General features: G+C 37.5%; 1 protein-coding gene across 7 annotated transcripts; it reads left to right on the top strand.

The window, feature by feature from the left end:
• Window positions 1-16,887: 16,887 nt before the first annotated feature.
• On the top strand, window positions 16,888-81,052 carry CPEB2 (cytoplasmic polyadenylation element binding protein 2). 7 transcript variants are annotated; one of them, XM_082838536.1, is made up of 12 exons: window positions 16,888-18,764; window positions 21,762-22,052; window positions 22,810-22,899; window positions 31,293-31,383; window positions 48,320-48,370; window positions 55,767-55,790; window positions 63,883-64,053; window positions 65,366-65,455; window positions 70,388-70,506; window positions 70,768-70,882; window positions 72,847-73,028; window positions 77,084-81,052. In XM_082838536.1, exons 1-12 carry the CDS (start codon window positions 17,073-17,075, stop codon window positions 77,309-77,311), a joined length of 3,144 nt encoding a protein of 1,047 aa, XP_082694662.1. In that variant the 5' UTR covers window positions 16,888-17,072; the 3' UTR covers window positions 77,312-81,052. The 7 variants fall into 7 exon arrangements, with proteins under 7 accessions (XP_082694662.1, XP_082694661.1, XP_082694664.1 ...); XM_082838535.1 differs by having other exon boundaries at window positions 21,762-22,043; XM_082838538.1 differs by lacking the exon at window positions 22,810-22,899.
• Window positions 81,053-144,179: the final 63,127 nt, after the last annotated feature.

The raw sequence follows: 144,179 nt of genomic DNA on the forward strand, positions 1-144,179 counted from the left end.
ATCTTGTATAATGGCAGAGAAATGACAGGCCAACCTTGCCTAGGACTCATAAAATTCAAACAAGGTAGTATCTGTCAGAGGCACCGACACTTTTCTTTTTCTAAACTGAAATGAGCTGAACACAAGTATGAAGCTTATTATCAATCTCGTTTTCAGTTCCTTTGAAATCTTTCATGAGTCTCTCCTATCTAAGGAGACCAGCCATCAAAGAAAAGTCTATGTGTGGTAGGGGGTTAGGTTAGACAAACGCCTATAGAAATTCAATATCCGTCGTTCTCTTTTCCATTCTCCTATTAAGAGGGCAAATCTTATCCTCCTTAGTAAATGAACCATAGAGGCCTCTAAAGAGGCTGGGGTGGTTAGACTGTAGAGGGATCCCTGACATTATGCCTAAGGACAGATTCCAGTTTATGTCCCCAGCAATGGTGAATAGATAAGTCAATAGATTACTTTTCATTTACATCTAAAAGCAACAAACCAATCATTTGTTTACATGTGAGTTGTGCCTAAATATTGAGCATTCATGATTACTAATAAAAGAGACTATTCGTATTCACATTCACATTAGCTTTCACAAGTAAGTCTGACCCACAAACACCTTATAGTCTTACCAGAATGAAGTTCCTAAATCCCTCAAGGAAACATGTCCAGCTAGTCAAGAGGTATTTCTGCTTCTTCCACAGCCCGCCTCTCCAGCCACTTGCTGATGCATTCTATCTTCTTGAGCAGTAAGACAGACAACTGGACTCACAGGAAACAAGACTGAAATGGAACACAGGGCTGTAACTCAGAAGATGGTGGCTTTGTGTGGTTTTGCCACTTACTAGCTGTGTTTCCTCATGAATTCACTTAACTTTCATTTATTCAATAATAAGATTTTCCCCTCCCTCCATCTCACCAAGTTACTTTGAGGATATTAGAACTGACTATGAGAGCAACCCTAAACTGTAAAGTGCCAAATGGATGTCACTCTGACTATTCATTCCAGAGCATGCATGGGAGCTTCGTGCCAGCAGCCTCTGGTGTTAGACTGCCTGAGTTCAAATCCAGGCTCCCTCTCACTAATTGTGACCTTGAACAAGTGCATGCTTCTGTTTCCCCATCTGTGAAATATGAAATGGAAGGGCACCTGTATGGCACTTAATGACAAGAACCTAGAAAACATTCCATAAAAAGTTAAGATTTGATTCAGCAAGGACATTTTTAAATTTAATTTTTATTTTATATTAAAGTATAGTTGATTTACAATGTTATGTTAGTTTCAGGTGTACAGCAAAATCGTTCAGTTATACATATGCACATAACCATTCTTTTTCAGATTCTTTTCCCGTATAGGTTATTATAGAATATTGAGTAGAGCTCCCTGTGCTAAACAGCAAGGACTTTTTTAAGTGTCTATTCCTTGACTATGTATGAGCTTTGAGAATGCTGAAGAATAGACAAGATCTAATTCCCACCTTTGGAGGTCTCACAGATTTGCGAAGGGTAGACACTGAGGTAAACAAGTGTTGTGATGAAGATAAAATGTGGTTAAGCACAGGGCACAGATCCATTCCTAATCCCCTGCTCTGTCCTTCTGCCTTCCTCTGTTTCCCTGCTCTTCCTAGGCAAATTCCCCTGATAACTGCATCTACTTTCAGAGCTAAGACCCATAGCGCAGAACTCTACCCTCACTGCAGGATATCCCCAAGTAGCTTACTCCCTTCCTCCACTCCTGAACCTATACCTCTTACAACTAATCTCTCAACCTAATCAATGACCAAACCATGATAAATTTGTCTGAGAAGCATGCCCCATTTCTCAACCCATATACACACCTACTGCGCTCATCTTGACGTTGCAGGAGCTTCCTATGCATCTCTGGGCCTCCAGTCTCAACCTGCCTACCCATCACTCATTCCCCATTCAGCCACCTGAGTTATTCTAAAGCTTATATCTGTTCACAGTTCTCCCTGTGGTAAGCCTTCAGTGGCTTCCCATTGCTGACTCAATAGCATCTTCTTAGGCCTACAGGACTCTTAACTCAAATCTCGGGCTCCTTTCTATTTTATTCACAGTTCTCAGGCCTCAACAAAAAGGAAACCCAATGTACCTTTCCAGAACACACATGTACCTTCTAATTCTCTCTACTCTTGCTCTTGTTTTGATCCTGTTATCTCAGATATCCTATCTGCCAGCTATCCATCCACCATCCTTCTTTTTCATCCTTCAATGTCCAGCTCAAATGCCAATGACTACATATTGCTTTCCCTGATTAACCAGAATCCCTCAGGATTTCTTGCTCTTTATCCTAGATTTACACATACCGTGTAGATTGAACCATATGATTTACCTTATTTTTGGTAGGTCAAAAATGGCGAAATAACAGTAATTTCAAATAATTCAACCTATAAATTAATGTTTCTCTTACACCACTTATCCTGCTTCAGTAGACTTCTTTATACTCTGTCTTCTTCCTTGCATGCCCAGTGCCTAGCAGTGATGGAAAAGTAGATTCTCAGAAAATGCTTATAGAATTCAAGATAATTGTTATGTATGGATCTCAATATAATACTTCATTGAGTTCCCTTAAGTCTAGGTATCAATCTTTATCTCATTTTGCTGGAGTCTGACAAGGGTAAAGTTACTCACCCAAGGCTGTCTTATCAAGTCAGGAGTGTAGGTATCCTTTCCTCATTTCCATCAGGACCCCGCTCTCTCTACCTACCAATTAATAATTATCTAGCCTAGAGAGGGAAAAATCCACCTCCAGGGTCATCCTTTCTCTAGGCAGCAAGTGTGTAATTTGTAATGTTATCCATTCAGGACATTCATTCATTCACTCAATCATGGAGATGTGATTGGCACTGGGAATATAGAAGTAAATAAGGCAACCAGAGGTGATGAATTTAGAGTGCCTTTGTTCTTTGACATGGTCTTCAAACATTTTTCCTCGAGAATCACCCAAAGACATTTTGAACATTTAAACAATATCATGTATTTTTGAACAGTTTTAAATGTCTTGTACATTTTAAGGTATCTAAATTTTTTATCATAAGTTTACATTGTCACAAAGGATGTAATTTTCAATATATATTTAATATTGTCACTTTAAATATAATTACTATATCATTTTAAATGTATCAAATGAAATTTGAATATTATAATAATTTAATACTCAAGACCAGCTATTTAAAAATATATGAAAAACTATTTTGTAATACTTGGAAATTTTAGGCCTTTTCTTTGTCTATTTCAACTCACATTTCCACTATACTTTCTTCCTGGATTTTATACATATATATTATATCAAAACTGTGGAGCTGTATATTTAGGTCAATTTACAAAAATATCCATGGCAAACAATAAGCCGAATTATACTTTCAGAAGAATTCTGCTTTTATTATTTCAATTCAAATACATATGTTAATAAGCATTGCAAGAAACATTATAAAAACAATGAGAAATAAGTTGCAAAATGAATCCTGTAAGACAGATTATAAAAAGTAGTCAAGGTTAAAATAATATAGATCTAATATGAATAATTAATCCATTTTCATAAACTATAAAAAAAGGTAAAGCAATATGTTAGCTCTCAGTATCAAATCTGTAATAAAGCAATGAGTGTACAGTTTATGAAATAATGATAATATAATTCCTCTAATAAGAATGTGTGTCTCTGTCCAGTCAAAAGGCAGAGAATGGTCAAATGAAGCAAACATGGTCCAACTACATGCCATCACAAGAGACATAATTGATTCAAAGACACAATAAGTTGAAAGTAAAAGGATAGAAAAATATATCCCATACAAAGAGTATCCAAAATAGAGCTTAAGTGGCTACAGTAGTATAAGGCAAAATAGACTTAGAGACAAATTTTGTTACTAGTGACAAAAAAGGACATAATAATAAAAGGGTCAGTCCATCATGAAGACAAAATAATTATAAGCATAATGCATCTAACAAGAGAGTGCCCCAAAACATGACGTAAAATACATACATTAAAAAGTGATATAGACAATTCAACAATAATATTTGAAAACTTCAATACCTCACTTTCAACAATGAGTAGAACAACCAGGCAGATCAACAAGGAAACAGAAAACGTAAACACTGTAAACCAACTAAATATAACAGACTTCTACAGAACACTCCAATCAACAACAAGCAGAATATACATTCTTCTCAAGTGCATGTGGAACATTTTCCAGGATATGTTAGGAGTATATGTTAGGAGGCCATAAAACAAACCTCAATAAATTTAACAGTATTTAAATTATACAGTGTTCTTTGACCACAATGGAATGAAATGAAAAGTCATAATAATAGAAGGAAATTTGAGAAATTCACAGATATGTGAAAATTAAATAAAACTCTCCTAAATAACAACTGAGTCAAAGAAGAAATCACAATGCAAATTACAAAATAATTTGAGATAAATGAAAATAAAACCACACATACCAAAACTCATGAGATGCAGCTCAAACAGCAGTCAGAGGGAAACTTATAGCTATAATACCTATAAGTATAAGAGGAATAAAGATCTCAAATCGATAACCTGAACTTCTACCTTAAGAAACTAGAAAAAGAAGAATAAGCTAAAACAAGCAAGCAGAAGGAAGAAAATAATAAAGATTAGATCACAAATAAATAAAATAAAGAATAAAAATAATAGTGAAAATCAATGAAATCAAAAGTTAGTGATTTGAAAAAGATCAACAAAATTAAACTTTAGCTAGCCTGGCCAAGAAAAAAAAGTAAGGACCCAGATTACTGAAATCAGGAATAAAAGAGGGGACCTCAGTACTAACCTCACAGAACTAAAAAGGATTGTAAGGGAATACTATGAATGATCATATGACATCAAATTAGATAACCTAGGTGAAATGGAAAATTCCTAGAAAAACACAAACAACTGAAACTGAAAAAATTAAAAATCCAAATAGACTTAAAACAAGTAAAGATATTTCATTAGCAATTTTAAATCTTCGCACAAAGAAAAGTCTAGGTCTAGATGGCTTCACTAGTGAATTCTACCACACGTTTAAAAAAGAATTAATGTCAATCCTTCAGACGCTCTTACAAAGATTTAGAAGGGGAAGGAACACTTCCCAACTCATTCTATGAGACCAGTATTACCTTAAGACCAAAACAGGACAAAGACATGATAAGAAAAGAAAGCTACAGATCAATAGTCCCTACAAATACAGATGTAAATATCCTCAACAAAATACTAGCAATCCAAATCCAGCAATATATATATATATATATATATATATATATATATATATTTCAGATGTTAAACCAATCTTGCTTGCATTTCTGGAAGAAATTCCTCTTGGTCATGTGTGTAATCATATATATATATATATATATATATATGTATATGAATGATTGGTTTAACATCTGAAACTCAATCAGTGCAATACATTATATTAACAGAATAAACCACAACGATCTCAATAGATGCTGCAAATTCAGTAATAACTTCTATATCGATTACATGATGAAATAATATTTCTCATATACTGAGTTAAAAAATATATTATTCAAGTTAACTTCACCCACTTCTTTTTCCTTTTTTCAGTGTGCCTTCTAAGAGATTTCACATTATATATGTAGCTTGCATTTGTAGCTCACAATATATTTCATTGGACTGAGATGATCTGGATGGATCCTAGTTTCAAGACCAGTGCTCTCATGGCGTTAGGTATTTTTCATGTTATTTATCAGAGGAGAAAACAGACTGACAATGGTTAACCTGCCCAGGTTAACACACTCCACCCTGTAGGTGTCAGAACTAGTATTGGAATTCAGTTCTGCCCGTAAAGCCTGAGTTTGCCCTGTTTACATCACTGGTTTTCCTTAGAGATTAAATAGTCATTGAAGATATTTAATATTTAACTTTTAGAATTTCTTTCTTCCTTTCAAATGTAGGAAGAATTTAGCCTCCTCACCTTTTCCATTTTTCATTTGGACTTATCCTTCCATTTCTGTTAATGGGATTTTACTACCATTACCACCATCCATTTGCATGCTTTTGGTAATTTTTTGTTTTTGTTATCAACCCCCCCTGCCCCCCACAGGACTACCAGTGTGTTCTTCTAGCTGGCCTTCTAGTCTACTCTTTACCTTACGCAGCATGGCAGATGATAGTCAAGATTTGTTTGTTTGTTTAAACATACATTCTGCGTCAAACGTCATAGAAGACTCTCCATTTAAAATATTGCTTAAATTTACCAAGGCTTGATTTGTGACCCAAGATATGATCTATCCTGGAGAATGTTCCATGAGCACTTGAGAAAAATGTGTATTCTGTTGTTTTTGGATGGAATGTCCTATAAATATCAATTAAGTCCATCTTGTTTAATGCATCATTTAAAGCTTGTGTTTCCTTATTTATTTCATTTTGGAAGATCTGTCCATTGGTGAAAGTGGGGTGTTAAAGTCCCCTACTATGATTGTGTTACTGTCGAGTTCCCCTTTTATGGCTGTTAGTATTTGCCTTATGTATTGAGGTGCTCCTATGTTGGGTACATAAATATTTACAATTGTTATATCTTCTTCTTGGATCGATACCTTGATCATTATGTACTGTCCTTCTTTGCCTCTTGTAATAGTCTTTATTTTAAAGTCTATTTTGTCTGATATGAGAATTGCTACTCCAGCGTACTTTTTTTTTTTTTTTTTTGCGGTACATGGGCCTCTCACTGTTGTGGCCTCTCCCATTGCGGAGCACAGGCTCCAGACATGCAGGCTCAGCAGCCATGGCTCACGGGCCCAGCCGCTCCGCGGCATGTGGAATCTTCCCAGACTGGGGCACGAACCCGTGTCCCCTGCATCGGCAGGCAGACTCTCAACCACCGCGCCACCAGGAAAGCCCTCCAGCTTTCTTTTGATGTCCATTTGCAGGGAATATCTTTTTCCATCCCCTCACTTTCAGTCTGTATGTGTCCCTAGATCTGAAGTGGGTCTCTTGTAGACAGCATATATACAGGTCTTGTTTTTGTATCTATTCAGCCAGTCTGTGCCTTTTGCTGGGAGCATTTAATCCATTTACATTTAAGGTAATTATTGATATCTATGCTCCAATTCCCATTTTCTTAATTGTTTTGGGTTTGTTATTGTAGGTCTTTTCCTTCTCTTGTGTTTCTTGCCTAGAAAAGTTCCTTTAGCATTTGTTGTAAAGCTGGTTGGGTGGTGCTGAACTCTCGCAGCTTTTGCTTGTCTGTAAAGTGGTGCTGGGAAAACTGGACAGGTACATGTAAAAGTATGAAATTAGAACATCCCTAACACCATACACAAAAATAAACTCAAAATGGATTAAAGACCTAAATGTGAGGCCAGACACTATCAAACTCTTAGAGGAAAACAAAGGCAGAACACTCCATGACATAAATCACAGCAAGATCCTTTTTGACTCACCTCCTAGAGAAATGGAAAGAAAAACAAAAATAAACAAATGGGACCTAATAAAACTTAAAAGCTTTTGCACAGCAAAGGAAACCATAAACAAGACCAAAGACAACCCTCAGAATGGGAGAAAATATTTACAAATGAAGCAACTGACAAAGGATTAATCTCCAAAATTTAAAGCAGCTCATGCAGCTCAATAACAAAAAAACAAACAACTCAATCCAAAAATGGGCAGAAGACCTAAATAGACACTTCTCCAAAGAAGTTATACAGATTGCCAACAAACAAATGAAAGAATGTTCAACATCATTAATCATTAGAGAAATGCAGATCAAAACTACAATGAGATATCATCTCACACCGGTCAGAATGGTCATCATCAAAAAATCTAGAAACAATAAATGCTGGAGAGGGTGTGGAGAAAAGGGAACACTCCTGCACTGCTGGTGGGAATGTGAATTGGTATAGCCACTATGGAGAACAGTATGGAGGTTCCTTAAAAAACTAAAAATAGAATTACCATACGACCCAGCAATCCCACTACTGGGCATATACCCTGAGAAAACCATAATTCAAAAAGAATCATGTACCAAAATGTTCATTGCAGCTCTATTTACAATAGCCAGGACATGGAAGCAACCTAAGTGTCTATCAACAGATGAATGGATAAAGAAAATGTGGCACATATATACAATGGAATATTACTCAGCCATAAAAAGGAACGAAATTGAGTTATTTGTGGTGAGGTGGATGGACCTAGAGCCTGTCATACGGAGTGAAGTAAGTCAGAAAGAGAAAAACAAATACCGTATGTTAACACATATATATAGAATCTAAGAAAAAAAAAAAGGTCATGAAGAACCTAGGGGTAAGACGGGAATAAAGACACAGACCTACTAGAGAATGGACTTGAGGATATGGGGAGGGGGAAGGGTAAGCTGTGACAAAGTGAGAGAGTGGCATGGACATATATACACTATCAAATGTAAAATAGATAGCTAGTGGGAAGCAGCTGCATAGCACAGGGAGATAGCTCGGTGGTTTGTGACCACCTAGAGGGGTGGGATAGGGAGGGTAGGAGGGAGGGAGACGTAAGCGGGAAGAGATATGGGGACATATGTATATATATAATTGATTCACTTTGTTATAAAGCAGATACTAACACACCATTGTAAAGCAATTGTACTCCAATAAAGAGGTTAAAAACAAACAAACAAACAATAAACTACTGAGAATTTCCAGTGTGGATGTGCATATGGGGAATCCTACAGAGTCTGATATTGCTGGTGGGGATTTCACTTAGTACAACTTTTTCACAAAAAAAATTCAAAAAAAAATAAAATATTGCTAATCATCTTCACAACAACTCCCACTTCACAGATGACGGTCATTGCTTCCTTCACTTCAAAGATGAGAAAACTGAGGTTCCCAAGGCTTAACTGCTGAAGATACACAGTAACAGAAAGACTTGGGACTAAACGTCAGGTCTCTGACTCCATAGGCCCCACTGTGTCCAACATACCCCTCCTCCATGTCCCTTAATGTGAGTTAAATATGGAGCAGCCTAAAACATAAGCATTTTCATATGAATGATTTATGCCTTTATGAAAATCTTCTAAAGTTTTTTTCATAAAAGTTTACCTATAATTTTTCTATTGAAAATTGACATCATTTTTCTTTGTATTGTTATGGAATATGGTCTGCAAACTTAATACAATGATGTACACTTTATAAATGAAGCTTGGATGCAAGGCGACATAAACTCCTAGACTACTATGTAGACAAAAAGTAGACAGTGGGTAAAAGTAAATTGATAGCAATCAGGTTGATGTACAAATCTGGTCTAAAATCAAACCACCCCCTTTCTTCAGAAAGCTTTCCATCCACCATCGTTACACTTAATCAGCCTTTGCCCAAAGGCTGGTATCAATGCTTCCTACCAAGTAAACCTCCTGTTTTTCTTTTTTATTGAACATTCTTAGTCTCCAAAATAAACATTTACAAATTTTAATCTTCTAAGATCAAATTTGATAGATGTAACACCCTTCATCTATATAAAGGCTAAGTATTTAGTCAAAATGCATCTTCACTTTTCTCTGCATAGAATAATTTATCAATAAAAAGAGTTAGCTTTCCAGAATGTGAAAGAAAAGAGTTAAATGCGATATATCAAATATATACTGTCAGACCTCATTCTTCTAATAGGAGAAGAATGAGTAAGCACATTTGAGGACTATTTCTGAATTTTCATGGGATATGAATTTTGAAAATAAGATGCTTTCACTCTGAGTCACTACTGCCAATTGTTATTCATTTAGCTAGGTGTTACTGAGAATGCTTCAAGGGTTATCCTTTCCATTCTTTATCCTTTGGTAGACTAGCCACCAGTGTTTTTAGGGCTTGTCACCGTAGCTCTGTTTTGCTCAAATATGTTGCGTATTTTAAGTGATAGCCTTATGTCCAAGTAATGAAGCAGGAGACTGAGAAATGGGGAGATGGAGGCATTAAGCCCAGGCTATGGAAACTACCTGTGGCAAATTATTTTGTTCCTGGGTTTTGGTTTTCCAACTGTAAAATAGAAATATTATTTACTTTTGCTTTATCTACTCACAAAATATATTGTGACAAGTATGGGAGAAAATAAATGAAAATCTCATTGCAAGCCAGCATTACAATGTGTTTCAGTGTGTGGTTTCTTCTGCCTTCTTGATGAATTTTCCTTACCTCTATATCCCACATGCATCCCAGGGCTCCACCCATGACCAGACTAGCAAGGCGATGTTGCAGCATGTAGGACTCCAATTTAGTAGGTCAGTTTCAGCCTCGAATCTCACTGTTCATGAATCTGTCAAGATAATTAGGGCTGGGAATTATCATAACTAGTATCAACAGCAAACATTTATTTACAGTATCTCTGACTATGCACAGAATAATATATGTGTCTTCTGTTTTGTTCATAGTTGTATCCCCAGTGCCTGGCAGTGTCTGGCACATAGTAAGCACTCGATAGTTAATGGATACATAAAAGAATCAAGAAGAACTAGGAAAATAAATATATAAGGCCACTGTCTCCAAAGATTTGTAATCTAATCAAGTTGACTAGGCCTAAAGATAAAAAGTGAGAATGGAACAATTAAGTCAGTCCACATAAGCAGCCCAATAGCATCATGGCAGGAATTACTGGAGAGACTGAAGGCTTCTTCCCTATACGGGAACACTGGAGTTGAATGACAAATCTCCCAGGTTTCAAAAAGGGTAACACCATCTGGAAATCCTTTTATTGTGTTTGGGGGCTACACTTTATCATCAGGGAAAGATTCTAGATACTTTCCTTTGTCAAAATGGAATGGCAGAGTAAGCAGAATGAAGATTGTAATAACAAGAATGGAGCTTTCAGTTTAGTATTATCAAAGAAAATGCTGGGAAGGGAAGTGAGATTTTTTTTGTTATTTGTTATGGTCTGTTTGTTTTATTTTTTGTTCCTCCAGCAACCATAACTCAATAATGCTACAGTTTTCTAGAAAATGGAACATCTCCTTTTAAGTGTGCTTTGGAAACACTTTCCTCCTTCCCTCCCTCCCTCCCTCTTCTTTGCCTTCCTTTCTTCTTTCTCTCATTCCTTTCATCCTTCCTACAGTATTAATTGGGCAATTAATAATCAATAAAAATTTATTGGGAACCATGTTCCAGGTACTGTGGCAGGCAAGAAAGATGCAGAGATACATAAAGAAAACCATAACCTATAGCAACTCTCAGTCTAAAAGGGAAGATAGCCAAGGAAACATAATTGTTTCCTTGTTATGTCCATATGACACGTTATAACAGTAAAAAAAATTATTACGACAATGTTAAGAGTGTAGAACAGGCCTCAACTCACTGTCCAGGGGGAGTCAGGAAAGGCTATGGCATTTGGACTGGGTCTTGAAAGGAAAGGAAGCATTAGCTGATGGAAGGAGGCATTCCAGGAACTAGAAACATCATGTGCAAAGGCCCAGAATTATGAAATGACATGGCTGATTCAGAGAATCTGGTAATATGGAGAGCGACAGGTGATAAAGGCAAAGTGGCAAGTTGCAAATAAGTTCTGAAGGGTCCTGTCTACTAGCAAGTTTGGACTTGATACTGTGGAAGCTACAGAGTGATTATTGACAGGACAGTGTAACAGGATCATAGTTGTTTTTTTGGGACTATTAAAGGGAAGAGATTCAGAAGAGGAACCTGGTAGGGAAGCCAGCTAAGAGGCTGTGCACTAGAGCAGGACAGAGAAAAAATTCAGAGCTAAGACTTGGGTAAGGGAAAGGGCTAAGGGATCTACCTTTGAGAAACATTTCTGCAGCAGAACTGACAGAGTATAGTAAGCAATTGTTTTTGGAGGGTGAGAGAGGGAAGAAGAGGATAACAAGTTTCCAGCTTGAGAAACTGGTTCTGTGATGATGACATCGGCCAGATAGGGAGCAAAGAGGAGGAGTGGGTTTGGGAGAAGATGGTAAGTTCAGGTATGGACATATTGAATTCATGGGTCTGAGACAGATGATATTTGAACACATGATAGTGGATAAAGTCACTTAGAAAGAGTATGTAGAAGCAGAGAAGAAGACCAAGAATATAAGCTAAGGAATTCCAACATAAAAGGGATATGTAAAGAGAGAGGAAGGTAGAGGAGAGAATGAAGGAAGGTTTAGAAAAGTGGAGGAAGAACCAGAAGTAATTGAAGATGGTGTTACACTGGGATACTGTGTCAATAAAGCACCCTGAAGTTGGACAGGGTCAATCTAGACCTTAAGTTCTATTTTTTCCTCCAACCCAAAGCCAAGACTAATGAGCTCCCACCTAATGACTAATCCTTTCCCATCCTGTGGGGTCAGACACATTCACAGGCTGGGCAGCAATAAGAAACCAGCATCATGGAGGCTCAGCATCAAATTGGCCTCATTGCCATGCTGCCTAAACTGGTTCACTGTTTCTATGAGCTGGAGTCTTGATTCCCTGTCTTTGCTCAAGTTCCTGTAATGAACCCCTGTGCTGGAGGCTACGTCCTCCATGTTCCTAAGACAGAAGTCTTGCCTCTTGGAGTCCAGGTTTATCTATTCCCTTGTGTTAAAATCCTGAGCTGCCCTGTCTGTCCTCACTCACATATCCTGTCAATGCCTGTAACTATCTTGCCTTGCTTATAATTCCTAAGAGCATCTGGGTGGTGTTTGGATAGCTCTTGCCAACAAACAAGCAACTGATAAATGGACTCTCGTATTACTACAGTATATTTATAGCTATTAGTTCTTAAAACTGCTATTTGTTAATTCCACGATGCCTTCATTCAGTGCATGCATTTGACAACTCTTGGGTGCCTACTGTGTGCCAGGATTGTTCTAGGTGCTGAGGATGCAACTGTGAACAAAACAATGTATCTTCCCTTATGCGGCTTGCGAACTAATAGGGAGGACAGATAAACAATTTAAGTACATAGTGGGCCAGATGGAGAAAAATCAAACCACCTACAGGGGGAGAAGGAGGCTGGAATGGAGGGAGGGTGCTGCTGTTTTACAATGGCAGGCAGGAAAGATATCACTGAGAAGAGTGAGCTTGAGCAGAGACCTAAAGGAAGTGAGAGAGAGAGATGAGAAAACTGATAGAGTGAGCCCTGTTGGTATTGAGGAGGACAAGTATTCCAGACAATGGGAATTGCAAGAGCAAAGTCCCTGGGGCTGACTTGGCCTTGCACATTAAAGAAATAAGCATTCTATTGCGGGGTAGAAGTTGTCAGAGGGATTAGTAGGGGCAGGAGGCAAACATGAAGAACCTTTCGGTTATTGAAAATGTTTTGACTTTTATTCTGATAAGCATAAGTATTTCATCAGAGGAGATGATGTGATCTGTCTGAAAGGAGCATTCCAGCTGCTTCATGGAGAATAGACTGTAGACAAGATCAGAAGCTGGGAAACTAGTTAAGAGTTGAGAGCAACAATCCAGGGCAGAAAAAATGGTGGCCTGGGCCAGGTTGCTTGAGGTGGGAGTGGTGAGAGGTAGTTGGATTCTGGTTATAAATTAAAGGTAGGACAAAGCAGTATGTAATGATGGCTTGGATATCCTGTAACAAAAATAGAAGTCAAGAATGACTCCAAGGTTTTTGGCCTAAGCAACTACAGCAATGGAGTGGTGCTTACCCAGATGGGAATTAACAAGGTGGGGAGTTCAATTTGGGGCCTGTTAAATTTGGGATGTCTATGAAGCTGTGTCCTGAGCAAGTGGGAGGAGGAGCTGGTGTACCGGCGGAGGGGCTGGCCTTAGACGGGAACGTGGGGCATGGACAGGCCTTCCACGTACCAGGAAGGAAGGTGAGGTGTACAGGGACAGAGGCAGTGACTAGAAAAGGGAGCCGTGAGGACCTGGGGAAGATTTGTAACTGCTTCTAGCTTCTCAGTGAAATAGAAAGCCAGCTCAGCAGCTGAGAGTGAGGACAGAAGAAGGTGTGAGGAGGCTTTAAGATAGAGAAAGTGTGAAATAGTCTTCTATGACAGTGTTCTTCAATTTCAGCTCATGACCTAAATGTGAGTCTTAAAATCAGCTTAGTGATTTGAGATCAATTCAGTGATCAATTCTTTTAAAAAACAATCCTTTTAAAAAGTAAAATTTTAAAAGAGTTTTTTGCATGTATCAAGAGTAAGAATTGCTTAATAAAAGCTTTGTTTCAGGTGTATGTGTGTGTCCTGGGTTGCAGCAAAATATTTTTAAACACACTGGCCTAGGGCAGTGGGAGGAAATGAACAAGGGACAGTCAAATTAAACTCAGGGAATGAGTTACTGGCCATACAATTAACATATTTTCATGTAAATATGATTAGAATATAGATTCATAAGAACTTGGCTTTAGACCTGCTAGAGGTCCACAACCCCTCTTCTCCCACCCACCCCTACCTCCACTATAGGAAACCTTTATGTTGGAATATTTTCAATGATGGGACACTCACCAGCTTAAAAGTTTTAGATTTCAGAATATAACTTTCTTTGCTATAAAAAGCAGGACCCTCACAACACTCTCTCAGATGTTAAAGCAGTGAGTAGAGGATCTGGCAGTGGAACTTCAGAATTTAGTGTACTTAATATGGAGTTTGACCTTATTACATAATACCAAACTTGATGGCTTTTTCCTTTTTGGAGAGCTCTAAATGCTCTAAAACAAAGCCAGTCTCAGCACACTAAGAAATCTTGTTTTTATTCAAACTTCAGCCCAGAATGGCACCATTTAGCTTTTAAACGTATGCTCTCTTTTCTTACATTGCACTAACTGCAATTTTAATGGATGATTGAGCTAACTTTCGTGCCTACATTTTCAAGATTTGTCATTGGATCTGCAGATGAGTCCAATCAAATATAACTTTACTTAGAAATAAAATTCATTTCAATACTTTATATGCCTCAGTTGCTGAATATTTTCCGTGCAAAATAGCTTAATGAATAATAGTAATATGTCAATAGGTGCTGTGAAAATGGCCATTTATATTTTTAATTCTAAAGAGCTCAGGTTATCTTCTAGACATTGTAATTTAGAATAAAAAAGGAATTCTCCAGTTTTATATTTTGCTTGTTAAAAATGGTTTTGAGATTATTAACTCAAACCAATTTTCTATGTACCCACTGATTTCTAAACGATTTATGACCTGTTTTTAAAAAGTACCTTTTCCTTATTTAAAGGCAATGTCAAACTTAGTTTATTAGACAGGATATTAAACATAAATACATGGAATATATTTTCCCCTTGCATTGTTTTTCTCTTTCTTCTGTATTTATTCTGATTTATATAAATTTGAAACACTGAAGTAACAAAAGCAAAGTAAAAAGGGGATGAAATTTAACTAATAGAGAATGAGGACTCATAAAAGTGTACACTCTTGCCTACATCAGTAAAAGTGTGCTCATTTATAACACTATTTAATATTAGTTCAGTTGTAAATCCAAATCAAGTAGAATCTGAACCCATTTTCAATTGCTTTTGAGATTATTAGCCTGTATTCCAGGATTCTTTCAATAGTTTCACTTCTCTAAACGCCAAGAAAAAGTTAAAATTGCAAAACAGGAACATGAAATCCATATCTTACTAGTATGGATCCCTCTGCTATTCCTTTACCTAGACCCTCATATATATATTTTTTCTCTATGTAAAATGTTTCTTTAGGAAATACACAGGTTTAGTTCCTCTTCTGTTGCTTCCAACAAGAGCTCTACCATGGAAAGCTCTCTCTCCCCTTCCATTTTGCAAGTCTCAACAAGTCTGTTGCTGAGTCAGAACCTCCTTTTCCCCCCTGATGTGAGAAATCTTTCTCCCTTGGAAATTCATAAAGCTTCGGAAATGTTTAAATTAGAGTCTCCCTAGGGGAAAGGGGCGGGGATGCCAGAATGAATGTGGTGGGGAGGAATCCCACCCACTGCAGTCCCGACGGCAACACACGAAACGCTTTCTGAAACAGGAGGACTTGGAGCGGGCCCAGGGTTACCAAGGGAGCTCGCCTCGGAACCCATTATGTGCATGTCTGTGTGTAAATAACCGCACGGAGCCGCGGTGGGTTCCAGGGACTTTGTTCCTCATTACTTAAGTGAAAATGTATGGTATATGGCCGGGCCTTCGTGTTTACCCTACAGAAAATACTTTCACGCGGCTGCGGGAGGGTGGATAACAGTACTCGGCACGAGAGGCTAAAAACAGAAACCGGAGCGAAAAGGAGGCGCTTTCTAGGGCGACGAGGAGGGCTGCGAGTCTGGGCCATGGTGGGGCCAGAGGCGTGGGCGACGCGCTCCGCAGTCAGCAAGGCTGGCGGAGCCCCGCACAGGCGGGTCGGCAAGAGGCCTCCCGCGCAGAGCCCAGAGGGCAGCAGGGGCCAGGTCTCCGCTCCCTCGCGCTGCGGGACACGAGCGGCCGCCGACACTGAAAGCCACTAACCGGCCTCAGTTTCCCCGGCTGGCCAGCGCCGCCTAGGGCAGCCCCTGTCCCTGCGACCAAGGCTCCTGTGACCGAAGACGAAGCGGAGGTGACAAGGAGGCAGGGCCCCGAGGGCGACTGGACGGAGGGAAAGTACCGCGTGCGACCTGCTGAAGGTTCAGCGAGGACCCAGAGCCGGGAGGGGCGGTTGCCCAGTAACCGTCCGCGCCCCCCGCGCGTGCTCGCCGTCGCGCGCGCGCGCCGGGCGCACAGGCCTCTGCGGCCGCCCGCCGCCTCAACCGGCCTCTCCTTTCCCCGGGCGCAGGGAAAGCCCGAGGAGACGCGCCGCTCGCGCCCGCGCTCTCCCGCCCTCCCAAGAGCGCTCGCGCGCCCCCGGCCGAGCCTGCATATTAATAAGGGGCGGGACGGGGGCGGGGCAGCGGGGGCGCCGCGGCCTCGAGCCCGCGCGTGCCGGGGCGCACCGCGGGGGGCGGTGCGATTGTGAGGTGACGCTGACGCACGTTCCGGGGTTCTTAAGCGGCCAGGGCGGCGGCGGCGGCGGCTGCGCCCGAGCAGGTCTCGGGAGGTGGCGGTCATTGCCGCGAGGGGTGGCGGGGCCGAAGTAGGTGCCCCTGGCTCAGTCATGGTGTCCCTCTCTCACTGACTCCCCCTCCTTCCACCAAGGCCGCACCGCCCCAGATCCGGCGGCTTCTTAGGCGGGGCAGCGGACGGGGTGCGTCTCCTCCCGCTGCCGCCGGCCTGATAAATGAGGGACTTCGGGTTTGGGGTGCTGCAAACCGCCCGGCTCCGAAGCAGCAGTCCCGGGTCCCTGTTCAGCGGCGGGGCGTACCGTCCCTACGCCGCTGGAGCCGCGGCGGCCGCCGCCCCGTCACCCTCCGCCACGCCTTTCGGCCCGCTCTCGCCGCTGCCGTTGCCTGTCACCGGCTTCTCGGAGGCCGCCTCCCCCTTCCCTATCCCCTTCGGCTGCGGCGGCGCGGACAACTCGGTCGCCACCGCTTCCTCTTCCTCCCCGTTCCCGGCGCATCAGCAGACCATGCAGGATGAACTGCTGCTGAGGCTGACACAGCAGCCGGCGAGGCCACTCTCGGGGGCGGAGGCCACGGAGAAACTCCCCAACCACCACCCCGGCGGCGGCACGAACGCGGGTGTGACCCACCTCCTCCCCTCCCAGGACTTCAAACCGAGTCTGCACCACCCCTCCTCCTCCGCCTCCTCCTGCTGCTGCTGCCGCACCTCCTCCCCGCAGGACTTCAGTAAGCGGCAGCAGCAGCAGCTGAGCAGCCAGAAGAGGAAAGAGTTCAGCCCTCCCCGCCTTCCCCACCCTCCGGACTCGAAGCCGCCGCCGCCGCTCCACTGCCCCGGCCGGTTCGGCTCGCCGCCGCCGCCCGGCCAGCTCCTCCAGCCGGCGCAGCTCGCCCAGCGCCAGCCGCAACAGCAGCAACAACAGCAGCAGTTCAGCCTCCCGCACCCGCAGCACCTCCCGCCGCAGGACTTCTCCCCGCAGCAGCGCCCGGCCGACCTGCACCCGCTCCCGCAGCTCCAGCCTTCGCCGCCTGCAGCCCCGCGGCGCCGCCACGGAGGCGCGGGCAGCCCTCGCAAGACCCCGGCCGTGGGCGAGGGCAGCGCCGCCGAGCCCCCCAATGCGGGCTTGGCCCCCTCGACGCCGCCGGTGAACCCCGCGCCGGGCTCCATGGAGTCCCCCAACCATCCTCTGCTCAACAGTCCCAGTAACCTCCTGCCTGGCGGGGCTCTCGGCGCGGGCGCCTTCAGCAGCCTGCAGAGCCCGGACCTTCCGCACCCGGGCGGCGGCGGCGGCGGCGGCGGCGGCAGCGGGGGCGGGGGGCCCCCCGGCGGCGGAGGGGGAGGCGGCTCCGCGTCGCCGCCGCCGCCGCTGCCCGGCTTCGGCACCCCCTGGTCGGTGCAGACCGCGTCGCCGCCGCCCCAGCCCCAGCCGCCGCCGCCCCAGCAGCAGCCGCCGCCTCCGCCCCAGCAGCCGCCGCAGCCGCAGCCGGGTTCGTCGGCCGCCACCCCGGGTGGCGGCGGCGGCGGCGGCGGCGGCGGCGGCTCGCTCAGCGCCATGCCGCCGCCCAGCCCCGATTCGGAGAACGGCTTCTACCCCGGGCTGCCGTCGTCCATGAACCCGGCCTTCTTCCCGAGCTTCTCGCCCGTGTCCCCGCACGGCTGTGCTGGGCTCAGCGTGCCGGCGGGCGGCGGCGGCGGGGGCGGCGGCGGCTTCGGGGGCCCCTTCTCGGCGGCCGCCGTGCCCCCGCCACCGCCGCCCGCCATGAATTTACCTCAGCAGCAGCAGCCCCCGCCGCCCGCGGCGCCGCAGCAGCCTCAGAGCCGGAGGTCACCCGTCAGCCCGCAGCTCCAGCAGCAGCACCAGGCGGCCGCTGCCGCCTTCTTGCAGCAGAGGAACTCCTACAACCACCACCAGGTACGGCGGGCGACGGCCCGGCTGCGCCGCGAGGCCGGGGAGACTGCGGGCGGGGGCGGCCGGAGACCGGGCTCGGCCCGGCGCGGCCCCGAGGGGCAGTTGCGAGGGCCCCTCGCCCGACCGAGTAGGACCCGGAGGGCGGAAAAGGGCGACGGGACTCGGGACACCAGACCCTGGCGGGGCGTGAGGGCTGTGGCCACCGTGGGCTGTGGGGCTCCAGAGTCGGGTCCGGCTGGAAGTGGCCCCGGCCGGGCGCCCCCTCGAAAGCCCCGGCGTGGCGGTGGGTCTAGGGCAGGGGCGGAATGGCGTCGGGGCGGGGGCGGGGGGCGGCCGGGCGCGCCGTCCCTCTCGTACCTCGTACGGGGCGACCCCGGGGCCCGGCCGGCGCCCCCTGGCCTGGTGAGCGGCCGTCCGGCTTTCTCGAGCCCTGGAGACACGGCGAGACGGCCGGGGTTCGGGGGTCGGAGGACCTGGGGTCGGGGACGCGGGACCAGCGGGCTCGGGCGGCGGCCTCGGGGAGGGGGGGGCAGCGGCCGTGGGAAGCGAACCCGGGAAGGAGGAGAATGATTACCGGAGACTGTGCGTGTGGTCAGCCCGTGATCTTTCGCCGTCGTCCAATGAGGGAACGGGCGGAAAAGCTTTTTTTCTTTTGAGTTTGTATCATTCTTAATTGGCCGGCGAGACCTGTCGCGGGCGAGGCAGTTGCCGCCCGCACAACCTACCGGGACCAGGGTCGGCGAGGAGCGTCCCGGCCGCGCTCCTCCTGCCCACCTGCCTCCCGACGTGGGTCGGTCCCCCCGAGCTGTCAGATGGTTAAGACTGAGATGCTCCAAGACGGTTTTATTTTCTGTGCTTTTTAATGTTTGAGTACTATTTTGTAGGTTTTAAAACGGAACGAGTCTGCTATTTGTGTGTTACTTTGAAGAGAAGACTTTCACTTTTTTCTTTTTTTTCTTTTCTCTCTCTCTCTCTCTTTTTTTTTTTGGTGGCCTTAACCTTCTCTTGAATGATAGGGTGTGTGTATTTTAAGTGGGTAGTATAATTATGAAATCACAGCAGGCAGGTTTTTTTATTCATCCGAGCCCTTTCAGATTCAAGGTCTGTTTTGTTATCCTCTCAAAACAACGTTTGAGTGGCCGCTGGTTTGGTTAATTGACATTGAAGGAGTATTTTGTTGTTCTTTTTTGATCTAGTCAGCATTTATTATAGTGATCATTCTGTCTAAGGTCAATTTCGTGATTAAAGGTTGAGAGGGAAGCAAGATTGGACCTTAACCACTACTTATGTACTCATATAACTTTTTCCATTGCCCAGTTAAAGTTTTTAAGGGTTACCCTTTTAAAAAGGTGAATACTATCTAATTTAACCAAAATAACAGTTAACAGTTTATTTAAATTAACCAGAATAACAGCAGTTTTTGTTGAATCACTGGTTTCTTCCTGAGGAAGGAGAATGTGGCCTATAAGGGTTGAAAATAGTTAATTTTGAAATAGTATTCCCCTTTTCCATGATTTACATAATCTTGAGCAACTGTCTTTTGGGTGTCAGGGTCTTCGTTTTTTAACTGGAAACTTGCCACAGAAAATTATCTGTAGGTATTTTTGTATTCTTAAGGCCTTGGTATATCACTAGAAGACCATATACCAAGATCCATATTTAACTATAATCTGCTTTTTGTCAAAAGATGGGTCTTGCAATGGAGTGTAAGAGGTCACAGCTGTTATATGGAATTTTAGGTCACTGGAAGAGAACTTTGAGCACTACATCAGTGATGAAAGTAAGGTCCTGAAGAATGGAATATGTCCGTGGTCCCTTAGCTATCCTTTTGAACTACATAGAGGGGGAAAGGGTAGTATATATTCATGATTATATTAGCATTAAAAAAATTTTAATAAGTAATAGGCACTACAGACGAGGTTTGCAGAAAAAAAATAAGCAGGTTTAATATTAAGAGTGCTTGACTTAAAATAACTTATTGACTTATAGTTAAGTGCACGACCCATACTCCCTTTGGCTAAATGTTGGCACAAAATTATTAAATTATAAGCTTATTGACTGTAAAATTGCTAGCAATTAATACTTTTCACAATCTACAGTTGTAGCCTCTTGGTGAATTTTTCATTCTTTGATGACTTAACTTTTCTTGCTATTGGTTAGAGTTTGGAATATTACTTTACTTTTGAAAATGAATAAAGTTCATGGAGACTTGTATTACTAAGATCTTTACTAGAATGATCAAAGTATATAGTTGTTTATCTTAGTGTATCCACCTATGGGTAATATCAGATAATAATTTAACAGTTCATGGATAATTAAGTGAAGTAAAAACTATGAAAATTTAAAAGAAACTACATTAAAACCGGAATAAAATATCTTAAAAGTTGAATAGGCAGTGCAAAAAAAAAAAGACATATTTGCTATATTTTCCCTATCTCAAAAGGCATTTTTAATCTGTGCAGTAGAATAACACCAAATGTTATTATCCACTTTTGCAGTGGTACAGTTTGTTTTAGAAACCTAAAGTCTAGATATTTCACTCATATGATTGGTATATTTTAATTGATAACGATCATATTTTTAGTTCTGTGCTTAGCGGAACATAGTTGCTTTAAGATCGCAGTGTAGGTTATATCTGTAAGGATCTTCAAAGTTAATTTCAATTTTAAAGTATTTTTTTCTTCATATCTGTCATTTATACAGTTCTCTCTAAAGGGGAAAAAAAAGTAACTGCATGGTTCTATTTTAATGAGTGTCATGAAATATCTACTTGATTCATTATAATTTATAGTAGACAAGAGTATGAAAACTCAGCATTAAATGAATATGTTTTCATATGTTTTCATAAATATGTTTTCATAAACTAGTTATGATATATTCTGTTGCCTTTATATATTTCATTTTTTTAAGATCATATAAATTCTTAGCTCAGGCCTAAATTTGAATTTGAATTATAAACTCTTTAAATGCTTATAATTTAAATAGATGTATTTTCCCCAGCCTCTTCTGAAACAATCTCCTTGGAGCAACCATCAAAGCAGTGGCTGGGGCACTGGAAGTATGTCGTGGGGAGCAATGCATGGCAGAGATCATCGTAGAACTGGAAACATGGGAATTCCAGGAACTATGAATCAGATATCTCCATTGAAGAAACCGTTTTCTGGTAATGTCATAGCACCGCCGAAATTTACTCGCTCTACTCCATCACTGACTCCAAAATCTTGGATTGAAGATAATGTGTTCAGAACAGACAACAATAGTAATACGCTCTTACCCTTACAGGTAAGAATGGTATGTAAATGGCCTTATTTCTAATGTTAATCTTTCAAAATAGGAAATTGGGGGTGGCAGTAGTAATAGTATGGTAAAATTAACGGATTAAAAAAGAGAAAGCTCTAATTTTTAAGCATATAATTTGATTATCAAAGGATAAAATACCTATACAAAAAAATTGAGACTAAAAAAATCTCTAAACACATAATAGAAAATAAGCTTCATAAAGTATAGAAAACCCTGCTGTATTTCTTAAATTCATATTGAAGCTCTTACTTGGCAGCTCCTTAAGAATGCCTTAATTCATTAATCTTTAACAGGCCACCAAAATGAGTTTCTCCTCCAGTATAGCTGAACTAAAATGTTTCGTAATTGTGCATAAATATAACTATGGTCAGCTGTATGTACATTCAAATGTAGTTAGTACAGCTACGATCATGAAAAAATAACATTAGGACTTTTTACATAGAATTAAAATTTGTTCACTGGTTCAGTGACTTTTTTTTTTCTAAATGTGGCCTAATACTTATAATGATTAGACATTTTTTTCAGGGCTTTTAATATTTTGCTGATATTATAGGTTAATAAAGTCCCCTTATGACTATTTAAAATGAGATATTTTTCCCTTAAAACTGTTAGAGGATGGAACAAGGATACAAGATAGAAAAAAGTTTGATTGTTTTTTTCTTTTCATTCTTCTTTTTTTTTTTTTTTTGTGGGTGGGTATGGGGAAGAGAACTGCTTATTTCTGATGAAAACTTCTATGCTATTGAAGGTGAGATCTAGTTTGCAGTTGCCAGCTTGGGGCTCAGATTCACTCCAAGATAGTTGGTGCACTGCAGCCGGAACATCCAGAATAGACCAGGTAGGCTGGACAGTGTATATTTTTCAGGATTTTGGCTAGGAGTTTAGTATTTGTATTATGAGTAGGATTTATTATTTATTTTCCAATTATACCTATTTAAGCATATGTCAGAGAGCATTAAAGCAATTTATTTTTAAAGGGTCACTTAAACTATTTAATGTAAAATGCTTCATTTTTAAATTTAAAAGTAATTCATAATCATTTTGTATGCCCTAAACATAGTAAATTTGTTTTTGGAGAAAGGAATCCTATACCCAAGAGCACCTGACTTTAAACATCAGTCAAACTGAACACATTTTATCTCTTTTCAGAATCATTTGCAATTAGGTATAAAATCATATGTTTACTTAATATCTAATCTTACATTTCATAAATGATATATAAAATTTTTTGGTAAACTTTTTTCATGAAATCTGCTGTATTTGTCTTGAGATGTATTTCTAAGAAAGCCCTTAGTTCAGGTTTTACCTTTATAAAAAACTTTATAGTATTTCTCTATTCTAAATTTTGTTACTGCTATTATATACTGTCTTCTTCCAAATAATCAGTTTCCTATGGAAAAGCTCTGAGTCGAAAAGCTGAGAGTCAGTCTTAATCAAATTACCTTCAAGTCCTTTGTGGTTACAAAATGCTATCTCTCTTCTGCAGATGAAATTTGAATGCATACTGGGTACCAGCTGATGAGAATTATTTCAGGACAAATAGAACACTCAGTCCTCACATAAGAGGATTCTTTCCTACAGAGCCCAAGTTTGAATGAGCATAGACTTGACATTGTGGGAGTCCACTGAAAGGAGCTCTGTTATCCTTAGTTACTTTATCAACATGAAATCATTTTACAAGTAAGGACTGTATAAATAGATTAATATTGCATTTGTAAATATCATTCTAACCTGGCAGGTTGGCAGTAACTTCAATAATCAACCATTAGCACTAGTTTTAAACAAGTCCTACCTACTTAACCAAAGTAGTCCTGCCAGGGTCTCCACTTAGAAATAAGTAATTGTCTCATGTAATTTGTAATTTATTGTCTTGTTAATGTTGTAATGTTATCCATATATTTCTCTTCTCTACTCTGGCTCAGTTAGGCCATATTAGTGATATTTTTATGGTAGCACTTTTATGGTGTTCAAATTAAATACATAAATGCCTAGGAGATGGTATGTTAGAAGAGGAAAATTATAATAATTTTGAAGGTGGCAAGGGACATGTTTTTAGACAGGAAAGGACATAATTATTTGAAAAGGTTGTGCAGGAAGAAGCAAGAGGATATGTGCGAGGGATATATATCTATGGAGAAAGAAGATTAGCTCCCATGAGGATCCATGGGGGTGGGGGACAGATGTTGAGAAATTAGGTTATTAAGATAGCTTCAGTTGGTAGAATAATGCTAGAGTAGATAGAGGTGAAAATGAAAGGGAAATTTTCAAACTGGGCTCTGCAGAGGTGCCCCTGGGGCTGCCACAGGATGAGGGCCACAGGATGAGGGTGAGCCCTCCCACTTAGACTTCAAAGACTCTCTGCTCTTACCTATTTTATAACCTATGATTTTAGGTAAATTCATTTTAGGAAAAAGGATTTTGATGCTAAAGGTTAATTTTTTTTGGTAAACTGCTAAGATATTGGCATTCCCTGTGGACTCTTGATCCAGAGATGTGATGATGAAGTTGAAGAGAATGGTGAAGAAAAAGATAGTGGAAAGTAAACTGAACTAGAAGGAAAGGAGGTCTGAAACCTGAATCTTCTTATTCTTCCTTTCACAGTCTGTGACACTGGATGACACAGTCTATGGGCTTTCATCTCTTGGGGTCATAGTTTCCTTATCTATAAAAGGAAGACCTTGAACTAGATCGTGTAAGGCCTTTTTAGCCAGCTCTTATGATTTCTTTCATCTATTGTGGCCATTTCTTTTGCTCCCTGCTTCCTGCTCCCCCCTCCTTTATTTTTAGAATACAAGGGTCTTGGTTTATTGGGGAGGAAGCAGTGGGCATTGGTCCCAAGCAGTGGAGGTATCCTGTATGACCTCCCACGTGGTCTTAAAAGCAATGTTGTTGTATCCTTTGAGTACCCTAAGGGTACTTATTATACAAAATTTGTTGTGTGTTTCTATCTTTCCATAAAAGGTTGAGGTATTTGAAGTTGAGGTTCTTAGAAATACAGCAAAAGCTACAAACTGCATTTGGTATCTTAAACAGTTGGGTAGTTCCTCACTATTTGACAAAGTTAAAATTATAGAAAATACTTAGATGCTTAAATATCTGGGTAGATTATTTTCAGTCCTGATATTTTCTCATCATATATAACATTTTAATACCAATAAAATTTAGTTAACAAATACGTTGTTTAAAAACATTTAACTTTTTTATTTCTTTTGGTCTCAAATTGATTTAAGCCTAAAATGTACTAAATTCTAGAATTAAAGTCTTAATTCTTGTACCTGGCCTTAATTAAATATACCAAGAGCTGGACATGTAATTGAATTTAGTAAATGGGAAAGATTTTGTAGTTTTGTAGCTTTTATTTCAGTTGTATGTAAAATTTTTCAGATTGGCATTTCCTTATTTAAAATGGCCTATTTTTTTATGGAAAAGCTTTAAATTTAAAACTTCTTAAAAACAAATGTAAATTGTTATACACACTTCTGACTTTAAAATGAATGTTAGATAGTCTTATTAATTTCTTTAAGGCTAAGAATTACTTTTCTTTAAAATGCTATTAGCTAGTTACCCTTGCAAGAAGTCATACTCAAAAGTATAAATTCTAATTACCTTAAAATTGAATCTTTCAGGTAGATAATAAGGCTACAGCATATTTATTCATTAATACTTGAATATTTTAAATCAAGAGTAAATATACTAGTAGTTGAGGTTATTACTTAGAAGTTTACATATGGAATATCAGTTTTCTGTAAACAAAGCAACATGATGCCTTCAAAATTGTAATATAGCCTGTGAAGGCTATGAGTGTTGGCCCGCTCTCTAGCTGGGGGATTATCTATATATTTAGCTCTGAACTTTTGGTCTTACAGAAGTTCTGCTTGCAGTTCCTGATCATGTCACATAAACTATCTTGAATTAATTGAAGATATTTTCTGCTAATCTTCAATATCCACGCTGTTATGGTAACATGATAAATGATAATATGGGGACCTCTCAGAAAAATACATTATTTGGAGACTTTATTCACCTTATACAAAAAAAAACAAGACCAAGTCCAATTTTTCATTTAATAAAACATTCCTTAAGTTGTGATTCTTAAACTAGATGAGTTATAGGGACATTAGTTGTTGTCAAACTGTCACACCTACTGAAAATGAGACAGAAAGGGACCTGTTATACCTGCTTAAGTAATGGATCCTTTTTTATGTTTCCTATCCTTGTTCAGTTCTTTAATTGTACTTGATACATTCTTACCCCAAATATTTTCTACTTACCTTTCCATTTTATTTAACCATTGTGGATACTAGATTAGCTTTGGCCATTTGCGGCTCCAAAAAATTTTTTTTAATTTTTTTTGAAAATCACTGTTATAGTACTTTGTTGAGGATCAGAATAACGAAGAAAGGTCGAGAAATGTATATTCATTGTATATGTGGTAGTACTTTAATTACCCTTAGGATATATGGGTGAAATAGTGTTCTTTGCCTTAGAGAAGATGAAAGTCCAGCTGGATGAGTAAGAAATATCTGTGTGGAACAACTAGAGAGTATGAGATTGAGAGCCACGTTGTATAGTGAGGCAGAGCAACACATCATCTGCTAATTCAATATAGTGCGATAGCAGAATGTAATGAGAAATGTATAATCAGTGTTAAAATTGAGAACAATATTAGTACAAATTTGCTTTTTTATTTTAAAGGAAAAATTGGATGACTAAATACAAAAATACAACAAAAGTTGATCTACCTAGGCAGAAGAATATATGACCAAGCATTGGTATAACTTTAAATATGATGATGCATGTTTTTTCTATAATCCACCTCCTTTTTCTTAGGAAGGATACATCACTGTCAAAAGGAAAAGCTTCTACTTAATCACTTCTTTTGAAATAAAACAGGGTTTTGGATATGTCAAAGCAAAAATACAGCATCCCATTAAAAAGTTCCCTTTTAATTAAGTTCAAATTCCTTTTGTTGTATTTTAATATCATTGTTGAACACATTAGTTATTTTCAGCATTTATAATCTTTCTCAGGTCATCCTTTTTAAAATTAGGATGACTTTGTTCTTTCTATGTTTTTTAGTCTTTCTAGGACTTCACTGTTGCTTCCGTAAGTCTTTGCAAATTTCTGGGTTGAAGAAAATAATAAAATATTAGAATATAAGAAATTACAGTTTTTCCACCATTGTGTTCTAATTTTTGCCTGTTCATTTTTGTTGTGGGATACTGTAATCTCAGTTTCTGAAAGCCCAGTTAGTTGATTCTTTGCCACATATCTTTCATACTTAAAGTAGATTTGGGTAAACTTTTCCTGATAGAGATTCTTACTTTTATGAAATATCTTGGCTGTTTTCAAATAGCCATGTAGTAATAAATGTAAGTTACATTGGCATGATTTTCCATATTTTTTTAATGGTAATCAGTGTTGGTGCATTTATGGTTACTTTAAAATGGTTTCAGGATTTCCATTTAGTTTCTGAACCAATGGCAGTTTATGTGAACACAATTTTTTCTAATATCCCTATTTCAGAAGAATGCCTGAGTGTTTGTCTTATCAGATTTGTTTTTGTTTTTTTCAGAAGTCGTATTTTAATTCCCACGCTTTACTTAATGGAATTATCTGTATGTTTTTAACATGAACCTCTAGGTTTCATTATCCAGAAAGTGACTTTTGAGATGTCATGAGCTCTTTGCCTGCTCAAGGCTATTTTGTGCTTAGTGATTTAAAAATCATGTGGGATGCAGCTGATGCTTAATAAAGTATAACTTAGTTAACAGTTTTAAAATAGCTTTGCTGTTTTCTTTGCTGAAGTAGGAGTTTGTTTTATGATGAAAGACTTGATATGCAAAGGAAAATAAGGGACCTTATAAGTGGGCATCTCACTATTTCAGTTGGATGTACGCATTAAAGCTAAAGATATAAATACATGCAGCTTGTTTTTGAATAAGAGTTATCAGAGTTGACATATAGTGGTCACTGATATTTATTGAATAGCTTGCTTAAATGTTTTCTCCTCATACCTTAAATATTGTTCATGGCATTGACAGTTGTGTAGGATTCTACATTAATTTTGCTGTGCTCTAAAGCAAGAGCATACTCTTTGGAATGGAAGTAGTGGCTGGCCAAAAAAAATAAATAAATAGAAGTTGTGTGGGAAATATCATTTGGGTGGTATTAATAGTCACCATTAATTGAGTTCATAGGTTGACTAAAGACAGGGCATGATCTGATTCTGTTCAGAAAACATCAGCCTGAGAAGATAGCTCTGAACCATAACACATTTTCTTTGCAAGAATTTAAGTTAAATAGAATATAAAGTATCTAGAATATACTCCATCTTAGAACCTATATGATACAGCATACCTTTTGAGATTTTTTTGCTCAATTACATGAACAATTTTTGTCTTGACAGTTTACTTTTTAAATTCTATTTTTTTTAATATTTTTTATTTTATTTTTTTGGCTGCGTTGGGTCTTCATTGCTGCATGCAGGCTTTCTCTAGTTGCAGCGAGCAGGGGCTACTCTTCATTGTGGTGCGCGGGCTTCTCATTGCCGTGGCTTCTCTTGTTGCGGAGCACCGACTCTAGGCGCATGGGCTTTAGTAATTGTGGTGCACAGGCTCATAGTTGTGGCTCGCGGGCTCTAGAGTGCAGGCTCAGTAGTTGTGGCGCACGGGCTCAGTTGCTCCACGGCATGTGGGATCTTCCCGGACCTGGGCTCAAACCCGTGTCCCCTGCATTGGCAAGCGGATTCTTAACCACGGCACTACCAGGGAAGCCCCTAAATTCTATTTTAAGTACATTTTGGAGCTTTGAATATAGTAGTACTTAATCTTTCATTGTGTGGTTGGAGATTGAAGTTGATAGCAAGGTCACATTAATATCTGATACTTGTCTCAGTTTAGTTACTTAACATTTGAGTACCTATTCCACGGAGGATTCTGAGAAGGCTTTATGGTCCTTTATAATTACCATTTAAAAATGCAGTCTTTGCCCTCACTGAGCTAAACTTAAACATTTTTGCAAAGTTTTTATGGTAAAGATAAAGTACTATTCATTCAACAAACATTTGAGAGCTAGCTATTTCCATAATTAGAAGGTCCCTACCCCTAATTAGCTTAGAAGTGTAGTGGCAGAGGCAGGAAAACCAAAAAATTAGCTATGAACAAGTACAGTAGAAACACAAAGGTGGACATATTTGCTCATTTTTGCTCTTCTCTATTCCGGTTTTATTTATTATATACTACTTCGAGTCTTTGCTTTTCTATTATTTCTATTATTCTTAAAGTGGACTTTAGGCATTGGCTAGTTCGACATGATTATTTTATTTTTTAGAAGATGGAACAGAGCCTAAAAAGGTTCAGTAGCTTTAGGTTAAGAAGCTCAGTGCTTCTTAAATTATGGTCTTTGGACCAGTAGTCTCGGTATCACCTGGTTACTTACTGGAAATACAAATGCTCAGGGGCTACTCCAAACTTACTGAATCAGACTGTCGATGAGTCCCAGCAACCTGTGTGTTTAACAAGCCTTCCAGATGTTTCTGAAGCATATTCAAGTTTGAGAACCACTGTTATAGCTTAGTGATTCTCTGTGCCTCCCTCACCAATCAAGATCATTGTTCTAGTGAACACCTGTTACTGATGGGTGTGTTATATCTCAGGAGTCTTTAAATAAAAATAAGTAAGGGGTACTAATGTAGGTAATTAGTGATAAAACTCCAGTAAGGTCCTCCAAGTCTAGCACTCTTTCCATTCACTGTTACTTTTCACACTTTCAAATACTTTGACAGCAACTTGTTTAGTCTACAGTAGTGATTCTGTCCCCCTAGCTTTAAAAAGCTCCCAACCCTGATTTAAACATCAAAGTAGAATAAAAAATCAACATATTCTCAGGAAATCTTCTTGTGTTTTTCCTCAGCTTTCTAAAAGATTGGTTCTGGATCTTCTCCGGATTGTGGACTCCTTTGGAAAACTAATGAAAGCCATAAACCTTTTCCGAAAAAAAATATGTGTACATGCATGTACAGAACATTATATATACTCTCACAGATTTCATGGTCCTTCTTGAAGCTCAGAGACCCAGGTTAAGAAGTGCCTCATTCTGATTTCTGTGGAAACGTTTTTTCCACTTTTCCAGTTCTTCCCTTTCCTTTTTCTATGTTAATCATTTTTTGAGAGTTAAAAATGGCCTGCCCTGCCTCTCCTTCATTTACATACACTGCACAAGCACACATACACGCACATACCTAAATGAGTGGGGGCTGGCACTGACATATTTTGGGAATAGACTGCTTGGTGATTTGAGGAGCACAGGCCAGGGCTTGCTGTAATGGTTCCCTATATATGTATTTGTTCAAGTATATTGAGTATATATTGAGCAGAATACAGTATATATTCATGGGCATTAAAGAATCAAATTCCTTCTAGTAGGCAAGTTGAGGGATATAACATACAGCAAAGAAAACTTCCAGCTACACACAGGACTTTGCTCTGAGACTTGATGATATAGGAAACTTGCTGCAATGAGAATTCTTTCACCCTTTTCTCCCCACCTTCCTTTTTTGCGGGGGTGGGTAGAGGGTAGGGAAGATTTAGAAATGCAGAGGCCAATATGTGAGGATTTCAGAGAGCAAGATTTAAATATAAGTATTCTAGATGTTAGTCTTGGTTCCAATATTGGTATTTCATGTTTTTTATTTTTATTGTTTAAGATGTTTATGCATTCATTATTATGAAATTCTGACTATTAAATCAAATAACATATGATGTTTGATAGATGTTTAAAGTATGGTGCACTATGGAATTAAGCCCTTTCACCTCAAATGTTTATTTTTCAAGTGCCAGCGTCTGAACTCCTAGATATATGTGAAAAGTTTAAAAGTTAAATAACAACTAAAAATGCTTTTTGTGCGTATAACATTTCAGAAGTGTTTATAAGTTGAGAATGATAACAAGAGAAATTATTTTACTATATTGCATTAATACTGCCAATGAAATAAGATTGCTTTTGATATGTGATTTTGGAGGTAAATGTATGAAATATATTGTCCTCCAGTACAAGAGATATTGTAGCTCATGGGATCCTTAGTTATTGGTATTGTCTTGGGATGCAAACTGACTAGGAATATTATATTAGTCAGATGTCCTCTTTTATGTAAGAAGATTTAGATAGTATTTAATCATCACTTTCTGAAAAAATTGCGTAGATTATATTCTTTTTTTTCTTCTCTTCTAGGATCGAAGTAGAATGTATGACAGTTTGAATATGCACTCTCTGGAAAATTCCCTTATTGATATTATGAGAGCAGAGCATGATCCTCTTAAGGGTAAGTGATTTTTATTTTCTTATATTATCTACCATTTTGTCTGCTTATCATTTTTCACATGAAAATGGGCACTAAGTAACACCTATCTCATCTATAAAATTCTGTTTGTTAATAAGAACCCTTGTTTTTATGAAAGGTCATACTTTTTCCTTATTTAGCTTTATGTCAATTTATACAGCGAGAAATGTAAACCTACTCTCTTGACTTGTTTAAGAAAAAGCCACTGTTTAAAGATGCTCGTCTGTTCACCAAAGGATGAAGAATGGATCTAAAGGTGTTATAGTCACTATTCTAGAATTCTTTCAAATACAGAAATATTAAAAAATAATAATAACTTTCTTGGAATACTTGAATTTGCAGTTTACAGTAATTCCATCCTAAAATTGTTCTAGGTTAGCTTCCCTTGTCATTTTTCTTCCACCTGTCATATCATAGGGATTTGAAAGTGTTTCAAGGTAGAGAAGCTATTCATAAAAGTTGGAGCAGATTAGGAAAAAGAATCAGCCCCACTAATCTTACACTATCAGTCTCATCACAGTTACAGTTAACTGTATCTGAAGAAATTCCGTTAACATACTTGTTTTCATTTGTCTGCACATTACATGTTAGTAATTATTTTATATTTCTTCATGAAAAATACCTCCTTGCCTTTTACATTAATGGTGAAAATCTAGCAAACGGTGTGAACTTGTGATGAGAGATATTAGTTGTCTGTTGCTGCCTAATAAACAATCCCCAAACTTAGCAGCTTAAAACAATAAACGTTTATTACCTCACACAGTTTCTGGGCGTCGGGAATTCAGGAGCAGCTTAACTGGTTGGTTCTGGCTCAACATCTCTCATTGAGTCAAAACCACGGGTTACTTTGTAATCTTTCCGTCTTTAATTCTGTAAAGCCAAGAATTACCTTACAAGAGTTAGCCTAAAAACTCTAGAACTTCAGAGTTGGCAGCAAGATGATGGCTGTGGCTCAGTTGGCAATATTGATCAGATATCTAAACATTTTTGTTCTGATTCTGGACTTTGCTTGTGAAGGAGTTTCTTGTCTATTTCCTTTATTGTTAGAGAAGCTCAGGGGATCATTGGTGATTGTCAGTGATGTGTGATAATGTTAATTCTGCTCACAAACTAATAATGATAGTTATATTTTGATTTTTGGTTTTCGTTTTTTTGAGAGCGGTTGCTTCTAACTAAAATTCAGCCTAATTTTTTGAGTATCTGTAGTTGAGGGCTTGTTTTTTTTCACTGTTATCCCGACAGTTCCAGTGGCATTTGTCTTGGATCCACTGTTTAAGAATAGAAACCGGCAAGCAGCTTGTGATTATGAAGAATTTCCCTCTGTTTATTTCCTTGCCTTCTGTAGATAGAAAACCCTTAGAAATTCTAATACAAGATAAAGTCAGTATTAACTGTTACCAGTGAATAATTAAAACTTTTTCATTGTTGTTTCTCCCAGTCTTCCTTAAAAAAGCCCTTTGAACATGTTAAGAGAAAACATTATCTCACTATTAATTATCTCAGTTTTTCTTTTTTTTCTAGCCTGTTATATAATAAAAGTGGAGGAAAACCTAGAAAGAAGACTTTGAAAAAGAAAATGGAAGCAGCATAAGGCTAAGAGGAATTTAGTAATTAAAAACCTCAAGTTAATTCAGAATTATTTTGTTAGAAAAATTATCTTTGGATGTGGGAAGGGGAAAAACATGCTTATCACCACCTTTAGGAATCATCTCTGTTTCTAATTGGAGTATTTTATGTTCTACACTTATTATGACAGGGAACAGAGAAAAAAAATAAAAGAAAAAAACATTTTGAGAATGCTTCTCCACATAGAATTAAGAAATAAGACTGGTACTTCTGCCAAATTGCCATCATATACCTTTTAAAAATTATCTTGATACCAAGTGCTTCCACTTGTGTTTTTCTTTTATTACTAGTACAAATTTCCCTGCCTTCTAGGATATCATACTGTATATCTTCCTCCCCACACTCTGATCATTACACATCTTCTTTGTGCTGGGCCTCAGTAAAATCTGCGAAAGCAAGGTTATGACAAGTAGGTGAAACCAATCCCTGAATTTGCTTCTCCTCCCTTCCATTCCTGATCTTTAGGTCATCACTTCAGCCTCTATCCCATCTCTCTTATCTTTTCATCCCTTTCAGAAAATTCTATTCTCTATTTAATATAAGGAAATTCTTTTCTTTTTTCTAAAAAACAGAATGAATCATATTTTATCCTTCTAAAATATTTTCAAAAAAACCAACCATTTGCTTTGTCTTCCTTATGGGATCTAATGAACAAGGAGGAGGGAGTTGTGGGGTAAACTTGAAAAAATAAAAATGAATTTCTTATTTCCCTTTGTGTTAATGGTGAAAGTTTCTAGAAAATTTTCTGTATGAACTTGAGTAACGAAAGATTATATTAGTTATCTATTGCTGCATAACAAATTACCCCCAAATTTAGTAGCTTAAAGCAGCAATAAACATTTATTGTCACATGCAGTTTCTGTGGGTTAGAATTCAGAAGCACTTTGGCTGATTGGTTCTGGTGAAGATCTCAGGAGGTAGCAGTCAGGATATCAGTGAGGCTGCAGTTATCTGAAGGCTTGACTAAGGCTGTAGAACCCTTTTTCAAGATGGCTTACTTATGTGGCTGACAAGTTAGTGCAGGCTGTTGGTAGGAGTACTCAGTTCATCATGTGGACCTCTCCACAGGACTGGTGGAGTGTCCTCAGAGCATGGTGCTGGATTCCCCCCAGAGCAAATGATAAAGCTCAAGGTGAATGCCCAGTGTCTTCTATGATTTAGCTTCGGAAGTCTCACACCATCATTTCCATGATATCCTACTAGCTACATAGGTCAGCCCTGCTCAGCTGGGGAGTAGTCTGCTACTCAAGAGCTGTGGCTACTAGGAGGCAAGGATCAGCGGAGGCCATCATGGAAGCTGCCTTCCACAGAGATGAAAGGCAAAAACTAAATTTGCATTTGGTTCTACTTCTCTAAAGGAAAAGAGAAAGTACTTCAGGTAAGAGTTAATGTTGATAGAAAAGCAATCAAGCAGCTCTCCGGATTCCAAAGAAAATCTATGGCAGGTTACTGACATGACTGATAACTGACTAATTATACTAACAGAAGGACCCTCCCACCCCCACTTAAGCCCAGAATGCAAGCCTGATGGTTTTTACAAGTCAGTAGGTCACTGTTTAATGTTAAGGTCTTTATAGTCTAGCATAGCAGGTGGAAGGGTCTTGTCGAGGCTCTAAAGATGTGAAGTGATGGCAACCAAAGATGGGGCTCTGAATGTATTTTATTCCACTTTTGTTCCTTTTATTCTACTTTTGTACCATGCAGTGTCCAAGACCCTGCTGTGCATTATGTGAAACAGACATGGTCTCTGTTCTTGTGGAATGTACAGCCTAAGGGGGAAAAAGAGACTTTATATGTGTAATATACATAGATACATAGAATATACTAATATAACATGATGTATACATGCAATACATGCAGATTATGTATAGATACAGCTACAAGTGTTAGAAATAGTATAGAGAGAGGTTATAAAGTGTTCAAGGAGGTAATAAGTGGAGGTACCTAACGTAGCTATGGAGTAAAGAAAGCTGAGACCTGAAACCTGAGCAGCACAAAGATGAAAAAATATTGGGGGGGAAAGTATCACCTAGACAAAGGGACCAGGTTGTATTTAAGAGCTCATCACAACTGAGGAACTGAAAGCAGACTGGTCCTGGCATAGATTGTTCAGGGCTTCCTGATGCTGGTTGGGTATAACACCGCTCAGCCAGTCCAAGGGTGGGGTGGGGGGGGGCTGCTGCCTTTTCCTCTGTACTGTGAACAGTAACACACTGTTTTATACTTTCCTTAGTACGAGTGGCACTGACTGATCTGTTTTATTTATTCTGCAGTGGTTTCTCACCATGAACCTCCTATTTTCTGATGACTGTCTTGATTTTTGACAAATATTTTCCTTTTCAAAGAAAGGACAAATATGAATTCTTTTAATGGTTAAAGTAAATCATGCTTTGCCAAGTGCAGTTCTGTGATTCTGCAGTTTTGTGTTTGCATACCTATTTTAAATAATCTGTGATCTTTTTATGTATGTGTGGGTCAGTGCATTCCCCTTTAAACAAAAGAACAAGACAGCGATTATTGTTAATCTCTCTTCCCTCTCTGCCCTCAGCAATTTACAAAAAAGGTCTTACTGTGTAAGCATTTTTACCAAAAATTGCTTACCCCCTCCTCCAAAGCATAAGGGAGAACAAAAATATTTAATTTAAGCGCATAAAAGATCATTTGAAAACAGTAGGAAGAAATGTAGCTTATATAACAATCTTAGGAGGATCTGTCTCAGCAAGACACAATGCCTTTACTAATGTTCCCTGAACAATTCAGGGGAATTCAGGAAAAAGGATTTAGAGCGTGATTTTACAATACCAACATATTTTAGAAGTGGGTGCCTTTAAAATGTTTTTATTTATTATGTGTTTTTATATATCTAGCATCATTTTTATTACTTGACTGCTAAACTCCTATTCTAAGACTCCTGAAGTAAAACTCTCTGCTTATTTTAAGGAAAATAACCCCTGAGAAAATAAGGAATGACTTCTATAAGGTGCTAAGTGGTCCTGGTAGTACCAAGTAAATTCTTGCTGCATTTCTTCGAAGAAGACACTTCTCTTTTCCCTCTGATTCTCTTCGCCTGCCTTAGTATAAAATTGAAATACAGAGTCACAAAATAACTTGTATAAATTTCTAAAAGTCTGGTGTGAGAACTTACATTTTGAACTTAAGAACTTCTAAGCTGGACAGAGGTTCTCAAACTTGGAGAACATGTTTAACGGGCAGATTTCAGGGCCCTGCTCCTAGAGATTGTGCATTGCAGACTATGTAACGAGAGTACACTTTGAGAAACTCTCGTATAGGAGAACAAGATCAAGGAGATCTATGAAGAATTTTTAAAATTTTAGTGGAATTTATTAAAATACAGCAGAGTGAAAAATAAAACTGATACCAATAATATCCATGCCAAAGTAGTTACATGGCTCCTCTTAAACTGCCCTAGCTTATTCACTCTGACAGAGAGAGGCATGCATTTCTCAGAACCAGTTTTGCTTTTCTTCAGCCACTTGTGGTTCCTGAGTCAAAATTTTCACAAGTGCCAAAAAAAGTATACGACAAAAATCATTTCATTAGAATGTCTTCAAAAAAAGATAATTAAGGATGAATTGCTATGTATGCTTTAAATTTTTCAATAAAATGTTTCCTTTTGTTTTAAAAAGGAGTAAGTAGAATTTACATATTCTTTTCCCTTTACTTCATTGATTTTTTTTCTTTTTCCTGTAGATCACTGGCCTTTGATAAAGAGAAAAAAATCATTATCTTTGGAATAAATTATATTTATATAGAAGCCATATACATTTTATTATATGTATTCTGACTTTAAGAGATATCACTGTTGTGACATACCTGATACCTTTACCCCCAACTACTCAGAATTTAGTTCATCTTAAGGAAAGTACGATTTACAAGAGTTTACCTTCTGTCGTAATGCCTGCAGATTGAAAAAGAAATTTTGAAAGTGTGGCTGTAAAAGTTCTTGTTTTAGAAGACTTATTTGAAATATGGTATCATGGATAGAGATTTTAAATTTTTATTTCTTTTTAGATATGTGTCTTAATTAGCAAAAATATTATTAAATTTAGAGTATAGTTGTTATTTCTTCCAAGCATCTTTGAATATTCAACTGAATGATCTGAGTTACATCAGACTGCAGTTCCTTTTTTAAAAACTTAAACCCATCACACAGAAATGACAATGAATTTTCTTAAAAATCACATTTATTCAGGGAATATATGTGTTCATTAAAAGCTTGATATTCACACAAAGCATATTTCTTAGAACTTTAAACATGGGCTTGTAACTCTTATTTTTAAATTGAAAATAAAAACAAAAAGAATACTTTCTATATAGAACTTGCAGTGATAAAAGCAAGTATATGGGATAACTAGGCCTATGAATTTTAGCTGCTTATGGTATTTGAAAAGGATCTGAGAATCTCTAATGAAGGTTTTTCCTCCAGAGTATAGGACTTTATCCTTTTGAAAATGTTTTTTCTTATTACAAAAAGTAGTATGTATTCATTAAAAGAAATTTGGAAAAACTCGGAAAACAAAAGTTTTGAAATCATCAATAGTTCCACAAGCTAAAATAACCATGTTCGATATTTTTGGTGTAAAATTTTTCTAGTCTTTTCTTTTTAAATATATAAGCATAAGATATTTGAGATATTCCAATGTTTACCTTCCCTCCAACCGGGTTAGCTTTTAAAAACTTAGTTAAGAAAAATATATGTACATAAATTAAAAAGTGAAATAGTGCCATAAGACTTACAGAGCTAAAAATAGAAGTCTTTTCCCTCATTCTTCTCTGTTTACTTCTGATTCCTGTTTCCTAGATGTAGCCACTTTCAACTTTGTTTTACCAATTCTTCATGTAATTATTTGTAAATATTAAGTAGTGTATGCTTTATATTTCCTACATTTTAGGTATTATCTTTTGACTATCTACTTTAACTTACCCATACCCCAACATTCTCCCTGCTCTGTCCTCTCAAAATTATTTTAGGACCACTTTTGTTTAAATTAGAGGGTATATTTACTATGATAATACAGATATTATTCATAGGTGCACTTCATATGTTTTGTACTATAACATTTTCTTTTTCATATAACTTTCTTTTTCCTGGAATTAATCGTCTCTTTTGGTTTGTTTGGTTAGTTTTCTAAGTACTAGTCACTAATTCATCCCAAAATATATTTATAGAACACTGAAGCTTCTCTCAATACATGTAAAAACATCAAATAGTCATTTAGATTGATCTTTTTTTTTTCCTGCTGTTGTAGGTATACTTGTAGCCCACCGTAACTGTCATTTTGGGACTTCCCTAATCCCAGGAATTCCTTTTTCCTTGGGAATTCATGTCCTGATCTCCATGTGCTTTCTTAATGGTTTATGCCTTTGTTTTATTGGTCCTGTCTTACAGAACCTTCCTTCAGACGGGATATAAATTTTGAGACTTGTATGTACGAAAACATGTTTATTCTACCTACATAAGATGATAGGCTGGTGTGGAATTATATATTAGTAATTTAGAATATTGAAAGCAATGCTTCATTACTTCCAGGGCTACTGTAAATACAATACCATTATAAAACCTGTTCATTTGTATGATTGATTGATTGTCTTATTTTCTGTTTTTAAATTTTTGCTTTTTTTACTGGAAGCTTTTAGAATATTTTCATGCCTGTGGTTCTGAAATTTTGTAATAATGAATGCAGGTCTTCCAATGTATGGTGGTGGGGAAGGGTTTACCCACCTGTCTTCTTCCCTTGTCTTCTTTCCTTTCTTCCATCTTTCCTTCCTTCCTTCCATTTCATTGTTTTATTTATTGCACTGCACATTCATTGAGCCATCCTATTTAAGAGATTAATTTCCTTCAGTTCTTGGAAATTTACTATATTTCTTTGATAATTTCTTCCCTTCTGTTTTTTATGTTACCTCTTTCTGAAATTCCTGTTCTTGAAATATTAAGTCTCCTATACGCATCATTTGCTTTTCTAATTTCCATTGCTTTATCTGTTGTTTTGCTTTTGGAAAGGTTTCCTCATCTCTTATTTTCAACCCTTCTAATGATTTTTTTATTTTAAAATTTTTCTCTGAACAACTTTTAAGACCTTCTTTAAAAAATTCTGAAAACGTTCCTAGTTTTATTCTTTGATCTTATTTCTCTGGAGTATTTATCTTTAAACACTGTATTATAGTTTTGAAGATTATTTTTCCATTTCCTTGGATTGTCTATGCTTCTTTTAAGTTCCTCTTTTCTATTTGTTTGTTTTCTCATGCTGGAGGCTGTCGTCAAATATCTTATGATCCTTTGCTGGCCATTCATTTTTTTTTTTTTTACATCTTTATTGGAGTATAATTACTTTACAATGGTGTGTTAGTTTCTGCTTTATAACAAAGTGAATCAGTTATACATATACATATGTTCCCATATCTCTTCCCACTTGCATCTCCCTCCCTCCCACCCTCCCTATCCCACCCCTCTATGTGGTCACAAAGCACCTAGCTGATCTCCCTGTGCTATGTGGCTGCTTCCCACTAGCTATCTACCTTACGTTTGGTAGTGTATATATGTCCATGCCTCTCTCTCGCTTTGTCACAGCTTACCCTTCCCCCTCCCCGTATCCTCAATTCCATTCTCTAGTAGGTCTATGTCTTTATTCCTGTCTTACCCCTAGGTTCTTCATGACATTTTTTTTCTTAAATTCCATATATATGTGTTAGCATACGGTATTTGTCTTTCTCTTTCTGACTTACTTCACTCTGTATGACAGACTCTAGGTCTATCCACCTCATTACAAATAGCTCAATTTCGTTTCTTTTTATGGCTGAGTAGTATTCCATTGTATATATGTGCCACATCTTTATCCATTCATCCGATGATGGACACTTAGGTTGTTTCCATCTCCGGGCTATTGTAAATAGAGCTGCAATGAACATTTTGGTACATGACTCTTTTTGAATTTTGGTTTTCTCAGGGTATATGTCCAGTAGTGGGATTGCTGGGTCATATGGTAGTTCTATTTGTAATTTTTAAAGGAACCTCCATACTGTTCTCCACAGTGGTTGTATCAATTTACATTCCCACCAGCAGTGCAAGAGGGTTCCCTTTTCTCCACACCCTCTCCAGCATTTATCGTTTCTAGATTTTTTGATGATGGCCATTCTGACTGGTGTGAGATGATATCTCATTGTAGTTTTGATTTGCATTTCTCTAATGATTAATGATGTTGAGCATTCTTTCATGTGTTTGTTGGCAATCTGTATATCTTCTTTGGAGAAATGTCTGTTTAGGTCTTCTGCCCATTTTTGGATTGGGTTGTTTGTTTTTTTGTTATTGAGCTGCATGAGCTGCTTATAAATTTTAGAGATTAATCCTCTGTCAGTTGCTTCATTTGCAAATATTTTCTCCCATTCTGAGGGTTGTCCATTCATTTTTAAAGATAAGACAAAAATGGTGATTGGAAACTGTGTATGTAATTACGGCTTATAATCTAGCGAGCATTACTGTAAGCCAATCATGGAACTATCACAATGTTTGTATTCACATCTTTTCTTTTGGTCTGTGGAATGAATCTGGATGTATGTCTTCCATTCTTCTGCCTGGGAGCTGTATGCCTGTCTACTACTAGCCTTCTTAGAAGAGCCAAAGAAGGAGCTGCGTGTCTCTCTGGTTCATGCAGAAACTGACAAGCAATCATCAGCCTTCCTGTTTTCAGTTCTACTCATATTTACTCTCAGTGATAACCAGAGCTTCTTATTTCTGAACCTTTCCAGGTTTCTGCTATAGTAAATGGCTTGTTTGTTGATAATCTTCCACCAGTTTTGCTTTCAGTGCTTTCAATGATTTCTGGTCTCCAAAGTCAGCTACCACTCACCCATTCATGTTCACAGCTTTTGAAAATGTTGATATGATTCTTCTGTGATCTCTTCCCATTCCCTTTGTTCTAATGTGCTGTTATTTTAGTGGTTTCAGAAAGCAGCAGAGATGAGCACATGTGTTCAGTCCTCCATGTTCAGCTGGAAGTCTCTGTAACCCCTAGTCCACTTACTCCTTAGTGAAGCCTCCCTAACACTATAGTCAATAGTAGGTTACTTTGGTAAAGATTGTTAAGGAACTATATTTGTTTTTAATTTGAGCACCTTTCTCATTTATTTTTGATTCAGTCAGTTTTTTTTTTTTTTTTCAGTGTATAGAACTTTTCACATGATAGTGTGTCATGGGAGCAATGACCACTTCTGTTTTTGCTTTATTTTTAATCAGCATCTGTTTTAGAGTCAAGCAAATAGAAGGGGCTCAATAAATTATTGGCTGAATGATTAAACATTTTTCCACAATGATTTTTTATCATTATTTGTTGAGAACTTTTAAAATTATTTACACACATGTAAAATAGTTTGTATAACCATTCCCCTATAGTTGGACATTTAGGTATTTCAATTTTTAAATAAAACTCAGTGAGCTCTTTCTGAGTTTATATACATAGAATAAACTTAATACATTTGTTTTTGAGGCTCTAGATGTATATTGCAACTTATTTTTAAGTTTTATGCCAGTTTATACTGCCACTGATGATGTTTGATTGCCCATTTGTTATTCTTAATATTATTTTTGTTAGTAAACCCTTTTACAGTTTAAAGTTTTGTGACCATTAGTGCAACTTGATTTTAACATTAATTACATATATCAGTTAGTACCAGTTTTATTGAAGTAATTTTACGATAATACATTATCTTACCAGATGATTAATGACTTTGGTTTAGCCTTTTGTGTTTTTTTGTCTTTCTTTGTGGTTCTACTTTACTTGAAATAAACTTTTTGATATTCTGTGTTCCTTGATGTTTCTTAATATATTTTCTGGTATTAATTGGATAAAAGTTTAAAAAGTTATAAATAATTATTAGGTGAAAAAATTACGATGAGATCCTGAATTAAGAGTTAGTTAACTTGATTAATTTTCCTGGAAACTAAAGTAGATTGATGGCTTTTATTAGAGGTAGTTAAGGAATGATTCTGTTGCTTTCTTGGGATCTGGATCTAAGGGTATTTTCTACATTTGTATGATCTTATTCGTAGGCTTTTATGAGGCATGCATTGAGATTTGGGAGTGAGGTCAGGAATGACTGTCCTACCCGTAGGATCTGAGCAGAGATTGGAGTTATTCAAGGTTGGTAATGACCACATTCTGAGTGGCTTTTACCAGGCTTCCTATGAACCATTTTTTTTTTCTAATTAGATTTCAAAGTAAAGGTGAAATGTAGATAATGAAAAAAATATGAGAAGAGTGTACCAAACCAGTGGGAGCAATGCTTTATTTAAAGCATATAAAAAGGAATTTTTCATATTAGAATTTTTCATTTGAGGGTGTGTGTATGTGTGTGTGTTTAATATATGTATACAGTATATAACATATCATTTATTGAGCACTTGTTATATGCCAAGCACTGTTCTGAGGACTCTACATGTATGTATTAACTTTAATTCTCACAACTAAGGGTAGATATTTACCCTTAATTTACAGTTGGATGACTGTGGTGGCTTACTAACAATAATTGTCTAAGCTTCAGTGCTAGTAAGTGGTAGAATTTAATAGCTCTTGAGTTTGTGCATTTAACCACCACACCATACTGCCTCTCTTACTAGTTGGTTTAATGTTCTAACTCAAACTCTTTATGATTCTAATATGTGATTTAAATGTTTTTTTTTCCTATTAAAAGGAGTTGGCAGAATGTGTGGCATTGTTCTTCAGCAATTTTCTCATCAATAATGAGGCATCATTAACTGTGAATATTGGGGCTTTGGAGATCATTTTTTGGATGTATTCATTAAGAAAAAGAAAACAGTCGTGGAGAAGGGAAAAATTAATCTTGGCAAAGAGCAAAAAGCAAGACTTGTCTTTTTCCCTCCCCTTCCCATATTTAAGGGTTTAGAAATGAACTGATAAAAGCTTGTTCTTTGATTTTTCCATTCACTGAGACAATGTCCTTTCCATGCCCCCACATACAAACATATGTTTAGGTACTGTGCTTTAGATTGAGCTTATGTTTCACATCACAGAATGAGCTATTTCATTCATCCATTTAATAAATATTTGAGTATCTTATGTACTAAGCTCTGTTTTAGATGCTAGAGTAGGGAATAAAAAAGACAAAAAAAGACAAAGTCCTGCCCTTATGCATCTGTTTGAATGAAGGATACAGACAACAGGAATCAGTGCTATGAAGGAGGAAATATAGTGTCAAGGGAATAGAGAAAGAAAGAAGCTGCTGTTTTAGACAGGATGGTCTGTGAAGTGAGAGGTGCAAGCTTTTGTCATATCTAGGCAAGTGCATTTCAAACAGAAAGGAGAGGAAATAATACGGATCCTGAAATGGGAATATGCCTAGTATGTTTACGTAATAGCAGAAGCCAATGTGGTTAGAATGGTAGAGCATGAGGGGCCAGATAATTATTCTAAGTGTGGGAGGGTTTTAAGCAATAAAACAACATGAGCTGACTTAGGTTTTAAAAGGATCACACAGACTGCTGAATGGAGACTAGACAGGTTATTCTGGCAGTCTGAAGAGATGGGGATGGCTTGGGCCACGGAGACAGTGAAGGAGCTGGTGAAGAGCAATCAGGTTGATCTGTATGTTGATAATAGAACAGTTGACAGATTTATACACAGATTAGACAGAGTGAGGAGAAAAGGTAACCCAAGGTTTTGGGATGAGCAAACTAATGGAAAAAAGTGCTATATACTGATCTGCGGAAATACGGAGTTGAGGTAGAGAGTTGCAGTTGCAGTCATCTGCTTGGAGATGACATATGAAGTTTTGGTAGTAGATAATATCACATAGAGAGGCAGTGTAGAAAGGGAAGTCCAAGGAGTCAAGTCCAATGGCTTTAGCATTTAAAGGTTGAAAAGAGGAAGAGGACATAGCAAAGCAGACTTCAGGAGTGGCTGCTGATAGAGGAAAACCAAGAGGGTATGGTATCTGGGAAAGGAAATAAGATGATACTTCATCAAATGGACATCTTCTTGTTAACTAGAGGCTTTAAATTTGAGAATACACAAACATTAAGAGATGTTGAGGAAGTGATTGCTTCATTTTATCCTTTCCAATTCATATTTCTGTAACTTAAAAGAATGTTTAAAACATCCAAGGAAAAAGTGAAATAAGAAATGTTATAATTTTATCACTATTTGGTAAGTTCTTTTTATTGGTAGTAAGTAGTTTAGAGAAAGAACTCATATGTTGATATATATCAATAAATGTATATATGTGAATAGTCTAATATTGGTTTAACTTATTGAATGAAGGTCTTTAAATACTGCTTTGTTAAAATTTTAGTAACTGGTAATTTGTCTTTATAATTGGTAAGTTGTATGCAGTTGTCATATTTCTCAGTGTTTTTTAATGCTCTAATATGCATCTGAAATGGCTAACATGAATTGTTTTTTTATATATGTATTATGTATATTAAAATCATAATAGACTAATAAGACAATTTTTGAGACTGTAGGTCCTCTAGTTATTCACTGACACCTAAGAATAAATATATATTTTTCAAAATTGTTTATTTTAAATTTCATAATATTTTAATATAAAAGAAAAAGTACCAAGAGGTAGTATATACCGATTACTTATAGATATGTTAAAACCACCATTAAATTATTATACTTTATCATATTTTCACAATAATAAATAATAACCCAGTTACCTAAAATTCAATTTGCCCAAACTCATTACTAGAGGACTTTATTTGTAAGGTTAGTTTCTTCTGGTATGACAGAAAACTCATAAGCAGCTTAAACAACATAGAAGTTTTTCTCTTTTACATAAACATAACACTCCTAGAAGCAGTACTGTGATTTTCATGGATCTAGGGTCCTTCTGTCTTGTTGTTCTGCTATCCTTCACACCCAGCTTCTGCCTCATGATCTAAGATGGCTGATTCAGTTGAGCCGTTGCTTCTGCATTCCGACAAGCAGGAGAAAAGGTAAAAGAAAGGGGGAAGATGTTCCCTTTTAAGGATACCTTCCAGAAACTTCACTTACCAATTTTGTTTTACATCCTGTTGGCCACATCTTAGACACATGGGCATACTTAACTACAAGAAAGGCTGGGAAATTTACTTTTTTACTCTGGGCAGCCCTGTGTCTGTCCATTTGGGTGTCCTAGTATCGACAGAAACAGGTGTTAGTCTACAACTACCAGTCTGTGCCACAGGCCCTTAGATAATAGAGAGAAATTGGTTTTATAGCAATGTGGCTTTTTTCTGTTTTTCTTTTCTATATTAAAGTATAAGTTAGCTATTATGCTACATAATTATTATGTGAATATTTTTAATGGATGAATTTACCCTACAACCAACCATGCATACTTTTCTCCAGGTTATTTTATTAGCTAGGAAGTCATTATAAGATAGTGACCAAGTATGGAGCTAATCTGCCTGATTCGAATTCTGCCAGTGCCACCTGCCTGTGGGGTAACCTTGGGCAAGCTATTTAACCTCTTATGGCAAAGTTTACCTTCAAGTGGGAAGATAATAGTACCTAACTCACAGGATTATTATGAGGGTTACATAATTGGTTGTAAAGAACTTAGAAAAGCTCCTGGCACATCATAAGCCCTCCAGTGTTAGTTATTACTACCAATTGGTAGGTTCTTAATTAAAGTAATTTTAATACTATCCCATGTAAAATACAGCTGTGAAAGTTGACTTGTAAAGATGTATTAGTATTTCACTGCAGTAGAGGAAAAGTAATTGCGTAATTTTAAAACAGTCTAAATTTGCTTATTTCATTTTTGAATATTTCATTAGTTATATTGAGAGATTTTCTTCTTTGGAGAATTGTATTTTAGAACGTATTTACAGATGTATATCCATTTGCAAATAGATATCTGTCTTTTGAACTTTCCACATAAGGTGTGCCTTTTAAGTCCATTTAGAGACCAGAAGTCAAAAAACTATTAGTAATGAAAATATCTTGTTACCTGTGTCTTGGGACAAATAAAGTGAACAGTGAACCTTTTAGAAGATAATTATGTGGCAATTGAAAGTTGAGTGTATTTTGAAGTGGAACTAGTCTTAAGGCTTTGCTTAATTTACTTTTCTTGGAAGTCTTACTTGAATCCCTGGGCTTGGTTAAGTACTCCTTTGTGTTTTTTTATATAGCATACTGTACATAACTCTTCACACTTGGCAAAGTTTATTGAAATTGCATATTTGTGTCTGTCTCTCCTACCACATCATAAGCAGAGACTGTATCTCACTCATATGTGTATCCTCAGCATCCTGCACTATCAGTATACAAGACTTAATGAACTTGTTACACTGATCAGAGCAATACAGGTTGCCACTTTTGTAGGGATTTTGATTTTCAATCTCAAGTAAGAAATAACAGTGATTTTTTTCATGACTTTAAGTTGTTCTGTAAATTTGGTCAGCTGCAACAAGATGTTTAGAAATAGCATATTTCCAAAATAAACTGTGATCCTTCAGACAAAGTACATGCTGTTGAAATCCAGTTTAAGAAAGCTCTGCTTCCTAATTCTTTCTGTCTTGTGCCTTTTGTGCATACTCTTCTATTTCTTACTCCATACTAAAGTATCACAACAATAAGCTTTTTTAGAGTATGACAGCTTTATTTAAGAGGTCATTTAGTTAACTAATATCATGCTGCATGAAACTTAGGAGTAAATGAGAGGTGGTAAATTGTCCTTTGAAGGACAGAAACATTTACTTTAACTATGTTGAGTCTGAAAACAAAATGTGTAGTTAAATTAGAGCTCAGATGAAGTGTGTGTGTATGCATAAGTGTATGTGTGTGTGTATATATATATATATATAGACACATACATAGCTATCTATTTGAATGTCAAAATTAGCTTATCTTTGCCACTTGGCTCTTGTACTGGAGATAATCAAATTCTTTAGCTTCATAATTAAAAGCCAATAGAAAATATCTGTTTTGCATGGGATATTTTGGAAAGGACGCTTAGCGTATAAAGTACTTGCTGAAGTGGTAAGGGTAGATGCAGTTAATCTCTACTCCTTACTAATCATGTCAAATCCATTCAGATATTTATTGGTCCCCCCCTTCTGGTGTCAGTGCATTACACACTATCATATTGTCTTTTTAAAGGGCTGTGGTAAACGTTGCTGAAATGCAATCTCACAGATATTTAATTTTTAGAAGTTTTCTAAGTGGATTTTAATGTACCTTTCTAATAGACTATCAGAGATTCAGGCATTAGAGGAAAATCCTGTATTTTAATGGACTACAAACAATAATCATTCTCACAATTGGCATTTAATCAAATAAGTGTTATGATGTAAAACTGCTGGATAAACCACAGTTTGTTCATGCATACCTTTTTTCTCTTCCACAGCAGTATGTAGTGCTACTGTCCCTTCCTCATTTTAATAAATGCAAAACTTCTAATGAAGGATGACTCAAAAGAAGTACTATGCTCTTCAGCTTTAATATTTTCATTTTTTATATTTTTATGACATTTATAAACTTTGAACAAGTTAAATTTCCAATATCATTTGTAATAAAGCATTTAAGATGTTTTTTTTTTTGTTTTGCGGTACGTGGGCCTCTCACTGTAGTGGCCTCTTCCGTTGCGGAGCACAGGCTCCGGACGCGCAGGCTCAGCGGCCATGGCTCACGGGCCCAGCCGCTCCGTGGCATGTGGGATCTTCCTGGAACGGGGCACGAACCCGTGTCCCCTGCATCGGCAGGCGGACTCTCAACCACTGCGCCACCAGGGAAGCCCTAAGATGTTTTTATTAAACTTCTTTTTTTAAATGAAACTGATAAAATCATATTGAATTCAATAGCAAGTTGTGATAAGTTTGGGGGGGCTTATTTTTTATTATGATATTTTGTTTTTTTATTTAAGAATGTAAGTTTCTTTCCTTCAAATATCATTTTTGGGAAAAGAGATCTTTAGCAGAAATTACAGATTTGAAAAAATTTTTTTAAATTTCACATCCTATCTTAAGTTTAAAAGACTAGGATACCTACATCATTTTCACATTAAAAAAAAACCAAATAGGCTTTATTCTATAAGCATTGCTCCCAAATCACATTGTGCTCTTATATTCTAGAACTAAAGTTAACTGTTTCTTTTTGTTTTCAATTTTCAAAGACAGTTTTAGTTAATACAATTTGAGCTAAACATTAATTTTTTATTCCTTAAGAACTGTACTGTGCTCAATAAATTTCTCCTCCTTACTCCCCTTCCATTTTTTTGCTTTTCAAACAGTTCCATAATCTTCAAACTTCCCTTTCCTGTCTTTTTAAAGGTCGATTGAGCTATCCACATCCAGGAACTGACAATCTGTTGATGTTAAATGGTAAGTTTTATAACAACATTTTATGTTTCCAATTGATTTATATAAAAAAAGATGAATGAATACATGTTTCTCTAAACCTTCCCCATATACACAAGTTAATCATTTTATAAGTATTCAGTATAAAAATAAAGCTACAACTCTTCCTGTACAGAAAGCAGAATTAGGAGTTTGAGTGTATTCTCACTGGCAAAGCAGTCATTAAAGTGTATTTGTGACAGTATGATTTAATTCAATGATCATGGCTTTGGAGATAGTCCTGAGTTTGAATATCGGCTTTCCAGTTTATTGTATTAACTTGGTCAAGTAACTTCCGTGAGCCTTAGTCTCCCATCTGTGAAATGGAAGTAACGGTCTAAAGGTTCATTATGAAAATTAAATGAGATAATATTTGCAAAGTGCATAGAGCTTGTTACTTATTATAGTACTTGTGTTTATGTTCACCTAAGGAATATACTGGTGATTCTATAATTATGGGAGTCACACCAACTTAATGTATTCTAGCTAGAAAGTTTACACAGTGAATTTTATTCTGGTGGAAAAGAATAAACTTTCATTAAAGTTGTTTTCTTTCTGTGGGGCAAACATTGCATTCAGAGTCACGGTACCTAGCACATCCATGACTGTGGGAGTAGACATGCAGGATTAAAATATCCTTCACAAAGGTATTTTTAAATCAGAGGGCGGGTCTGAGGAGAGGGAAGTAGGATGAAGAAGGAATGGTAAAGATAGCATAGGACTTCCTTTAAAATACATAATTAATTACTAGAATGGCTTGGCACTTCTTTTTCAGCTAAAGCTTTGTTGAAAAAACATGGCAATGAAATTGAAAAACAAAGCCTGAAAAAACAGCCAGTGTAAAGCTAGACCATGTGAACTCTAGTGTTAAGTAAAAACTAATATTAAGAAAAGATGAAAAGATAGGAATAAAGTCTAGGCTACCTAGGAGATTGTCAGGGTAGATAGGATTTTGGAATGAGAGAAAAATTGAAGACGCAAAGTGTTAAGTGAGGTGCTAAATTGATTCATTCAACATTTGACCCTTCTGTATTGAGTCACCCACCACATGCCAGCCTAGTCTAAGCACTGGATTAACTATTAGTAAGGATCTTCAAAGATGGTTAGAGGTAGAATTGTCAAGGTATTAACAATGGGGCCAGACTGCACTCTAGGCTGAGGCCATGTTCAGGCTAGACCTTACAGCGGTCTAGTAGTCCACATTTATGAAGTTAGGGAATTTTGGTGTTTCCATAGACTTTGACCAGAAAGGCACTAGAAATTACATTCCAGGACTTCTTTTTTCTACCATGGAATTAAAAAAACATATCATTTAAGTAGCTGGTCTCTGAACTCTAAATCTGTGACTAAAAATTAGACTGTTGAAATTGAGTTCACAAAACACAAAATAGATCATAATCTTTATTACTCTCAGGGCTTGATTTATAAAATAATGATAGCTTTAGGTAACGATAAATTTTTAATATATTGATCCTGAGTTCCTTAAAGTCTTTTCTTTTGGAACAGTCTATGTGGTAAATAAAGATCATTCACATTTCTATTTTAACTTCTAAAAAAAGCAATTTACTTGAAAAATTTGAATTTGCATATGTTTCACGTATTCTGTTAAAATCCATCTGAAGGAAAGTACTGTATGAGATAATTTGTTAGATCATTCACAGATGTTCTTAGACTGCTGAATACATAGTTAAACTAGGATGATTCAGAAGTATATCGTAATCATAGTAGAATGTGTTGGTTCTGTGTGAGCAGAGCTTAGTAGCCACACTATTTTTACAGCTTATACTTTTTGGTTGCACTAATTGTTAAACGAATTGACTTTATCAGTTGTCTAAAGCCTTTATAAATAATCTAGATGTTAGGTTGAAAGTGTTTTATAACATAGTAGATAAAAGCATATTTTATTAAATATATATTTTCAAAGTCATATTTTCAAAATGACTTTGAAAGAGTAAAAATCATGTCCTGTGAATAGATGAAGAAATTGGATCTGTTTGGAGAATATAAAATTAAGGCAGGCAAGAGTTGCATCTGTGGACAAATCTGTTTTTTCATTATGTGAGCATTTTTCACAGAATGCCATTTTAGGGCTATAGTACATACTCAGTACAGTAAGCCATCCTGGAAATTCTGAACTTCTTCTGGCAAGGGACTAGGGGAATAAAATTATAATGAAACTAGAACATCAAAGTGTTTCGGCCAGTAGAAACAATTTGATCCAAAGAGAAAAAAAAGACACTCACTTGGGATCATTGGTTAAGAGGGAAAGCAAGAGTGGAAAATTGGGTATATTTATAGGGTAAGTATTTGAATATTAAAGATTTCGATAATTTTTGTAGACATCAAGGTTATTGAAGAAGTGAGAATTAAGTGATGTTAATACCAAACCTCTGCCTATACTAAATTATTATTAAATATGATTGATTAAAGAAATTATAGCATCTCGGCACATAGACCTGCTTTTTAAATTGTTGCTCTTTTTAGTTTGTTACAGATTTCACTCACTATTAGGCAATTGATTAAGTAAGTTGTATTACTTAACCAACAAGCATAGCTAATATTACAGACTTTGAAAATCAATATTGGTAATAAATTATACATCAGTATTTCTTTTGTGTGGTGGTTTAGCAGTAGTTCGTAGTGGTTAGCATCACAGACTCTGGAGCCAGACTATCTGGGTTTACACCCAAGTTTGCTATTTCTAGCTGTGTGACCTTGGGCAGCTTCCCTTTGACTCAAGAGTCCTCATGTGTAAAAGAGAGGCAGCATGCTGCCTGCCTCAGGGGGATTGTGTGAGAAGTGAGTGAATTCATTCATGTACAGTATTTAGAACAGTATTCAGTATTTAGTTACTGAAAGTCAAAGTTTGTTGTGGCAATGGGTGATGAACAGTGACAAAAATGACTTTGAAAGAGTAAAAGTCATGTCCTGTGAATAGATGGAGTTGGATCTGTTTGGAGAATATAAAATTAAGAGAAGACAAAACTGATATTTTCAACTGAAGAATGTTATGTATAGTAGACAAAGAAGGCTTGTTTTATGTTATTTCAAAAAGCCAAACTAGAACCATTTGGAAGAAGCTATTTAGGGACAAAATTTGAGTCAATAAAAGTAAAATGACTTCTCAAGCAGTGTTTTCTACAGTGTGGTACACTTGCCCCTTGTGGTACCTAAGATGATTTTTGATGGTGCACAAATACACATTAAAATAAACACATGACTATTACAGCTTAAGAACGTTCCTTAGAAAATACAGAACTGGCAGAAATCTATGATGTTACAGTGGTGCTAGGCTTGATTGAGTCCATTAAAAAATAATACATAAATATGAGTATAGTTGTTATGAAGATGAGGCAAACATTGTAAAGATTTTGTGATTCTACCTTTCTAATTAATTAGCATTATGGCTAAACATGTAAATATTCCTATAAGGGATAAACAGGGACTGGAATAAAGGTCAGGAAGTTGGTCAAAACAGGTAAATCTATGAATACCCCGGCACATCCTTTAACTCTGAGCCTCTGTTTACTCAGATATAGAAAAAGTTATAATCCCACACCTGTATGTCTCATGAAATTGTTATATTAGATTTTTTTTTAATTTTAACAATAAAAAATGCCATAGAAACATAACTGCAAATAGCCTCCTATTTCTGAACAGACCATGTTCCTCAATTCAATTAGACATCCAGCTGAATTGACTAGTGGACACTGCCACTATTGAATAATTCAAATTTTGTAGAAGAGTCCAAATTTAACATCCAGAAGTACTTTAGGGAAGTCACATTATATAGGAATGGGTAGATTGTCTAAAAACCAAAGGATTTACTCTCTGATGTTAGAATGACGGCTTTAATGTTTCTAAGTGTATAAATCTTATACTTTTAATTATCAGTAGTAAAAAACAAAATACAAAATTTTGAAAAACACCTTGTTTTCCATAGAAGTAAGGAGCAATACAAAATGATGTATTTGAGTATTTGTTTCTATTACTGTAGGAATTACTGTACTCCCTTCACATGTCTCCCAAGGAAAATAGCTTACATTTTTATTAGTACATATGATTTTTCAAAAGGAGAACAGATCGAGCAGAAGTATGGGGAAGGGGTGGCATTAGCAAGCTGGTTTGAAATTCAAATTTGTCGTGATTAGCCACATACAGCCATGTTTGTAATCAAGAGCTTGCTCTACTTTGGGAGGAAGTTATGTGTATCTTTTAATTAAGAAAATTTACTCAGTAATGAAATTGTTTTAAGTGTATTAAGTTATGAAAATAGGAAACTTGAGTATGCAATCAGTTCATTTTTTTATGCTGATGGAAGTAAAGTAGATAGCAGCAGATTTATTTTGGATATTGAAAAGGATTATGATTTGGGAGGCATATTTCTCTCCCTGGTTTTGGCTTTTTTAGAGCAAAAAATAAGAATGTCATTAGTTTCACACCAAGAGAACTTTAACCTTTAAATATTTCCAGCTGATTTGGTATGTTTACCTATCCCTTCCTCCAGCTGCAGTAATTCAGGTACCACAAACTATAGCTAAGAGTCAATATATAAGGGCACAAAGGTCCTAAGGAGAATGTTAGAATTCTCCTGTTTCTTTTTTAGTAGCTGTGGGTTAGAATCTAAATAAGATCATTGGTAATCCAGGACCAAAATGTAAAGTTCCTTGTATAAGAAAGGTCTTCAGGCTTTTCTCACATCGTTCTTATTACCTTCATTTAAAACAAAGAAATATATATATGTGTGTGTGTGTGTGTATAATACATATTTTAACACACATGTATAATATATATATATTTACACATGTATGTTAAATAGCCAATTCCTCACTTTTTCTAAGGCTTTATAAATTTATGTAACTGAAATTTAATATTATAAATACAGTGTTTTATACAACAAATTATTTGCTTTTTTTCTAAATCATATTCTAAATGAGTTTGGGAGGAACATATTGTTTTAAGAAGTCTCTTTTAATTAAAACATAATGAATACTAGACATTTAATGGTTTTTCTTTCTCACTGAGGATTTCTGATAATTCTGATTCAGTTGCAGTGGGACATATCCCTGAAATTCACATAGAAATATCGGTAGAAAAAGTGAGTACACATACCACTGCTTAGCGTGGTGGTAGCAGATTGGTTATTTCCGTGACAGGGAAGAGGAAACGTTTCACATGGTTTAGCTTCATCTGCAGTCAGTTCTATTTTTGGTAATGTAAAGACTTGGAATCTGAGAGTTGTCCAAAAAATAAGTGCAATAGCTCTTTACAGGATTCTAAAATTCCTCAGGTATGAGATAGTTGGAGAAATTTTCTAAATAATGTGTTCAAACCTAGGACTGACATGAAACCTAAGATGTTGTGTTTGTGCATATTTTCACTATTTTAATATTGAGTAGCCTCAGCTAAGAAGCATAAACTGGTTATGATGTCGTTAATTTTCTCAATAGATCATGAATTATGTTACACATTATTATTTCATCATAATTCATAATTTGACTTTAAATTTGATTAAAACAGTTTCATTTGCTTTATAAATGTTTGACCCTTTACAGCTATGAATGAAATTCCCCAAAGCAAATTTATATTGGGTTTAATGCCATTAGACCAGGCCTAAGGATAAGCAGGAAGCCCAGCTCCTAAGACATGCTGTGAAGTCTTTTGGGGCTTATTGACCATTTCCATGCTTAATACAACTAGTAAGACTTCAGGGGATTCATTCTTCTATAGCCTGTTCTTGATAGCTCCTTTTATTATTCCTATTGTCTGATTTTCCATAGTTGACTTCCATCTCTTTGAAACCCTGTTTTCCTTAAGGCCTATATAACTTTTAGAAGACCTACACAACAAAATTCTAAATGCTGGTTCCACCCCTACCCTCATCCTAAACTAATATATAGGTCAGGTAAGCTATATATAATCTATATATATACAGATTATATATACAGAAACACACACAGAGGTAAGCTATGTATAAACTAGTATACAGGTCAGGTAAATCTGCCAGGCTTTGAGGTAACTGGACGTCATGGACAGGTTTAAGTCTGCAACAGATTATATAACTAAAGACAGTAGAATGGCAGGGTTACTTTATATAAAAGACTAATATTTATTGACTTATTTCTTGAAGTATAAATGATTAAGAGTTTTCAAGTTTGATTTTCCTCCTTTTTATTATAGGGAAACTACTGCTGTATCCTAACCTTGTAGGCACACTTCTTTATATTAAAGCCTTATTAGTATAAATTTTTTGTTTAATTTGGTAAAATCTCTATAATAGAATGTATTTAATGACATGAAATGTTTTCCTTTGATCTTTAAGTTTTATACCTTTGGAGAAACTACATTTCTGGCAACTTTTAATATATATTTTGATTGGAAATTTTTCAATATCAGATTTTTCCCAGGCCTAAAAATATCCATGAACATAAATTAAGATCTTGATTTTGACAGTCATTTTTGGTTTACTGTTAATTCCAGAGTGGAAATACTTATTGTATACTCAGATTTGGGGGAATGAGTTATTTAAAAACAAGTTGCAAATTTTATCAAGCTGGTACTTTCTTATGAAAAATAAATTGCTGTATTTTTTATCCATGAGGAATTATGTAAACTGCTAATAACATAGGTTGAAATGCTTTCTGCTTTATAGTTTTACAATATTTAACACATGTACTATTCTTCAATGATACTAATAATAATTTGTATCTAAATCCCTCTTACTCCAGATGTAGAGACATAAGCGCTTAGTTAGCTGTTATAAATTGTACCAAAAAGATTGAAAGCATTATTAGCTATAGTACATCATTAATCATTTTCAGCTAAGCAAGTTTGAACATGGATTTATTTCTTTACATTCTATCTAAACTCTACAGGCTTCAGAGAATGAATTTAATGTTGTTATATATTTTCATTCTTCTGTGTCTTCCATTTACTTTTTCCATGCAGGGCTTGGTATAAAGTGATTTAGATCTGAATTACTAGTTGGACAGTATATGCTATATCACTATAATAAGTAGAAAAACAAGGATTTAATTCATGTTATTTCCATTCGTTGGGAAAATTATTTGGGATGCTATTTAACCATAAAGTGTTACATATTCTTATCCTGATTAGATGAAACAAATACTTATTCATGAATTTTAACACAAATGAGAATAAATTATATTTTTCCTGTTAATTTCACAGTTTTTATACAGTTCAGATGATACATATATGAGTGCATTATAAATATTAAAACACCATGCTGATGTTATGTGATGACATTGTGGTAGCTCTTAAGACAAAGTAGCACTAATTTCCAGATGCCCACGTAGCTTTTGTATATGTGGGCTTATTTTTAGTTCTGACATTTTACAATTTGTCCTTTGTTTACATGCAGCAAGGAGTTATGGGCGAAGACGAGGTAATTCATTTCTGTTTGCTATGGTATAACTCTTTCTAATTGGGTTTTACTGATCAATGTTATAATTAATTATCCCAGATTTATTATGCAATGTCTGGAAACTCACAGAAAAAATTGTATTTTGATTTGCGCACTTGTCAAAGTTTTGAATCCTAAATATCTTAACCTTTAAAGTACATTTTCATACTAATATGGTTATTTAATAAACTTTTCCATTTTAAGCTGTCCAGATTTTAACTGTTTTTAAATTTATTTGTGTATCTTTTAAAATAAACCCGCTGTTTACAGTTTTTTTAAGAGATTTGTTTAATAAATACTAGTGAAGGTGACATGCTCTCTCAATCTGTAACTGATTGTCTTATCTATGATATGTAATTTACAACTCTAGTTTATTAGTTTTATGTTTGACCCAGTTGAAAATGACAAATACCAAACAGATTACTGTTAACACTGATATATAGAAATCATGTTGCTAATATTTCTCTGTGTCTTCTAAGAATATAATAGTTTCTCTCTCCCTGTCTCTAACCCCATACACACACACACATTCTTTTTCTCTCCCACAAAAGTCTTCCCCTCTGGGTTCTTGTTATCTTAAGGAAAAGACCAGGACTATATGACACTGTACTATTCAGCTTCGTAGGAAAGCAGCTGACATTTTCTATGGCTTAAACTTTGCTTTTCTTTTTCATGTGCAGAAATTGATAGGGAGAAAGGTAGATGTGATGATGGGAGAGATGAAGCAAAAGTAACTTTACACACAAAAAAAATAATAATAATTGTAGACTGTGACTATAATATCAAGAAAAAGCAAAAATTTCTCCTTTTAGATAGGAACTTGCTACTACTCATATATATTTCTGTCCTCTGGGAGCCGTAAAGATTTCCTCTACATCAGAACTGCCTCCCAGCATTGGAAGAAAGATCTCACATGGTTTTTTGTTTGTTTGTTTGTTTGTTGTTTTTTGTGGTACGCGGACCTCTCACTGTTGTGGCCTCTCCCGTTGCGGAGCACAGGCCCCAGACGCGCAGACTCAGCGGCCATGGCTCACGGGCCCAGCCACTCTGCGGCATGTGGGATCTTCCCAGACCGGGGCACGAACCCGTGTCCCCTGCATCGGCAGGTGGACTCTCAACCACTGTGCCACCAGGAAAGCCCCTCAGATGGTTTTAAGGCTTTTGGTAGAAGCCTTCTATAGGACAGAACTGACAGTTGTCACATTTATATGGCTTAGTTTGGGGGGGTAACAACTGAATTTTCCTCTCAAATTACATGGCATTAGTAATTATTTTAGTTGGTCCTCTGTGAATATAGGACCTTTTACAATTTTGGATTTGATGGTCAGATGAAAATATCCCATGATAAATCATAATATAAAAAAGAATATATATATAATATATTATATATAACTGAGTCACTTTGCTGTACAGCAGAAATTAACATTGTAAATCAACTATACTTCAATAAAATTTTTTTTTAAAGTTTATCCATTAGAAATAACTATTGAGAGATTTTGAGTTTGAAAGTACTTTAACACAGTAAGTAATAAAACATTAAAAAAAAAAAAGCCGCATACCAAAGGAATGACTCAGAAAGAACTAGAAGTAGCCTGGCTCTCTTCCTATTTTCTACTCATTTTTTCCTCTTCCTATGCTAGATGTTATATCAGTATCACATCAATAACCTTTTAACTACCAAGGACCCCTTTTATGGGTTTCATGTTTTAGATTTGGTCCATCAAAGGAAGTACATTTATTCATTTATTTAGTCATTTTTTTTTTCTAAAAAGAAATCTCATACACATCAGATCTGTTGATGTGGGATGTGTCACACTGAGTTGATATAATTTTTGCCAAAAAATAAGACATTGTTCTTTACCAGTGCAGTGGTGGGTGGACAGTATTATTTTCTCAAGGCACATTGACTTTATAATCTAGTTTAGGAAGAACTATTTTTTCTTCTTTTGTCACCTTTGACTCACCTTTAAGCTCAGGCACAGAGTGGCTATTTTCATTTAAAAGATTTCCCGCTTGACTGCAGTAAAACCAAATTACTACCAAAATGAATTTATATATTTTAATATCTTTAATAATGTCAACATAAGAACTTTAAATCAAACTGGGTACAGATATTAATATATGAAATATACCTTAGGAATAATCAAAATTTAATTATACTGAAAGTAAGAAAAAGCAAAGTTTTTTTTCCCTGCTTTTCATTTGTGTCCTGCCCCAACTCCTATGTATTTCTGTACTGTGGGAGCCATAAAGAGTTCTACTTCAGTGCTGCCTGGGGGCCAGGATTAGAAAGGAGAAAGACTCTCACATCTATCTTTTGTATTTATTGTCTGTTCAATGTTTATTCCATTCTGAGAGTGAACATACTCGTCTGAGCTTGGAGTAGGGTGGTAGGTTGTGAAGGGAGGTGTGAAATGTAACTTAAACTCTATCTCTCAATCTAAAATATTTCTATTATTGCAATCTTCCCTTTAATAAAGGATTAAAGGGCTGCTCTACTCCAGAAGGAGTAAAAATATATAGAATATTTTTTAAAATAATAGAAATTAAGAACCTACAGTATTTTAGTTAGTGGTACTAAACACCACAAAGCAATCTTTTCTAGCAGACAAGCAAAGCTTTAGTTAGTAGATTTTAGTAGATTATATATGGAATGAGAAGATAAGAGAAATACTTTTTAAAGAGAATGAAAATATGGAGGTTTAATTAGAGAGGTTGGATTTATTCATACTGTATATGTAGCCATTCATATTCATGTGCTATAATGAATAAGGAATTATTAATAATACATTATACTTAAAGTATTGCTTAAAAATTGACCTGGGATTTTCTATGATTAGATTTAATTTGAACTCATTTGACTCTTTTTTAACAGTCTTGTGAAATAGCCAGAGTAAGTGTATACTCCCTAATATCACCACTACCAAACCCTTTTATGATGACATCAAGGCTGAAATTTTTCATCTTTGATAAATACTTTTTTCACATTTTTTATTGAATTATAATTTGCATACAATATTATACTAGTTTCAGATGTACAATATAGTAATTCAGTATTTGTGTGCATTACAGAATGATCACCATGATAAGTCTAGTAACCATCTGTCACCATACAAAGTTATTACAGTATTATTGACTTTATTCTCTACGCTGTACATTACATCTCTGTGACTTACTTGTTTTACAACTGAAAGTTTATACCTCTTAATCCCTTTTACAACTATTTCTATTTCATTTATTCCCCTCTGGAAACCTCCAGTTTATTCTCTGTATCTATGAATCTGGTTCTGTTTTGTTCTGTTTATTCATTTGTGTTATTTTTTAGATTACATATATAAGTGAAATCATACAGTATCTATCTTTGACTTATTTCATTTAACATAATACCTTCTAGGTCATCCATGTTATTGCAAATTGCAAGATTTCATTCCCCTTTTTTTTGACTGAGTAATATTCCATGGCATATATATACCACATCTTCTTTATCCATTCATCTATTGATGGACACTTATGTTGCTTTCATATCTTGTCTATTGTAAATAATGCTGCAGTAAACATAGGGGTACATGTATCTTTTCGAATTAGTGTTTTCATTTTCTTCAGATAATACCCAGAAGTATTATTGCTAGATTGTATGGCAGCTCTATTTTTAATTTTTTGAGGAAATCTCTGTACTGTTTCCCATAGTGCCTGCATAAGTTTTTGTTCCCACCAACATTGCATGAGTGTTGCCTTTTCTCCACATCCACGCCAGCACTTGTTGTTTCTTGTCTTTTTTGATAACAGCCATACTGACAGGTGTGAGTTGGTATCTCATTGTGGTTTTGATTTGCATTTCCCTGATGATTAGTGATGCCAAGTAGATTTTTGTGTATCTGTTAACCATCTGTATGTCTTCTTTGGAAAAATGTCTATTCAAGTCCTCTGCTTATTTTTGTTGTTGTTGTTGTTGTTGATAATCGAGTTGAATGAGTTCCTTATATATTTTGGATATCAACCCCTTATTGAATATATCATTTACAAATACGTCTTCCATTTAGTTGATTGCCTTTTCATTTTGTTGATGATTTCCTTCACTGTGCAAAGCTTTTTACAGTTTGATGTAGTCCCATTTGTTTATTTTTGCTTTTGTTATCCTTGCCTAAGGAGACATATTCAAAAAAAGTATTGCTAAGACCAGTGTCAAAGAGCTTACTGCCTATGTTTTCTTCTAGGAGTTTTAGGTCTTACATTTAAGTTTTTAATCCATTTTGAGTTTATTTTTGTATATCGTGTGAGAAAGTAGTTCAGTTTCATTCTTTTGCATGTAGCTGTTCAGTTTTCCCAGCACCATTTATTGAAGGGACTATCTTTTCCCATTGTATATTCTTGCCTTCTTTGTCATATAGATTAATTGACCATATAAGCGAGGATTTATTTCTGGTCTCTCTGTTCTGTTCCCTTGATCTGTGTGTCTGTTTCTATGTCACTACCATACTGTTTTGATTAGTCTAGCTTTTTAGTATAGCTTAAAATTAGGGAGCCTAATACCTCCAGCTTTGTTCTTCTTTCTCAAGATTGCTTTGGCTATTCAAGGTTTTTGTTTTTGTTTTTGTTTTTATGGTTCTATACAAATTTTAGGATTATTTGTTCTAGTTGTGTGAAAAATGCCATTGGTATCTTAATAGAGATTGCATTGAATCTGTAAATTGCTTTGAGTAGTATGGACATTTTAACAATATTAATTCTTCTATGAACACAGTATATTTTTCCACTTATTTGTGTCATCTTCAATTTCTTTCATCAGTGCCTCATAGTTTTTAGAATATAGGTCTTTCACCTCCTTAAATTTATTCCTAGGTATTTATTCTTTTTGATGTGATTGTAGGTGGGATGTTTTCTTGCTTTCCCTTTTCTGATAGTTTATTAGTGTGTAGAAATGCAACAGATTTCTGTATGTTAATTATTATGATAACTGTCAGAGAATGCACAAAATCTTCAAAGCATGACCAAAAAGAAGCCAGGGTAATACTATAAGACAGGGTCAACAAAGTATAACCCACAAGCCAAGGCTTCTGGTTTTTTAAACAAAGTTTCATTACAACACAGTCATGCCCATTCAGTTACTTTTTGTCTGGTTGCTTTGGAGCTACAGTGATGACAGTTGAGTAGTTGCAACAGAGAAATGTATGGCCTACAAAGTCTAAAATATTTACCATCTGGCCCTTTACCGAAAAAAATTGCTAATCCCTCCTCCTCGAAGAGACTGACTTACCTACTCTACACTTATACCCAGACATAGCAATTTTTAAAAGAAACAGAATTTTAGTGAACTTAATTATAAAGTAAATATATTATGTCTAGACATTAATTTACAAAGACATACAGGGTACTAGGTTTTAATTGGTTGTTTAAATTAAATACCTTATTCATTCTCTGTGAGAAAAGGACAAACCTATTATTGGGGCAAAATGCTTTTAAGTAACAAATGTACCTTATAGCTCCTGTCTCAGTTCTTTGGAGTAACATGTGTGATAGTGATTCTGTCTGATTAAACAGATGGTGCCTGAGAGAGATCAGTCCTGGACCTACTTCTGTTGTTTTGATAGTTTTTTTAATCCTTGCATATGAAATAAAAATCATACCATCACACTGGTGGGTTATTTAACCCAGTAGAGTGGCTGCTAGGATCTTGAGGATGGGAGGAATATTCATTCTTAATAATAATAGTTTGTTTTGTGTTTGCTTTTATTTTTAAAACAACAATCAGTACATAAAAGTATAGATATACATTGATATCAAAGAACCATGCTCAGCTTTAAGCTATAAATTGACTAATTTTGTACAAATGTTTTCTTTTCCTCTCCTGGTAATTTTAGTTTTCTTTTTTATTCATGAACTTGATGAACTTTACTGAGAAGTATATCGATTTTTTAAGTGTTCAGAGAGCCAACTTTTGCCTTTATTGACTCTTTTTTTAATGTTAGTTTTCTGTGTCATTGATTTTACTTTTTTCATTTCCTTGATGCTACTCCTTTTGTATTTAGTTTATTATTTTTCTATCTCTTTGTGGCAGAAACTAGGATTATTTAAGTATTTCTTATTTTCTAATATGCATTTAAAACTATAAAATTCCCTGTAAGTATGAAAATTTTCCTCTAAGTAAGTAGCTCTTGCTACATCCCACAGATTTTATATTGTGATTTCATTATCAGTCAATTTCATTCTTTTGAGGTGTAAAACCTGAAAATATATCCTAGTTTCAGAGCAAAAAAGGAGAAAGGTAATTTAATTTTGGTTGAAAACTGTTGTAAATATTTTAGTCCAAATCACTTTATGATCAAACTCTACTTTTCTCAACACATATAATTTTACCTTTACTGCCAGTCATTTTCATGGATCATTCTTAGAAAGTATGTTTAAAGTACATGGAAAACATAATTATTAACTGGTTCTCCTTTTATTGCCATGTTGATTTGGGTTATAGGGAAGGATAATTGGAAAGGTAAAAAATATTTTTGTTGGTGATATATATTTAGTTAACTCCTCTTTTAAACAGGTATTTAACTCTATAACTTTTATGGCTTCTAGAAGGAAAGTGGTCATGATTTTCCAACAATGAAGATTCTTGTTAGTATGGCCAGTATGTGACATATTCCTAGCCTTTCCATTACATCCTTCATTCAGCTGAACTTTGGTTAATAGATTTTAGACATATAGATTATAGATTTTGATAGTTATTTTACTAACTGTAGTATTTATTATAATTAGAAATATAGAATAATTCATTAATATATAATGAATATTCTTACAATATTATAGTTAAGAAAAAATTTTAAGTCATTTTGGGTCACTTGTGTGACATTGCTTATGTAGTGATTTTCTTTGTCACTGCATTCGATATTTATACTTAAATATTGCCATGTCTGAAATAAGTATAAAATTTGGATTTGCCATTTTAATCAAAAACTAGTTAATGTGCATGTTGTTTCTCTACCTCATCTTATTCCTTTTAAAATATACAATTATTTACTTAAAGTCCAACCATAGAAAGTTGAACCAGTTATTCATAATTAATATTACTTTTGATGGCTCTTGATGAGGTTCATTTTAAGGAAAATAGTTTCATTTTGAAGAGCTTTCTTTCCATTGATCACAAAGAATATTGATGTTTTTTTCTCATTGGTCCTTATTCCTGATAGCAAAGGTATTGGGAAAGCTAAATATCCAGAGTTACTCAGTGAACGTGGGTATCTTTTAGAACATCTTACTTAAACTGAATTTGAATCTGCAGAATAATTTCTGTTTCCTATACCAAATATGATCTTTCTCCCTGATTTTGGTCTTATAAAATTAAAATTCTTATTTCTAACATCTAGCTAGCTATAGTTCACAGACATGTAGCCCCTTCCTTCTCACCTCAACCCCAACTGTATGCAGGCCACAGAGTCTAGCATCAGGATTGCTGCAGAGGATTATACAGGCTGTGCCCATATGAGGGTGGGCTCAGATGGGGACTGAAGTCCTAGAGGGGGTGCCTTTTTCTGTTTTGCATATGTGCAGAAGCACATATTTACACATATGTGTGTAAATATGTGCATATTTACACATGCAGTAAATTAATTCAAGGTCTTATATGCAAGTATTACTCGGTGCTTTTGTCCTTACTTACTGTAGTCTGCAAGTGGTTTTTAATGTCTTCTTATCTGTTTAGTCTGTGCCATTTCTTTCTGCCACCAATGTCTAAAAGGTTTCTCCTAAAACCTTTCTTCTAAAAGGTTACACATCCAGTCTACCCATCCCCATACATCAGTTTCTTGCTGCTTTCCATAAGATATTGAAGTGATTTAGTGTTTGTTTGTGATGTAATTGTTGTCATATGACCATGTTTATTTCTAAGTCATTCCTCAGACAACTTCTCTCTTGAATCTAGGTAATTAAACCTTTAAACTGTCTGAATTTTCCTTAATTTTTTTATGCCTATGTCGCCTTCAATTTTAAGCCTTTGAATTTGTTGTTGCTCTTTTTATGCCTGACTTTAATTTATCATTTTCTTAGATCCGAGATTCAAGTTATATTTGTTCTTATATTTTAGGTCGTTCTTCCCTCTTTCCAATAGATGATGGCTTGCTGGATGATGGTCATAATGATCAAGTTGGTGTTTTAAATTCACCCACATGTTACTCAGCTCATCAAAATGGAGAGCGAATAGAACGTTTCTCTCGAAAAGTTTTTGTTGGTGGTCTTCCTCCAGATATTGATGAAGGTAAAATGATGATTTGGCATATAAAAAAACAAACCTGAAATATAATGTGAATGGGGATATGGAGTTTTTTTTACCTCTAGAGATTTTCAGTTAAAATGGATATCCATCTCTGTTTAAATATTTTGTCACCTGTTGAAATATAAAGATAATTGAACAAATAACTTTTTTAAGTTTGTTTCTTTAGTTTATATCTTATGCATATTATTATTGTGAGAATTTTTTGTAAATAAGATTTTCATCTAGTTCATCTCCCACTTATGTTTTTAAATATAGAACATATTTGAATACATTAAACTTTTTTATGTATTTAAAACTTTTTGTATTACTATAACATGCATGCGTGCACACACACATGCATGCACGCACGCACACACACACACAGTGAATTAAAGGTAACCAACCACAAAACTTTACCTGTAATGCATGACAGTTAAAAATTCAATTTCTTTAAGTATAAATGTGCTTTTAGAAACACATAAGAAAAGAGGCTATAAAACCCAAGCAAATAATGAAAACAGTACATAAACAGGAAATTTAGGTTATACAAAGACTAATAAGCATATGTAAAAATTATCATGTGTAATAATAACAAAAGAAAAATAATTCAAGATTAAAAATACAGAAACTAATATTTGCAAAGCTGTGGGAAATCTGCCACTGTCATTCACAACTTACTAATAGAGAATATATTGCTACATTTTGGGAATTTTTTCAGTTGTGATTCAAATATCCACAAACTTATTCTATGTATTAATCAGTATAATAAAGTTTCCATGGGATAAAATAACCTAGAACATGTCATTGGATGTGACCTGTATGTCTTTCAGTGAAACTGCCTGGCATGTATCAGACCCTAGTATATTTTAGAAATATTATAGCTTTACATGTCTTGTTTCAGCAGCCCTTTTTTCCTATAATATTTTACTTTATCAAGCAGTAATGGATCTCTTTATGGATCTTTAACTTGATATAATGTTGGCATGTTTTTCAAGCCAGTGATATTTATGATTTGCTATACTATAAATCCATTAGTGTCCATACATTAGTATATAAAATTTTAGAAGTCACACTGAATTGATTATTCTAGCCAATGTGCTACTTAAAAACTATTTTGATTAAAATAGCTATTAAGATTTATGTATCATTTTAGTGAGGATATTAGACATGTTTCTAGTATTTATATTCTAGTTTATCTTAGGCTATTTGGTACTTTAAATTTTTAAATCTTTAAAATAACGTATAAAATATAGGAGTTTTTTAAGAATGAATCATTAAAACTGATTCCTAATGCATATTATTGTACTTTTTTAAGATGAAATAACTGCTAGCTTCAGAAGATTTGGGCCTTTGGTAGTAGACTGGCCTCATAAAGCAGAAAGCAAGTCCTATTTTCCACCAAAAGGTAAGAGATTTTTTTGTTAATATTTGCTAGGGAATAAGTTATATGACAGCTAATTTTCTCTGCCTATAAAGTATCATTCTAAGTAACTTGGGTACAGACATATAATAAAGTTTCTCTGATCAGTGAAATTAAGAAATGTGTGAAGTGAGAATAAAATATAAACCTATGACTATTTTAAGTATTGCAAGATATACATAAGTGTTCCAGATAATAGCAGATAACAAGAGAGCAGTATATACTCTGTTGGTGAATTCAGATAGAGAAGAAAATGAATGGTCAGAAAAAAACTCAACTACATAAAGAGATAAAATGTGCGGAGGATGCCTAGTTGTGTTACTTACATATTGCCAGGATACTACTGTGACTGGTCACTAGAGGACAAGAATCACAAATTGAGCGCACATTCATTTGAGCAAAGCAATGCCACGGTCAGTGGGAACAGGAAGGATCACCTCACCCGCCCGAGTGGGGAGGGGAGGCAGGGGGAGAGAAGTGAACATGAATCCAGTCAGTCAGATTGCTAATGGCACATTCTCTGAAGTGAATAAAAGAAAGGGGAGGTTGAAAGACTAAGACTTTACTTTGAATATTATTGAAATGTAATTTTAGAAATGAAAAAACACACTATTATTCTCATGGCTGAGTGGATTTTCAAGCCTGGAAAAAAGACTCCAGTAGATCTATTGAATAATCTAATTTTGGCTCCAGGAAAGGAAACATGTTAAGAGTTATTGGCATACAAAAACTAGCTAAGGAATTCTGGTGATAAATTATATGAGCCGTCTCTACTTTTTGTCATTGAGAATTATAGAACTTCCATTAGTGGTTTATGTAGTTCCTTAGAGAAATGGAATAATGTGGTGATTTTTTTTAAATACCTTTAGATCTTATACTTACAGAATCCTTTGAACCAGAGATTCTAGATCCCAGACCTCCATGAGAGTCTAGTTAGAGATATGGACCTGTTTCCATATACTCTAAATTTTCACATGATTTTGGAGCTTACTGGACCTGGAGGTCCTGAATCCTTGGTGTAGAGAGAAAATTAGCTCCATATTGATGTAGATGTTCATTTCTTAGCTTAGTTTTCATCTGTTGTTCAGTGTTATGATCTTATCCTTTTATACAGTTTATTTTACTGAGTGTTCAATAAAAATGCCTGTTGGTTTCTAATGTTCCTGACTAAATTACCATCATCCCTTGTCTGGACTATTTCAGGTGTATGACTAGTCTGTCCACATTTCTGGCTATCTCCAGTTTTTCTCCCATAGCATAGCTAGAGCAATATCTGTGAAAACAATCTGATGGTGCTACTCCTTGCTTCCAGCTTAAAACCCATCAGTGGTTTCTCTTATTGTTAGGATAAAGGCAAAAATGCATTCTCCCTGCCAGCCCTCCCCATCCCGTTCCTTCTCCCAGTATTGCTTCTTGTTTCTTTCTAGCTCTGCAAACTGGCCTTGCTCTCTCCTGCCTCAGGACTTTTATGTTTGTCGTTCTCTTGACCTGAAGGCTTTCCCTGCCTCTTCATCTGTATATCTCCTACTTTTCTCAGCTTAAATATCTGTTGCTGGTGGGAAACTGTTAAGGACCCACCTAATGAGGTCAAATCCTCCTATTGTAGGCCCTTCTAGAACTGTGCCCTTTCAGAGCACTCCTCACATTTGCAATATTACAGTTTTACAATTTTATAAATATGCTTTTATTTTATTAATGTCAGATTCTTCCATTAATCTCTCAGACTGTGTCTCTACTCATCTTTGTATTCTCAGTAATTCATGGGTTGATAGTTGCCTAATAAATGATATATACAACTATAAATACTGTAGGATAGTTTATCCTTTGACCTGAAGTAGGTGGGGGAGAGCTTCATTGAGAAATTTTGAACTAAATCTAAAAGATACTGTGCAATTTAGATAGATTAAAAAGTTGTTCAATAGAGTTCCAGGCAGGAGTTGAAATATAATTTTAGAAAGGTATTAGAATTAGTTTTTGTCAAGACAGATACACATTTTCTGCATGGGCAGAAATGTAAGAACGGTAGGTTGGCACTAATTTCATGAAACAGAATAGTTGCTGTCTTTGTTGCTGTTGCATTGTTATTGTGGTTTTTGTGGTAGTTGTTAGTTTATTTTCTCAAACTGAAAACAAGAAAAAAAACAACAAAAAATATTAGCAGTGGCAAATTATACTATTTTGGTACATTATAGTTAGTTGTACTCATTGCCAAAGACCAATGTTCCTAAACCTTGTGCTTTCAAGCATTTTTGTCATTGATGTAATTCATCATTTTCCATGGTTTGGAAAACACTGTGTAGAAGCATTCAGTTGACAAAGCTACCTTGTAATTAAGGTAATGATTTGAGACATTGGATACTGAGCCACACTTATACATACCTGTCCTTTGCAGTGAATAAGATTCACCCTATGTAAACATTAGCTTGTGCTAATAAATTCTAAAGAACTATTAGATGGTATTTTTGGTACGAGTATTTTAATGTTTAACGGCTTGCCTTAGCTAGATCATAATTTACCTGCCATGTTGCTTAATTAATTTTTGTGATACATTTTTTCCATAATAATCACAAAAATTATTAAGCAGTATTAAAATATTAATATCAGAAATTAACATCATAAAAACATAACATTAAAAATACTGACTTTAAAATACTATTTTAGTAAATCAGTCTTATATCCCCTCAATAATTACAAAACAATTACAGCTCTCAAAACCTTAGCTTGGGAACTTCCCTAGTGGTCCAGTGGTTAAGCCTCGGCACTTCCAATGCAGGGGGCATGGGTTTGATCCCTGGTTGGGGAACTAAGATCCCACATGCCATGTGGTATAGCCAAAAAATAAAAAAAAATTTAAAAATAAAAAAACCTTAGCTTGTATCAAAATTAAATCCTTCACATAAAGAAAACCAGTCTTTTTTTTTTATTTTTTCAAGCCTATTTAAATTGTTTCTAGCAATTAAAAAGTTCTAAGATGTGGTTTTAATCTTGCATAATCATACCTTTGGAAGTTTCTATTTGTGTAGGTTGGCTTTATGGCTTATTTATGAAATCAGGTATTGTAATTTTATTAAAATGAAGTACTTTGTGTGTGTGTCACATCAGACCTTTGTGGCACTAAAAGCCATTGTTGGCAATAAGCTGTGTTTTTTGAATTTCTAGTAAAACATGACCTCTTACTTCCCATCGTTTAATGGCACAGACATGGTTGGCCTGATTGAAGACATCTTCACATTAGGACTAGATTTCAGTGCTCTAGGTTTTGTGCATAGAAATCTTGTCATGGAAAAGGGGTATTGTTAGGTCATTTATAGTCATCTGCTGCTGGGAATTAATCACATAACAGTAAACTTGTAATGTAAATTTTGATGCCTTCTTTTTATAATGAACTCTGTTCTGCCTACTAGATACATCATATTTGATTAAAAATTGACAATTGCTTGTCACAAGGAAAGGAGGAGGGGCATATTTTCAAAAGGTACAGGAATCTAAGCAAGAACTTGGATCCCAAGTGCAAACATAGTCTCCAGGCTGTTTGACAAAAAGTGTTCTGCTGCTTATCCACCTTGAGACGGACTTGTGGACACAGAGGGGGAAGGGAAGGCTGGGATGAATTGAGAGAGTAACACTGACATACATGCACTACTGTGTGTAAAATAGATAGCTAGTGGGAAGTTGCTTTATAGCACAGGGAGATCAGCTCGGTGCTTTGTGACCACCTAGAGGGGTGGGATAGGGAGTGTGGGAGGGAGGCTCAAGAGGGAGAGGATATATGTATACATATAGCTGACTCACTTTGTTGTACAGCAGAAACTAACACAACATTGTAAAGCGATTATAATCCAATAAAGATGTAAAAAATAAAATAAAATAAAAGTCTGACCTATCCTTAAGAAACCTGTTTCTTTTTTTAAATGAATTTATTTATTTATTTATTTATGGCTGCATTGGGTCTTTGTTGTTAGGTCTTCATTGCTGCGCGCGGGCTTTCTCTAGTTGTGATGAGCGGGGGCTTCTCTTCGTTGTGATGTGCATGCTTCTCATTGCAGTAGCTTCTCTTGTTTCGGAGCTCAGGCTCTAGGCTCACAGGCTTCAGTAGTTGCAGCACATGGGCTCAGTAGTTGTGGCTCGCAGGCTCTAGAGCGAAGGCTCAGTAGTTGTGGCACATGGGCTTAGTTGCTCTGTGGCATGTGGGATCATCCCGGACCAGGGCTTGAACCCACGTTCCCTGCCTTGGCAGGCGGATTCTTAACCACTGCGCCACCAGGGAAGCCTGGAACCTGTTTCATTCCAGCCTCCCTAAGGGAGTTTTCTTAGTATCGTTTGGAAGTTGTCAGGATGATTGTGGAATTTTCCCTCTACTTATGGAAATTCCTGGGCCTTTCCACATGTGCTCTTTTCCACCTGTCCAAAAGTATGCTCTAGAACTTGTCTTACCCTGAGGGCATTTGAAGGAAACTTCAGCTCCTGCTATGCTCAACTGGTTAATCCTGCCACAGTCTTTAAGAAGACAGTATCATAGGAGACCTTAGAGCGGATCTAGGTTTGAAATTAATCAACCAACTACTTATGTGACTGACTTTGGGCAAGTAGTTTAACCACCTGACACCTCAGGGTTTTCTTCTGTAAATTGGGAATAATGTTTCATAGACTTGTGAGAATTAAATGAAATAATTCACATAAAGCTCTTATCACAGTATCGGATAGTAAGTGCTCTATATAAAGTAGCTAGTTATTTTACTGAGTATCTCTTTTTGTGTGTATTCCATAGGATATTATGTTCTCCTAGAGAAAGTATAATGTAGTCCTACTTTATAGGTTTTTCATCTTTTTCAAAGGCATGTATTTTCCAAACCATACTGAAATTTGGGGTGAAATCACTTACCTTGACATATTGCCTCATTCTTATGGTTATTACAGGCTATGCATTCCTTCTCTTTCAAGAAGAGAGCTCAGTTCAGGCACTAATTGATGCTTGTATTGAAGAAGATGGAAAACTCTATCTGTGTGTTTCCAGCCCTACTATCAAGGACAAACCTGTAAGTAAATGCTACTCAAACTTTAAGTTACAAATGCAAGTTTTCCAAAAACAGTTTTGAAATGATCATTAGTGAAAAAATAAATAAACTACCATTTTGAGTTCAATTTTTTAAAATTCATATAATTTATTATATCTGGATAAAATGTTAACAGTTTGTTTCCAAACCCATCTATCCAAAATTTTGAACAGTACAGTGGCACAAAGCTCATCAGCTATTAAAGGAGTGAGACCTAATACAGTAATGTCATTTTCTTCATAGGTTCAGATCCGTCCTTGGAATTTAAGTGATAGTGATTTTGTGATGGATGGTTCTCAGCCTTTGGATCCTCGAAAAACAATTTTTGTTGGAGGTGTTCCTAGGCCATTAAGGGCTGGTAAGTAGAATGTTAACAAATTTTGTTTTTTTTAAAACAATCATTTAAATATGAATTGATTTGGTACGCATTTGGTACTGTTGTGTACATGTCACCACTGGGTGGGTGAAGGGCAGATTCTCCTTCTCCAATAGTTGCTTGCTACAGAATTTTGAGACAAATTCTGAGAATTGTTCTTAAGACCATTAAGGAACTGGAGAATTGGACACTCATCTATCAATATTGATAGCTAACTCCAAACAGACTCTGTAAGAAGAATCCACTCAAATACTGCATTTATGACTTTCTTAAGTGTAACTCTCTAAGATAATGAGAATTTGGGGTCTTTTTATGGAGTTTGATTCTGATATCTGAAGAAGAAATATGGGATTTTTTTTAAAGACACTTTAGATAAGTGAATGATAAACTTATGTTCATCAGTAATCAGGAACCAGAGATCTACCAGAAGAGGTCATATAGGAACATAATTATAGATGTAAATGCCCGCCATACAAGCAAGTTTTATGATACGGTGTACCCTTGTGAAGTGTGTTAGCGCCTTCCATCACTGAAAGCATCCTCTTCCAGTATGGGAGGTGCATGTTAAAGAACTATTCACACATGTAAATACTTACAGACATAGCTACTACAAAGAAAGACTAAGGGGAACAGAAGAGCATACAGCAAGGAAATGTGCTGTAGTCTGATATTTTAAAGATACTTGTATTTGAGCTGTCATATAAAGATTGAACAGAAGGAGCAGGGTTAGGTGGTAGGAGGTTGTGAAGAGTGTTTCAGACAAAGGGAACAGCATATTCAAAGATCTTCAGTGGAGGGAAGCAGAGTGCCTCGGAGAGACTGAGGGAAGTCCAGAGTCACGGCCTAGGATATAAGGAATGAGGTGAGAGATAAAAGAAGACATTGAAAAAGTAAATAGGAGTCAGATCATACAAGTCTAATAGCTAACTTGTTATTTATCCTCAGAGCAACTGGAAACCAATGAAGAGTTTTTAAGTAAAAGAGAGACATGATCATATTTTCATTTTTAAAAGACCAGTTTAGTTAATGACTTGTGGAGAGGGGAGTCAAATTGAGAGTAGTTATACGTAGACCAATTTAGGAGCCTGTTATTGCAGTCCAGGAGACAAATAGTGGTGGCTTGGGTTAGTGGTAGTGGTGGTGGTGGAAGAGCCAAGTGAACAGGTGTCACAGATATTTATAAGATAAATGCAAAGGCTGAATCTCAGTTTTCAGTCTTAAGCTACTAGGTAGACACTGGTACCGCTAACTGAGAAGATAAAGAACACTGGAGAAAGAGCAGGTTGGAAGAAGATTGTGGTATTGGTTTTGAAAGCTAGTTTGTGCCACCATTCAGAGTTCCTAAGGAGAAATTTCAGTTAAGCCATTGGTATCTGCTATATTTTTAAGAGAATCACTCTTGCTGCTGTTTTGAAAATAAACTTGGGGCAGGAGGCAGAAACAAGGAGATAAGTCTATTGCCGTGATCTAGATGAAAAAGAATGATACCTTGAAACAGGATGTTAGTGATGGAGGCAAAGAGATTGGATTCTAGATATGTCTTGGAAATCAAGTTCATAGGATTGCATATACAGTGGGGAAAAAAGAAAATAGAAAGGTTGAAGCCAAGGGTCTTGAGTTGGCAACTTCATCTTTTCCATTGCTCACTGAGTCAGCAAAAACTCACTCGAGTAGGTTTAATGGGATGGTGGAAGATCAGGAGTGCCATTTAGAACATACTGAGTGATGCAGTGTCTGTTAAATATCAATATGACTTGTCCAGTAGACAGTTGAGTTGTCCAGTTCTTCTGTGGTGAGAGCAGGTGAGCTGTAGTACACAAGAGAAAGGATTAGATTTAGAAAAGAGCATTATCCTATAGACTTTCACTTTAAAAAAAAAAGTACTTAAAAATTGTTGATTTACTGTGTTCTCTCCCATTTGATGTGAACTACTTTTCCTTTTCAAGTGGAGCTCGCTATGATCATGGACCGGCTGTATGGTGGCGTTTGTTATGCAGGAATTGATACAGATCCTGAGCTAAAATATCCAAAAGGTGCTGGTCGAGTTGCTTTCTCCAATCAGCAGAGCTATATTGCTGCCATTAGTGCTCGGTTTGTTCAGCTTCAGCACGGTGATATTGATAAACGTGTAAGTTGCATATTGGGAAATCATTTAAGTCCTATCGTGAGGTACTGATCCAAAGCTTACTACCCTACAGAGTTAATAATGTAATTCAAAAACCGAGTGTTTATTTTTCTATATTCCTTTAGCTCTTAAAGAGTATTATATCAAAATATCCCTGAAATGTAAAATTCTTGAGCAGACTTTAAATTTTAGGTATAATACACAAAATATAAATATAATTTTAAAGGCAGTTCAGAAATTTTTATCAGCCAATAAGGTCTTAATATCCTTTTAACTATAGAGGCAGAGATTGTTTTAAAAACTTGTACTCTGGAGTCAGACTACTTGGGATCCCATTTCCACCATTTGTTCTGTAACCCTGGGCAAATGAACCCTCTTTATGCCTCTTATTCCTCACTTATAAAATGGAAAACAGTAATAGTATCTCTTTCACAGTTATTTTGAGGAGTAAGTGAATTCACATATGTAGAAGCACTTAGAACAGAGCTTGGCACTAAGTGTTACTTATTTTTGATTTATAAAATCTAAAATAAAAACACATTTTGTATATTTTCCTAAATATATGCAAAAATAAATATGTAAATAAAGTAAATATATAAGATGATTGTCCTAAACTTTAAAACATTTACTCTTTAGTAGCATTGCTTAGGTCATCACAATAAGAACTTTTAGGAAGTGTCATGGATGATAACTGTGAAAGCTACCCTATTGAATAATTTCTAATACTGATTACCATCTAAAATAAGAGAAAGGAGTGAACAAAACTCAATTGTTTCTTTACAAATCTATCTCATGCTAAAATCTGTGAATAGTTCCTGAATAATCACGTTTACATTTGTAGTACAGATGAGATATACTAAAAATATGAGGTAAATTAACTTTTTTATACCCATTACCGTAGATATAACTTGAGTGAGTACTTATTTTACCAGTGTAACAGTTTCTTGAAGCTTCTTCTCTGAGGCTGTACTGTTTTGGGGGCAGGGGAGCTGGTTAACTAATACCCGTAGACCATAGACTCTAGAAGTAGTCCCCAAAATTTAATTATCAAATCATATCATTTAGAAAAGACGTACAGCATAAGTTCAGTTCACATTTGCAAAGTGGCATTTTTGTTTGCATTGTTACTAAAAATGTTGCCCCCAATAAAGAAAGAAAAAAATTAAGTATCTAAGAAAAAGGGCTCTGCTTTTACTCAGACATGCTATGAAATTTTGTTTAACTGATTTGAACCTTAGAGTTCCTCTCATTCAGTAGTTTCCAACCTCCACTGCACATTAAAGTTACCTGGGAACTTAGGAAAACCTTGACATCTGGGTCCCATCCCCAGAGATTCTGCTGTAATTGGTCTGGGATGCAGCATGGGCAGCAGTAGTTTGTAAAGCCCCCAGGGTGATTCTGATGTCCAGCCATGCTTTAGACCAGCGGTCCCCAACCTTTTTGACACCAGGAACCGGTTTCGTGGAAGACAGTTTTTCCATGGATGGACGTAGGGGGGGTGGGGGGGATACTTTAGGCGGCAATGTGAGCGATGGAGGGGATGGTTCAGGTGGTAATGCGAGCTGGGGAGCAGCAGGTGAAGCTTCGCTTGCTCTTGCTCCCTTGCTTGCTTGCTTGCTTGCCCGCCGCTCACCTCCTGCTGTGCAGCCTGGTTCCTAACAGGCCACAGACTGGTACTGGGCCACGGACCAGGGTTTGGGGGCCTCTGCTTTAGACCACTGATCTAGTCTAACCCCCTACTTTTGCAGAGAGGTGATAGGGTCACAGAGGAAGTTATTTACATATTATATAATTGTAGTTGTTTAATATGCAGAAGCAAAGGGAAAAGATTATTGCAGTGTCATGCTTCATACCTCTTTGTTTCCAAAATGATAGTGGAGGACCAATTATTTGGGGCAAAATATTGATTCTTAAAGAGAAACCCTGATACAAAGCAAGTGAATTGAGAAACACTTGCCTTCTTAAAAAGGCATTGAACTACCTGAGAGAAAAGTTTACTTTTTTAAGATATGTACTACTAAGGTATGTTTTGAACTTTATTTGAAAGAATTTGAGCCTTAAATATTTTACAAGTCATTAGTTTTGCTTATACAAAAAAATCAAACCCTTAATCTTTATACCTTTCATCTCTCTAATAAGAATATAGTTATTAAACCATAAAAACAGATTAAATTTAAATTTATAGCTGATAATCCAAAGATACACAGGATACTTATTTGGAGGGAATTAAAATTGTTTATTCAACTCGCCTTTTAGGCTTATGAACACTTTGAAGTTTACTTTCATCTCCCTGATAGCCATGAAGAACAATCACCACAAATGTGTAAATCATTTTAAATTTTATATGTTATTCCATGAGTAGTATAATTCACTGTGACTTCTGGTAGTTACTGAAGTGAATTGTGATATACTTCAAGTTGGCTAATTAATTATTTATCATTTTATTAGTTATGACTCCAGGTGATTGTGTATCATAGATAGCTCCTTTGAAGGGAAAAAGGGAAAATAATGGAAAATAAGAATAGTGAAGAATCAATGAAACTCCCTTTCACACATTCAAGAGCTGTTAGAGATTATTATTAATCACAAATAGGTTTTGACTGTATTCTAAAATCATAAATTTGAAATCCAGTTTTTCATCTTTGAAGTTTTGATTTTGAGTTAAGTAGATTAGCTTCATAAAATAATATCTAGAATTTAAAAATATGCAAAAGATACAATTTAGGACAATAAAATGTCCAATATATATAAAATATGTTTATCCTAACCCTAACCGTGAAATACAAATGCAAACAAAAACGTAATTTCATTACCCTTCTATCAGATGTTTGTTTTACAGTTCTTTTCATCAGTCAACTAGGTTGTTTCTAGTTTGCTGTTATTGTTTTTGTTCAAAATAATGCTGAAGAAAAATACCCTTATATATTCATTTTTTGCACACATGCAAGTATTTCAGTAGAATACATTCAAAATAGAAATTGTTGGGTCATTATTCTTTACCTTGGGCAAACCAAGCCCTTTAAACACTCAATTTTCTCTTCTCTCCTGAGGAAAGGCAGAGATCTTAGGCTGCCTGGCACTATTCAGTCAGACAAAAGTAGTAACCTTTCATTCATAAAGTTATTACAAGCCAGAAAACAAGGCTGTTGCAGCTAATAGTAACTAATGTTAATATACAGAGTATTTGCCATGTGCCACACTATCTTCAGTGCTTTTACTTGCATAATCTAATCCTTACAGCTCTATAAAGCAGGTTCTATTGCCTTTCTCATCTCACAGATAACAGAAACTGAGGTTAAAAAGTTTAGTATTCAGAGCTGACCTAAGTCTGAGGTCTTCTACTGACTCAGGCTTTCACAGTGGGACTTTGACTTCATATCTTATAAATACACAGAAGTCTAGACATACCCTTAATAAGGTTATCCACAGTTCTGGTTTGTCTGTACCAGTTATTTACAAGCAGGGTATCGCTCTCACCTGTAGTAGAGACGCATTGCCATGATCAGTGGCTGCTGGGTTATGCCATCTCACAAGTGGCACTGGAATGAGAAAACAAAGGTGTAAATACTATTTGTCTTCCATACCCTTCTGTTTTTCACTCACAGTCACCCCCACCTCTGAAAATATTAACACACAGGTGTTTTAAAGATGTTACTTCAAGAAAGGTGAGGGTGGAATGTTTTGCGAATCAATTAGGATTCTATAGTTTTTTTAAATTATTTTTTGTCTTTGGAAAAGAGAGTTATTTAAATACTATTCAGTTTATAGTTCTCAGAAGAAAACATATCAAAATACAATAAAATTGCCAAACTAAGAACTCATTTAATCATATGGTCAATTATGAACATGAAACATAAAAAATGATAGTGCAAGAACAAAATGATTTAATTTTTTTTAACCTACTGTATGGTGAAGCTATTACCCAGGGAAGATGCCTGCTTTCTCAGCATTGAATGTTGTTGGTCCTTTTCTCTAGAACATTGTATGAACCTTTTAAAGTATTGCTAAAGTGACTTTTGAAGCAGACTTAATGGGATATGTTTTCTCTCTTTTTCTAGGTGGAGGTAAAGCCATATGTGCTAGATGACCAGATGTGTGATGAATGCCAGGGCGCACGCTGTGGTGGAAAATTTGCTCCCTTTTTTTGTGCCAATGTCACTTGCCTGCAGTATTACTGTGAGTTTTGTTGGGCAAATATCCACTCTCGTGCAGGACGTGAGTTCCATAAGCCATTGGTAAAGGAAGGCGCTGATCGCCCACGTCAGATCCACTTCCGCTGGAACTAAGAATAGCAAACCTGCCTCTGTTTAACAAGGAAAGAAAGGGTGCATGTGGCTTACTGTGTCTGAAGATACTGACATGCAGAAGAAATAAGTGCATTCTTCTGCTTTCACCCCAGCTATCAATACATGCATCTTTATCAGCAGCCAAAACACTACAAGCCTCTTGTTTTTCACCAAAACCCTACATCTCAGGCTTACTAATTTTTGTGATATTTTCATGTTAATATAAAATGTTTTTTTGTATTTTCTCCAAGTTATTTTTATATGTAAAGTTAAAATTAGATATGAGAATGTTTTGCGTAGGGGCAAACAGTCTGCTGCTATATAGTGGGTGAAGCGTGCACTTATTTCTAAACGTGGGTTTTTAACTTCAAGATCTGCCCCAGTAATTTACCAAAGGTAGCAAAATAATAGTGAAGATGGAATATGTCTGCTACAAATGCTTATTTTTATTGTTGCTATTTTCAGTGTATACATAAACTAAAAATTAGGGTTGATTTTTTTGCTCTCCATTTTGACTTGCAAGAAATAATACCTCAAGATAATCTGATTTATTAGCTATTTTTAAACATTTTTAATCACAAGCTGTATTAGCTTTGCTGCTATATAGGTGTTATGTGTAAATGCCACCTATTAATACGGGATTGAAAACGTTAGAGACACACTGCATTGCAGATAAAATGCAGGCAGCACAATATGGCCTAAACTGCCATAGTTTTAGAATGTGAAAAAAAATGCATGTTTACTTACCTGTATACACCATATGCATGCACTAGAATTATTAACTAACAAGAGGTGAGGTATTGCAAATGTTCGAAAAAGCTCTCTTGAATCTAGGTAGCATGAACAAATTATAAAATTTGTTTAAAAAAAGCAAACTTGCATGCATTATTGTGACTTCAAGTTAAAAAAAAATGTCCTACATGTGTACAATATGCAAATTAGTTTTAGATTAGAGAGTGCAGCCATTTTGTGATCTGGTCGGTAGTGGAATTTGATTTTATGCAGACTGGATGTAATATTTGTAATCCCTGTGCAATTTTGTGATGTGCGGTTCTAATTCATGTGTGCAGTGATATAGTATAGATAAAAGACTGAATAAAAGAAAATTACTAGAATTTTAAAGAAAGTTGATTTTAGCCCCTTTGATAGTTCATGGTTAAGACATCCTTTATAAACCAAAGATGGCCAGCACACTGCTAACTGGTCACCAAATGTAAGACCCACAGGAAGCCCATATTTAAACAAAGGAACTTTATCAAAGAATGCAAAACTTTAGTAAACCTAAGTAAAGTCAAAATGGAGATGGGGAAATATACAGACGGCTAGTTGCATAAAATTCAATTTTACCTTAAAGATAATGGTGAAATCTGGCTTAAACTTGCATACATGTTTGACCTATGTATATTGGGGTCTTCTGTCTAAACTGGGGTCACTGTTGCATGGAAATTGTTGTTCTTAATGGTTAAGAATTGCTTTTTAAAAAAAAAATTTTGATGAAGGAATTTTGGTAATGACTTTGCTTGCAGTTTTTTTGAGAAAGTGGCATGGAAACATGCAATAGTTAATGAGTTTCTTTTGGTACTGAACACTATTAGAATATCATTAGTGATATTTTTTCTCTTTAGAGCATTTTTAATGCAACTAGCCCCTATATTTTAATGTAAGAGTTACTCTGCAATCTAAGCAAAGCACCCAGCAATGGTAGATGTTTTTTTTTAAAATGCTGAAATAAGATTCTTGACTCTAAAGAGAGAAAATTACAAGGGTGTTGCCGTATTGCAGCCCCTTGGGACAATCCTTCACGTGAGCAAAGTGTTGATCTTAATACTGGTTGTCTATGGTGTGCTTTTTTGTACTGTAAAAATATGTGGTTCATGTCTAACTCTGCTGTTTTATTGTGGTTGTGGTTCAAGTTTTTAATGTTTAAAGTTGATGCTGTTTTCAGAAGAGCTTTTTACTAATTTATTTGTCAATGTTCCCTATTTGTTACTTAACCATGATCCTCCAGATTTTTGGAGTATTCTTTTCTAACCTTAACCCTGCCAACCTTGATCCATTTGACATTTGTTATGCACTATTTTTATATCTCTGTGAGAGATTTTTCCAACAGTCAGCTATTTTATGGCACACTTTTTTTGACTGATGACATCTCCTTTGCTATACCTCAATTTTTGGAATTTAGAAAAGAAATCAGTAGTTTTGCAATGTTAATTATTTAGATATTTAATTTCGCAGATTTTTAAACTTTATTTTCATAATTTCTGCTTAATGTTTAAAATTGAAGAGCCTTTTCATGTATTAAATAATGAACACTAAAATTATATGATGAAAATAATTGGAGATGTTGAAAATCACTTTCCCTTCTTAAACAGAAATAAATATTGGAAATGAAGGGAAATGTAATAGAACACCCTTTTTGCCATGGGTAAAAATGACAGAAATGTATGGTTTGTTTTCCCTTCATTTCTGTTACAATTAAAGCTTATTAGTCTAATCTTTTATTCCTTCCCCACCTTCCCCCTACCTCTTTTTTTTTCTTTTTTTTTTTTCCTTTTATTTACTACATTCTTATTTTCTAACTGTTAAACACTGTATTGGAATTTTTTTTAACTTACAGATCATATTTATTTTACTATTTTTGTAGAAAATTCTTAATTTTGATTGTATTTTTGTATTTTCAAAGCTTCTTCATTTGTGTTCCCTAAATGTTCTTATTGCTGCCCAAAAGTATGACTGTGGAGGAAAAAAAAACTTTAAAAATCCACACTTTTTGTTAAGAAGGAAACATTTAGCATTTATATATTTGTGTATGGAAAACACTTGATATTTTATCCCTGTTGCATCTGGCTGCACAGAGCCTCTCCTCAAAGATGCTACAAAACTTGAATATAACACATTTTGGAAGGCTGACTAACCTCGATTCTGTGTTGTGATGTGCAATACTGTTTCTAATGTTTGTATAAAAAAAATAACAGTGTAAACCTTTTTAATGCAAATTTATTTTTTTCATTGCATATTTTGCAGATTTTATCCACAGTGTCATTTTTTACTGTCAGAAAAGATACCCCTTTTGTCATTGCAACTATTTTTTAAATCCAGAAATCTTTGTACTGATGTAAATGATTGTAGTTATTTTGGATAGTGTTTTGCTAACAAAAGGAAAGACTTTTTTCATGCATATTTCTATTTTGTTTTTTTGGGTTTTATTTTATTTTAATAGTAGTAAAATACTTGGAATAATTTTTCATATTCTTGTCATTAATATTATTTTGTATTTTTATGTGGAAATATATAATTTTATGACACTAATTGCTAAAGTTTATTTTATGTTGAATTATTTTTGGAGCTGAAATCTTTGTAATATTAAAGCAACTAGTTTCTAATTCCCAGTTTCTGTATAGAATCGCACAAGTGGTTTATGGAGTGTTTGGATTGTAATTATAAATGGTTCTTTGATATGCAAATTAATATTTTCAGTTGATTTTATTTTATATTCCTAATGGGATGTTAAAGCCGTTTTTTATTTTTTTCTAAATAAAAAGAGAACCCATGCTTTTATGGACACTAGATAAACGCCTTCAGCTTAAATTTTTTTGTTAAAATACTTTAGTTTATTTTATTGTTATCTTCCAGGTGTCTAAATCTCCAGTCTGTCTGTTGTACTGGTAATTTAACTCTGTAATGGAATAGTTTGCTGCCAACTATTTATATTAAGTAATTTTTAAATATTTGTAATATTGTTGACTGACTAATAAACTATTAAGTTATTGGCATAGTTGTGGAACCTTATTCTTTAGTTCAAATCTATCAAAATATCCATGGACACCAGTAAAATATTTTTTACAGAGCTGAGTGACAAGGCTATATAAAGAAGCCCAGGCCACTATGTAGTTTAGTGTGAGGATTGCAAGGGAAACTTGGAGATCATCTAGTTCAGTATTTGGGCCCCAAAGACCCTTTGCATCAGTTCTCCTCCCCATCTCACCCTTAGCCCCACATACATACCATAGAAATTTGGGTGTTAACAATCATCACAGATAATTAGTGTTACTATATCTAAATTGATGCTGTACTTAAAAAATTAAAAACTGTTTACCATGTTGCGAAGTGCACAATTTCCGTGATGCTTTCTCAGGTACCATCTAATTGGGAACCACTTGTCAAAAAATTATTATGCTTATTTTCTATAGAGTCTGTGAGTTCTTCAGTGGCCACATTGTAGAGGGAGAAAGGGAAGGAAAGGTATAGAATAAGTAGCCTGGGATCTAGGTTCCTCAGCCTAATTATGGCTAGAACAGCTCTACCTTTAACTTGAACAAAGTTGGAGATTCACATAAAAATTGGTGTTTAGCATGGGACCCGGGGAAAGAAAGGTTCCATTGCTTTTTTAGAGAACATGTTAAAAATTACTGATTATAATCAATTTTTTCTTTTACCTATGAGGACATAGGTATCCCAGAGAGGGTAAAACTTACTATTTCCTCATATTCTACAAGACATCACAGAAACTCCTTAAATGGGCTAATCTTGATGTTGACAGCCCCTCACATCCTGCCACTGTCACCCATGCACTCCAAGCAAATCGTGCATCTTCACACATCTGTATCTTGGCATGTGCTGCCATTTTTCTATTTGGAATCTTATTTTCTCTTTGCCCAAGAAGTCCCCTTCCATAACAAAAACAAAGAGCCTCTTCTGCATTCTGGCCTATCTTTAAGACTTAGCAGGAATTTCCCATCCTCTTGACTCTTTCACCTGCTGCTGACATAAAGATCATTTATCTTCCTGTTCTCCCCTATCCTTCTGTTATTTAAGAAAAGAATAAAAAAAAAAAAAAAAGAAAAGAATAAACTTTGAACACCGACTAAGGGTTGGGCACTAACCATGTAGGATCCTTGGTTGCCAGGCCATTTCATAGCCTTGTAGGTGGAAAGTCAGGTTAACTCAAACTCAGTGTAATATACTATAAAATATAGTAAACGTGTATCAATTATGGGAAAGACTTTCTGCTGAAATGACTTCCTTTCTTTAAAATGATTTTACTTGATTAAGAATTTCACATAGGAGTTAGCATTTGACTTGAATTTTTGCATGAGCAAAGAATTTAAAGAACTCAAAATTTAGCACAAATCGTTTCTGAGAGAATTACTTGAAGATCTATTCCACCAAAAAGAGGGAATAACGATAAAATATCCAGGAAACAGGAAGATGTGTGATATCATGGAAAATAATAGATATATATTTGGACTTCATCTGGTTTCTGGCACAAAACTAAAACTCTTGGAATTTTCTATGTGATAAGAGTGATTAAGGGGGTCTTGATATTCATAACAAACTAGTTTTAACCACACCCTGAGTTTGTTAATGAGGTGACTTTTGGAAAGTGGCTAAGGATGGGGAAGAAAGGGTTGGAACTTTCAATCCCCCTATACCCACCCCCCCACCCCCGACCTGGCCCACCTCCAGGAAGGGGAGAGGGTCTGGAGGTTGAATCCATCACCAATGGCCTATGATTTAATCAATTATGCCAAAGTATGGAAGCCTCCATAGAAACCCAAAAGACAGGGTTTGGAGAGCTTCCAGGGTGGTGAACACCTCGGTCGGTGGGCTCAGGGACAGCTGGGTCCGGAAGCTCCATGCTCTTTCCGCATACCTTGCCCTGTGCATCTCTTCCATCTGGCTGTTCCTAAGTTATATTCTTTTATAATAAACTGGTAATTAATCAGACCCAAGGAGGGGTTGTTGGAACCTTCAATCTATAGTCAGTCGGTCAGAAGCACAGGTGACAACCTGGACTTTTCGACTGAAGTGGGAGGAGGGGGGCCGTCTTGTACAACTGAGCCCTTACTTAACCTGTGGGATCTGACACTATCACCAGGTAGATAGTATCTGAACTGAGTTGAGTTGTAGGACATATATATGGTGTCAAAGAATTCCTTGGTGGTGTGTTGGAAAAAACACACATTGTAATTGGTGTCAGAATCATAACATGGATACCAGATGCTGTTGTGGGTCTAACGTATAGTTAAAAAATAAAATGTGGCTAAGATTTATAAATAAGTCCTGAATAGTAGAGACATAATTTAAAATAGCATCATTAAGGTAAAAATAAAACTCAATTTAAACAAAATAAAAACCTAGATGAATATTTGAAATGATAACAAAGGCCTTGTTTGGAGTGGAGGAGGATAGATTATAGATGTTGATTAATTTATTGTAAATAATAAATTATTTTTCAAATTGTAATATGTAAGATGCATTGTTTTTAAAAGTCAAATACATAAATTATGAAAAGAGTGAAATACTGCCCCACTACCTTTTCATCCCCAATTCTCACTCCTGAGAGGCAAACACCTTTAATTGTTAACACTTTTACAGTATCATGTTATTTACCTCCTTCCAGCTAAGTAGCACACTTCCATTGTTCTTTCTTTTTCAACTTAAGACCTTGTTGACTTCCTAAAATGACTGTGTGTGGTTTGTTTCCAGACACACCCCATGCATGTATCTAACACACACACCCAAACCAGGCTGTTCGTTTTGTGAATAATTCATCACACTGATGATTATTACTCTTACATTTTTCTGTAGGTTTTATACCTCACTAAAAAGTTTGTTTTTAAATAGGCAAGTAAACTCTGCTTGCTTTAGTAGGACAAGAGTGACAGTACCATACGAAGAAATGCAAAAACCCAATCAGAAAGTGAGTTTCCATGGTAACTGCATCCCAGATCTATAGGATTTTTTAAAAACCTCCTTGTGAACTGTGAAGTACATATAGAAAATATTAAGCATCAATTCACATTAAGTAATTTTTAAACTCTCAAAAAGAAATAGAAAATTGTTGAAAAAAGGAACTCAGATATTTGTGCATTAACTCCTATTCTAGACTATGGGCAACATGTCTGTTCATCATTTTATAACCAGCATCAAGTAGCATATCTGGCCCATTCAAAGTTACCTGCCACAGAGAATTATCTACAGTCAGCATTTTCAAGGATTAAAATATCTCCTTTAGGCCTTTTATTGTTATTGTCAATCATGTGAAATATTTGATATAACCAGTAGTATGTGCCATTTAATAAATGTATTGAGAAACTCATTTAGCTTTGGTAAACTTGAGAAATTTCACACACAACACATCCCCAAAGACCAAATAGGAATTGGTCTCCTGTATGTCTTTTTTTTACCTCATTCTTTAAAGGAATATGTATTCACATAAAAGGTAATTCAGCTAAATGCCATCTCCTGTTAAGTACTCACAGTAAAGTGCACGCACCGAACAAATAAATAATTGGTAAGTATTAATCTTGACCATGTTAATATTTTTAACCATCTCTACCGGATGACGAACCGTTCGTTACATACTGCCTTTCAGAAACATGTTCTCCCAACTTTTCCAGACACAGGATCATGCAACAACCATGCTTCTGTCAGATTTGGTTTGCAAGCAGCCCAGGAAGGGAGAACAACCAGGATCATCCTGCTGCATTCTCTTATGTCATTGCCTAGGTTTTCTCCTTTTCATGTGCTATTTCTCAACTTAACGTTAATTTTCCCAGCAAGCATTAACTTGTATTGTTTTATTCTTTTTCTATTTCTCACAATGCTATTTATAAAATTCACAAGTTTTAAATATACAGCTTGATGAATTTTGGTAATTGTATACAATCATAGTCACCATGACAACCAAAATACAAAACGGTTCCTTCCTTGTTTCTATTATACTTGTTCTCCTCCCTCTGTCATACCTCTGGCCTCCAGCAACCACTGGCTATAGTTTCGCTAGAATCTCTTATAATTGAAATCACACAATGCACAATATTTTGTGTTTGATTTTTTCACTTAGAGTTATGTTTCTGAGATTTATCCCTGTGTTGCTGGTACTAATATGTCATCCTCTTTTTATTGCACATTAGTATTCTATGGTACACAATTTGTTTGCTTATCATCAGTTGATGGACATTTGGATTTCTTCCAGTTTTTGGCTAGAATGGTCACACATTTTTATGTGAATATATATTTTTGTTTCTCTTGGATAAACACATAAAAGTGGAAATGCTGAGTCATATAATAAATATATGTAACTTTGTAAGGTGTTGCCATATTCTTTTCCAAGTGGCTCTACCATATTTTGCATTCCACTAGCAATGTATGAAAGTTCCAATTGCTCTACATTCTCATACCAACTTTTGATATTAGTGTTGATCTTTTTTTTGTAGTCATCCTCGTGAAAGTGAAGTAGTATCTTTTTCTTCATTGTTTTAGTTTGCAATTTTGTTGATGACTAATGATGTTGAGCATCTTTTCATGTGCTTATTAACCATTAAGATATCTTCTTTTGTGAATTTTCTGTTCAAGTCTTGTGTCTAGTATTTTTTTAAACCTGGATTGCCTTATAATGAGTCATGAGTGTTCTTCCTATATTCTGAATATAAGCCCTTTGTTGAATATATGTTTAGCAAAAATTTTCTCCCAGTCTATAGTTTGCCTTCTTCTGTTCTTAACTATGTCTTTCAGAGAGCAACAATTTTTAATCTTGATGAAATCTATTTTATCATTTTTTTCTCTTAAAGTTTCTGGTTTTGGTGTGTTGTTCAAGAAATCTTTCTCTCACCCAGTATCACAAAGATTTTACCCTATGCTATCTTCTAGAGTTTAATAGTTTGAGCGCTTACATTTAGGTCTATGGTCAATTTAATTTAATATTTATTTATGGTATGAAGCAAAGTTCAAGGTTTTTTTTTTTTTATTTCATACAGATATCTGGTTAATCCAGTGCTATTTGTTGAAAAGACTATTTTTTCCAAATGAATTACCTTGACATCTTTGTCAAAAATAAATTGATCATGTAAGTGGGGGGTTATTTCTGGATTCTTATTCTCAACCATTGACTATATGTCTGTCCTCACATCAATACCACATAGTCTTGACTACTGCTTGGCTTGTCTTTACAAAGGAATAGCTGCTGAAGCTGCTTGTCATTTAACTGCTTCAGATGCTATAGTGGTCCTCAATCTACCTGGACACTTCCATCTCACTGGTCTTTCAGAAGACCAACAGAGAACAGTATAACTGAAAAGAATATGTCACCCATAGGCATGGAAGGAAAGGACTCAACACTTTGAATGTCAGTGACACCGTGCAACACTTTGAAGCAATAGCTATGTCAGCAAAAGCTGTTATGCCTACATATTGCTGTCAGTTTCCAGTAAGCAACAGCTGTGCAGAACACTATAGTCAGGGATTAATAAAGTAAGTCTTTCCAACCACTTCTGGATTAGAGCTAAGGTCCACTCCAGGCAACATTCATCAAGTCTGCAGTATTTTCAGGAGAGTTTCAGCATAAATTTATATTGCAGTTCAACTTAAAAATATTTCTCAAGCATTTAGTAGTGGATATAAAGATTAGATAGATGATAGATAAATAGATAGATAGATAGATAGATAGATAGAATGGGCAATATGATGATAAATAAGACAAGGTGTTTATGATCAATTCTAGGAACAGACGGATAATTTTAATAGCATATTAAAGCAAGGGTGAGATATATACAATGGGCCACAAAGCACAGAGCAAGGTAAACAGCTCAATCTAATAATTTAAAGAATGTCTCCTGGAAGATATAAGAACTGAGATTAGGCTTGAAGAATATGTGTGACTTAACCATGAGAAAAGAGGTGAGATGGGGGTTTCAGGGAGAGGGAAAAGCCTGAGCAAAGAGCTTAAAGCAGCCTACTGTGTGCTTGTCTAGGGTGCAAACTGCAAAGCTGAGCAGAACAGAAAATGAAGTCAGAGATCAAACTGTGCCAGATTATGGAGATTTTCAAGCCCAGCTTCATTGCCAACTCCTCCAGGAAGCCTCCTTTCAATTAAATTCCTCTCCACCCCACAACCACTCAAGCTGGGATATACCATTTCTCCTCTTCTTGTCCTCACTACTTTGCATTCTCTTAGTACCTGCGTCATGGCCTTGTCTACATCACTACTGTGAAACTCACATGGGAGGCGTTAATGGCTGTAACCTCAGCATACAGGACAGTGACTAGATCCAGCAGAATCATGAGATGTGCTCACCACAATGACAACTGTAATTTGTTGGAAAAGCAACCATTTAATAAATATATGTCCATGACTGTGTTCCAGAAAATTATCAGAACAGGTTTGAGGAAGGAGGCAAATATTAGTGTGAGAAGTTAAGAGTCATGAGCTCTAACCCTAGCTCTACCCTCTTATTTGGTTATTTCAGGCCTCCTTTCATCTGCTAGTATAAGATGAAGAAGAAACTGCATTATGTTAACACCTGGGCATTATACACCAAATGGCAAGAATATGGTACTAATATCAATATATAGTAATACAGTAAGTTATGGGGACTGTGTCTGTGAATAAGCTCCATTACAATTCAAAAGATTATAATTCTTTACAACTATGGATACAACTTCAACAATAATTGAAACTTAAAGTTAGACTTCTATTAATATATAAAACTGTTTGTCTGGTTTGAACTTTAAGTAAATTTTAATCAGAAGCAATCAAGCACCTGAGATTTTAGAAAATATATCTTTGAACATTTTATAATGCTTCCAGGTACAATTGAAAAGTATTTTCTACTGAACAATGAAGTTGAATCTTACACCTATCTGCTCATTCAATTACCTCTAAACTGAGTACTCACCAACTAAGGAATGCCATCAATTGAATTAGGTATTGTTAGCAATACAACTGTAGTAGTCAGTTTTCCAGAGGCAGAACCAATAGGATATGTATAGATATATTGATATAAAAGGAGATTTATTATGGGAATTGGCTCATGTGATTATGAAGGCTGAAATATGCCACAATCCACTGTCAGCAAGCTGGAGTCTGCAAGACCTGAACCAGAAGCTCCAATGCCAGAGGGCAGGAGAAGACAGATGTCTGAAAATGGTGCAGTCATTTCCCCTCCAGCATGACATTTCATAACTTGAAATAGATACAACATGGTTTAATGAGGGGATTAGGCTTGCATCATGAACATAATGATTAAAGCACTGCTGTTTCATGTGCAGTGCAGTTGTCTCGTTTGGGTGCCCCTGAGCTTCCCAAGACAATGTCAAGCTCTTCCCACCTGAGGCCTGTCACATCACTTCTTTCCTCTGCCTGCAATGCTCTTCCCCCAAACCTCTTCTCAGTGTGCAAACCTCAATTTCCATAAGGCCTCCTGTGCCCGCACATTCTGAAGGGAGTCCATCCTCTCCACCTTCATCTTAGGGTCTTATCTAGTTCCTTCAGAACCCAGTTGAAATCCATAATTGTTGTATTAAGCTGATTGCTTCCATGCATCTGAAGTCAGAACTCTTGTCTACCTTGGTCACTCTCAAAGCCTCAACATTTACAGCAGTGCCTGGCACATAGTAGAAATTTTGATAGACAATTGTTAAGTGAATAAATGCTGGTAATAAGGATGTGTAACAAGTGCTGGTGGTGACAGAAAAAGAAAACCGTTTTTTTTTCAAAGTTGCATAGAATAAAATGTCAGATTTGTTCATTCATGTTTAAGTTTTATAGCTATATTTAGCTTACCTAGAAAAATGATTTTATTTTAAAATTCCTAAAAAAACTTTATTATTGCACATCTGAAACACTTTAGTATATTATTTCCCTTCCATATAGAAGTAATTATTTCTAACATACACTTTTTGATGACATGAGGTTCATCAAGAATGTCACATTAGAATTAATATTCCTTGTTGCTTTAAAAATAACTGACAGAGAGCACCTACAGGCACTGGCGGGGGATCACAGACACCTAAGGGGATGGGAGGAACCACCAGTGACCAGCTTGTGGGATCTTGGTTTGCAGGCCAGAGATCAGGTCCGAGCTCCTGTGGTGGAAGCTCTGAGTCCAAACATCTGGAATACCAGAGAACCTCAGACCACAGGGAATATCAAACAGAGTGAGCCCCCAGAGGTCCTCATCTCAGTACAAAGACCAACTGCCTATCCATCTGTCTGCAAACTCCAGTGCTGGACGTCTAGGCAAAACAACCAGTAAGACAGGAATACAGCACCACCCATCAAAAAAAAAGAAAAGAAACAACAAAAATCTTTGTTACAGGCGAAAGAGCAAGGTAAAAACCTACAAAACCAAATAAATGAAGATGAAATAGGCAACCTACCTGAAAAAGAATTCAGAGTAATGATAGTAAAGATGACCCAAACTCTTGGAAACAGAATGCAGAAAATACAAGAAACATTTAACAAGGATCTAAAAGAAAAAAAGTGCAAACAAACAGTGATGAACAACACAATTACTGAAATTAAAAATAATCTAGAAAGAATCAATAACAGAATAACTGAGGCAGAAGAACGGATAAGTGACCTGAAAGATAAAATGGTGGAAATAACTGCCAGAGAGCAGACTAAAGAAAAAGAATGAAAAGAATTGAGGACAGTCTCAGAGACTCTGGGACAACATTAAACGCACCAACATTTGAATTATAGGGGTCCCAGAAGAATAGACAAAAAAAAGGGTCTGAGAAAATATTTGAAGAGATTATAGTCAAAAACTTCCCTAATATGGGAAAGGGAATAATCAATCAAGTCCAGGAAGCACAGAGAGTAGCATACAGGATAACGCAAAGAGAAAAACGCTGAGACACATATTAATCAAACTATCAAAAACTAAATACAAAGAAAAAATATTGAAAGTGCAAGGGAAAAGCAACAAATAATATACAAGGGACTCCCCATAAGGTTAACAGCTGATTTTTCAGCAGAAACTCTGCAAGCCAGAAAAGAGTGGCATGATATATTTAAAGTGATGAAAGGGAAAAACCTACAACCAAGATTACTCTACCCAGCAAGTATCTCTTTCAGATTCGACAGAGAAATTAAAACCTTTACAGACAAGCAAAAGTTAAGAGAATTCAGTATCACCAAACCAGCTTTACAACAAATGCTAAAGGAACTTCTCTAGGCAGGAAACACAAGAGAAAGAAAAGAGCTACAATAACAAACCCAAAACAATTAAGAAAATGGTAATACGAACATACATATCAATAATGACCTTAGGTGTAAATGGATTAAATGCTCCAACCAAAAGACATAGACTGGTTGAATGGCTACAAAAACAAGACCCATACATATGCTGTCTAAAACAGACCCACTTCAGACCTAGAGACACATACAGACTGAAAGTGTTGGGATGGAATAAAATATTCTGTGCAAATGGAAATCAAAAGAAAGCTGGAGTAGCAATTCTCATATCAGACAAAATAGACTTTAAAAGAAAGACTATTAGAAGAGCCAAAGAAGGACACTACATAATGTTCAAGGGTTCAATCCAAGGAGAAGATATAACAATTGTAAATATTAATGCACCCAACAGAGGAGAACCTCAATGCATAAGGAAAATGCTAACAGCCATAAAAGGGGAAATCGACAGTAACACAATAATAGTAGGGGACTTTAACACCCCACTTTCACCAATGGATAGATCATCCAAAATGAAAAAAAGGAAACACAAGCTTTATGACACATTAAACAAGATGAACTTAATTGATATTTATAGGACATTCCATCCAAAAACAACAGAATACACTTTCCTCTCAAGTGCAGATGGAACATTCTCCAGGATAGATCATATCTTGGGTCACAAATCAAGCCTGGGTAAATTTAAGAAAATTGAAATCATATTAAGTATCTTTTCCAACCACAACATTATGGAACTAGATATCAGTTACAGGAAAAAACTGTAAAGAATAAAAACACATGGAGGTTAAACAATATGCAACCAATAACCAAGAGATCATTGAAGAAATCAAAGAAGATATCAAAAAATACCCAGAAACAAATGTCAATGAAAACACGAGAACCCAAACCCTATGGGATGCAGCAAAAGCAGTTTGAAGAAGGAAGTTTATAGCAATAAAATATTACCTCAAGACACAAGAAAAATCTCAAATAAACAACCTAACTTTACACTTAAAGCAATTAGAGAAAGAAGAACAAAAAAAACAACCCAAAGCAAAAGGAAAGAAATCATAAAGATCAGATCAGAAATAAATGAAAAAGAAATGATGGAAACGATAGCAAAGATCAATAAAACTAAAAGCTGGTTCTTTGAGAAGATAAACAAAATTGAAAACCCATTAGCCAGACTCAACATTAGCCAGACTCAACAAGAAAAAAAGGGAGAAGACTCAAATCAAGGGAAATAGAAATGAAAAAGAAGTAACAACTGACACTGCAGAAACACAAAGGATCATGAGCGATTACTACAAACATTATATGCCAATAAAATGGACACCTGGAAGAAATGGACAAATTCTTAGAAATGCACAACGTGCCAAGACTGAACCAGGAAGAAATAGAAAATATAAACAGACCAAACACAAGCACTGAAATTGAAACTGAGGTTAAAAATCTTCCAACACACAAAAGCCCAGAGCCAGATGGCTTCACAGGCAAATTCTATCAAACACTTAGAGAAGAGTTAACACCTATTCTTCTCAAACTCTTCCAAAATTTAGCAGAGGGAGGAACACTTCCAAACTCATTCTACAACACCACCATCACCCTTATACCAAAAGCAGACAAAGATATCACAAAAAAAGAAAACTACAGGCCAATATCTCTGATGAAGATAGATGCAAAAATCCTCAACAAAATACTAGCAAACAGAATCCAACCACACATTAGAAGGATCATACACCATGAACAAGTGGGATTTATCCCAGAAATGCAAGGATTCCTCAATATACACAAATCAACCAATGTGATACACCATATTAACAAATTGAAAGGTAAAATACATATGATAATCTCAATAGATGCAGAAAAAGCTTTTGACAAAATTCAACACCCATTTATGATAAAATCTCTCCAGAAAGTAGGCATAGAGTGTACCTACCTCAATATAATAAAGGCCATATATGACAAACCCACAGCCAACATCATACCCAATGGTGAAAACCACTGAAACCATTTCCCCTAAGATCAGGAACAAGACAAGTTTGCCCACTTTCACCACTCTTATTCAACAAAGTTTCAGAAGCTTTAGCCACAGCAATCAGACAAGAAAAGCAATAAGAGTAATCCAAATTTGAAAAAAAGTAAAACTGTCAGTGTTTGCAGATGATATGATACTATACTTAAAGAATCCTAAAGATGCTATCAGAAAACTGCTAGAGATAATCAATGAATGTGGTAGAGTAGCAGGATACAAAATTAATGCACAGAAATCTCTTGCATTCCTATACACCAATGATGAAAAATCTGAAAGAGAAATTAAGGAAACACTCCCATTTACCATTGCAGCAAAAAGAATAAAATACCTAGGAATAAACCTACCTAAGGAGACAAAAGACCTGTATGCAGAAAACTATAAGACACTGATGAAAGAAATTAAAAATGATACAAATGGATGGAGAGATATACTATGTTCTTGTATAGAAAAAATCAACATTGTGAAAATGACTATATTACCCAAAGCAATATACTGCTTCAATGCAATCCCTAACAAGCTACCAATGGCATTTTTCCAGAACTAGAACAAAAAATTTCACAATTTGTATGGAAACACAAAAGACCCTGAATAGCCAAAGCAATCTTGAGAATGAAAAACGGAGCTGGAGGAGTCAGGCTCGCTGACTTCAGACTATACTACAAAGCTACACTAATCAAGACAGTATGGTACTGGCACAAAAACAGAAAGAGAGATCAATGGAACAGGATAGAAAACCCAGAGATAAACCCACACATATATGGTCATCTTATCTTTGTTAAAGGAGGCAAGCTCATACAATGGAGAAAAGACAGCCTCTTCAATAAGTGGTGCTGGGAAAACTGGACAACTACATGTAAAAGAATGAAATGAGAACACTTCCTAACACCATACACAAAAATAAACTCAAAATGGATTAAAGACCTAAATGTAAGGTCAGACACTATACAACTCTTAGAGGAAAACATAGGCAGAACACTCCATGACATAAATCATAGCAAGATCCTTTTTGACCCATCTCCTAGAGAAATGGAAATAAAAACAAAAATAAACAAGTGTGACCTAATGAAACTTAAAACTTTTTGCACAGCAAAGGAAACCTTAATCAAGATGAGAAGACAACCCTCAGAATGGGAGATAATATTTGCAAATGAAGCAATGACAAAGGATTAATCTCCACAATATACAAGCAACTCACACAGCTCAATATCAAAATAACAAACAACCCAATCCAAAAATAGGCAGAAGACCTAAATAGTCATTTCTCCAACAAAGATATACAGATTGTCAACAAACACATGAAATGATGCTCAACATCACTAATCATTAGAGAAATCAAAACTACAATGAGGTATCACCTCATACCAATCAGAATGGCTATCATAAAAAAATCTACAAACAATAAATGCTGGAGAGGGTGTTGAGTAAAGGAAACCCTTTTGCACTGTTGGTGGGAATGTAAATTGGTACAGCTACTATGGAGAACAGTATGGAGGTACCTCAAAAAATGAAAAATAGAACTACCATATGACCCAGCAATCTCACTACTGAGCATATTCCCTGAGAAAACCATAATTCAAAAAGAGTCATGTACCACAATGTTCATTGCAGCTATATTTACAATAGCCAGGACATGGAAGCAACCTAAGTGTCCATCGACAGATGAAAGGATAAAGAAGATATGGCACACATACAATGGAATATTACTCAGCCGTAAAAGGAAATGAAATTTAGTCATTTGTAGTGAGGTGGATGGACCTAGAGCCTGTCATACAGAGTGAAGTAAGTCAGAAAGAGAAAAACAAATACAGCATTCTAACACATATATATGGAATCTAAAAAAAAAAAAAAAGGTTCTGATGAACGTAGAGGCAGGACAAGAATAAAGACATAGAGAATGGACTTGAGAACATGGGGAGGGGGAAGGGTAAGCCGGGACGAAGTGAGAGAGTAGCATTGACATATATACACTACCAAATGTAAAATAGATAGCTAGTGAGAAGCAGCTGCATGGCACAGGGAGATCAGCTCAGTACTTCGGGAGCACCTAGATGGGTGGGATAAGGAGGGTGGGAGGGAGATGCAAGTGCGCGGGGATATGGGGATATACGTATGCACATAGTTGATTACTTTGTTTTACAGCCGAAGCTAACAACACTGTAAAGCAATTATACTCCAATAAAGATGCTAAAAAAAAAAACAAACACACACACTACCAGTGACAAAGAAAAAAAAAATCAGATTATTGCAGAACAGAATGCAATCCACGTGAAATCCCTTCAAGACACTCCCCTTGTCTTCTAAAACAAATTAGAAAATCCTCTGGATTTTAACTGTCATCTGAAAATAGGGATCAGGGTGTTTAAGGAGACGTGCTTCTTATTTCAAATTGGGCTTGAGATCTCATTTCATGAGTTTGGGGCGTCGATGGCTAGATATAGACTCATCTCACCACAATTCAGCACATGTCACTTTGCACAGTAACTTTTGTGGTGAAAGGCTATGTATATGTATATGGCCATATAAACTTTAGGATTATTTGTTCTAGTTCTGTGAAAATATGTCATGGGTATTTTCACTGTAGAATTTTAATCACTGAAAGTAGCTTCCTTCAATCCTTTGTTAATACATTAATTCAGCAAATGATAAGGAAACTCCTTTTGTGTACCAAATATTCACTGGTACTTTCACATAATACATTCTGTTACTGAATACTCACATTTGAGTTAGATTCAAGTTTGATCACACACAACTTTAAATAGGAAAATGATATCAATATAAGTTGTGTTGGTCCATATATAATTTCTCTTAGGCAAAGAAACAAGAATAAGAGCAGGAGTAGGATATACACTTCAACAGGAATGTAAAAAGCCTTTAGTTAGACTGCTGCACAGGCACACACCCTTTCAGGTCTATTTTTATTTATTTTTAAACTAAACTTTTTATTGTGAGATAATTGTAGATATACATGCAGTGGTAAGAATAATACAGAGAGATCTCATGCACCCAGTTTCCATCAATGAGACCATCTTGCAAAACTAGAGTACAATATCCCAAAAAGGTGATTGAGATTGATGCAGTCAAGATAGAGAACAGTTCCTTCACCACAGGATCCTTTACTCTGCGTTTTATCACCAAAACCTCTTCCCTCCTGTTCCCACCTCCTCCTTAAATTCTGGTAACTACTAATTTGTTCTCCTTTTCTATACTTTTGTCATTTCAAGAATGTTATGTAAACAGAATAATGCAATGTATAACCTTTGAGGATTGTTTGTTTCACTCAGCATAATTCTCAAAAGCTACATCCAAGTTGTCACCTGTCTCAAAAGTATGCTCCTTTTTATTGCTGAGTAGTATTACATGATATGGATGTACTACAGGTTGTATATCCCATTGAGGGATATATCTGTGTTTTTTCCAGTTTGGGGCTATTACAAAAAAAGATGCTATAAACATTTGTGTACAGGTTTTATATAAACATGTCTTCTCTGGAATAAAAACCCAGGAGTATAATTGCTGGGTTGTACAGTAGTGGCATGTATAGTTTTTTTTTTTTTAGCTGCCAAACTGTTTTCCAGAATAGTTATATCATTTTATCTTCCCACTCGCAAGGTGTGAATGATCCAGTTTCTCCACATCTTTGCCAGAATTTCGTGTTATAACTACTTTTATTTTGGTCATTTTGATAGATATGTAAAGATACATCATCATGGTTTTAATTTGCATTTCCCTAATGGCCAGTAACTTTGAACTTATTTTCACGTTCTTATTTCCTTTCATTTATCCTCTTTGATGAAATGTCTCTCTGTGTCTTTTGCCCATTTCCTAATTGGATGGTTATTTTTCTACTATTGAGTTTGAGAGTTGCTTATATATTCTACATTCTAGTTTTTTATAAGATACATGGTTTGCAAATATATGCTCCCACTCTGTAGCTTGTCTTTTCATCCTCTTAACAGAACCTTTCACGGAGCAAATGTTTTAATTTTGATGAAGTCAAATTTATCATTTTTTTCCTTTTATATATTGTGCTTTGGTGTCAAGTCTAAGAAATCTTTGTCAAGCCCTTGATCCTAAAGATTTTTCTCCTATGTTTTTATTCTAAAAGTTTTATAGTTTTACATTTAAGTCTGTAATCGAATTTTAGCTAATTTTTCTATAAGATATGGGACTTAGGTAAAGGTTCACTTTCGTTTTTTACTTACAGACACCCAATGCTCTAGTACCATTTATTAAGAGGCTATATTTCCTCCACTGAATTGCTTTTATATCTTTGCCAAAAATCCACTGGACATATTCATGTGGGTCTATTTCTGGGTTCTCTATTCTGTTCCTCTGATCTACATGTATATCCCTCTGCCAATACCACACTCTCTAGTTTACTATAATTGTATAATAAGTATTGAAATTAGAGAGATTATTCTCACTCTATTCTTCTTTTTCTAATTTGTTTTAGCAATTCTACTTCCTTTGTCTTTCCATGTAAATTTTAAAATAATTTTGTCTATATCTATAAAGCAACTTGCTGGGATTTTTGAAATTATGTTATATATGTATATAAATCTGGGGAGAACTAACATTTTTTGTTGTTGAATCTGTGCTCTATAATCACAGTATGCTTCTCCATTTATTTAGATCTTCTTTGGTTCCTTTCATCAACATTTTGTAGTTTTCAGAATTCAAGTCCTGCACGTTTTGTTAGATTTACAGTTAAGTATTTCTCTTTTTGATGAATGATTGTAAATAGTATTATACTTTTTATTTTGGTGTCGATTGCTAATATGTAGAAATGAAGTTGATCTGTGCATATCCATTGTGTCTCCTGTGACCTTGTTTAACTCACTTGTTGGTTGTTGTCTTTTATAGCTTATGTGGGATTTTCTACACACACCATTATGTCATCTGCAAAGAGGGACAGTTTTATTTCTTCCTTTCTAATCTCTATGCCTTTTGTTTCATTTTCTTCCCTTATTGCATTAAGCTTGGCAAAAACTTCCAGCATTAAGTTGTAAAAGAGTGATGAGAGTGGCCACCCTTGTCTTGCTCCCAAACTTAGAAGAAAAACATTCGGTCTTTCACCATTAAATAAAATGTTATTTTTTTTCTAAATGCTATTTTTCAAGTTGAGGAAGTTCTCTATTCCTATTTTTCTGAGTTTTTATCATTAATGGCTGTTGAATTTTCTCAAATGCCTTCTCTGCAACAATTTATATTATCATGTGATTTTCTTTAGACTGTTATTTTAGGGAATTATACTGACTGATTTTTCAATACTGAACCAACCTTTTATCTGTAGGAGGAAGGCCACTTGGTCATGGCGTATGATTCCTTTTACATATTGCTGAATTCTATTTGCTAATACTCTGTCCAGAATTTTTGTGTGTCTTTGTCCGGTTTTGGTATGATGGTAAGAGTAGCTTCAAAAAGTGAGTTGAGTGTTCCCTCCTCTTCTATTTTCTGGAAAAGATTGTATAGAATTGTGTTAATTATTCTTGAAACATTTGGAAGAATTCTACCATAGAAATTTCTGGGCATGGAGTTTTTTTGGAGTCTTTAAATTACAAATTCAATTTCTTTAGTAGTTATAGGGATATTCAAATTATTTATTTCATATTAGTGAGTTGTGGCTGTTTGTATTTCAAGGAAGTGGTCCATTTTGTGTAAATTGTCATATTTATGTCCACATAATTGTTCATAGTATTCACCTATTTCCTTTTGATGTCTTCAGGGTGTGCAGTAATATCTTCTGTTTCATTCCCTTTAGTAATTTGTGTCTTATTTCTTTACCTTGTCAGCCTTGATAGAGATTGTTGATTGCATTTTTCTTTTCAAAGAATGGTCTCTTTGCTTCATTGATTTTTTCTATTTTTTTGTTTTCAATTAAATTGATTTCTGTTCTAATATTCATTATTTCTTTGTTTTGAGTTTATTTTGCTTTTCTAGGTTCGTGATGTGAGAGCTTAAGTTATTGATTTAAACATTTTCCTCCTTTCTAATGTAGGCTTTTTGTGCTATAAATTTTCCTCTCAGCACTGCTTTAGCTGTGTTCTATAAATTTTCATATGTTGTAGTTTCATTTGGTTTAATATATTTTAAAAAATTTCTCTAGAGACTTTCTCTTTGTTCTGTGAATTATTTGACTGATTAGTTCCAAAGTGTTTGAAGATTGTTCTGTTATTTTTCTGCTATTAATTTCTAGTTTGATTCAGTGATACCTCAAGAACATATTCTGTATAATTTTAGTTCTTTTCAATTTGACAAGGTTTGTTTTATGGCCCCAAAGCTGGTCCATCTTGGCATATGTTTGGTTGACACTAGTCATCTCTATTTTAAGCATATTAAAAACAAGCAACAACTACTGAGACTCCCTTGCATGGTCCTTGGCTCTTGGCTTGTGGTAAGTAATGCCTTCTTCTGAAACTACCTGGTTCAGAGCTCCACTTCCATCTGCACTGTTTCAGTGCCAACATTTCCACTCTGTTCTCTGCCTTTTAAATATCCTCTGAGTCAGCCTATAGCCTCACTGAGCTGCCTAACAGAGGAGAAACTAAGGAGGCATGACTAATACATATAATGGTGTGATAGCCTGGATGGGATTCTAGAACTGGAAAAAAAAAGGACATTAGGGAAAAACTGAGGAAATATGAGTAAGTATGAACTTTACTTAATAATAATGTATTAAGTTTGTTCATTAATTGTGACAAGTGTACCGTAATCATAAGATGTTAATAATAAAGGAAACTGGGTATGTGGTATAAGGGAAACTATCTTTGCTGGGTATGTGGTATAAGGGTATGTGGTATAAGGGAAACTATCTCTATAGAATCTAGAGTTCTTTTTAAAAAGTTCATTTAAAAAAGACATCTCCCCCTCAAAATCCTTCTGTTCTTGGCTCATACCTGCTGGTTTTTACCTCATAATTTCTTGGGTTTTTCTTTATGGTTATGATGTCTTCCTTTATTGTTTTGAGGGTTTAATCCATATCATTTAACTCCTTCTTAGAAGATGATTCTAATACCTACAATTCCTCAACAATAAATTCCCTGGTCATTGAGTTTGTAGGCAATCTTCTGTGACAGAAGTTTCAGAACAGAGACGTGGTTTGTGTGGCAATGGGTGGGGTGGGAAGAGGTTTGTAGTCTGTATTCCCCAAAAGTATGTGCTAAAGTGAACAGAGATGCAATATGGAGAAACCCAAAACAGAATTTGACCCTTGGTTCAGCTCTCCAGTGGCAGGACCTAAATGGAGCCTTTGTTCAATATTTGACACATTGTTCCCAAGGCAGCAATGGTCCATTTTGGGGAGACATAAGACATCCTCAGGGAAACTGGACTTGGAAGAAACAGAAGGTCCAGCCCATGCAGGAGAAACAGAGTGATGGTGTGTTCTTTCAGCAGGCAAGGCTGCTCCCTACATACCAGGATACTTCTCCCAAACAAACTTCCTTTTGGAAAAGAAAGAGCAGCTCTCCTGGCTTGTCTTGGTTATGAGCAGATCTTCTATGTGCAAGGTAGTTGAGAGAAATTGGCTCCCATTAAATGTCAGATGACTGCTTTGATTTGATTTTGAGTAGTAGTGTAGTTTTATAAGAAATAAGCACCAAGAATAGTACATTTATTTAGAGCCAGAAGCCTGGGAATGAACTTCAGCTCTAATAATATTAACATCGGCTCTGCTCATAATCTCATTTAATCCTCAGAGCATCTCTGTGAGGTAGGTGCTAATATTAACTCCATGCTACATATGTGTAAATTGAGGCACAGAGAGGTGGAGTAACATTCCCAAGGTTACAAAGCTAGATAGTACCAGATTTGAGATTCTGACCCAAGACTGTCAGACCTTTAATTATTACATTTTACTAGCTGTAGGACTTTGGCAAATTTACTTACTTCTTCTGAGGTCCAGTTGCCAAATATTTTAAATGTACCTCATGATGCTTATAGGTTTTAGGGGAGGAGCACATGAATTTATTTAGCAAGCATTTCTGGAGAACTGGTTGTATTAATTCAGGACATTGTCTATCAAAGAGAAATTGCCCAGAACAATGACTGGTACTAGATGTGTTTATTTAGTTGAATATGACAATGAATATGTCATTCTTTGCCTGTAGCTGTATCCAAAGCCCATCTCCCCTCATAGCAATCCTTCCACTCCAGAAATGCCCAATATTCCTTTTAAGGAATCCCCCACTGAGTGTAGACTTCCCACTATGGAAATAGATTGGGACAGATCTTCTCTCTCTGTATCTGCACCACTTCCCCCCACCCCCATCCAGCCAGGGGCAGGCTCATAACAAGCTGAGCTAACCGCTTCCACCCTTGGACACTAACAGCCCTTTATGATCACTGCAGCCAATCCATGGAGACCAGGCTCTTCTGGCAGCTCTATCTATTTCTCCAGAGTTTCTCCACTTCCATCCATTTCCCAGCCTCAGTCAGTTCTGAGAGATCCGTGCCATCCTTCCCCTTTCAGCAAAGGGGAATACCTCTCTCTCCTTTGAGCCACTGCCAACAGCCTCTGAACTTCTCTCCCTGCTTCTACTCTTACCTGCCCTAGAGTCGACTTTGCAGCCAGCATTTAAATTATAAATCAGATCAAACATTTCGGGTAATTATGGATAGACTGATAGATATTAACATTTTAAACCTTGTTTTCCAGTTGCTTTTGTCTTTGCTCCTTTCTTTTCCTTTTTGTTTTTCCTTGTGGAATTTGATGGTTTTCTTTTATATTATGCTTGTGTTTTCTTCTTTTTGGTTTTTATGAATCTATTGTATGTTTTTGATTTGTGGTTACAGTGATTTTCAATATGTTAACCCATTCCTGTATCTACTTGCTTTAGACTGGTAGTCATATAAGTTCAAACACATTCTAAAAACAAATCTAAAGTATGATACAAATGAACTTATTTACAAAACAGAAACAGACTCACAGGCATATAAAACAAACTTATGGTTACCAAAGGGGAAAGGAGGTGGGGGAGGGATAAATCAGGAGTTTAGGATTAGCACATACAAACTACTATATATAAAATAGATAAACAACAAGGTCCTACTGTATAGCAGGAAACAATATTCAATATCCAGTAAAAAACCATAATGGAAAAGAATATGATAAAGAAGACAGATAGATGATAGATAGATAGATAGATAGACAGATAGATAGATGTAACTGAGTCACTTTGCTGTACACCAGAAACTAACACAACATTGTAAATCAACTATACTTCAAAAATGAATAAATAAATAAAAATAAATCAGGTAAGTCACTTTCCAGCTCACTACCATTCACTGGCCCCCAGAGTAAATTCCAAACCACTCCCCAAACCCATAAGGCTATACCTACTCTTGTTCCTACCCACCCTTGACCTTATTTCCTCACACTCCTCCCCCACTCAGCTCCAACTACCTTGGCGAGTGTGTCTTCCTCAAGATCCCCAAGTAAGGTCCCACCCTTTGTCACTGGGATCACTCCCTGACTTCATTAAGGTTTGTGTTCAAATATCTCCTCAAAGAGGTTTTCCCTGACAATGTTATTGAAAATAGCACCCTCACCTATCCCATTATTCTCTTTTATTTTTCTTCATAGTATGTTTCATTGCCTAAAGTCCTATTCTTTTATTTATTTGTTTTCCAATTTCATCTGTTTCAGTTTCTAGACTATAAGTTCTATAAGGCTATGGAGTTTGTCTTGTGGCTTCTCTAGGGCCTAGAATTATGCCTGGCACATATGAATCAGCTACATTTACATGCATACAAATATATATGCACACATGTAGATACATATGTAGTTATAGAGATATATACATATAAAGATATATTAAGATATATACAGATATGTGTATTTATTGAAAGATGGAGTGAAATAATTAATATAATGCTACTGTGATCACAGATTTAACACAAGTGATTGTTAATTTTATGGTCATCTTGACTGAGTCATTCAATGTCCAGATATTTGCTTGAGCTTTATTCTGGGTGCGTCTGTGAGGGTGTTTCTGGATGAGATTGGCATTTGAATCAGTAGACCGAGTAAAACAGATTGCTCTCCATGATGTGGGTGGGCCTCATCCAATCTGTCTAAGGCCTGGATAGAATAATGGCTGGGTGAGGGAGAATTCCCTCTCTGCCTATTTTCAAGCTGGGACATTGAGCTTCTACTGCACTCAGACTGGAACTTACACCGTGACCTCTCCTGGTTCTCAGGCCTTCAGACATGGACTGGAACTACACCACTGGCTCTCCTGGGCCACTAGTTTATACATGGCAAGTTATGGGTCTTCTCATACTCCATAATCCCACAAGGCAAACCTTTATGATAAATCTCTCTCTCTCTCTCCCTCACCATAATGTCTACCTCTTATTGATTCTGTTTTTCTGGAGAACCCTAACACAACACCTTTTACATTTTTTAAGGCAATTACTTTGATTCTTAAAAATTATTTATTATAAAAGTAGTATTTTATAGAAATTTAGAACATTAAAAACATCTTAATAATCCCACTATTCAAATCCAACTATTATTCGTGTTTTGTTACATTTCCTCCCAAAATTTCTCTACCGATACAATTGTTGTTTTTCAAAATGTAATTATACTGTATATAATTTTATATCATTTTTTCATATTAAATTATAGGCACTTCTCATTGCTAATTTAGTTTTCATAACCATCATTTTTAATATCTGCACAAGAGGAGATTATATGTGCCATAATTAACTTAAATTCCCCCTGCTTGTTGCAAATTTAATTTGTTTCCATTTTTCATTATTACAATAATAAACATCTGCCTACATAAAGCATTTTCTGTATTTAGAATTATTTCCTTAGGATATATTGTCAAAATTGGAATAATCGCATCAAGGTGTACTAATTTACTTAGGGTTCTTGATACAAATTTCCAAACAATTTTCTAGAAAGGTCTTTTCAACTTATATTCTCCCAAGCAGAATATGAGTCTATCCATCTTACACACATTGACCAGCACTATGGGTCTAGAATCATTTTTCAACTTTATACTTAGACAAAGCAGTATATATTATTTCAATTTGCATTTTTTATATTGCTAGTGGGTCATGGGGTCTCTTCTGAGCTCTTCATTGTTATTATCCAGTCATATATACTTGCATGTGGACAGAAAAATTGTTTTAACATTTTGTGGAGCTGGTCATATCAATTTTTTTCTAATGGTCATTTCTGTTTATGTTCCTAGATGAATTGGGGGCATCATTTTGTTAAATTCCTTTTTAAAAATTCCCTCTGGGATTGTGGCAGGACTTGTTTTAAATATGAAGTATTCCCATTGACATCCAGTAAACTCTCTCCCAGGATTAAGTCACACAACTACATATATTAGCAGTATCTCATCTCCGGAAGTCTCAGGAAGCCTCAGGGTTTCCCTTTCTGGCCTCCCCACTGCATCCTGAGGCTTTCTGCTCCAGCACACATCAGTGAAGTGACCTAAACCTTGGGCAGTGATTCACCCCCTTGCCAAAAGGAAATCCTGAAGTGGTGCTTTTCTCCAAAAGCTCTGCGTTTTTCCATTTGGTCCATCCTCAATGAGTCAGCCATGACGCTGCTGCAGCCCCAGATCAAGGCATCACATTATCCTACCACTGTCCAGCACTACACAGGGCAGTTTCTCCTTTGGCCACCTCATTGGCCAGGTTGACATCACGTACCGAACCATTCTTCAATCTGTGGTATATTTGAGGGGGGGTTCCCATGACCTCTTCTGGCTCGACAGTTTGCTTTTGCTAGAATGACTCACAGAACTCAAGGAGCGATACTTATAACGACAGTTTTATTATAAAGGATACAGTTCAGGAACAGCCAGATGAAGAGATAAATATGGCAGGGGTTGGGAGAGTCCTGAATGCAGAGCTCCTGAGCCTTCTCCCATGGAATCAGAATACGTAACTCTTCCAGCACATTGATGTCTTCCTCATCCACGATGCTCCAACAAGCTTCAGTATCCAGCTTTTTACTGAAGTCTTATTATACAAGCATGATTCACTAATCGTGGCCACATGATTTAACTCAACCTCCAGCTCCCTTCTCTTCTCCAGAGGTCAAGCTACCTCAAAGTCTCAGTCCTTTAATCATGTGATTGGTCATTCCAGTGACCAGTCCTCATCCTGAAACTATCCAGAGGCCAAGCATGAGTCATCTCATTATCTTATTTTCAGGTGTGACCCAAGGGATTCATGAAAAACAGATAACTTTATCACTTGGGAAATTACAAGGGTTTTAGAAGCTCTGTGCTAGGAATCCTGGACAGAGACCAAATTATTTATTATACAGCACCATCTTATGTCTGTTAATATCCAAAGAATGTTCTTTCTTTAGCACAAATGGGACTACTACCTAAGATTAATGGTCCAGTTTCTGACTTCTATTCTTCTGTGAAGAAAGACTTCTAGGGTGTCCCCATTGGGTTAGTACTTAGCTCCAATCACTTTTCTGCTCCTGCATGGGGACCAGGGAGATTTTTATTCAAATCATATGAGTAGTCTAGTGAAGATATATAAATATACACACTTCTTTGGGTCAAAGTTATTGCTTGATATATTATAATTAACTGAAATTCTGCTTTTTATTCATGTTTTCCTTATGTTTCAAACTCGTTAATTGTTGGCTTGGAGGAATGCCACTGATTTTTATATATTTATCTTCTCTCTCGCCTCTTTACTCATAAACTGTTATTAATTCTAATAGCATTTTGGTTGATTTATTTGGATTTTTCAAAGTGCTAAACTGTATCGTCCTCACATAATGGTATCTTTTTATTTTATTTATTTATTTATTTGTTTGTTTGTTTGTTTGTTTTTAATGGTATCTTTTTAATTCTTACAGCCCTTATCTCTGGTTAAGGCCTTATTAGGCAGTCCAGAACATGATGAATAAAATTAAATAGGAGCTGGGTTTTATTCTTGATTTCAAAGCAAACCTTCTGGTGTTTTATCATTAAGCACAGTGTTGGCTGTTTCCAAATATACTTTGCTATGCTAATGATGTAGACTTCAAGTTCTTACATATTTAGCTTTTTTTTTTTTTTTTTTGCGGTACACAGACCTCTCACTGTTGTGGCCTCTCCCATTGCGGAGCACAGGCTCCAGACACGCATGTCCAGCGGCCATGGCTCACGGGCCCAGCCGCTCCACAGCATGTGGGATCTTCCTGGACCGGGACACGAACCCATGTCCCCTGCATTGGCAGGCGGACTCTCAACCACTGCACCACCAGGGAAGCTCCTTAGCATTTTTATTATTAATAGATGTTAACTTTTATTTATGGATATTTAACATCATTACTTTTTTGCATATTATATTTTTTAAGGAAACTAGTAACGGAATCTATTTTGTATTTTTTGTATAAAGGTATGTCTTGGAGTTATCTTTCTAGAATGTGGGATCATCTGTAACAGCCAATTCTATCATTTTTATAGAGTCTCAGTTAAGGAACCCCCCCAGTAGTTTTTACAGATATCTTTATTGCATGAGCTCTACCTTACTATCAGACTCAAGGTTCTGATGCTTACAACAGATGAAACCAGATGAACTACATGGTCTGCTCTAGCATTTTGTAAACAGTCAGTGAATACAGTGTAAGGCAACATCAACTAAGCTGTGTGTCAGGAAACAAATGTCCTATTACATCAGGGTCAGGAATCCATGGCCCATTGACAATATCCCACCAATTCACCACCTGTTTTGTACATACAGTTTTATTGGAATACAATCTTTTTTTTTCATTTCATCACACAACTTTTTATTCTACGTAGTGCTGATTTGTACAAAAGAAAATATGTAATATTTATGAAAATCATAGTCATGTTAATATAACAAACACCAGTGAATCCTGCTGGTGAATTAAACATCATCCACGTCCTCCACCCATATCCTCCTTCCTCTCTCTTAAATGTAAATATTCCCCTGACACTGGTGTTTATAACTTTCTTGTCTATGGGGGGATAATTTTTCCATGTGTGCATGTGTCCCCAAATAAGGCATTATATAATTTTGCTCATTTCTGAGCTTATAAAAATGAAATCGCCATGCTGACTGGTATGAGGTGATACCTGATTGTAGTTTTGGTTTGCATTTCTCTAATGATTAATGATGGTGAGCATTCTTTCATGTGTTTGTTGGCTACCTGTATATCTTCTTTAGAGAAATGTCTATTTAGGTCTCCTGCCCATTTTTGGATTGGGTTTTTTTTTTTTGTTTTTTTATATTGAGCTGCTTGTATATTTTGGAGATTAATCCTTTGTCAGTTGTTTCATTTGCAGATATTTTCTCCCAATATGAGGGTTGTCTTTTCATCTTATATATGGTTTCCTTCGCTGTGCAAAATCTTTTAAGTTTCATTAGGTCCCATTTTTAATTTTTGTGTTTTTTTTGTTTTGTTTTTTTTGTTTTATTTGTTTTTATTTCCATTTCTCTAGGAGATGGGTCAAAAAGGATCTTGCTGTGATTTATGTCATAAAGTGTTCTGCCTATGTTTTCCTCTAAGAGTTTTATAGTGTTTGGCTTTACATTTAGGTCTTTAATCCATTTTGAGTTTATTTTTCCATATGGTGTTAGGAAGTGTTCTAAATTCATTCTTTTACATGTAGTTGTCCAGTTTTCCCAGCACCACTTATTCAAGAGGCTGTCTTTTCTCCATTGCATATTCTTGCCTCCTTTACCAAAGATAAGGTGACATGTGTGTGGGTTTATTTCTGGGCTTTCTCTCCTGTTCCATTGATCTATCTTTCTGTTTTTGTGCCAGTACAATACTGTCTTGATTACTGTAGCTTTGTAGTATAGTCTGAAGTCAGGGAGCCTGATTCCTCCAGCTCCATTTTTCTTTCTCAAGATTGCTTTGTCTATTTGAGGTCTTTTGTGTTTCCATACAAATTGTAAAATTTTTTATTCTAGTGCTGTGAAAAATGCCACTGGTAGTTTGATAGGGATTGCATTGAATCTGTAGATTGCTTTGTGTACTATAGTCATTTTCAAAATGTTGGTTCTTGGGTTTCCCTGGTGGCACAGTGGTGGAGAATCTGCCTGCTAATGCAGGGGACACGGGTTAGAGCCCTGGTCTGGGAGGATCCCACATGCCGTGGAGCAACTAGGCCTGTGAGCCACAACTACTGAGCCTGTGCATCTGGAGCCTATGCTCCACAACAAGAGAGGCCGCAATAGTGAGAGACCCATGCACCGCGATGAAGAGTGACCCCCCGCTTGCCACAACTAGAGAAAGCCCTCACACAGAAACGAAGGTGCAAAACAGCAAAAATAAAATAATTAATAAACTCCTACCTCAAACATCGTCTTTAAAAAAAAAAAAAAGTTGATTCTTCCAGCCCAAGAACATGGAATATCTCTCCATCTGTTTGTATCATCTTTAATTTACTTCATCAATGTCTTATAGTTTTCTGCATACAGTTCTCTTTTTTTTCTCCTTAAGTAGGTTTATTCCTAGGTATTTTATCCTTTTTTTTTGCAATGGTAAATGGAGTGTTTCCTTAATTTCTCTTTCAGATTTTTCTTCATTAATGTATAGGAATGCAAGAGATATCTGTGCATTAATTTTGTATCCTGCTACTCTACCAAATTCAATGATTAGCACTAGTAGTTTTCTGGTAACATCTTTAGGATTCTCTAAGTATAGTATCATGTCATCTGCAAACAATAACAGTTTTACTTCTTCTTTTCCAATTTGGATTCTGTTTATTTCTTTATTTTTCTGATTGCTGTGGTTAAAACTTCCACAACAATATCGAATAATAGTGGTGAGAGTGGGCAACTTTGTCTTGTTCCTGATCTTAGAGGAAATGGTTTCAGTTTTTCACCATTCAGAAGGATGTTGGCTGTGGGTTTGTCATATATGGTCTTTATTATGTTGAGGTAAGTTCCCTCTATGCCTACTTTCTGGAGGCTTTTTATCATAAATGGGTGTTGAATTTTGTCAAAAGCTTTTTCTGCACCTATTGAGATGATCATATGGTTTTTGTCCTTCAATTTGTTAATACGGTGTATCACATTGATTGATTTGCATATAATGAAGAATCCTTGCATTCCTGAGATAAACCCCACTTGATCATGGTGTATGATCCTTTTAATGTGCTGTTGGATTCTGTTTGCTAGTATTTTGCTGAGAAATTTTGCATTGTGTTCATCATTGTTTGGCCTGTAGTTTTCTTTTTTTGTGACAACTTTGTCTGGCTTTGGTATCAGGGTGATGGTGGCCTCGTAGAATGAGTTTGGGAGTGTTCCTCCCTCTGCTATATTTTGGAAGAGTTTGAGAAGGATAGGTGTTAGCTCTTCTCTAAATGTTTCATAGAATTCGCCTGTGAAGCCATCTGGTCCTGGGCTTTTGTGTGTTGGAAGATTTTTAATCACAGTTTCAATTTAAGTGCTTGTGATTGGTCTATTTATATTTTCTATTTCTTCCTGGTTCAGTCTCGGAAGGTTGTGTTTTCTAAGAATTTGCCCATTTCTTCCAGGTTGTCCATTTTATTGGCATATAGTTGCTTGTAGTAATCTCTCATGATCCTTTGTATTTCTGAAGTGCCAGTTGTTACTTCTCTTTTTCATTTCTAATTCTATTGATTTGAGTCTTCTCCCTTTTTTTCTTGATGAGTCTGACTTACAGTTTATTAATTTTGTTTATCTTCTCAAAGAACCAACTTTTAGTTTTATTGATCTTTGCTATCATATCCTTCATTTCTTTTTCATTTATTTTTGATCTGATCTTTATGATTTCTTTCCTTCTGCTAACTTTGGGGGTTTTGTTGTTCTTCTTTCACTAATTGCTTTATATGTAACGTTAGGCTGTTTATTTGAGATTTTTCTTGTTTCTTGACATAGGATTGTATTGCTGTGAACTTCCCTCTTAAAACTGCTTTTGTTGAATCCCATAGGTTTTTGGTCATAGTGGTTTAATTGTCATTTGTTTCCAGGTATTTTTTGATTTCCTCTTTGATTTCTTCAGTGATTTATTTGTTATTGGTAACTTATAGTTTAGCCTCCACGTGTTTGTATTTTTCACAGTTTTTTTTTCCTGTAATTGATACCTAGTTTCATAGCATTGTGGTCAGAAAAGATACTTGATACGACTTCAATTTTCTTAAATTTACCAAGGTTTGATTTGTGACCCAAGATATGAACTATCCTGGAGAATGTTGCATGAGCACTTGAGAAGAAAGTGTATTTTGTTGTTTTTTGATGGAATGTCCTATAAATATCAGTTAAGTCCATCTTGTTTAATGTATCATTTAAAGCTTGTGTTTCTTTATTTATTTTCATTTTCGTTGATCTGCCCATTGGTGAAAGTGGGGTGTTAAAGTCCCCTACTATCATTGTGTCACTGTCGATTTCCCCTTCTATGGCTGTTAGCATTTGCCTTATATATTGAGGTGCTCCTATGTTGGGTGCATAAATATTTACAATTGTTATATCTTCTTCTTGGGTTGATCCCTTGAACATTATGTAGTGTCTTTCTTTCTCTCTTGTAATATTTTTTATTTTAAAGTCTATTTTGTTTCATATGAGAATTGCTACTCCAGCTTTCTTTTGATCTCCATTTGCATAGAATATCTTTTTCCATCCTTTCACTTTCAGTCTGGATGTGTCCCTAGGTCTGAAGTGGGTCTCTTGTAGACAGCATATATACAGGTCTTGTTTTTGTATCCTGTCAGCCAGTCTGTGTCTTTTGGTTGGAGCATTTAATCCATTTACATTTAAGGTAATTATCAATTATCAATATGTATTTTGTTAATTGTTTTGGGTTTGTTATTGTAGGTCTTTTCCTTCTCTTGTGTTTGCTGCCTAGAGAAGTTCCTTTAGCATTTGTTGTAAAGCTGGTTTGGTGATGCTGTATTCTCTTAGCTTTTGCTTGTCTCTAAAGGTTTTAATTTCTCTGTTGAATCTGAATGAGATCCTTGCTGGGTAGAGTAATCTTCGTTGCAGGTTTTTCCCTTTCATCACTTTAATTATGTCCTGTCACTCCCTTCTGGCTTGCTGAAAGATCAACTGTTAACCTTATGGGGATTCCCTTGTATGTTATGTGTTGCTTTTCCCTTACTGCTTTTAGTATTTTTTCTTTGTATTTAATTTTTGATAGTTTGATTAATATGTGTCTTGGCTTGTTTCTCCTTGGATTTATCCTGTATGGGACTCTCTGCGCTTCCTGAACTTGATTGACTCTTTCCTTTCCCATATTACAGAAGTTTTCAATTAAAATCTCTTCAAATATTTTCTCAGACACTTTTTTTGTCTCTTCTTCTTCTGGGATCTCTATAATTCAAATGTTGGTGCATTTAATATTGTCCCAGAGGTCTCTGAGATTGTCCTCAATTCTTTTCATTCTTTTTTCTCTATTCTGCTCTGTGGTAGTTTTTTCCACTATTTTATCTTCCAGGTCACTTATCTATTCTTCTGCCACGTTATTCTGCTGTTGATTCCTTCTAGGGAATTTTAAATTTTATTTATTGTGTTCTTCATCATTGTTTGTTTGGTCTTTAGTTCTTCTAGGTCCTTGTTAAACATTTTTTGTATTTTCTCCATTCTACCTCCAGGATTTTGGATCATCTTTACTATCATTACTCTGAATTCTTTTTCCAGTAGACTGCCTATTTCCTCTTCATTTGTTTGATCTGGTGGGTTTTTACTTTGCTCCTTCATCTGCTGTGTGTTTCTCTGTCTTCTCATTTTGCTTAACTTACTTTGTTTGGGGTCTCCTTTTCTCAGGCTGTAGATTCATAGTTCCCATTGTTTTTAGTGTGTTCTCCCAGTGGGTAAAGTTGGTTCAGTGGGTTGTGTAGGCATCTTGGGGGAGGGGAATGGTGCCTGTGTTCTGGTAGATGAGGCTGGATCTTGCCTTTCTGGTGGGCAGGACCATGTCCGGTGGTGTGTTTTAGGTTGTCTGTGAACTTATTATGATTTTAGGCAGCCTCTCTGCTAATGGTTGGGGTTGTGTTCCTGTTTTGCTAGTTGTTTGGCATGGCTTGTCCAGCACTGGAGCTTGCTGGTCATTGAGTGTAGCTTGGTCCTAGCGTTGAGACAAAGATCACCTGGAGAGCTCTCACCTATTGATATTATATGGGGACAGGTGGTCTCTGGTGGTCCAATACCCTGAACTCGGCTCTCCCACCTCAGAGGCTCAGGCCTGACACCAAGCTAGAGCACCAAGACCCTGTCAGCCACATGGCTCAGAAGAAAAGGGGGAAAAATAAAAAAGAATGAAAGAAAAAATAAAATAAAATAATTATTAAAGTAAAATTTTTTAATATTCCTAAAATAAAAAAGAATTAAAAAAGAGAAGAGAGCAACCAAACCAATAAGCAAATCCCCCAATGATAACAAGTGCTAAAAACTAAACCAAGATAAACATAAAAATCAGAAACTAGTCAGTTGCATACAGCAACCCCCAAGTTTATAGTTGTTCCCAAAGTATACCGCCTCAATTTTGGGTTGATTCTTTGTCTATTCAGGTATTCCTCAGTTGCAGGGTACATCAAGTTGATTGTGGGGATTTAATCTGCTGCTCCTGAGGCTGCAGGAGGAATTTCCCTTTATCTTCTTTGTTCACACAGCTCCTGGGTTTCAGCTTTGGATTTACCCCTGCCTCTGCATGTAGGTCGCCCTCTGGCATTTTTTATTTCCCCAGACAGGAGGAGGTTTAAGGGGGGGCTGATTAGGGGGCTCTGGCTCATTCAGGCTGGGGGAGGGAGGGGTACGGGGTGCAGGGTGAACCTGCGGCAGCAGAGGCCAGCTTGATGTTGCAACAGCCTGGGGCACACTGTGTGTTCTCCCAGGAAAGTTGTCCCTGGATCATGGGACCCTGGCAGTGGCGGACTGCACAGTCTCCCAGGAGGGGGGTGTGTGTGGATAGTCACCTGTGCTTGCACACAGGATTCTTGGTGGCTGCAGCCGCAGCATTAGCATTTCATGCACGTCTCTGGTGTCCGTGCTGATAGCCACGGCTTGAGTCCGTCTCTGCAGCTTGTTTAGGTCGTGTTCTGAATCTCCTCTCCTTGTGCACCCCAAAACAATGGTCTCTTGCCTCTTAGGCAGGTCCAGACATTTTCCTGGACTCCCTCCCAGCTAGCTGTGGTGCACTAGCCCCCTTCAGGCTGTGTTCACGCAGCCAACCCCAGTCCTCACCCTGGGATCTGACCCCCGAAGCCCAAGCCTCAGCTCCCAGCCCTCACCCGCTGGGGCGGGTGAGCAGACAAACCTCTCAGGCTGGTGACTGCTGGTCGGCACTGATCTTCTGTGTGGGAATCTCTCCAATTTGCCCTCTGCACCCCTGTTGCTGCTCTCTCCTCCATGGCTCTGAAGCTTCCCCCTCATTCCCCCCCCCACTCAGCCCCTGTCTCTGCCAGCGAAGGGGCTTCCTAGTGTGTGGAAACTTTTCCTCCTTCACAGCTCTGTCCCCAAGGTGCAGGTCCCATCCCTATTTTTTTGTCTCTGTTTTTTCTTTTGCCCTACCCAGGTATGTGGTGAGTTTCTTGTCTTTTGGGAAGTCTGAGGTCTTCTGCCAGCATTCAGTAGGTGTTCTGTAAGAGCTGTTCCACATGTAGATGTATTTTTCATGTATTTGTGGGGAGGAAAGTGACCTCCACATCTTACTCCTCCATCATCTTGAAAGTCCTCTAAATTCCTTTTAAAATTTTACTTCTGGTTCCTTTCTGATCCATCTACCCCAAAAAGGATTTGTAGTGACCATGGCTGCTGTTACAGTCAGTTTTGTTTCATTATGATGATTGCTACTCTACCTGTGATATTCACAAGGCTGCTGTCAGGGAGGCCACAGTACAGAGGACATTTCTTTGGAGTCAGGCAAAAGAGCTGTGGTCCCAGCACACTTTGATCTTCAGCAAGTTCCCTGAATTCTGTTAGCTGACTTGTGTCTCTTTTATAAGAACAAGAATACATACTCTACTGGATTAGTAAGATAATATGAGTTAAGGCTTGTGGTGTAGCTAGCCTGTTTCCTGCAACATTCCAATGCTTACCAAGAGCACAGTATTGTTGACATCATTAAGAGATGGTTTTAGATTGAAGCAATCCATGGGAGACAATGCACTGCAGTGGTTGAGAAAGTGTATATTAGAATTGGAGACATGTGGATTCAATTCGCAAGTCCCCTTTTTCCCACCTCTGTGACACAAATAAGTTTCTCAACCTCCCTTCCCACCTGGACAATGAGGACAATCATGTGACTGTACAGGATTCTCATGAGAATTTACCAAGATTAACATGAAAAATACTAGATATCCAGTAAATGAGAATTACTATATGCATTACTAACATTTTGTTCATAGAGGCATCATGCTATAGTAAAGAGAACAGTGAACCGTGCATGGAAGGATGCCTCTTCTAGTCCTAATGTACTGTGTGTCCATGATCTGGTTATCTAATTTCTCTGAGCTTCCATTTCTACATCTCCATTTATTTTTATTCAAACATAGTTGATGTACATTATTATATAAGTTATGGGGGGTATAGTATAGTAATTCACAATTTTAAAAGTTTATACTCAATATATAGTTATTACAAAATATTGGCTATATTACCTGTGTTGTACAATATATCCTTATATCTTATTTTATACATAATAGTTTGTACTTCTTAATCCCCTATCCTTACATTGCCACTTCTATTTTTTTAAATTGTGAGTTTCAGCTACATAAGACTGCTGTACATTTTCGAGCATCTTATGGGCCACAACACATTTTTACACACTTTATTTCACTTTGTGATCCTAACAGTACATCTAAGTTGCTACGAAATTAGACTTTATGATGACAATATACCTCGATCAGAACCACTCTCTTCCTTTAGCTCTGGCCCATTCCATGATACCATTTCTGTAGCCAAATTATCTCCATTGTCCTCAGAGGGGGGTCCTTGTTCAGTGATACTTTTATTAACAAATGTTCCAATTTAATTGGCTTCTGGGCTAATGAATTTAACTTGACAAGGAAATGACTCAGTGCTCACTGGGTTTCTAAGTGATTCCTTGCACCTGCATGTTTCCTTGGCTTGCATTCACTGTTACACACACGGGTGACCCTAGGGTTTTTCAAGCCACTGCAGATCAATGGGACAGACTTGATCACTAGTCTCTCTTGGGTTCATAGTTGGGTTATTCCTATGCTGGTCTGAAGGTTTCACTGGCTTCCTGCCCAGCCTCAAGTCTTTCTACGGACTGAGCTTCTTTAGCCCTTTAAGTGACTTTGCATAAATAGAAGCAACTTTTGAGGCATGGGAATCTGGCCAAGCAAAATCACCAGGAAAGGGCAGACTCGCCAATAGTGAAAGCAAACCAATGATGGTGGCTCCAGGTGAAATTTGTCTCTGAGGTGGCTCAGGCTTACCTTGGCACCATACCTGTTTGCTATCACCAGCAAGCATCAAAGCGTATTTGAGACATTCTTTTGTTCACCTGGCCCAGGTAGAAAGTTCCCTTCTAGAGTAGTAAAGCGACCCTAATTTGTGGCAAGGAAAGAATTCCATCCAAAAAGGCTCAAATGAAATATTGGATCATCTTAAAAATAATCGAGAAAAATATTCTGATGCTTAATCCCTGCTAGTTCAATATTCAAAAAAATATGTGGATATGGCTTCAGGTCAGATTGATTTTACTATGTGACTCTTTAGTTACCTTTTTTCCCCAAAATCTCTTTGGATCAGAAAAATATTAAAGGAGTTATTGTGGAGTGTGGAAATTTACTCTGTTTGGGGGTTTTCTTTTTTCTGTTATTGTTGTTATTGTATAGTACTCTAGGGTAGAAATTTCACTTCTAAGAATTTATCCTAGAGATATCATCATATAAATATTAACAATAATAATAATGATGATTAAAAATTCTTGTGCCTGGTATTTATTTGCCAGGGATTGTGCTACGTGCAGTATCTGCATCATTTATTCCATCCTCACAGCAATGCATTGAATTGTAGATTAGTGTCATCCCAATTTTACAGATGAAGAGTGAAGTTTGGAAAGAATAAGTACATTGCCAAAGTCACACAGCAAGGTAAGTGAAGTCAGAACTTCTGGTTTATGTAACTCCTAATTACTATGATACATTGTTTTGCATGTAACAGTATCTTGTGTATTCAAATAAAATATATATATAAATATAAAGAAAAATATCTAGAAATATATGCACTGAGCACAAAAGTATTTGGCTTTAAGTGATGAGACAGTTTTTACTTCCTTCTTATTTTCCAAATTGTCTTAAATATAAGTATATTATATTGCCTGAACACACACACACACACACACACACACACACACACACACACACACACACACACACTTTCTCTCTCTCTCCCTCTCTCTGTGTTTCTCCACAGTTCTCCATTTCAGCAAATGCTCTACCACCTACTCAAAACAGAACGGACAGCTAAGAGCTGCTCTTGCTCTTCTCCTTCCCTTGACCTCACAAACTTCATCAACAAGATAATACCCCCCAAAATGTCTGCGACTCACACCTTCTCTTCATTTGCAGGAATACTACAATCATCTTTCCTGACTATTCCCACTGTCTTCCCCATATGGCAGCAAGAGAGATCTTTTGAAAATGTACATTAGAATAAGTTTCTTCCCCTCTGAACATCCTTGTGTGGCAAGTGAAATCAAATTCGAATGAAACCCATGCCCCCACCCCAATTACACACCAAGTTCTCAGTGTGTAATTGATTCCTGCTTCCTTCTCCAAATTCTTCTCTTGTCATTTTCCCATCCCTCACTAAGCTCTGGCAGGCCTTCCCCCTCCCCACCCAGTCCTCAGATGAGAACTTTCTCTTACAGGGTATTGCACATGCTGTTTCCCTCCTGACCTGCCTCCTGAGGGGATAACTCGACTAACCCCTGCTTATTCTTCATATTTCTGCTAAGATGTCTCCTCCTCAGAAAGGGCTTCCTGGCCATCCTATCAAAAATGGTCCCCTCATGCCACGATGCTCCCCAAAATCTTGTTCTTTTCTCCTTGAGAGCATTCTTCTGTGTTTCCATTTGTTTTCTGTGTCACCATCTGCTTTCTTCCTAAAGATGGACACCCCAGGAGGGAAGGGACTTCACCTGTCTCATTCCATGCCCAGCACAGAGCCTGGCTCCCAGTGGGTGCTCAGTAATCACTAGCAGCTGAGTTGTATTGAGTTGGAGACACAACCCCCAAATGAGCTCAAGCGATTTCAAACCATTACAAATTTACTCTTGAAACAAGGGAGTATTGCTGAGTCCATGGGAGTCAGGGACCAACTGGACACCTGGGTGTCTTCTGAGGGTAATTTCCGAGTAGAATACATCATTTATTAAAGCATAGGGAATAAAAGTGAGCTGATATGAAACTTGCATATATATTCAAATACAATAGTAACTGCAGAATTGTTTACAACCTTGAGCAGCAAAGGATTTTTTTCAGAACAGAGTATTTGATCACTGACATTGTATGATATTATCAGGGCTGAGTGGTAATAAAAAACAGACCACTTCTCAGCAGTTTTACTATGGTTTTTAGGTTCTCTTCGGATAATGGACCCTTTTATTGCCTGATCCAGGATGAGCCCCATCCACTGCCAGGATGGATTTGGTACCCACAGGCAATGCACAACTTCTACAAGCTTTGGCAGCAGCTGTGTCTATCCTGACTGTGGGTCCCTGGACAGTCACCTGACTCTCTTCTATAAAGTGGATATACTGTACTAACGACTTCCTGATAGGATTCTTGTGAGAAATAAATAAAAATGGAGTACAATATTTTAAATGCTTGGTCACAGCATAAACCATTATTAGCTTAAGGGTAGAGATGGTCTTGTTCATCTTCTTATGTTTAGCAATGAAACAATGGCAGGAGGTTTGTTGACATTTGTAAAAATGATTGAGTTGGATCTCTCCTCTTTTTGACCTCACTCATTTCACAGATGATCCTTAGGACCTCAGAAGATGTTTGTTTAAAGATGTGCTGAAAGATAAGACATTGTCCCCACTTACCTTCCCCCAAGTTGTTCTTTAGATAGACACTGTGCTTCCATGATTGGGTCCTAGGTGAGCAGTAAAAGGAAAGGAGTTTCATATTGAGTTCTGATTTGGAGAGGGGATCTGAGGGCAGCTGGGCAGGAGTTCCAATCCAGTGCCAGTCCTTATGGGCTGTGTGATTTTGGACATTTTAATCAACGTCTCTGAACATAACTATTCTTGCCTACCAATGGGGGTAATATACCCATTTTCATGGAATTATCATGAGAACCAGCTAATATAGCATTGTATACACAACATGATGTCTAGAACACAGTCAGCGCTCAATAAATATTAAGTTGCTAATGCCTTCTTTCAAGTTTTTGTGTTATGTGGGAAGAGAGAGGGAGAAGGAGGAAGGGAGGAAAGAGAGATTGAGAGAGAGAGATTAGAAAGACAAATCATATCATGTCTGTAGAACCCAGCAACTTTAAAAGCCATAAAGAGCAAGAAGCAGCACTCAGTTCAGGCTGTGTCCATGACCACAGACTCAACCCTGCTGTTTGCAGATGTGAAATTCTGGAATGGCAAATATTAGACCGAGGCAAACGTGGCTTTTGTGACTTTCTTCTGGGCTGCTTTCTGAGACGTGTTTCTTTGTATGCCAACTCTCCACCTCCTCCTGTTCCCTGGCCTCCGGAATGTGCCCCTGCCCCCCACAGCAGAGCCTGAATAGTTACCAGGGTGATGAAGATGTCCTTGGCTTAGAGTGGGCTGATTTGGGCTTGAATGTCTGGTCTGGGCTTACTGACCAGGGACTCCTGATGTTCAAGGCAGCTCTGGCATCAAGATGGCATGAAAAGTGGCAACCTCAGAAAGGCTTGCTTGCTCCTTGCCCCCATTCAGGATTTCAATTTATTTTCATTCCCAGGGCATTAAGTTCAGAGGCCACAAGGCTTTTGTTTATCTCTGACCCTGGAAAATCCTCCTGTTATGAACTGAATGTTGGTGTCCTCCTCAAATTTTTATGTTGAAACATTAACCCTCAACGTGATGGTATTGGGAGGTGGGACCTTTGGGGGGTAATTAGGTTCAGATGAGGTGATGAGGGTGGAGACTTCGTGATGGAATTAGTGCCCTTATAAGAAGTGATCATAGAGCTTGCTCTCTCTCTCTCTCTTTCTCTCTCTCAACCATGTAAGGATAAAGTAAGAAGGCAGCCTTCTGCAAAAAAGCTCTCACCAGGAAACAAATAGGCCAGAATCTTGATCTTGGACTTCCCAGCTTCCAAAACTGTGAGAAATAAATTTCTGTTGTTTTCGCCACCCATTCTATGACATTTTGTTACAGCAGCCAGCTACATAAAAATTATCATAATATTCTAGCCTAAAACAATACCCATTTATTATCTCACAATTATGTAGGTCTAAAGTTCTTTGCTTAGTTTATCACAGGACTGAAATCAAGGTGTTAACCAGCATGAGTTCTCATTGGAGGCTCTGAGGAATATCTGATTCCAAGTGAATTCAGGTTCCTGGCAGAATTTCAGTTCTCTGCGGTTGTAGGACTGAGGTCCCCATTTTCTTACTGGCTATCAACCAGATTCACTCACACCTTTTGGAGGTTAACTGAATGCCTTTCCATGTGGTCCCTCCATCTTCAATCTATGAACAGAGAATTTCTTGTATGCCCAGTCTCCCTCACATTTTGAATCTCTTATTTCCTCTGCCTTTGACCTTTAAACTCAGTTATGATTAGACCAGGGTCCAGGTAACCTCCCCATCTTAAGGTAAACTGATTTGAGACCTTTATTACATCTGAAAAATCCCTTCACATCAGTACCTTGATCAGTGTTGGCTGGAGACTAGGAGGAGGTGTGTGTGCACCTGGGTCTGGGAATCTCAGGGACCACCTTAAAATTCTGCCTACCACACCATGCTCTCTTACTTGCCTTAGCACCAGGTAAGGCCTCAAAATTCTGCAGTTCAGTGATATCAAGTTGGCAAGTAAGATGGCCTCAGCCTCCAAAAGTGATTCTTTTAGGTCACCCCTTTCACTAGGCTTCCAAAGAGGGGAAATGTCTCCTCCCAAACAAAGAGGACAGTTCCCACATATTCCTCATCTTCTGTGTCCTCTGCTCGCATTTTCACAGCTTGAGGAACATTATGGTATGATGCTTGGGCAAGGATGGAGGAGAGGCTAATTCTGCCACCTCTTAGGGATCATTGGACATGATGCTTAATCCTATGTTGGAGGTTTTATTGAGAATGTGGGCTACTGGAGCCTCTTTATCCTCCAATTTCTGTGACATTGTTATAAAATAGGATAAGACTACTTTAGAAATGGGGTCCAGGGAATCAAGAAAAGGATCGTTCATACACCTCAGGGCTTTAGAGTAATAGCCTGCTTCCTTTGCTTGGAAAGCAACAAATAAACACCGTCAGATAACACAAGTCTATACTTGCCTATTCCCATTATGGAAGGATGGTGAACCCTGAGCTGAATTTATGTTCCATGTGGCACCCTGGGCCAGTCATTTCTCTTCACTTTATCCTTTATTTCATGAACAGCATTTCCACCTGTCAGAGAGAGGTGCCAGTTGGGAGGAGAACACAGAGAGTTCTCACTGTATTAACAATGCTTCATTCTTTTACTTGGGTATACAATATTCACTGTTATTGTTTCAACATTTACATATATCTAAAGTAGCTTATAGAAATTTTTATCCTGTGAAAATGTCCTCATGAAGCCTTAGAACCTTATATTAACCTGTTTAGGTCTGTTTTCTCTACTGAACTTAAGAACCAAAGTGAACAGGAAGATCATCTTGGCATCCCCAACCTTGTACATGGTCTCTGGATCAGAGCTGACTATTTGTAGGCTAAGCGGACATCATTCTGGTGGTTTGTCAAGCTGGCTTACTTTTTTCCTTCCCATTCTCCAAATTCTACCCAGGCCTTAAACTGAGCTCAGGATGCCCTTTCCCTGACTTTTTCTTGAGCTTTTCACTGATGAGTACAGCCCCCTTTGGCATCTCTCGGAATGTCTATACTCTGTGCCAGTCTGTATATAAAAAAGAGAGAGAGAGATGAGAGAATAGATGTTTTACTGAGCACGAAGAAGTAGACACAATTTTGTCTCATTTCATCCAACCAACACTTCTGTGAGGTATGTGTCATTCCCATGTTAGAGTGCACTCATGCCAAGATATTTTAGTAAGCACCCACTACTGACCATGTATTGTAGAAAGCTCTTGAGATGTAGCAGTGGAAATAGAACAGAGTAAATTGTCCCTGTTTTTATGGAGCTTTTAATGAAGATAGGAAACATGTTAAGAGTAGTCTGTGATCTCCCAGCATAGCCAGGATCTGACCCTGGTAACACAGCTCTTATGGTCTTTACTATACACTCAGCACTGTGCTAGATGTGTCTCCTGTTTTGCTTCATTTACCCGCACAACCCAATAGTCTAAGACTTACATATTACAAGTGAAAAAACTTACTTTCTGAGAAACTTACACAACTGGTAAGAGATTGTACCAGGTTGAAGAGTACATTCTAAAAATTCATGTCCACCTGGAACCTCAGAATGTGACCTTATTTGGAACAGGATCTTTGCAGATATGAATAAGATGAGGTCATACTGGATTAAGATGAGCCCTAAATCTGAGGGCCTTAGAAGAAGGCCAGGTAAATACACAGAAGGATACACAGGAAGATGCCATGTGATGATGGAGGCAGAGATTGGACTGATACACATGCAAGCTAGGAAGGCCAAAGATTGCCAGCAAATGTCAGAAGCTAGGAGAGAGGCCTGGAACAGATAGTCCCTCAGAGCCCTCAGAAGCAACCAACCTTGCTGACACTTTGATTTCGGACTTCTGGTCTCCTGAACTGGGAGGCAGTAAGTATCTGTTGTTTTAAGCTACCGAACTTGTGGTGATTTGTAACTGCATCCCTAGCAAACTAACCCTGAGACTGAGGCCAGAGCCAAGCCCCTGTTTGATTCCAGAGTCCAGGTTCCTGTGGCTGCTCTGTCTTCCCTCACCCAAGGCTGACAGAGAATGAGCTGAGATGAGGAAAGTGTGCTTTACAAATCTCAGGGTGTCCTCGTAACGTTGTGGATTTTTATCATTATTATTTTAAGAGACTGTTCACAAAATGATCTAAGAACTCAGTAATATTTCATTAGTAAATAAAATGAGATATGGGACATAACGTTTTCCCCATTATCAAATCAATTCTTTAAAATGATATTTCCAGAATTCCTCCTACTGTTCTCCCTCCACCTCTGGCTCTGTTCAAAATTATGCCCCTGGTGATCATGCTTAGAACTGTGTGGGAAAGCCCCTGAGTAATATTAACCAACCCATTCTCAACTGGAACAAATCACACTGACATGAACAGGGAAACTTATGGACTGGGACAGACATGCACATCCACGACTTGATAAAATTATATTAAACATAAACTTGGTGGTAGATTTTGCTGCAGTTGTCTTATCATCCAGCAATGACTTAAAAATTCATTTAGGTCATACACCCCAATATTCATAGCAGCACTATTAACAATAGCCAAGACATGGAAACAATCCAATATCCATCAACAGATAATTGGCTTAAGAAGATGTGGTATATATATGGATATGTGTGTGTGTGTGTATAGAATATAGAATATTACTCAGCCATAAAAAATAATGAAATATTGCCATTTCCAGCAACATGGATGGAGCTAGAGATTATCATACTAAGTAAAGTAAGTCAGACAGAGAAAGGCAAATGTCATATGATATCACTTATATGTGGAATCTAAAAAATACTACAAATAAATCTATATACAAAACAGAAACAGACTCACAGAAAACAAATTTATGTTTACTAAAAGGGAAAGGGAGGGAGGGAGGGATGAATAAATTAGGATTTGGGGATTAACAGATACACAGTACTGTATATAAAAAAGAAAACAAGGATTTACTATCTAGCACAGGGAAACATACTCAATATCCTGTAATAAGCCATAATGGGAAATAAGCTAAAAAATACATACATTTCAACTGAATCACTTTGTACACCTGAGACTGACACAATATTATAAGTCAACTATATTTCAATTTTAAAAAAGCTCAGGGCTTCCCTGGTGGCGCAGTGGTTGAGAGTCCGCCTGCCGATGCAGGGGACACGGGTTCGTGCCCCGGTCTGGGAAGATCCCACATGCTGCGGAGCGGCTGGGCCCGTGAGCCATGGCCGCTGAGCCTGAGCGTCCAGAGCCTGTGCTCCGCAACGGGAGAGGCCACAGCAGTGAGAGGCCCGCATACCGCTAAAAAAAAAAAAAAAAAAAAAAAAAAAAAGAAAGCTCAAAAGTCATCATTGCATGTAATCAGGTTATAAATAGAAAGGAAATGAATATGGTCTCTTAACAGGTGGGCTTTCATTTTGTTTGAGTGTCTGGGTCCCCTCTATTCCCACTACAGCCTCACCCACACATGCACATATATATATACATATATGTGCACGTACACATGCACATAGGCTCACATACACTCTGTTGAAGGAACTGCATGCCCACGTTTCCCTCAGACCTCACCGTCTCATTTGTATTTTCATTACCAGCCCCCCTTCTACTGACCTGTAAAAATGTTAACAATTAAAGCTGTATTTCCGGAGTGCTACTACATGCCTGGCGCTTTTAAATCCCCATATTACAGATGAATAAAAGGAAGCACAGAAAGATTATGCAAGGTGACCCAGCTTTTCTCTTGGTCTTGCATTCTCTCTAATATTCCTTCTCAACCTGTGCTCATGCCTTTCCATAATTTTAAATTCCACCTCTATGTCAATGACTCCAGGATGTCTATCTCCAGCCCAGACCATGTGCTCTGGACTCACATAAACAGCTGCATAATTGCCATCTTCACCTGGATGTCTCAGACACTTCAAATGTAATGCGTTGGTAACAGAACATCCTCCTTCCCCCACCCACATCCTATAAACTCTTCCAAAGTGCTTACCTACCCAACCCCAGCCCTTTGCCTCTCCTTAAATACATCACCATCCCTCCATGCAGTTGCTCAATCCAAAAACAAAGACTCTCCCATAATTTTTCCTTTCCATCCCTCCCTCCACGAATCATATACCTAGTCAGTCTTGTTAATTACACCTCCCAAAGACACTCCTAACTGACCTACATTTCTCTGTGTCTACTCTTGTCACTCTTGTCCAGACCCGCTGGGAGACAAGGGTCTCCTGACTGGTCTCCTCACTTCCACTCAGTCCAAGAGAACTCCTTAACACAAAAATCCCATCAGGTATATCCCTGAATGATACCCAGTCTTATCAGGTTACATGCCTTTCCAGTTAGCCTTAGAAAAATAGGCTAAGAAATGCCACCAAATGCTAGTTTCAAAAAGTTTGTGGCCACCAATTTCATAGCTTGGAAATACTGAAAGTAAATTGCAGCCCTGAATGATGGGGAGATAGGTGAGCCTCCTTGGGCTGCCAATTGCATGACCCTGGACACCAGGGCTGTGCCTGACTACCAGGCATGTGAAAGGTCACTAAGCCCTGGTCAGCATACTCAGAGCCAGGGACTGCCCCATCACTTTGGTGACCACTACAGGTTCTGGCATGGTGACCTCGTTCCAGAAGTGGGGGAACAAGAGCAGAGGTGGGAAGCAGGCCCACAAAGCAATGTCAGAGCTAAGAGGTCCTCAAGGTCATGGCAAGGGGATTGGATTTTATACTAAGCAATGAAACAGAGAGGTGTCCTGTGTAATCTTCTCCAGCCTAGGTGAGCAGTTCACCTTTGAGGTTTGGCCTATGGGACTGCAGAACCACAATGCCTGAATCCCATCTTGAAGGGCAGGATGGGGAGTAGGCCTGCAGACAGGATCCTGCCATACCAAACAACAAAGAGGAGGGTCTATAACATACTAGAGTAGATGTATGACAAGAGCTCAAGGGAAAGATCAATTTAGTAGGTCTGAGAAGTATTCATGGAGGATTTGACATTTGAACAATCTTTAAGGAGATCGCTGAACAAAGAATAGAGGGCTGACTTTTCAGATGGAGAGAAGAGCCTGTGTAGAAGGAACAAAAGCAGGGCTCCAGGGCTGGGGCAGGTGGCTGGGTAAGTTGTGATGGGCTCCTGGAGCTTGGGAATGAAGGACAGTCCAGATCGTTGGCAATGTTCGGAAGGAATCAGATTTGGATTGGGGATGCTATGCTGTAGCAACAGAGCAAGTGAGGGAAGGAAGATGGCTCAGCATGCGCTCCTGAGATTTCCTGTGGGTGTTACAGGCCTCCCCACTGCTCCTCACATCACCTGCGCTTACCCCTCCACAGCACTGCCTACCACCATCGCTCCTTATCTCCGTTTATTGTTTCATGATGTCAGAATCTAGCTTTCTTTTTAGGATACTCAGAACAGAGACCCCAATTAAATTTAAACAAACAAAAAACCCAAATCACCTATAATCTAGTCACCACCAAATAACCTCTGGAAACCACTTGGTGGATGCCCTTTGGGCATTTTTTCCTTTGTGTGCATTTGTGGGTTGTGTCTATCACCAAAACTGGGTTCACAATATACATATAATTTCCAGCCTGATTTTTTCACTTCATCATGTTTATATTGGAGCTATATTCCCATGTTCCTCCATATGCATCTGTACCATAATATTTAGTGGCTGCCTGGTGTTTCACAGCATAGTTTTGGTAACCAATCTGTGGCCTCTGAATATTAGGTTGCTTCAAATATTTCACTTTTATAAAGAAACAACAGTGAGTACCCCTGTATGCATACTTTTTCACATTTGTCTAAATATTTCTTGAGGATACATCCCCAGAAATGAATTTTTTTCATTAAAAATATATACATGTTTAAGGATTTCGAATACACTGCCAAATTTTTCTTTGGAAAGTTTTTCTCTGTTGAGCAGTATCTGAAGATGCCCATTTCTCCACAATCTAGCAAAAGCTGGGAATTCTCATTTATTTCCCCCCAATCTAATAGGCAAACCATGGGATTTTGTTATTGTGTTTTCTTCATTATTGATGAGATTAAACTTCTTAATATGTTTATTGATCATTTATATTTTTTTCCTTCTGAAAATGATCAGATCATATTCTCTGCCTATCTTTCTATTGGGGTGTTTGCTTTTGTTTTATTAAAGATATAAAAATAATTTTATAAAAATAAACTTTTCTCATTTACACTGCAAACAAAATACATTCCAGTTTGTCTTTGACATTTTAACTTTGTTTATGGCATTTTAACCATTCAGAATCTGTTCTGTGTGATGCAGCCATATTTAGCCCCCATTTCTTTTATGGTTTCTGCCTCTGGGGTCATGCTTTGGCAGTCCATCCCCACCCTGTGATTAGATCAATGGAAACCAGGTGTCACTGCAGTCACTCCAGCTGTGACAACTGCAGCCACAGGCTCTGTATGGAGGAAGCTCAGCCCATTCACCAGTTTCCCCAATAAATCCACTCACACCAATTGTTTTGTAGAGGTTGGGGGGGAGAGGGGAGGGAGGGTTTCATGATGAAGGACACATCACCATTAAGTGCAAAGCATCCCACCGTCTTTATCTCTTTTGCCAAATCTCCTCTTAATTTCTCTCTCTAGTGAGCACCAAATATTTTTTTTATTAAGAGAAATAAATGAACCATATTTTGGTAGGTAAGCATTCTTTGAGGGTCTTGACCTGTACCCCAAAATCTTATCAAACATTTCTGCCAAATAAATATGTTGCTGTCTTCCAAAATATTTTGGTGAATACATTTTTTCCAGCTCATTATATAAATCTCTTACCATATTTTCTTTTAGTGATTAATAGTTTAATACTTAATACTTGAGTATTTATGCAACTCAAAAATTGTTTTTGTGTTTGGAATATAAAACTGCAAGATAACTATTAAAATTCTTATCTCCTCCATCCCCAACGATCATCACTAGATTGAGAGCTGTAGAGGGTAGCAGGTGTATTTATTCCTCTTTGTATCCTCAGCTCTTTTCACAGCATAGTAGGTGCTTAAGAAATAAATATTGAATGAATGGGAGAGGTACAATAAAAACTTGTTGGGGCCAAATTTTTAATTTCCCCTATTCAAATGGGGCTTGCCCTCTCCAGATAAAACTCAAGAACTCTTTCTCTACTGGACTGATTGGAATTTTCCACCTTTGTTTACAGCGCTCTGTAGGAGAAGAATCATTTTAGCCTGCCCTGGATCTCTTTCCCCTTCTTTTGGTAATTGCACCCTGATTTCCCTTTGTGAGAAGAGTGAGCTGCTTTGGGCCAATCAGAACACTGTGTCCCTATGGCCATGTCATTGATTCAGGGATAGGCATGTGACTTAAACCAGACCAATGAGAGGTTCCCAGGACTTTTGATGGAAATTTCAGGAAAAGATGCTCTCTTTACATGGGGAAGGAGCAGGGGAGGTCAACGTGCCAAACTGATATTAGTGTGGAGAGATGGTATATGGTGACCACCTCTGCTGAACTGGAAAAATAAACCAACATAGAGGAAAGTAGAACTGGGAGATAAAGAAAGACCAATTTCTACAAAGATTATTTGAACACTGACTCTATGATGTCATATTTCGTTTATGATAATAAACATTCCTCTCTTAGATTTAAGCCAACTTGATAGATCACTGTCCCTTGAACCCCAAATATTGCTCACAATCTCGACTTTAAGACAGACTAAGGTATAAACCTTGTATCAGAGGCCTGGGCTTGTTAACACAAAGATCTCAAAACCATTAATAGTTCTGGTCCTTGTCATCCCAGTCTATCCCTGTGAGCTTCCTGGGCTATGCTAGGATCCATAAATAAGCATCTTTGTGGAATGGAGCATTAACTATGGTTGATTGAGCCCCTACTAGGCATAGTGAATACATTCATTATCTCTATTCTTTGCAACAATTATGTAACATTACTCATGAGGAACTGAGATTTTTACTAAATCATATGAAATGTTCAAGTCACACAAGTAGTAACTGAGAGGCAGTTGTGTGGTGGCTTTGACTGTGGTCTCTGGAGCTAGAACATTTAGACCTGAATATCTATTTATACTATCCAGTAGCTGCAAAACCTTGGAGAAGTTACTTAAATTGTCTGTGCCTCACTTTCCTTATCTATAAAGGACAATAATAATGGAACTACATTGTAGAGTTGCTCAAAGGACACAATGAGATCACACACACATGCAATGAACAGGGGCTGCCCATAAATAAGCGCTCATAAGAATGAACTATTATAGTTTCTTTGTGTAGGCATGGCTAGAGCAGGCAATTAGAAGCCCGTATCACTGTGAAATACACACTGTCCCTGAGATACCCCGTAAGTAATTCTAAAATCACTTTCACATAGTGTTACCGGGGCCCTGTTCTAGTTGTTGAATGTGGATGCCTGGCACACCCCCATTTCTTTATCATCCTGACCACAGAACAGGAAGGATGTGGAGCTTGGGGCACTGCAATCTTCTCTACTGAGTAGGGGAAGCTTGTCTTGCAGAGTAGAGAATGAGTTTGTGTGTGTGTGTGTGTGTGTGTGTGTGTGTATGTGTGTGTGTGAGAGAGAGAGACAGACAGAGAGAGAGAGAGAGAGAACTGGTAACATTACTTGAGCCCAGAACCAACTTTTAAAAAAGCAGGGCTTCCCTGGTGGCGCAGTGGTTGAGAGTCCGCCTGCCGATGAAGGGGACACGGGTTCGTGCCCCGGTCCGGGAAGATCCCACATGCCGCGGAGCGGCTGGGCCCGTGAGCCATGGCCGCTGAGCCTGCGCGTCCAGAGCCTGTGCTCCGCAACGGGAGAGGCCACAACAGTGAGAGGCCCGCGTACCGCAAAAAACAAAACAAAAAAGCAGCTTCATCCTTGTGCTTCCCACTTACAGAAGCCAATAATTCTCACTTTCCCTTAAACAAATTATGTAGGACATCTGTCAAAACTGAAAGGATCCGACAGATACAGTACCCCTAATTTTTAAAGGACTTCATAGATGAATATTATCCTCCCATTACTCCTAATGAATTGTATCTCTCAGCCAGAAAAGAAGGTAGCTTACTTCTCTCATTCATCCATCCATCCATTCATTCATTCACTTTATAAATTATTATTGAGTAGCTACCCTGTGCCCACATGACTTAATTGTTTCCACACTGACCGTTACATTAGCCTGTGGTCTCCCTTGGTCACTCTGAGTCCCTCTTTCTTCCTTTGTAAGGCGGTGCTAAGTATTCCTAACTTCCAGGATTGTTGCAGTGACCAAACAAGCCGGCGTTTGAAAACTGAAGTACTCTATAAATATGGGATGATAGCTCCATGTTCTGGAAATCGGAGCAGGGAATAAGACTTCCACAGTATTGTAAATGCTGATTTTACAGCTCCTTTGGGGAGCAGGTAGAATATAATGGCTGATTAAAATGTCTGTGGTAAATTAGACTTACCACCAGGATTCCATATGTGAATTAGCACAGAGTGGCAAGTGGTGATAAACATGTAAGTCTGAAGTTGTCTATCGATTATGTGAATTTTTTCATAGGCTTTCTCCCGTCTTGCAGGAATTCTTTGAAATGCAGACTGAAACAATGGGAGTACATTTCTCCCCACCATAAAATAAGATAGAATGTGGTAAGCATAATAATAAATTTTAAAGTGGACTTTTTAAGCACTCACTATGTGCTGGGCATTGTGCTAAGAACTCTTATTCTCGGTGAAATTTCACACTTCCTGTAAGTTTTCCTCATTTTATAGCTGAAGAAACTGAGGTTCAGAGAAGTTGTAGTTCTAGTCCCAAACCATAGCGCTAGAAGATGAAAGGGCAAATCTAGAGTAAATTTAATTTTCTTAATGACTGTTTCTTAGGAAGCTTTTGTAGAGGTGCAATGTCTGATATAGGTATTTTAGAGTAGGTAGAACTTGAACATAGACAGGTGGAAGGGGGAGAGAGGGCATTGGGAGTCATTTGAACAGTAGGAGGAAAGGCATGGAGTGAAGAGCAGGATGCATGAATGGGAAACAGAATGTGAAATTGATAGGGGGATGAGTAGTCTATAGTTACAGTAAAATTAAGATTGAACAAATAGTTTAGGGACAGATTGTGGAAGGCTTTGGTGGCAAGGATGAGCGTCTAAGCTTATTTTATAGATAATGGGGAGAAACAGAAAGTTAAAGCCGTGAAATGCACCTTCATTTGTGTAGGCACTAAGGCAGTCACTACCTGCCCTGTGCAGAGCAGACAAAAGAGAATGATCCTGGGGTCAGAGAGACTGTGTAGCAGACTATCCCAGCACTGCACCACGGCAGGCTTCGTGTCTGCAAGTGAAACATGAAGAGGAAATTTGATTGTCAACACCAAGGAGACGTCTTTCTGATGACCTATTTAAGACATTTGGGTTTTGTTTGTTGGCTTTGTTTTTGCAGAGCGTCAACTCTGGCTTAAAGTCTAATAAAGCATGTGATTGCCTTTATGATTTTGAAAACATAGGCAGTGAAAAGGCTACCCTCTCTGCAGCTTCTGGAGATTTCCCCATCCAAGGACTCTCTCTCCTTGCCAAGAATGTGCGTGATTGGAGCCAGCCAGTTCTGGCAACATCCCCTTCTTCCTCCTGGAGCCCCACTCCCACCCCGGCTCTCACCCAGAGCCCACGCTCCATCCAAAGTTAGAAAACCTGCCAACGCCTCCCAGCCTCCCATCTGAGCCCACTCCCTCCCAGTTCAACAAGTTTGGCCTTCTAGCCCAAAACTGAGTATTTTGGACTTTGAAGAAAACATGCTCTGTCTCCCCTGATGGCATCTCCAGGGTGGAGGGAAATAGACTGGTCTTTGTTACTTTGTCCCCCGTAGAAGATTATGGGCAGTCCTCAAAGCTGGGGGTGGGGCAGTGGCAGGAGGTAAGGTCTGGTCAGTTGACTTAGCATAAGGCCTGCATTGTCCTGGCGGCCTCTTGGAGAAACAAAACTCTTCAAAAACTGAACTGCCCACTTGGGCTCAGAGCCTGGCAGACCTGATTAGCCAGCACTTTCTTACGAATGTCCCTTATCTTCTAGATTCTTCTTGGGCTTTGAACGTAGCTACCATATGGACATGCAGGATGGCACCTTCCTCACATAAGACGTTTTGTGAAAGAAAAGGAAAAGCAGAAGAACCTCAAGGATCTAAGGCTTTGCATGCAGGCAGCAGATTAGTAAAGACAGGACAGCATCTAGCAAGCAGTTATGAAATACAAGTTTTGGGACATGTCATACTGGGCATTCCTTGAACTTGAACCCAAGACCACCTACCTCTAAACACCATATTCTCCCCGCCAACCCAGCGTTTTTTGTTTTATTTTTTTTTTGAGCAGTGGAGTCTCATTTTCAAATAAAATCTTACATAGAGTGCAAATATGCAAACTATATTGAAAATTCAAAGTGGCATGCTGGTATAAATATCATCTATTTGTTTAAACTCAGAGCCTACATTTAAAAACAATGAGTCATTGCTAATTAACACAAGAATCCCAAAGCTGAAGACACAGACAACAGTTACAGTTTTCCGTAAGCTTCAGAATTTCATGTATTTTTGAATTTTGTTTCTGTTGCACAGAATTGAACAAACAAACTTCTTTTCTACATAGATTCATAGCTGCAAAGGACTGCCATTTCCCAAGTAGCTCATTTTGGTGTCAGCATACTCATTCTTCAGTAAAACTAGTCCACATATTATAAAACTGCATTGCTACTAATATTTAACTATGACTCCACATTCTTTAACTTAAACTTAAATGTCCAATTCACATCAGCAGGCTTTAAGATGGATGGTCATCTGAGAAATTGCCTATGTTGGGATTGTCGTCATGACACCAGGTCCTACATTACAACTTCCCTTGCCCAGTACCTAATCATGCAAAGATGTACTGTATAAGCGTTCCTATATATACAGTTTTACATGACAGGAACTGATTGGGCCTGAATTTAAAAACAAAAAAAAGGAAGAAAAGAAACAAACAAAAAAAAAACAAGAGGCTTTCCAAATCAATGCTACATTCCGAAAACATGCAAATACACACATTAAGATATCAGGAAAGCTTTACTATAATAAGGCCCTTCTCCAGAATTAGATAATCTGGCAACTCAAAGTAACTCATTGATGGCCTTAACCTTAAATGGGTTAAAATGTAATCTTTAAGACATTTAAATGTTTGTTGTGTTATATAGACAGTTTAACACTAGTTTTAAATTGTGTAAGAAAAATAATTTAGAAATACTCCAGGAATTCCTAAAGTACTTTTTCTAAAAGCTACTTTATACCCCCATACTCTCCAAGCTGCTATCACACACAAGCCAAGAATAAACAGGAGACAAGCAAGCATGTTGTAAAGTGCAGCTCAGAGCACATAAGCATTTATTTCATAATCAGTTCCTAAATAGTCAGATCAAGAGCCTTACATCACAATAGGGACCACATCGATGCAGAGGGGAGGGGACAAGTTCTCTTGGAGCTTAAAGTCTGGGTTCATTAGTCAAAAGCAGTTACTAAGCACCTACCATGTACAAGCTATTGCTTTAGGAGGCATTTAGAGATGTGCCAGTGAACAGAAGAAAAAGTTGTCCATTTGCTCAGAGTGTGAAAATTCTAGTTGCAGGAACCAGCTCTTAAATTCTGTAGGACAGGTGCAAGGAGATAAAACAAAACAAACACACACACACCCCTCGTCCCCACACACACACCCAAACTGGTAGAAAAATAATAACAGATCATGAAGAGATGGGTGCTGGGGAGAATGAAATGAGGATGTCAGGCAGTCAGAGGCCTCTTAGAGAATGTGATGTCCAAGTTTTTACAAACATATACATACATACACACACATATCTTTTTTATTATGAATTTTTTTAAGCACACACAAAGGTCAAGGAATAATATAATGAATCCCCACATAACCTTCACCCAGCTTCAATAGTCATCAACATTTTGACAACCCCATTTCTTTGATTTCACTTATACTTCCTATACTTTGGTTGTTGTTGTTGGAGTATTTTATAGCAAATCCAAGAAATTGTACCATTTCTCCCATAAACATGTGAGCATTTCTAATAAAAATGGACTCAGAAACAACAATAACAACATATTCACAATATCATTAATACACCTGAAAGATAAATAAGTATTCCTTAATATTATCCAACACCGAGACTGTGGTCAAATTTCCCCCTGATTTTCTCAACAATGTCTTTTGATGGTTGGTTGGGCTGAACGAAGTAACCAAGGATATGGAATTTAAACTGAGATTCGAAGGCAAGAAAGAGCCAGGTATGAAAAGACAGAGGGCAGTGAAATGCCACCAAAGCACAGGAGGGGAAGGTGCCAAGGCCTGAGGTGAGAGCACTTTTGACATTTGTGGAACCAAAAGAAGTTCAGTGCAGCTCAAGCACAATTCACAGAAACCTGACCTGCAGTTAAAAAAACAAGTAAACACTAAATCTAGAAGCCATCAGAGTTTGGGGGCAAGAATATAATCAGTATTACCAATAACTCAAGGTCAAGGCTGAGGAGGTTGGCATGGCTTATAAAGGGGCAGAAAAATGCAGAGGAGGGGGAGAACTCCATGAGCCTTGGAGAGGATACAAATAGGGCAAGACCTCCTGAAACAGGACTTGAAGTTGTATAGAGCCTTTACTCAATTCTGCAACCATCCATGTACGCAGAGAGCCTAGCTCAAGTACTTTCAAGGTTCTGGCAAGTCAAGTCAATGAGTGGAGACCAGGGGTAAATAAGAGGGCAGGTGGGGGTGTGTGTGTGGAGTACTAAAGCATTAATGTCCCATCTAAAAGGGGCAGCCACCCCTTAGTACCATCCAATTGTTGCCATGAAGAAATTCTGTCTCTGGGTTGAGGTATCCCTGTGTTGTTGTTTTATAACTGAAAATCCAGAATTTTATATAAAATAACCTGAAATGTTTAAATCTAGCCAACAATTCTATAAAACTGTTTATTCAGGGGAAGACTGATATATCCTCTCCATCCATTGGTTTACAACTTGCAGTTGCTGTATAAAATAGTGGTTAAGACCTCAGACTGAGGCAGTCTGCCTGGGTTTGAATCCTGGATCCATCATTTTCTGTGCGACCTTGGGAACTGTACTTAACCTCTCTGAGCCTTAGCAAAATGAAGATAACAACAGTCTCTCTGTAGTAGGTTGAATGGTAGCCCTTCAAAAGTTATATCCATATCCTAATTCCTGGAACCTGTGAATGTAACCTTATTAAAAAAGGGTCTTTGCAGGTAAAATTAAATTTAGGATCTGGAGATTAAGTCATCTGGGATTATCTGGGTGAGCCTTAAATCCAGTAACAAGTGTCCCTATAAGAAACACACAGAAGAGAAGGTGGATGTAAAGACAGAGATTGGAGGGATGTTACCACAAACCAAGGAATGCCAGCAGCAGCTGGAAGAGGCTTGGAACAGATTCTCTGTTAGAGCCTCTATAGAAAAGCATGTCTCCACCAACACCTTGATTTTTGTTTAAGGATAAATTTCTGTTGCTTTAAACCACCAAGTTTATGATCATTTGTTATGGCAGCCACAGGAAAATTATACATTCGCCTTCACCGTGTTGTGAGGCTGAAATGAGATGCTGGCAGAGAGCAAAGGCGTAGTAAAGGCTAAACCTTCTCCTTACCTGGTTCTTTTCTGTTAAATGATGTGGGTGGGTATGAGCAGAGGAGGTAAGAAATTTCTGCCTCAGTTCTCTCTCTTACACAAGGTATTATAAGGTATTTCTCCCGCCGTCTGTTTTTGTGAAAACTGCAAAAGTAATATATCTTCGGGCTTCCCTGGTGACGCAGTGGTTGAGAGTCCGCCTGCCGATGCAGGGGACATGGGTTTGTGCCCCAGTCCGGGAGGATCCCACATGCCGCGGAGCGGCTGGGCCCATGAGCCATGGCCGCTGAGCCTGCACGTCCAGAGCCTGTGCTCCGCAACGGGAGAGGCCACAACAGTGAGAGGCCTGCATACCGCAAAAAAAAAAAAAAAAAAAAAATACTATATCTTCATATTATTTTCCCTAGAGGGCCAGGCAAACTGAGTAAGCCTCAGACCCCCGAGACCTGAATCTGGCCCCGGTCATTGGTCATAAGGAGTAAAAGCCCTCTTCTCTCAGTAGATTACCAAGTAAGTATTTATCGAGCACCTACTATGTGGCAGGTAACTTGAAGCTGCATTTACTCTAACCTGGAAGTGGAGGGAAGGAGAGGGAGATTGCCCTGACTTCTGACCCAGCTCTGATGCTCCAAAGGGCCCTACCTGTTTACATCCTGCCTCATACCATCAAAGATATGAGGCGGCTCACGGGAAATACACTCCATAGTACTGTAAACCTCAAAAATAAAACCAGAGTCAGTGAAAATACCAAACAGAGCAGGTACTTTGTGGATGCGGCCAGTTACCTTGTCCCGTCATCTGTGAAGGCAAATAGGAACTCTCAAAGCCATCAAGAGTCAGAAGGATGCTGCATGGAGAGGGGCGCTAGGACTAGGAATGCTCACTGGGGCACTGTGGCTGGGTTGTCAATCAGAAGGGCCACTCAGTGGTCCTTTGGCCAGTGAAGTGGTCAAGGGCAAGAGCGCATGGGTCATGGATACCTGCTATGGAATTTGGGCTTCACCTGTTGGAACCTGGGAGGCACTCAAGGGCTCTGAGCATAATGGTGATGGGATTGGACTTGTTGGTGACATGAGGCAACTCTCAAAACTTCACTTGTGTGATGTGATCTCAGGTTGCTGGGAAGAATTTCCATCCCTCTTTTATGACTTTTCCTACATCTGGTTGTCTTACCTTCACGCTTCTACCAGCACCTGGCATCAGACTCTTCTCTCCTAGTCACCAAGGTAGTCACAGGACCCAAGATCCACCATCATCTTCTGTCTTTTGGGAATTTGAATATTAAGTTGACATACACAGATATGGTGACAAAGGACAGCAGTTAGAGCTGAGTTTCCTGGCAGCAGCCATGGTAGAGAAGGTTCACCTGTTCTTACTTCCCAGTCCCCAGGGCTTCCCTGGTTCATATCTTTCCTGAGGCATGGTTGATGATCCTCATTTCGGTGAGCTTCCCCAGTGTTCTTCAAATGGATTCATTTTGTGCTGAAGTTAGATAGAGGCCATTTCTGTTATTTGTCATCAACCTTTAGTATATGTACCCCCAAATGTAATACTTCATCTCTCCCCTGCAAATGGCTAATAACTTGACTTTATAGTCTATTAGTTAGCTTTTATCATTTACTGGTAAGCAATGGCTCTAGGCAGAAAAGACTGTGGATTTCTCTAAGTCACTTACTTGTTAGTATGAGTTATTACTAACCCTTTAATTAAGGAGTATTTTGAAAGTGGTACAAGACAATAGCATGGAGGATGGGGAGAGTATATCACTGGTCAAGAAAGAGGAAACGGAGGTTCTAGAAAGACCATTTAACAGATTTCAGAGTTTCTCTAATGCTAATCCCATCTTCCTCATATCCTCCTCTCTCTTATTTCTCTATTCTTCACAACTCCAGTTATTTTCAACACTTCTGGACCTCTAAGAAATCCTGGAACCTGCTGACAGTCATTAAGAGAGGGCTACATTTCAAATAAGTTAAACTCTTCCATGCATAGGGTCACCTCTCGGGCACTGAGTACGTCTCTGTAGATGGACACTCCCAGGTAAAGAAAGCTTGCCGTAGTTCCCAACAGTCAATTCCTTTGAAGGTTAGTGCTTATGCAGTGCTAAGTCCAACTTCCTGCAAGATTCACCCATTGGCCACTTATTTCTTCTGAAATAAGTCTGCTGCTCCATCACCTACATTTTCCTTACAAACATTTGAAAATAGCAATCAAGGGAGCTTAAAGATTTCTCTGAGCAAAATGTAACCAGGTCTCACAAGGTGCACTTTTGCATCTGTTGGTGAGCTGCTCATGCTGGATTGTTTCCCCATCTGTCATTGTGTTTTTAGAAAACATAAGGCCTAGAGTTGGACACAGAACAAACTCCAGATAAGGTTTAATCAATGCAAAGTAATGCAGGCCTATCACTTCCTTTGATCTGGAAATTACACTCCTATATCTATTATTGCCTATTTTGTTAGCTTTCTAAATAGTTGTTTTGTTGCAAGCTTGGTTTATCCACATGAGAAGCAATCATGGAGTTAATAATGGAAAGTAAATAGAAAGAAGACATAGAGGCTCATATGCTGTGCTAGGGTATTTTGACTCTTACCTGGGGATGGTGGAAAAGCATAATCTAAACTAGGTCTTTGGTCTCCTAAATGCTTTATTTCCAATTGAGTATTTTGAACCAAAATGCTTTCCTTTTGCCAAGCCTGTGCCCTGGATTGAGGGAGCCCCATGTGGGTTTGACCGTGTGGTAACCCCCCACTAGGGAGGGGCTGGATCATAATCAATACTGTCTTCCTCCATCCAAGGAGATTTCTGCTTCTTATTTTTAAGCATAGCCATGTATATATATATATATATATATATATATATATATATATATATATACATTCATCCATTCTATCTTTAAATAAAAATAAAAAAACTTGAAATGGAGAATCTTGCCTTTCTCCCTGTCCAATCTCATAATGTTGATATCACCTTGGCTTTTATCTCTCAAGGTCATGTTGAATTTTGATTCTATCATTTATCCTATTGTCATTTCCTCTCAGGTTTGTTTCACCTTCAGATTTTCCCATAAGCCTTCCATATTTTTCCCAAGGCAGAGGAGCCTGGCACAGTTTAAGTGCTTCAAAGATAAATAAATGTCGTGGAGGATTTTGGAATCCCACTGACCATGGAATTATGGGATTTGAATCAAGTTACCAAGATTTCAAGGGGTAGAGGGATCCCAGATGATAAGTGGATTCCCCTGGGAAGATCTGACTTCACACAGAACTGCAAAGACTAGCTGATTTGCACCCTCTTGCTAGGAGACTGCTGAGGCCATGGAGGCAGGAGGAGAGAAAGTCATAAATGTGGAGGCAGAGTGAAGGGACAATGAAACCCGATGCAGCTATTCCTAGGTTCCCCAGCTCTGCTATTACTCTCAATCTAGCAAAAAGCCTCTCTGCTTCCTCTCCCTCTGCTCAAGAGAACAGAAAAGTCAGCATTCCCCCCATGCTGATGACATCTTTTACTGTCATGGATTAAGAATGGCCTCCAAAGATAACTGCCCTGTTATCTGTTATTTCCAGAATGAACAGCCTAAAGTCACCCACTCTAAAATCAAAATCCTTTTCTTGGCTTCTTAATGGTCTAGTAAGATCTGCTAAGGAAATTCTCCAGGCTAAGATCGTAGCATTCATATACTATGGAAGGGGAAACTGCTTTTGGGCCAGCATGGGAGGCCTGTGTGGGTCCTCAGACCTTCTTCAACCACAGCAATGCCACTTTTATGTGTTCTCTATAGGAGATTTCAGCATTGAATTTACTTAAATAATGTGTTCTATATTTTAAAAAGGACTCAAAAACACCTGTTCCTCAGAGTTTTGAGAACTTGATCTATCTCCTATTTGTCTTTGGGTGGGAGCAGAGGGAGATAGATTGAGGAAAATATTAACTCTGCCCATAGGTATTCTCTTGATTCATCTGCAAGTAGATGCTGCTGTGGCCATCTATGTGTGTTAACTGCAGGAGATAAAACCCTCCTTAATCCTACTTAACAACAAGGAGGATCCACCGGCTTAGGTAATTGGAAAGTGCAAAGGGTCACTTGCTTCAGGCATCGCTGGCTCCAGGTGCTCAAAGCTATCATCAAGCAGTTACCTCTGTTCTCATTCATCTTCTGTGCTTTCTGTTATCTTGGCTTCTTAATTAATCAGGTGACCAATTTTAAACTAATCACCTTGTTCAGAAGATGGAGACTTCTAGCTGTCCAGCCTGGGTCATATGTCCACATCTTTGGGAAGGCCAGTAGGTAAGGAAGGGGCAGTCTCTAAAAAGGAATGAAAGAATCTATTACCAGAATGAAGGGAAAGGAATGTTGGATGGACAAAACAATAAAATTTATTCATCCTGTTGGAATAGAATAGGGATCCAAGAAACTAAGGCACACATATATATAGAATATAATATATGGATGGGGATAGTACGGCAGATCAGTGGGGAGATGAGATGGTGCTTATCAAAGGGTGCTGGTAAAATGGTCACTCATAGTGGGAGGAAAAAGGTGAAATTGGATCACTACCTGACACCATACCAAAAATGAATTTCAGATGAATTAAACTTTCAAAATCTTATGTAATATAGTGAAGAATATCTTTCTCACTTTAGGACAGGGAAAAAATTAAAGCTAAAAAAGCACTAAGTAGGCTTCCCTGGTGGTGCAGTGGTTGAGAGTCTGCCTGCCGATGCAGGGGACACGGGTTCGTGACCCGGTCCGGGAAGATCCCACATGCCGTGGAGCGGCTGGGCCCATGAGCCATGGCCACTGAGCCTGTGCGTCCGGAGCCTGTGCTCCACAACGGGAGAGGCCACAACAGTGAGAGGCCCGCGTACCGAAAAAAAAAAAAAAAAAAAAAGCACTAAGTATAAGACACTGACAAATTTAAGAATGTTATAAGTAAGAAATTTTGTTGATCAAAGAAAGACACATTAAAGAAAATGAAAAGTCAAATTATAAAGTGGAATATATATACTAGATATACCAGACAAAGGATTAGTATAAAAAGACACAAAATATCAAAACATATAAAAAATTCTTACAATGCAATGATGAACAAACCAATAGAAAAAATAAGCAAAAGACATGGAAAGACATAGTACTAAAAAAAAAATATGTAATAAACTTGTGAAGAGCTGCTCAACCTCATGGGTAATCAGGGAAATGCAGATCAAGATCTTAATGAGATGTGATTTTATATTCATATAATTGACAAAAATTTAAAAGTCTAACAAAACCAAGTGTCAATGTGGAGCAGTAAGGATGCATACACAGTGCTAGTGGGAATGTGAGCTAGTATAATCATTGTGTAAAACAGTTTGGCATCATGATGTAACGTTGAACGTTCATATCTCAAGTGAAGGAGCCATTCAATCCTAGGTACACCCTTAAATGAATCTCTTACACATGTGTGTCAGCAGATGTGACAAGATGCTCATAATGATGCTGATTTTAATAGCAATCTAGAGCCAATCCAAATGCCTATTTACAGGAAAATGAATACATACATGGTGGTATATTTAGACAATGGAATATTATATAGCAGTGGAAATGATTGGTTGAGGCTACATGGAACCAGATGGATGGATCTTAGAAATATAACCACATACGGCATGACACCTTTTCAATACAATTCAGTAGCCACTGAAAACAAAAGATATCTTTTTTAGGCATACATATATATGTGACAAAACTGTGTTTAAAAAAAGAAAAACAAGGAAATGACAAATATAGAACAATGGTTACTTCAGGGCGCGAAGGACCAGGGAATAAACAGGTAAAAAGCACATGAGTAAGTATAAAAAGATCTAGCTCTGGAGTTGCCCTGTGGGCTCATGGGTGTTCATTGTATGAATTGACTGTGACAGTGTGTGTTATGAATGGAGGATTTTCATTTATCTAACTCTGTGCTCCAGAGATCCATTTGTTTTTTAAGTAGTAAGCTGTTGGATATATGCATGTATATGAAGGCAAAGATCAGTGCTACAGAAATAAAATTTGAAGCCGTTGGTTCAAAGATCATGTTTAAAGCCTCTGGAAGAGTCAGGATGAAGAGGAAGAAGCCCAGGAGGCAGCCCTGTGGTCATCGCCTTTAGAGACACAGCAGACGAAGCTGGGCCAAGACTGGCCCCTAAGGAAGGAGGAAAATCAGTAGAGCGTAGTGTCCTGGAACCTAAGAAAAGAAAGCATCTGAAGAAGAAGGTAGTGATTAACTGTGCTGAGAAAGGTCAGGCCAAAGAAATGACCACCGGATTTGGCAAGCTCATTGGTGACCTTGAGCAGAGAAGTTCCTGTGGAGTGAGAGGAGATAAAAACCTCTTGATCTCCAATGCCACTGCCCTGTGTCAGGCCCTTTTTGTTTTTCTCCCAGTAACACCCCTGCCCCAATCTTGTCCCCCATCAGGCTGTCCTCATATTATCACCATATTGGCCACAGGCCCAACCATGACTATCCCTGCTTACATCTGTTGGTGCCACATCTTTATGACAAGACCCCTTCACAGTCGGGCCCCAAACAACCTTTCCTGACCTATTTCCCACACTCAGTACCCTTGTCATTCTACACCATTTCAAGTTTCTCAGAGTCACGTGCCTGCCTACCTCCATGTGTGTGACCATTAGGGCCCTTCTACAGCCGGCAGTTTGTTTGTTTGTTTCTTTCTTTTCTTTCTTTCTTTTCTTTTTTTTATTGGAGTATAGTTGATTTACAATGTTGTGTGTTTTTGCTGCACAGCAAAGTGAATCACTTATACATATACACATGTCCACTCTTTTTTAGATTCTTTTCCTACATAGGTCATTACAGAGTATTGAGTAGAGTTCCAGTATAGTACTCTCAGTATTGAGCTGTACAGTAGATGCTTATTAGTTATCTATTTTATATACACACTACTATATATAAAGCAGGCAGTTTCTTAGACTTTGCTCATGTAGCCCACGTAGTCGTCTCAGACCATCCTTTCCCCTCTTTTCCTCACCTGGTGGAGTTTGGGGGAGGAGGGCACTAAGCTGAGAGATGTGGGTACCTCACTTCTGATTCTGGCTCTGCCACTAAATAAGCTTGGTGACTTGGAATAAAGCCCTTTCCTGCTCTGAGTCTCAGTGTCCTAATCTCTGAAAGGAGGGGGTTCAACTGGGGTTGTTTTAAGGGCCCTTCCATCTGGACTATTCTCTGATTCTAGGGACAGCAGTGCAGATTTACACTCTGAACTCCTACCGTCTAATGTGTAGGAAGAGTGGCTGTTATCCTCTGTTAATATGAAACTCACCTGGCCTTTGGCTAGTCGAGAAGTGGGTGGACCTGGACTCTGGCTAGTCGAGAAGTGGGTGGGAGCACATAGTGAGAGACTTCATGTGGGATCCACTTTGCTGGGTGGTCCTCTTCCTAAAGATCAGGCCTGAGATGGGGCAGTTTTGTTTCCCTCAACAGGTAAGTGTGGCCAGCATCTAAGACTAGCTAATGGGTCCTCAATGAGTCCAACACGGCCAGTTCCTGGTTTCAGATGCTTCTTTGAATTGCCAAGTCTTTGGGGACTAAAAGAGCATTTTATTTTAAACCATTGTATGCGACAGCAAAAGTGTTCCTCATGTTGAAATGCCTAGTGACGGCCAGTTTTATTTTTATACCCACCATTTCCTTAGGAAGAAATTAAACAAATAAACAGATGCCTCTCTCTCTCCCTCTCTCTTTTTTGGCTTGGGTCCACAGACAATACAGTGCTTTCTGCACCATCTGCTGGCTCTGTAAAGGTAATTAACAAATGCCCACTATTCCCAGATGAGGCTGGTTTCTAAAGGACAAATCACACCAGGCAAACGGGAGAGGAACAAAATAAGACCATGGCAGGCATGCAGGCGGCTGCAGTCCCGGACCTCACTGGAGTGCGTTGTTACAGCCGCTCGTCCAATTTTAACTCCTGAAAATGAATTCAAATGGATGTAGCTAAGGAAATTGAATTTCACTCCTGCTGGGAGGCCCTAAAGAAGGGGAGAGGACAATTTCAGGGTGTCCAATATTTTTGTCTCTCAGATCTTATCTTCTGTCTTTATTTATTGTAATTTTCTTAAGAAGGAGAAATAAAAACAGCCGTCAACAAAAGTTCAAGATACAAGATCGTGTGGGACACTGACCTTTGGCTTCGGAGGGTGGTAGATTCTGACATTCACTAACTGTCTGACCTTCCACATGTCATGTAGCCCCTCTGAGCCTCGTTCTCACACCTGTACAGTGGGGACAATAGTGATACTGAGTTCAGACTCGTAGCAATGAATGAAATCACGAATTCAGGACAGGAGCCGTATCAAGCGTCTGGCCAGTACCAAGCCCATGGTCAGTGGTAGCTGTTGTTAACATTATCATTATCAGGTGAGGATCCATGACAGATGGCCTAATCCACCCTCAGTGGCAGGGAATTAATAACGCTTCTAGCAAGACCCATGTTCTAAAAGGGGCAGAAGCACTGACTGTAAAAGAGAGACTAGAAGAGTTGATCTTAACAAAAACCTAAGCCTTGAAAAGATGTGCTTAGGGGCAGAAGATACAATTACAGTCTATATGTATTCAAAATTCCTGAAACCCTACAAAGTAAGTGCTTACTTGGACTAAGATTGAGGGATTGTAGTAAGAGGTACACAGTGGAAATTTTAAAAGTGGGGGGGAAAAGACAGGTTGCCGTAAGATTAAAAGAAGAACTGTGGAAGCAGAGGACTGTCTTCCTGGGAATGAGGAATTATTTGGAAGGCTTAAAGTTAGAGAGGACCAAACAGCAAATGGTTCTGTAACCTTACAGAGGCTCCTAGAAGATACAGAGAGAGGAGATGATGACGGTTGCTTCTTTGTTCTCTTTGCCTCTGACTGGCCAAGTCAGGGGTCAAGGAACCTGTTTCTGGTTGGCCAAAGAGAAACACCCCAGGTAATGCTGTTCAGCGAGAGTCCCAGGGCTGCTGGAGGCAAAGTGAGAAGGTCAGTATTCGTTTTCCTAGGCAACAAATGATGCCCTTAGTCAGTAAAGTGATAATGTCCACAGCCCCCTCCCTGATGGCTGGAACTTGATCTTTCTGGAGGGAAAGAGCCTTAGTAAGTGTAAAATTCACCCACACTTGCCTCTGCTGCCAGATCTCTTAAAATGTCAACGTGCTGAGGGACACCTGGCTCATTGCCAGACGAGCCACCAGCCAGCAGCCCAACCTGGAGAAGAAAAGACACCACCATCCTTCCGCCCAGAGTTTGTTTAAGGGACTTTGTCTTCTTCCTACTTGACAGCCTTCAATATTGACATTCTCCGTGGTGATAGCTGGGAATTCAGAGCACAGTGACCTCAGTGCATCCAATTCTTTCTTTGAAATCCATTGAAATCCCACCTCTTCCATGATGTATTCCTCAAGACCAGGACCAACCATAGATAAATGCTCCTTCCTTCCTCAAGACCAGGACCAACCATAGATAAATGCTCCTTCCCTTGTCCCATCTCATGTCAGGGGCATCCTGCTGTCACTGTTCATTAGATCAACTTCCTCATAATAGAAATAACTATTACAGTAGATAGTACAGGTGTGGGTTGGTTAACGGGGCCTGTGATGGCTCAGAGAGGTTTCCTATAAGAGGAAACCCTCAATTTTTAGTCAAGAGTAGGGTTTTGCTAGATAGATGAGGGGAGAATGGAATTCCATCATAGAGACTCGGAGAAGCGTTGATGGGTGGGGTCATACCCGTGGTTCTGTTTGCTAGGCCTGAGTATTCAGGGGGCACTGAAAGGGGTTTGTAAAACTAAGATCAGAAAGGGCTTTGCATGACAGGTCAAAGAATTTAGACCTTGGAGACAAAGAAAGCAATTTAGAATTTTGAACACTAGTGACATGATTATATCTACTGAGAAGGCTTACTCTAGTAGCCATGGGGAGATGGATTGGAAATTAGCAAGGGATACCAGGGTACTGGTTATTTAAGTCACCTCTGTGAAAAATGATGGGGGCCTGAAATAATGCAGCCACGTGGAAGGGGAGTGGGAAGTAGGTGTGCGAGGAGGAGAACTTGCTCATTGTAAAACTGACTGGCAGAAGAAAGGTTTCTGGGTGTGTGTTCATGGTTAGAATTCTGACTGTGCCACTTCATAGCTGGGTGATCTTTTGATGAGCTTTGGTTTTAGAATCTCTGAGACAAGATTGTTTTAAAGATTAAATAAAATAACGAAGTTAAGGAAATTAGCCAGTGCCTTGCATATAGAAAATGCAAGGTTTTTCTATATGCC

This window comes from Leucopleurus acutus, assembly GCF_964270905.1.
Source record: "Leucopleurus acutus genome assembly, chromosome: 4".
NCBI lineage: Eukaryota > Metazoa > Chordata > Mammalia > Artiodactyla > Delphinidae > Leucopleurus > Leucopleurus acutus.

Excerpts from the sequence above, each read along its gene's own strand:
- CPEB2 (XM_082838536.1), top strand. The coding sequence starts at position 17,073 with ATGAGGGACTTCGGGTTTGGGGTGCTGCAAACCGCCCGGCTCCGAAGC. Across the intron at positions 22,053-22,809 it reads TACCCTTACAGGTAAGAATG|GTGAGATCTAGTTTGCAGTT; the intron begins GTATGTAAATGG and ends ATGCTATTGAAG. Across the intron at positions 48,371-55,766 it reads CAATCTGTTGATGTTAAATG|CAAGGAGTTATGGGCGAAGA; the intron begins GTAAGTTTTATA and ends GTTTACATGCAG.